The following is a 144,179-nucleotide window of genomic DNA, read 5'->3' on the forward strand; positions in this document are numbered from 1 at the left end:
ATACAAGGCACTATCCCTCATCCACAAAGCCATCCACAATCCTGAAATGAATTGGCTCTCTAACTCCTTACAATTGCATACATCTAACAGACCAACTAGAAATCCATACCTAGCCACATTGCAAACCCCTTCTCCCAAACTATTCAACTATGCATCTACCAAAACCCGCGCCCTTTCCTTATCTGGCCCCACGTTATGGAATTCCATGCCTACTGAATTACGTCTTGAATTATCTCACAAGATAGTCAAACAAAAACTCAAGACATGGCTATTCATCCAAGCCTACACATGATCCCTACACGCTCTTATTATGCCATTCTATCACGTTCATCTTTGCTACCCTTGCACCCCATATAACCCTTTATGTAATCTCTACACCCTCTTAAATATGCTTTCTCTCCATAAATCCTATCCTGGTTCAAAACGTTTCTCAATAACAGAGGTTACAAAGTTAAAATCCAAAACAAGGAATCCTCTAGATTTGACTCTGTCATAGGAGTCCCTCAAGGTTCTTCATTATCTCCGACCCTATTTAATATCTATCTTCTTCCTCTCTGCCAACTCCTCACCAACCTCAATCTAAAGTACTTCCTTTATGCAGATGATATCCAAATCATCATCCCCATCAAAGATACATACTCTGAAACTCTTGACTACTGGGAATCATGCCACCTGAAAATCAAACAACTACTAAACAACCTACACCTCATCTTAAACTCTTCTAAGACAGAAATCCTTCTCATTTCTCCGGAAACCAACATCTCCAACACTACTCTTCCCACCAACCTACCTACCACACAAGTTCGAGACTTAGGAGTGATAATAGACAACCGGCTAAACTTCAAGGCCCATATCAACAAAACAACCAAAGACTGCTTCTATAAACTCCAGGTTCTGAAGAGGATAAGACCTCTTTTCCATGCCCAAGACTTCAGAACGATCATCCAAGCAGTCATTTTTGCAAAATTAGACTACTGCAATTCCCTATTGCTAGGTCTGCCCTCTTCCTACTCCAAACCACTACAGATGGTTCAAAATTCAGCAGCTCGATTACTAACAGGCGCAAGAAAGAGAGACCACATATCCCCCATTCTGAAAGAGTTACATTGGCTACCCGTACACTTCCGTATCATGTACAAAGCCATTTGTGTCATCTTCAAAACTATTCATCAACGCATCTCCCTCGATCTACAAATCCCCCTCCAAGCATACAACTCGACAAGACCTACCAGAAATGTCTACTGAGGCGCCCTCAAAGTTCCCCCTGCGAAAATGACCAAACACATCACTCTAAGAGATCGTGCCACCTCCACTGCTGGCCCTTCTCTGTGGAATTCCATTCCCACAGATCTCAGACTGGAACCCTGCCTCTTAACTTTTAGGAAAGGACTTAAGACTTGGTTATTCAAGCAAGCTTTCCCAGACACAATCTAATATCACGTTATAGATACAAACCAAGGACTTCAAATATTCAGCCATTAATCATGCCATTTTTACATAGCATTTAATTTATTTGTATACCGTTCAACCGTTTATTCTTTCCTATATCTTCCTTCTTATCCAAGTTCTGCTACCCTTGTTATTTGTAACTGCTCCTTCGATCACCACAGTTCTAGTTGTTGTATTTAATGCACTCCCGTTCCATGTAAACCAGCAAGATATGTGCTCATGATTGCCGGTATATAAAAACCTTAAATAAATAAATAAATAAAAATTCACAATGTAATCGCTACACCTTCCTACTCATGATTTTTTCTCTTCGCTCTTATGCTTTCCCAATGTTTCAACGCCTTCCTTTGCCCGTCTCCTCCAAATTATATATTTTTCCCTCCCAGTCCCCCCTCCTCTTTCCGCCAATCTATGCTTTACACATTACCTCATAATTGTTTTAAGTTATAGCTCTGTTATTATTAGTTGCTTTATACAAGATCTAAACTATTATTCTTTTCCCTCCCAGCCTCCCCACCTTTTTCCACTAATCTTTGCTTTATATGCTACCTTATAAATATGTTTTCTAAGTTATGGCTCTATTTTAATAGCTACTTTATATAAGATTTAATTTGTATTAGTTGCATTGTATAAAATTTAAACTATTATTCTTGTTCCATGTATAACGCTCCAGCGTATGTTTTTGTTCTCTGTACACCGACGCGATATCTCTGATGAGCAGCGGTATATAAAAACCAATAAATAAATTAAATAAATAAATAAATAAAAATAGTTCAGTCAGAGTGCGTGCGCGCTCTAGGTCATCAGGCAAACATGGCGGATCTGCAATGTCGAGCCGGTCTGGGGACGTCGGAGAGAGACGGCATGGAGACGCCACGGCAGCCAGCCATCTATCAGACCCGGAGGGAGTCGCCACAGAGGTAAAGAGGGCGGAGTGAGGGCATCGAGCAGCAACGGATGCAACACTCAGCTAAGATCATGAGAGGTCTTTAAGATCATGAGAGGTCTTGAACAAGTAGATGTAAATTGGTTATTTACACTTTCGGATAATAGAAGGACTAGGGAGCATTCCATGAAGTTAGCAAGTAGCACATTTAAGACTAATCGGAGAAGATTCTTTTTCACTCAACGCACAATTAAGCTCTGGAATTTGTTGCCAGAGGATGTGGTTAGTGCAGTTAGTGTAGCTGGGTTCAAAAAAGGTTTGGATAAGTTCTTGGAGAAGTCCATTAACTGCTATTAATCAAGTTTACCTAGAGAATAGCCACTGCTAGTAATTGCATCAGTAGCATGGGATCTTCTTGGTGTTTGGGTACTTGACAGGTTCTTGTAGCCTGATTTGGCCTCTGTTGGAAATAGGATGCTAGGCTTGATGGACCCTTGGTCTGACCCAGCATGGCAATTTCTTATGTTCTTATATTCTTTATTTGATGAGGATCTGTCTGTGTTCTGGATATGTAACCGAAGTGAGGTATTTTGCTGGCATGTAATTTCTGTGCAGGAATCTGTAGCAGTCTGGTTTCCTAATAAGAGTTTTATTGGTGTTCTAGGTCCTGGTGTAATATGTGCAGTGTTGCCTTTTCATAGATAAGGTTGTTAGGGTTGTTTTGATATGGGAGGTTTACTATATTGTAATGGTAATTCTGCTTGTTCATGGCTTTCTGAGGGCCAAGCTCACACCCAATACACTTACAAAAAGTCTAATTCCATAGGAGTTCCAAGTGTCTTTTTTGCAAGGTTTTCTGGTAGGTGCCACAGGAGTGCATGTAAATATAATATGCATGTTGTGTTATTTTTAATTCAGCAGACTGTACTTTTAAATGTTCTTTTTCATGTAAAATTTATTATAAATGCATAATATAATTGTATCTGTAAAGGATGTTGGGGTGTGTGTTTGCAAGGCTGTAAGGTTTGCCTTGAGTATGTAATACCCTTCCTTATCCATGGTGTTGCACCCGTCACTGCAGATGGCTGCGACCTTTCATGCTTACTTCTTTTTTCTCTGCACCATGTAATCTGGGACGAGTGGCGGCTTCCGCCAGTCATCGCCAACCTCCTTGGCGTTCCCGGGATGGCATGGGTGTTGCCGACCATCTTGCTTCTGGAGTCACATGGGCCAGCTATTTACACGTCATGGTGGGAACCTCGGGGTCGTCCCCTCCGGATGACGTAGTCTTGCTACTTGTACTTAAGCAGACCAGCCCGATACACTGACGAGTTAGCAAGGAGTTTCCTCGTTGCTGAATCCACCTACTTGGACCTTCAGTTTCTGACTTGCTGTGGGAAACGCTCTGAGTACCCTCTCCTCGGGGGCTCTTCTGCATTCCTGGGCTATCCGCTCCTCGGAGGGCCTTCCCACCTTTGAACTCTTGTTTGTTCTACTTCTTAGGACTTCCTTTGGAACCACATCTCATAAGTACTTCCAGTACTTCTACTCTACCAAGCCTTGCTGGGAAAGCCTGCGGTGTAGCCCGTTCCACGGGCCACTACCGCGCTTCTTCAGTAGGATTCACTTCACCACTCTCTGTGCTGCAGATTGCTGCCTCAACGTCATCTGAGCCTTCTCAGCTTCCGTATCTGACTACCTCCGTATCTCCACCTGTAGTTATCCTCGGCATACCCCGCTAGCGGGCCACTATCGGATCTGTACACCTGAGGTATTCCTTCCGTGCTGAGAAGGATTGTCTGGCGTACCCCACGCTGCGGGCCACTACTGGATCTGCACATCAGAGGTAACTGCTCCATTACTAAGAAGGTTGTCTGGCATATCCTGCTCCGCAGACCGCTACTGAACTTCTATTCTGAAGTGTTACTCTGGGCATACCCTTGCTCAAGAACTGTTTTCTCTACCGCAGTTCCCGCTCCTCGGGTTCTGCCTTTTCTCTCCTATAATAAAGTCTCCTTACAGTTGTGTCCCAAGCCTCTGAGACCGCGCCTACCGACGGTGAGGCCCAAAGGGCTCCTCCCTGTGGGCAGAGTCATCTCTCACCTCTGCCCAGGTTTCACTTCCATACCAAAACATAACACATGGGTTTTGGGGAGGGGGGGGGGGGGTTGTATCAGTTTTAAAAAATATAGATTTCAAGATGGAGCTGGGCTTTATGAAGAATAGTTATGTTTTTGTTTTCCATTGTTGCTCTGCATATAGAGGCTGGCTTGTTGTGGGTTCCAGTTCATTTCTTCTCAGCACATTTCTATTTATGCTTTCTTGACTCTTTATTCTGTATTTGGTCAGGGTCTGCATATGTGACTGAGGTGAGCTATTTTGCTGACATGTAGTTTCTGTTTAGGGATCTATAGCAGATTGGTTTGTTCTATTTTTCCAATAGGAGGTGTATTGGTGTTCTAGGGCCTGGTGTAATATTTGCAGTATTGCCTTTTCATAGATAAGATTGCTACTGTTTGAGTGCTTACAGTTTTGCATGGAAGGTTTACTATATTGTAATGGTAATTACATTTATTTATGGCTTTCTGAGGTGCCATTATAAATTCCATAGGAGTTCCAAGTATCTTTTTTGCAGAGTTTTCTGGTCGGCAGTGCATGTAAATATAATATATATGTTGTAAGTGATATTTTGCCTCAGAAGACTGTTCTTGTGAGTGTTCTTTTTCATGTAAAATTTGTTACAAGTGCGTAATTATTTTGTGTGGCTATAGTGTTGCGATCCCGGGTCGTGCCCCGGGATCTCCACTCACCTCCGGTCCGCCGAACCCGAGACGCGGCCGCCCAGGCCTGAGCCGCGGCCTACTATGGCGTCCCCCCTGCGAGGGAGACGCTGCTGGCGATCCGCTGCTGGCCCTGCCCCCTAGGCGCACGCAGGGGCTCTCTATTTAAAGGGGCAAGCACGGGAAGACAGAGGACGCCTCCCTGCTGACGTCAGATGTTGCCGGATTATTTAGACCCAGCAGCCTCAGCTAGCCAGTGCCTTGCAACGAGGTTGACTCTTCGGAGTAGCTAGTTGTGCTTCCTGCTTCCCGGTTCCTGCTTGTTCCGAAGTCTGATTCCTGGCTCCTGACCTTGCTTCTTCCCACTGCAGCAGGTACTTGTTCATCACCGCCCGGAGGGTACTCCTAAGCCCTAGCGGCTCGGGTCCTCACGGGCTCCTCCAGGGGGGACCACAGGCTTCCAAGGGTGAAGTCTCCTCTGACCTCCTGGGCATCTTCTCATTGTTGGATTACCTTGGCAGGCTGCCCTTCTGATCCTTGGTCGCATAGGATCCACCTAAGACCAAGAGGCCCGGGTCCCTATGGGCTCTTCCTGGGGGGGACCTTGGGCTTCCAGTGGTGAAGCCGTCTTCGAAGTCTCTCCTCGGCGCCGCCTCCCGGCTGCGACGCCCACTGTGGGTATCCACAGCAAACCTGCAGTCTCAGCTGGCCCAAGGGTCCACAAACATATAGAGGGTGTGGGATTGTTGGGTGGTGTGTGTGCGAGACTGTAAGGTTTCTCTAGGGTACGTAATCCCCTTCCTTTGACCATGGGCTCTGTGGAGGAGTGGATGGGTGTAAGCTTTTAAAAATATAGATTTCTGGAGGGAGCTAGGCTTTGAGTAGCCGGGGCAGAGACTGAATGAACCGGGGGGGGGGGGGAAGCATAGTAATTGTTCCTACAGGGTAGCAACAAAGCTAGCACCGGCCCTGTTTGCTTAATTGAAATATCTAAACACGAGCCAAAAAAAAAAGAGGCAGCGCAAGCACGAAGGACGAATAAAAGCCGCAGAATCCTTTTCCGGTTACTCCACGTATCTTTGCAATCAGGACTTCCCTACCTCCCCCGCCAAACACAGACACGCATCATGTGCCTGAGCGCGCGCTTACTGTCTCTCCCCGTGCTGCAGAACGCAAGCTCCACCCCCGCCCGGACACGTGACTCACCTTTTTTCCCTTCGCTCATGCTCGGCAGATTTCATGCGTCAACGGATCGTGTAAACCTGGCCTCGTTTTGCTCCGTGGTTGCCCTAGGTTACTACGGCTGCGCAGTCTGGGGTCGACGGGCACGAATATGGCGGCTGTGCTAGTGAGAGATGCGCTTTCCCGGAAGGTGTCGGTGGATAGCAGCGCATTTGCGGTGCGTGATTTAGTCGCCGTCTATTCCCGGAGCACGGTAAGGAAGAGACCTGCTGCTTTCCGGCTTAGATTCTTATTCGGTTTCTTGCTGTGTGTGTTACTCAGGAACGGAAGCTGCATTGTGAAGCGAGGCAGCTCTAAGCTCTTGGTGGAAACTTCGCTGAAGCTCTGTGCGCTTTGGCATTCTTCGCTGTGTTTGTTCAGAGTTTATAAAGTGCTGCTCCCGGGCCATTGGCGCACCTGATTTTATGCCGCCAAGCCCGACATCTTCTTTATGCGATATTTTTGCTCCGCTCGTGCTTAGAGAAGGGAAATGTTTCTTTTAGGCATACATAAATCCAGGTGGGCTGTGCTGGAAGAGGTCCTTTTAGAATTGGATTATTTTGTTTTCCGGCACTCTCTGAAAGCCAGGTTTGTGTTTTTTTAATGTTGCGTTTTATGTAATACAGCATTAGTAGGCATCAAGGGCAAACACACAAATATATGTAACCCTTTCTTGACGGATGGCACGTATTCTGAAGGGCCATAAAAGAATTAATCACTGGTGGTGGCCTCACACTTCTCATTCCCCTTTCCTGAGCCTATAAGGTGTGGGTCCTTTCTGTGGGGTTGAAGGCTAACCTTCTTGGCCCAGGCGGTAGTGTTCGCCCATGTGTATGTGTTTCCATAGTTCTTTGGGTCAGGTACACTTACAAACCAGGCAAGACTCACTGGATGGGTTTTCAAATTAAAGTTTACTTTAATTCCTCTTTAAAAGAATCAATAGATGCAAAACAAAAAGAGTCCAGATACTTCCAGTGTTCCTATATTTATATGAGACAGGATTTGAATGCTCTTTAATTTTGTGGAAATGTCCCTCCAGGCAGAGGCTTGGAATGTGGGTATCCTCCATGGTAAGGAAAGATTCTTATCCCAAGGTGGCTGGAGAATCTTAACAGTGGCTAGATCTCTTCCTGCAGTACTGAGGTCCATGTTGAATCCTGCACTTCACCTGACACTGTCCTGGGATGAAAACTCCATTTGGGCAGCTTTTGATGTTTTTTTCCTTGATTCCTCTTCAAAAGACAGAAGTTGGCCTCCCAGGAGGAAAAGGCCTATGCTGGAAATAGTTACCAGAAGTCTCCAGCTCAGAAGGAAAAGGGGGCAGAAAAAAAAATCTTCCCCAGTGATGGAAAAATACAACTTATTTATTTTATTTATTTATTTGCAGTTTTTATATACCGACATTTGTTTAGTAACCTCACATCGGTTCACAATTAACAGAAACATTGCAGCTGTGCCAAATAGAACGAACATGTGCAACAGTGCTTTACAATAAACATTTACAATAAACTTGTTAAGGAACATAGGCAATAGTGCTTTACAATAAACTTGTTAACTGGGGGGGGAGGGGAAACAGAATCTCTTATCACACTGAGCCCTGTAACCTCCTCTTGAGCAGAGGATTCAGCTAGCCAGGAATGGAACAGGTTAACAAAGTAGAAAAACTGTAAAAAGCTTCTTCAATATCCCTCTTCCTTCCAGCCCTATTACCGGAACTGGCAAGGCACGTGCCTCTCTTATGTCAGACTGGGGGCCTAACTCAACACACATGAAAGCAAACTACATCTGTCCTCCTCTCTCCTAAACTTTCCCCTCTCCCCCCCTCGTGCCTAAGGGGACGTCCAGTTCCAGGCAGATTCTGGGTGAGATGCTGTAATGAATGGTTATCCGTCGGCAGCTGACTACCCAAGGACTGGGACTAGGAACATCTAGTGGAGACCCCAAGGGGGTCTTGTGTGTTTATATATATGTCAAGGGGTGTTTCAATAAATGAAGATCCACTATAGAGAGGGTTGATTTAAAAAAAAACAAACCATAATGGAATTACCATAGTAATATAATAACACTAAGTGGTAAAAAGTAATGAAGATGCAAAAATCAATAAATCATAATATCCTCATTCTACACAACTACCATCAATGTGGCCACTCATAATAGACAATTCCCGGCTACAAATCAAAGCCTTCATTTGTCTTATACTTAATTATTGGCCAAAGTTCTTTTTATCCTTTTTTGAGATTTTGCAAATTGGACACTTATCTCAATATGTTTGAATGTAGCAAAATTCCCTGACATGGAGCCATATTTCAGAAACCTGCATTCGGGAAGGGGGGGGGGGGGTATGCATTCGTCTAGTAGATTTACATTGTAACCACATTGTATAAAGTGAATATTGCTGAAAAAAATCATAAAGAAAATCCATCATGTTTAAGTGCCCATACTACGTTTGAAGAAAAGCACAGACATTAACACAGCATATTAATGATTCATTAGAGAAGTCTGATCCTACCTGCAAATGCCAAAGTTTGGCGTGAAACAATTCGGGAAATGCACGTAACCTCCAATATTCCATTTTTATACTGCTCTGAAATAGGTAATAGGTGCAACCTGGTTAACTCAAATCAACATGTACCAAAAGATTTCAAGGTTAAGACCATGAGGGGTAACAGAGTTCAGAAAAAATATCCAAAGTTGTTCACGGAAGTTCAACTGAGAAATGGGATTTTTCTTTCTGGTAGTATGGTTAAAGAATTCCCCACCTCAAATCTGCAAATGAGTGGTGCTGTTCACAAAATGAGCCACAATCGGGGCTTGCATCTTCTGAGTGGAAATGCAGCTTTTGTGTTCAGTGAGGCACGGTCTAATGAATAGGGCTTGCCCTCCCCCCCCCCCCCCCCCCCCTATATTTAGATTACTTCTCTTCCTGCCTCCACCCCACACACTTCCTTCCCCCCGGTTCGATACATGTACACCCTGCTCACCCCCTTTATTGTCACCCATTAACTTAGCAGTTTTCCATTCTTTCCCTTCCTCCTCCCCTACCCCCTTATCTCATTATAATACTCCAAGCTCACTGTAAATTGTATTAGATTGTTTTAAAGTTTTGCTCATAATTGTTTTGTTTTAACACTGTACAGCGCTCGTCCTGCCCCCCCCCCCAAGCTCGCTGTAAACTGTTTTAATTTGTTTTAAACTGTTTCTAAACTCTGTGTACCTTGTTAAGTTTGCTGTAAACCGATATGATGTGCTCTCGAATACCGGTATAAAAAAGCCACTTAAATAATGGAATGCTTAGTGCGTCCAATGTAGATCTTCTGACATGGACACACTAGGAATTAGACCACAAAGGAAAAATGGCAGTTAGTTGCTCCAAAGAAATTTATAATTCTTCCCAGTAAACCTGGAAACACAGAAACTGCACTGGCCAACAAGTTATACCTCCAGCCATTCTATGTCATGCGGGAAGGTCTACACCACTTACTCGGGGTGGTATGTAATCCTTCGAGACATCTTCTTGAACCTCGGCGATTTCTGTTGCTGCTCGTGGGACAGCCTGGTGCTGCTCTAGTTCAATCAGAGAAAGAAGTGCATGACAAACTGGCCACTCTTCCCTGCTTGGGGAAATAACCTGTTCAGTGAAAAACGAAAGGATACAGTGGCCCAATTAAAAGACCAGATAGTGGCAGTTCAATCTCTGATGACAGTATCAGACACTCGACATTGAGACGATTCTGACAACAATATAGGAAACCATACAAATACTTTCCACCCTACAGGCCACAACAATTTCAATTGTTCCAGTAACCGTGTTCTCAAACTCGGCCAGCACCAACTAGAGGACAGGCAAGAGACAGGAAACAACAAAAGCCGTCTCTTCAAAAGCCTCCACCCTTTTTTTGAAGAACACAGAGCCACAGCCTCTCCTTCCGGTAGGAGGCAGACAAACAACATCTTTTGCCTTGCAATGGAACCACATTACTTCGGACCAATGGGTTCTTCAAATTGTCCGCGAGGGTTATCTTAATTTCCTCTCAACCTCCTCTTCTACGCCTTACAACCCATTTTGAGGAATTCTCAGTCACCTCTTCTGGAACAGGAGATCCATGCCCTACTCCAGCAAAGGGTAATTCAGTTGGTGCCCAAACAACCAGATAAACACAGGATATTACTCCCAATACTTCCTCATTCCCAAACGCTATGGGAGTCTCCGTCCAATTTTGGATTTACGCTCTCTAAACAAATATCTTCAGAAGGAGAAATTCAAGATGATCTCCCTCAAACTGGATGTGTTTGCTGAACCTCAAAGATGCCTATGCCCACATTCCAATACACCCCTCCTGCTGGCAGTTCCTGTGTTTCCAAGTGAATTCCAGACGCTACCAGTACAAAGTTCTACATTTTGGTCTAACCTTGGCTCCCAGAGTTTTTACCAAGTGTCTGGCTGTGGCCGTTGCTCACCTCAGGCATCAAGGGTTCTGCCTCTTTCCATATCTGGACAATTGTTTGATAGTTTCCCCCAACCGAATGGCCCTCCAACATCTAGAATCTACAGTCTCCTATCTGGAATCTCTGAGATTCCTCATCAATTACAAAAAGTCGGTACTTACATCAATGCAAACTTTACAATTTATAGGGGCCAGAATAGAGTCTATCCAACCTACCCCAAGAGACGATCAACTTCATCAGTTATGCACAGAATTGCTCCTCAGCTGAAGAGTCACGGCCCGCCAAGTTCTAGTATTGGGTCACATGGCGGCAGCCATCCATGTAGTATCTCACACTCACCTACACGTGCATTGTCTCCAGTGGGGACTGAACACAATGGACCCAATATCTCCAAACAATGTCCACTGAGATAACCATATCAGACTCCACGAAGGACACTTGGTGGTTGAACCCGGAAGTCCTAACGGTTGCATTACCTCTTTGAGATCTGGCTTACAATCTAATACTCGCCACAGAAGCTTCCACTCAAGGTTGGGGAGCACATCTACTCCATTACAAAACTCTGGGTCAGTGGACAAAAGACAAACTAGGTGGGGATCTAAGATGGCTGCTTGTTGAGAGGCTGGGCTAAAACTCTTTCTCCATTTACCTGTCATTGATTTCTTCGATGCCGCATACCAAGAGGAAAGCCAAACTGAAGGAGCTGGTTCAGGCTTCTCCTTCGGGCCTCCTCCAGTCAAGGATCGGAAGCTTCTTTGCCCCGACATTTTTATTGACGCCATAGACTGCCTACACTGATGCCGCGGGCCGATGAGGCTTCCTTGAGTCCCGGCATGCCTGCCATGTCATTCCCCCCCCCCCCCCCCTTTTCTTAAGGACTCCAGAAATGGAGGGATCGAGATCAGTGAGTCCTGTGTTTGAACGGGAGTCCCCAGCAGCTGGGGGGAGGGGGGGGGGGGCACCGTTATTACTGCTGCAATCTTGATGAATGGGACAGAATCAGGACTTTATTCCACCCCCATTTGTGGGACAGTACATATGAGGCCCCTTCAACTCAACTTTCCTGTGCTTCTGCTGGGGAACTAGTTTAAAATTCTATATTGATATTGGCAAGAACACCAGGTTTAGTTCTCCTGCTAGTGTAACTTCTATTAAACTCCCAATTATTACCTTGGATGTGGTTTGGGATACTCCAACTTCTCTGGAAGTTGCTATTTCATCCTTAAATTTCCTCTGATACAAATCAGCGTGTTTCTGCCATTGATAAATGTTGTTTCTTTACAATGGGGTAAAATTGAGGTTGTGGAGTTGCGTTTATCTGCAGTGGAGAAGATTCTAAATGGCTTAGTTCAATCTGATCTAATTCATTCCAAGAAACTTGAGAACATTGAAAACGCCATGCGAAGTTTAAATTTGCATGTTCTCAATTTTCCAATTACTAACTTGATATCACCACAGGAACTTTTTAAGAACTATATTTTACAAGTTCTAAAGATTCCTGAGGAGGCTATGCCTGCTATTACTAAGACTTATTTGCCTCAGCATGTGACTTCTACCACCAAAGGTCAACTTCAAGATTCTTCATTGAATTTAACTTATTTTCTTGAATCTTCACAAGATGCCTGTATATTTAAAAGAGGAACTTTACTGGTTTCTTTTGCTTTTCCTAATGATAAAAATACTTTTGCTTTTTCCTATGCAACAGGCTACAGCTTTTCTGTGGTCAGGAGATATGGATATTCCCTGATATTACTAGGATAACCCAGGATTGCAGGAAGAAATTTCTTTCCATGCGATCTGAGGTTTTGACATTAGGTGCTCAATTTATATTAAAATATCCATGCAAATGTTATGTGAAACAACTTAACATGAATTATGTCTATTTTGAACCCTCTCAACTTAGTTTTTTTGGACTCTCATGTACAAGAAGCCTCTTAAGATCACATGGTATCTTGGATTTATGATGTCTTGATCAGGCTCTCTTTTCCCCCCCCCCTTTAATTCTTCACTCTCTTTACTATTCTTGGCTCTCCCATTTTCCTGTGATTTGTTGGGAATTTTTTTTTTCCTCCTTGATATGATTGATATTTGAGTTGCTATGATTCCTCCTTTTCTGATACAAGATTTCTTGTGTTTAATTGTAAAATTCATAAATAAAGAATTTAAAAAGCAAAAGACTAGATTACCAAATCTTCTGGCACTCATAGCCATGAGAGATGCCTTAATGACCTTTACACCCCTGCTGCGAGGTCACACCCTCATGATTCATACAATCAGGTTGCCTTGTTCTCCGTGAACAAGCAGGGTGGTTCAGGATCCTGGATTCTCTGCAAAGCAGCAGTATGGATTTGGGAATGGGCCCTCAACAACTCAATAACTTTGAGAGCCACATACTTACTGGGAATAGCGAACACGTTAACTGACTGTCTCAGCAGACCTTTCATCCCCATGAATGGTCACTCAACCCTTCAGTATCAAACCAAATCTTTCTACATTCGGGCTGCTCTTGGATAAATCTTCTTGCTACAGAGCGAAACCGAAAGGTACCTCTGTTTTTGCTCCATACACCTAAGCACTTCAGAAAGACACAGGACGCTTTCCTAATGTCGAGGTCGAGAGGTCTCCTTTATGCATTTCCTCCAATACCTCTCATCTCAAGAACAGTTCAGAAAATGATACAGGACAGGGCTCGCATGATACTCATAGCGCCCATGTGGCCAAGACAGCCCTGGTTTGCTTATCTGGTACAGTACTCTGAAAGCGACCTGTTAGATCTTGGTCAAGACCCGGATCTCTTGACTCAGGAAGAGGGCTCTCTTCTTCATCCTCTGCACTTCTGCCTCCATCTGATGGCTTGGATGATGAATGCGAGATTTTGCAGGGGTTAACTCTCGGCAGATATTCAAAGAATTATCATAGCTGCGAGAGAACCATCAACCAGACATACCTTTTTCATTTGAAGGAATAGTTATGCCAAGTAGTGTCACTCCAAACATTAATCCTTTCTTTTCTGCACCCAGCGACATCCTAACTTATTACATCTCTTCAAGTCAGGGTTAGCGATATCATAAATTAGAGTTCACCTAAGTGCTGTTGCTGCTTACCACATGAAGGTAAAAGAATCTTCAGTGACTTCTCACCCTTTGGTTGTGCGATTTCATGAGAAGATTCTGTAATCTTCATCCTCCAATCCGCAAGCCTTCAGTTCCTTGAGATTTAAATGTGGTCTTAACAGCTGTAATGAAGCCACCTTTTGAACCACTACGTTTTGACATGTGAAATACCTAACTTGGAAAGGGATTTTTCTAATAGCAGTCACCTTTGCCCAAAAAGCATTAGTTCCCTTCTCTCCCTACTTGCAGTTTTATCATTACAAGGTAGTTCTAAGAACTCATCCTAAATTTCTACCTAAAGTGTTTTCAGCTTTTCACATTAGCTGATTAATTTCATTACCCGTTTTTTTTCCCAAACCACAAAAACAGAAGAGAATCTCTGCTCCACACCTTAGACCAGTGGTTCTTAACCGGTGTGTTGTCACACTTCCCTTTCCCCTGCTAACCCAGCTGCTTCCCCTACCCAAGCAAGATAGGTCCTTCACCTGGGCTTGAAATACTGAAAGCCCAGGCGGAACGCGGCAGGAGAGCTGGAGTCAGCGGCACCGGCATGCTCTCTTCTTCCCATGGCCCGGAAGAGGAAGTGGTGAGCAGCAGGTGAGTGCGCGGGAAGAAGAGACCATGCTAGTGCAGGTAGCATCGGCCCGAAGAAGAAAAGAAAGCCGCGGCCTGAGGAACGAGCAGCGCGGCTCAGAAAAAATGAACGTCAATCCTTGCGGCAGATGGGTCTCCAAAAGGGCTGAAAGTGAAGGAGGTTGCTGCTGCTTTTAGGGTTGAAATGGAGGAGGCTGCTGCTGTTGCTAGTTCTGGGGGGGGGGGAGTGAGTGAATGAGTAAGCATGTGTTTGAGGTGCTATGTGTGCGTATGAGTGAGACAGTATGTGTGTGAATGGTTGAGGCCTGTATGTGTGTGAGAGCATGAATGGAAGTGTATGACTGAGAACCTGTATGTGTAAGTTTGTGATTGAAAAATCTGTGTGTGTGAGAGAGCATGTTAGTATGTAATTGAGAGCCTGTGTGTGAGAGAGAAAGATAGCATGTATGTGTGCAATTGAAAGCCTATATTTGTAAGCGTGAAAAGACAGCATATGTGTAATTAAGAGCCTATATAAGTGAGAGAAAAAGCGTGTGTATATGTGTGTGACTGAGAGCATGTGTGTATAGGCATGTAATTGAGAGCCAGTGTGAGAGAGGAGAAAATTACAAACAAACCATCTCTCCTAATTCAAAACAATCTCAGGGCACCTGGGTATCAAACGTTCCCAAGTATGCAGAGGAAAACATTTTTGTATCATTTTTCATTATTGGGCCATTGTATCTGCTATTTTGAAATATTTTATTGGTATCTAGAAATTTTTTATGTTTTTAATTATTGGATATTCCATTCATCCGCAGTTTCAAAATAATGTGTTCTTTTTGTTAGTATGGTTTTACTGCTACTGATTTTATATTTCTTGATTTGTTTTATAAGGATGGGTGATGTTTCTCTTTTTTTTTCCTTTGTTATACTGCATACAGAGACTCTGGCTTGTTGCGGTTTCCAATTCAGTTTTTGTCTGCATGCTTCTAGTTATGCGTTTTGGTCTCTTTATTCTTTGTTAGTTGAGGGTCAGCACATGTGATTCAGGTGTAGTTTCTGTGAGGGCTCTATAGTAGCCTGGCTTACTCTGTTTTCCTAAATAGGAGGTGTATTGATGTCTTAAGGCCTGGTGTAATATTTTGATTGTTGCCTTTTCTTAAGTAAGGCATTTATTGCTTGAGTACTGGAAATTGGTGCTGTTTTGGTGTGGGATATTTACCGTTTATGCAATTTCTGTTCAGACAGTATATGTATCTTTCCCTTGTGTCATTCTTAACAATAAAAATAATACTGGACCTTTTATTTTTTATTTCTGCCGTGAATTGTAATGAGCAGTGTCTCACACATTTGAGCGTGGTCTGTCAGGTGTGTCATGATGGGGGGAAAAAGGTTGAGAACCACTGTCTTAGACTCTACATAACATAAGATATGCCATACTAGGTGAGACCAAGGGTCCATCAAACCCAGTATCCTGTTTCCAATAGTGGCCAATCCAGGTCCCAAGTACCTGGCAAGTACCTAAAGATTAGATAAATCACAAGAACTCTGCCTCATCTGCAAGCCTCACAATTATTCGTCTCCTTTAACCTTAACTCGCAAGGTGTAGCAGTCTCCAAAAGTACAATATCCAACTGGCTCTCAAATTGTATTCAAATCTGTCAGTCTTCAGCAGATGTATCCCTGTCCAGTTTAGTTACTGCTAATCAGGTGCGAGCCACAGCATCCTCGGTGGCACATCTGCAAAATGTTCCCATAGAGAACATCTGCAAAGCGGCTATATGGTCATCAATTCACACCTTTTACCACTCATTACTGCCTCGACCCAGCTTTCAGCTTTAGACAGCAGTTTGGCAAAGGCAGTGTTATCAAGTGTGCTTAACAATAAGGGCATGTCCACGGGGGAGTAGGAAAAAAAAGAAAATCAGTTCTGCATATCTGTATGTGTAAAGAACTTTGGTGTTGGTCAATCTACCTCACACTAAAATTTGGTTTTTTTCCCCTTTTGGGCTTGGGACTCCCAAATAAGCGGGCTGAATTAGCCAAGCTATCAATGGAAAAGAAGCAAGTTTGCTTATTGTAAATGGTGTTTTCCGAAGATAGGATGAATTAGCCATGCGTACAGTCCCTCCTCCCTGGACATGTCTCTTGTCCTAGCTCTTTCTATCATACTTCTGTTTCCTAACTTTCTCACTAACTGAAGAGACAGGTCACGTGCTTTGCATAGGAAGCCGTGCAGTAGTTCAAAACTTTAACCAGTACCAGGAGAGCCCTTCAGTTTTCGTACTACTTGCCTGGACATTACTGCCACTATCCAGCTCTGCTTTCCCGCAGCCTCGGCCAGGTTGGCTTTGTCTAGCCGTGCCCCCTTCTGCTGATATCATCCGGGGTGACAGTTAAAGGACCCGTGGCGATGCTGGAGCATGACAAAGGGGCAAGCCCCTTTGTTCGCCACCTTCGTTTGCTTCTAAGTCACTCCTATCCGATTCTTAAAGTTCTTTTCTTTGGACACGCAATATGGAGATTCCTACTGTATTGGGTAATGGTAAATGCAGCATGTTTACTCACTATCAAAAAAGTTTGTTATGCTTCTAAATCGATTTGCAGAAATTCATTGATTGCTATGTCAATTTTAACTGCTGCTATGATAACTTTCTCCTCCGTTTTGATTTTCTACTGTAACGCTCAGTCAATATGGAAGAAAACACCTGTCCTCTTTGATCTAGTTAATAGCAAAAAGCCTGACTTTCTTAATTACAGAATCCTGGCTCACTGATTCCGATACTGTTACTATAAATAATATATGTCCAAATGACTACATAGCTTTTTCAGAACCCAGACCCAATTGTCGAGGTGGTGGCTTGTTAGCATTAATAAAATCTTCACTCTCCCCCCCCCCCCCCCCGTTTAAAAAAAAAATTGCTGGATACATTCACAAGTCCACCAAAAATATCCTCAAAATACGACTATGTGAACACTATTGCAAAAACGTTGTACAGTAAATGCTTTCAATTTTGATGTGTGTATTTTTACTAAATATAATACATTTTTCTTAACTTATTAACACCCGTGGTCTACACGCATTTAATGCCTGTGTTCTCAGCCACATTGGGTCATTTTTAATCATGGGTCCTGCAAGCTTTAAAATATTTTAATCTTTTCTTTGTTTTTTGTTTTTTTCTTTGCAATATTTTATAATTGTATAGTATGTGGAAAAGTACTTCCTTTGAAGTGAAGTCTCGCTGTCATGAGTCCGATCCTTCAACCCCCGCGTGTCGGCAAACGGTTGCCTGCTTCTTCAGCGTTATTATTTTGCCGCACTGGGTCTAGCGCCGCCGCGCTGTCACGCTGCCCCCCAGGTCTAATTCCAATGCTGCCGCGTTGTTCATGAAGGGTCCTGCTTTGCTGCACGGGTCTGTCCCGTTTGTTATTTACTAGCGCCGCCGCGCTGTTGCATTCGTCTAGCGCCGCCGCACTGTGTACCGAAGTCCACGTACGGACTTTTGTACATTTGTGCAACCTGCGCACACCGAGCCCGGCGCGCGCTGCCTGTTCCCTCCGCCTCCCCTCACCTTCCCCTACCTAACCCCCCCCACCCCCACCACTATTGTCCCCAGAGGCAGGCGTAAATCTGCATGCGCCAGCGGGCTGCTGGCGTGCCATCACCCGACCCGGGGGTTGGTCCAGAGGCCTCGACCACACCCCCGGGCAGGCGTCATGCCCCAGACATGCCTCCCGCGCCACCCACCTGACACGCCTCCTTTGCAAAGCCCCGGGGCTCGGTGCGCGCAGGGGCCTTTTAAGTTATGCGCGTAACCCTTTTAAAATCCGGCCCAGTGTGTCTGAAAAGAATAGAATGTGGCAGTACAGTCTTTAACCTCGCCGACAGTCATTCAGACTACCACAAAAAATATTTATTCTCAATATAAGAGAAGCTTCTACCAACATAGACCATATAGGGGTCATCAGCCATATTGCCACCCCTACAGGTCACCCTCCTATCAACAACTAAGACTGCAGGGTCCACAACCTCAACAAAGGGAACCGTCCAAGAAATCAACAACCCCAGAAGATGCACCAACCACAATCCCAAAAACAGTTTGAGGAACAACCAGTTTCAACTGAGGCAGGAGTTCATCTTTTTTCCATGCCTGGTCCAAGATCACGACCGATCAATGGGTCCTTGATATAAATTCCCAGGGATACAAACTGGATTTCACTCATCTAGCCCTGTTACCACATCCAATAGCCCCCACGCCAACACATTCTTACATTCCTGTACTTAGGAAGTGCGAGCTCTTCTAAGACAGCAAGCAATATGTCCTCTTCTGCCTTCTCAGATCAACAAAGGCTACTATTCCCAATACTTCCTCATACTCAGACAGTCGTGAGATCTCCGTCCCATTCTGAACTTATGTTTTCTTAACAAGTTTATTAAGAGGCAAAAGTTCAAAATGACCACTCTGAAATTGATCCTCCTCTTTCTACAACCCAACGGTTGGATGTGCTCTCTGGACTTGAAAGATGCATACACTCATACTCCCATCCACAAGGCCTATTGGCATTACCTTTGTCTACAGAATGGGAACCAACATTACCAATACAAGTTTCTCCCTTTTGGACTCTCATCTTCCCCAGGAGTCTTCATGAAATGTCTTGCGATAGTTGTGGCTCACTTTCGAAAATGGGGAATCAGAATTTTCCCATATCTCGACAGCTGGCTCATTATCTCTCCAAATCCACAAGCATTGCAAAACCAGCTGATGGAAACAATTAAATGCTTTAGAAGAACTGGGATTGAGCATAAACTATTCAAAAGTCCCATCTACATCCTTCACAAATTCTTCAGTTCATTGGGGCAAAGATTCACATCCCCCAATGTAGGGCATTCTTGCCCCTAGACAGGACTCAGACCATATGTTCCCAATGCAGAATTTTTTTTTTCAACAAGACTTTTACCTCAGTACGCAGAGTACTAGTCTTATTAGGACACATAGCAGCAGCGATACATGTTCCTCGTACTCGTCTTCACGTGAGACGTTTACAAGGGGGTTTAAAATCTCAATGGAATCAGTGAGATCAACTGATGTCAGAGAATTCGAATAACTTCCTCAATGAGAAGACATCTCATGGTGGCTGAAACCTTCGGTGTTTGACAACGGGAGCACCAATCAGGAATCCTCATCAATTGGTCATGACAGATGCATCAATGAAGGGTTGGGGAGCCCATCTCCATCATTTAAAGACGCAAGGTTTATGGCCCCCCAACAGAACGACACTTCCAGATAAACCTCTTAGAATTAACAACAATAAAAAATGCAATGCGTACATTCCAACCAACGCTTCACGGGAAGTCTGTATTGATCCACACGGACAACCAAGTGGCCATGTTCTATATAAACAGGGAAGGAGGGTCAGGTTCCAAGACTCTCTCTGCAAGGCGACAGTACAGATTTGGGAATGGACAGAAGAGAACGGAACAATCCTTCAGTCATCTTATCTGTCTGGATTGGCGAACACCAAAGTGGACAAACTCTAGGGATCACCCGCACGAGTGATCCCTAGACCAAGGGATAGCAAACTATCTTTTCAATCATTGGGGAACGCCATGCATAGATCTTTTTGCAGCAGAACATAACATGAAACTAGAAACCTGTTGCTCAGTTCTTCCCAGGATATTCCTGATTCCCGGGTCAATAGGCCTGTTAGATATCTATCCTCCAATTCCACTAATATCCTGCATGATACAGAAATGTATATTGGACAGGGCAGACATGATACTTATTCCAGTGTGGCTGAGCCAGCTTAGGTTTGCTTATCTAATACATCTTTTCACTCAGCCACCAGTATTTCTCGGAAACAGCACAAAGTTGCTGATGCAGGAGAACAGAACTCTTTCACCCAATGCACTCTTCTCTCCAATTGACAGCATGGAGATTGAGCAGGAAGTCCTAGGACATTTCCAGCTATCGCCATGTATCACTGATGTGTTAATAGCAGCCAGACACCATCCACCAGGAAGAATTACACCTTCAAGTGGAAACAATACTCCAATTGGTGCTACCAGTGGGGAATGGACCCTTTCACCTGCTCCCCAAAGAGTTTGCTAGTGTACCTACATTCACTTTCCTCCTCAGGCTTAGCAGTGTCATCCATATGGGTTCGCTTTAGTGGCTTATTACACTGCAGACGGAATTTCCTCAATCTCTTCTCATCCTTTGATATCAAGATTTTTGAGGTGTTTGCTACGCATTCAGGTGTCACTACAAAAACCTCCTGTACAATGGGACGTAAACATTTGTCCTGGAAAGCTTAATGGGGGCTCCCTTTGAACCCATGGAGTTGTCATCCTTGAAACACATCACTTGGAAAGTACTTTTTCCTTGTAGCGGTCACATTAGCCAGGAGAGTAAGTGAACTGCAAGCCCTAACGATTAATTATCCGTAACCTGTAGTTCCACAATGACAAGGATGAGTGCATACACACCCATCCCTTTTTACCTAAAGTGGTTTCAGCCTTCCACTTAAACCAGTCAATTTCTTTACCCACCTTCTTTCCTAAACCACATGAAAATAAGACAGAAGGCACTTCATACATTAGACTGCAAAAGAGCATTGGCGTATTATAAAAACTCAAATAATTAATGTACATCTCAACTTTTCATTTCTTATAATCCAAATGACCCTGGAAAAGGACACGCTCACATCAGATAACTCAATGCATCCAGTTCTGCTACTCATCACATTCAGTGGTGCTCCATAATCCAATTAAAGCACATAAAGTTAGAGCTACAGTGACTTCATTAGCACACATGCATGATGTACCGATTCAAGAAACTTGTAAAGCAACGGTGTGGTCATCAATTAACACTTTCACATCCCATTACTGTCTCTATCAACAGTCAGCAGCTGACAGTGCATTGGGGTCATCAGTGTTATATCACATCCAGCAACACTAATGGCTGTCTACAAACCATAGGTTGCTAGTGATGACAGACTAACACAAGCAACCATCAGCTTGGGACTCCCAGACAGCATGGCTAAATAAGCAAATTTGCTTACTGTAAACAGTGTTTTCCATAGATAGGATGATTTAGCCATGCGTCCCCTCCCACCTCCCTGGATAGCCATCTGATAACTTTATATATCTGCTTAATAATCAACTGAAAACCACTCAAAATGCGCGGGAAGAAGTGCAGCTGCACAGGCAAAAAACTCTTCAAGCTTGGAGAGAGAAGCTCCGCCCCATGACGCATGATGCCTGGATGACATCACCCAGACAGCATGGCTAATTCATCCTATCTATGGAAAATACCATTTACGGTAAGCAAACTTGCTTTTATGCTGCTCTGTAACTCTGGAATAGTTTGCCTAACCCACTGAGGAGATGACTTTTTGAAGCACTGATTTTTGATCAGGATTTACTGTCCTGATTAGCATTGAGGATTTATTTAGTCTTCATATGATTATAGCAACTTGTACACTTTCAAATTTTATTTTTAATCTGTTGGAATTGTTTATGAATGCTATCTTGTACGTCGCCTAGGCCTTTTAGGCGATTCACAAATTCTGAATAAATGTGATTTGATTTTTATTGAACTTATTTTGCTTTATTTCCTTGTTTTGGGTATTTGTTTTGCAGTTTTTTGTTTGTATTTTATTACATTAGATTTTTTATTACACTTTTCTTAGTTGCTTTGAGATACACAGGAAAAGTGACTTGTAAATAAATGGTTGCTTGTCAGACAGACCCAACTACGCGAGTGCCTGCATTTTCTGCTAGGACTTCTAGTTATTACGGAATATGCAGTCTGCCAACGGACCCAGGTACTAGCTGATTCTACTGTTACAGCCTGTTGGACAATCCAAGCGTGGGGATTCCTGTACTACTAGGATTTTAAATGTTCATATTAATCTTTGATATACATACTGGCAGCCCCAACACCTGTTGTTGAATCAGGAGTATGGTGCCATGAATATGTAAATTCTGTTGTCCCTGAGTGAGTTTATTTATTTTTAACTTTTCAATACCGACGTTCCTGTTAAAAAAAAAAAAAAAAAAAAAAAAAAAAAAAAAATACAAATCACATCGGTTTACAATGTAACTGCAATATTCGCTCAGGGGCGATTTACATAGAACATGGGAGGCAATTAACAGTTGAATGAGTCGTAACAGAACATATCATAACCTAACAAGTCATCTCATAACTAAGATAACTGAGAAACACAACAGGAACGAAGCGAAGGTCTGTGAGGGCCGACTGGAATGTCAGATTGAGAGTGTCAGGCTGAAGGAGAGGGAGAATTAAGTGTCCGGGAAGGCTTGGCTGAATAGCCATGTTTTAAGTCTCTTTTTTTTTTTTTTTGAATGAAGATAGGCAAGGCTCTTGCCTGAGATCCGGAGGCAACGCATTCCAATGATGGGGTCCTGCTGCCGAAATGGCGCGTTTTCTTAGGGGTGTTTTCACTTGAGGGGCATACAGAGTGTCTTTGTAAGCACTCCTGATTGGTCTAGATGAGGTGTGTGGTGTTAGTTGAATAGCGGTGTTGAGAGAGGTGAGGTTGTGTTTAGCTTTATGTAGGATCGTGAGGACTTTGAAGAGAATCCTGGATTTGATTGGTAGCCAGTGGAGGTGCTACAGAGTGGGTTGAGCAACCAGAGTGCTTATCCTCTGCCCTCTTAGACTGTTTAGCTGTCACCAGGAGGCCATTCTATGCTTTCACATCCTTAGTGCTCAATTCACTAAAAGATGAATTTTTAAAACATTACACATGTAAAAATGAGTGCACTCCTATATTTCATAATTTTATAAAAGTCTAAAATAGTGTGTGTATTCACTTTTGAATGCTTATGTGCATATTTAAAAAGAGGGTGTAGTCTAGCAGAGTGCCTGGGCATGGCCAACACTTATGTGCATAAATTGCTGTTTTTAAAAGACTTGCATCTGTACATTTTCCAACTTGCTTATTTTTACACCTGCTAATTATCTGGTGTAAACGACCCAGTGGGAGGTCTGGGTGAACTGGGAGTTCAAACTGAATAACCAAGAGAGTCTCGATTTGTAGAAGGACTAGGCAATTTGGGGGACTAACTGGTAAAGTCGTCAACGCATGCAAGATATAAAATGTTATCAATTTACGTGTGTAAAATATGCGCACTTATATTTTGAAAATAGGTGGGCAATGTGCACACATTGGGGAAGATTAAAAAAAAATATGCGCACCAGGCGCAAACAAGAGTATGCCGGATTTTAATAGATAACGCGCGGCTATGCGCGTATCTTTTAAAATCCGGGGTCGGCGCGCGCAAGGCTGCACAAAATCGGCAGCCTGCCTCCGTCTCCCCCCCCCCCCTACCTTCATTCCAAAAGTTACGCCTGCCCAAGGCAGGCGTAACTTGGGCGCGCCGGGCCAGCTGCCGGCGCGCCATGTTCTGGTCCGGAGGCTGCGGCCACCCCCCCCCAGGAATGCCCCGGGACTTACGTGCGTCCCGGGGCTTTGTGCGCACCAGCAGCCTATGCAACATAGGCTCGGTGCGCGCAAGGAGAGCTTGGGCCAGGTTTTCGGGGGGTACGCGAGTATCCCTTTGAAAATCTGCCCCATTCAGTGCATTGATTGACATGGTTTCAAGGCATTGCATATATTTGTGCATAAGCCTACATGCACACGTGCTGCAAAGTAGAGATACATGCATATTCATACAATACATATATATCATAGGCGTGTGTTTATAAAATAGTATAGTAAATCTGCGCACAGCTACATACACGTGAATATGCCGCCATGTGCAGTTTGAAAGTTATCCTCTTGGCTTTTTTTTTTTCCCAAAGTAGACACGATGGGAGACTTTTTTTTTTTTTCTTCCAGGAGCTGACAACCAGCAATGGGCTTTTGGTATTTATGTCAGCTAGTGAAACATGTTAGGCGGTGCCTTGCATCCTGTTGCAGCTACTTTTTTTTTTTTCAGCGGTGACCAGGAAATCATTCAGAATAAGTCAACTAAAAACAACTGTAGGTCCCTGACCAAATGTCCACATCTTGGAAACCATCAGAAATCGTGATGCTTATTCTGTTGCTATTAGCACTTTAAATTCATGGAGAGAGGTGATGTGGGAAAGAGAGTAATGTTTAAACCAAATAGCCACCTTCAAAACGAGTTGCTTTATTACATTTAAAATAGGTACTATAAATAATTTTAACTTAGAAATTAGGACTGCCTCAGGGTAACGTGTAGAAGTTAAAAACATAATTGCTCTAATAGAATAATGTAGATTTAGTCAGAAGTGACTACAACCATTTTAGTTTCTTCCGTTCACCCAATTGCAGATCCATTCATCAGTCTTCTAATATTCTCTAAATTATCATCATAAGGCTTTCAACAACAGCTGAGACATGAAGTTCTTTGGCTGAGGCACAGGAATTTGTTTTGGAATGTAGAGGGAGGTGGTTCCTTATAATGAAGTTACAAATATTGTTGTCTTAGTACTTTGTTTATGCTGATATTTCATATGATATATTCAGGAACAATCTTTTTGTTTTCCTCTAAATAAAGCAAGGACCATGGCACTGGAGAGAGGACCTTTTCTTGCTGAGGGTCGCACTGTGAGCAAACCTCTCTAAATAGGACATGGATATTGCAGGTCAACCATGTGGCCATATAATCAGTGAGGAAATATTGGAGCTGGGCCCCTGGATTCCCTGCACCTCTTCTTACTGTCCATGCTTTCCTGTCACCTGTGATAATTGTTGGGGGGAGGAGGAGGACGACGACTGTGCAGATCTTTCTGTGATCTTTGGCTTCCATTTGCAAAAAAATAAGGGTTGCTGGGTAGATGTTATCTATAAGTTCTGCAGGGGGCTATTTTACCTAGCTCAGTGTTTCCCAACCCTCTCCTGGAGGCACATTTATCTAGGCAGGTTTTCAGGATTGCTGTAATATATATGCATGAAATAGATTTGCACATCCTGGGTCACCTCTGTATGCAAATCTCTCTCATGCCACGTTCATTCTGGCAGTCCTGAGAACCTGACTGGTTAGGTGTGCCTCCAGGAGAGGGTTGGGGGCCAACACTTGTCTAAGGCACCCTCTCCATACAGATTTAGGTACAGTAACACTTGGGGGAGGGATTTTCCTTAAGCTACAGGCTTTAGAATGCATTTAATGCATTCTTATTTTATTTGGAGTTAAATTAAAGATCAGTAGGTAAAGCAGTGCTTTGGAGGAGCAACAATACTATAAATTACAAGACAACTAGAAATGGGCTTTTTGCCTTTACAGGCCCTCAATTGTGAAATTGGTTGTCTGACAAACTATTGGGGGGGGGGGAGGAGATTATCTGACATCTAGAAAAAAGTTGAAAGCATTCTTTTTTTCTTTTTTTTTTTTTTTTTTTTTTTTTTTTTTTTTAATTCTTTATTTCTCGTTTTCAAAACAAACAATAAAATATAGTTTGCATAGAAATACATGTATTGGGTTACATTTATATTTAGGAAACATCTGTACTGCTTACAGTATTGAATAATCAAAATCTATAATGAAACCAAAATAAACCCCAATATCATTTAATATCAAACATAATTGAGAGTGATTTGCACTTAAACCGATAATCAAAGGGGAGTTAAAAAGGAAAAAGAAAAACAATTCAGGGCCAACATATTACCTGCTATTTTCCATTCAATTTGAACTCGAAATAGGGGAGGAGGATGGGATTTTCCTTTGCTCTATAAATTCTTTTAGTTGTTCCGGTACAAAAAAAAATGAATATATCATTCTGTTTTTTCACTATACATTTACATGGAAATCTTAATGTAAAGGCATAGCCTAATTCAATTGCCTCTTGGCGTAAGGCCAAGAAGGCTTTCCTTCTCAATTGTGTGGGATATGCCAAGTCGGGGAATATCTTTATCAATTTATCCATATAGTTAACAGGATACTTTTGAAAGTATGTCTTCATTATTAGATTTATCTCTTTAAGTGATGAAAAATTTACCAACAGTGTACCCCAATCAATGATCTGAGCACTGGACTCCAGAAAATTGGTGAGGTCTCCTTGGAATGGTAAATCAGATCTATTGTTTACATTTCTATTTCTAGGGAGAAAATAACAATTTACTATATTTATGGTTTCCCCAGAACCAATGCCAAGTTTATCCAATAGAAACTTTTTTAGAGTAACTAAGGGTAATTCCCCTATGACTCTTGGAAAATTTAAAAAACGTAAATTATATTTCTTGGCACTGTTTTCTAGAGATTCCAACCTTCTAGTAACTGATTCTCTGTCCCTAACTACAGCTACCTGGAATTCTATATTTTTCTTTTGAATATTTTCTAAACTCTTTGTCCTGTCAACTACATCCTTAATTTGTCTCTGAATTTGTAACATTTCCTTCTGATTCCCACTCATTAGCATATCAACCTTTTTATCTAAAGCCTTTATATTTAGGGACATTCCCTCCATCTTTTCCCACAAAACTTCGAGTGTTACCACCGCTGGACGGGTGGGTAACTCTGGATTATAACCTGGTATAGATGGTTCCATGTTCCTTTCTAAAGGAACTACTAACTCCAAGTCTCTTCCTCCACCACTTGGAGTTGCTCCGTTGGTGATAATAGAAGCTTGCTCATTGGTGACCTCTGCTATAGCTCCCTCAGAGCTTATTCCCACCAGTCTTTCAGCAGGAGGTATGCCGGTGTTTGGGCTTAGTGAAGCCTCGTCTGGAGGCACATTCAGCCCTCCCAGGCTGAGTGGCACATCAGAGTCCTTGCCATTCACCTCATTTAAAGCAGGAGAGAGTAAAAACCTGCTGATTTCCTGTTGGATTGGAGATGGTATGGGAAGTGAGGGAAACACTCTCACTTTCCCTTTACGTTTTGGAGGCATTCTCAAAACGATTACCAAGAGGAATTTCAGCAGAGACTCTTATTATGTGGCCTAAAGATTTAGGTGCATAGATGGTCATTCAGAGACCCGGAAACATATTCTGTAAAAGAAAAAAATATCAAAGTACCTTTAGCAAGTACCAAACCTGCAGATGTAAATCCAGGCATAGATCCAAGCGTCCGGGCGTTTCCGGGCGAAGCCGGGCAAAGTCGTTGCTCAGCGCGCCCCTTTAGCGCGCGCGGCTTCAGCAGCGCGCCGGCTCTGCTGCGCGCCGCTGACGTCCTGATTTTAAAGTGCCACTTCCGGGCTCCGCCTCTGGGTCCGCCCCTCCGCGTCTCCGCGTCGGCAGGGAGCTGGAGTACTGCAGACAGGTAGGAATTCCTGCCCCCGTTCTCACAGCTCGCAGGAGATGGTCGCGTCTTTGCTCTGCACTCTCACAGTTTGTTCCAGGACGCCCCGCTTTAAAGTGCCACTTCCGGGCTCCGCCTCTGGGTCCGCCCCTCCGCGTCTCCGCGTCGGCAGGGAGCTGGAGTACTGCAGACAGGTAGGAATTCCTGCCCCCCGTTCTCACAGCTCGCAGGAGATGGTCGCGTCTTTGCTCTGCACTCTCACAGTTTGTTCCAGGACGCCCCCGCTTTAAAGTGCCACTTCCGGGCTCCGCCTCTGGGTCCGCCCCTCCGCGTCTCCGCGTCGGCAGGGAGCTGGAGTACTGCAGACAGGTAGGAATTCCTGCCCCCGTTCTCACAGCTCGCAGGAGATGGTCGCGTCTTTGCTCTGCACTCTCACAGTTTGTTCCAGGACGCCCCGCTTTAAAGTGCCACTTCCGGGCTCCGCCTCTGGGTCCGCCCCTCCGCGTCTCCGCGTCGGCAGGGAGCTGGAGTACTGCAGACAGGTAGGAATTCCTGCCCCCGTTCTCACAGCTCGCAGGAGATGGTCGCGTCTTTGCTCTGCACTCTCACAGTTTGTTCCAGGACGCCCCGCTTTAAAGTGCCACTTCCGGGCTCCGCCTCTGGGTCCGCCCCTCCGCGTCTCCGCGTCGGCAGGGAGCTGGAGTACTGCAGACAGGTAGGAATTCCTGCCCCCGTTCTCACAGCTCGCAGGAGATGGTCGCGTCTTTGCTCTGCACTCTCACAGTTTGTTCCAGGACGCCCCGCTTTAAAGTGCCACTTCCGGGCTCCGCCTCTGGGTCCGCCCCTCCGCGTCTCCGCGTCGGCAGGGAGCTGGAGTACTGCAGACAGGTAGGAATTCCTGCCCCCGTTCTCACAGCTCGCAGGAGATGGTCGCGTCTTTGCTCTGCACTCTCACAGTTTGTTCCAGGACGCCCCGCTTTAAAGTGCCACTTCCGGGCTCCGCCTCTGGGTCCGCCCCTCCGCGTCTCCGCGTCGGCAGGGAGCTGGAGTACTGCAGACAGGTAGGAATTCCTGCCCCCGTTCTCACAGCTCGCAGGAGATGGTCGCGTCTTTGCTCTGCACTCTCCCTTTTTTTCTTTTTTTTATTAGCAAGTTTATGGTTAATTAAATCCAATAATTGGTATTTTGCTTTATTTTGTATTTATATTTAAATGCTGTCTGTTTAAATTTATGAATGTGTATTCTGTAATCTACATTGGACAAGGTTTCCTGTGGAAGTGTGGAATATGCCTCTTAAAATTAGTTTTGATGTACCTTTATTATCGTGCCATGAATTAGATGCAGTAGTTTGAGGAATGCTGTGGGTTTTAACTACTTGAACAATTAAGTGTGTACAAATTTGGACAATGAAGGAAGGCTTGTAGTCTAAATAAACTGAATTGTCTTAAGCTTTGGTTAAAATCCTCCATTTTGTAAATAAGTTTCAGAAAAAATGTATAAAATGTTAATGGGGGGAAAAAAAAGGATTTTTTGACCATTTTTATGTTTTCTGACAAATGAAATGTTGGAAAGAATTACAGTTCATAAAAGGGATAGATGTCTGTCTGTAGGCATAATAATTCTCCCAAAAAAATGCAATTATCAAATTTTGCATGCAGGAAGAAAATGTGAATATCTGATGTTCAAGAGAGAAACATCATGTTGGTATTTCCAGAGAAGTGGCCCACCAAAAACAATCCCCATTACTTTCTGTTTGAAACTGTAGAAAGCTGACCAGTGCTTTCAAATGCCTGCCTGTGTCCTCTCCCAAACGCACACTGCACTCGCCCTTCCAGCACTTTTGGCCTAGAAAGCAACAAAGGCAGATGGAAAAATAACTGAAGCAGCTGGTGAAGGATGGTGCCAAAAAAGTTTTCAAAACTGCCATCTCCACCACACTTCCAAAATGTGTACACATGACACCACACCCACACATTCATGGATTCCAACATCTATCGGAGACACAACCGCATATACATTTCAACACTCCCAGTCACCTGCCCCCGTGCACCCTACATATCTCTACCCAACTGCTTCCTCCTTCCTCCCCACTCACAAAAACACATTCCTGTGTACACACAAACCCACAATTCCCGTGCGCACCCCTTCTACAAATTGGTGTGGGAAAGCATTCCCAAAGCTTTGCCTCTGAACGTTTTCCGTATTTGTTTTTCACTTTGGTAGTTGAACACATGTGTAGATAGTTGGTGCATAAGAGTTTGCTTTTGTTCCGATGATGTGCTTCCACTAGAGCAGTGCTCAAGTTGGCCCTGGAATTACCCCTAACCAGTCTGGTTTTCAGGCTGTCCACAGAGAACATTCATGAGGGAGAGTTGCTTTGGAAGAACACCACAACAAGAATACAAGTGCTCCAGTGCATCTGCGTTTGTTAAAGGCAGTGAGTGGGTGGGGGCAAGTTTGGCATGGTCTTGTTCTTGCGCTAGGGAGCCTCTTACCAAGCTTACAACAGTTGGTTTTTTTTTTTTGTTTGTTTGTTTTTTTTGCTACTGAAAATAAAATTTTGTAAGTTCATTATTTGCATAAATTACCTTTTCAATGTTATGTAAATAGTGATCCTTTTTCAGGCAGAAAAAAGTGGTGAAAGCAAGAAAGCTTTCTTACTGTAAACAGGATGATGTGGGTGATGTAATCCACTATTACTACATTGCCTCTACTTAACATAAATCCAGTGACACCGAATGGACCTCTCTCTCTCATAGCTAATAGAGCTTTTGTGGGAATTCCCACTTGGGCATTTCCTTGTGAGCCCCCTCAGTCTATTTTTGAACTAAGATTAGCTAGGTAGGCAGGTATTTAGTATGGCTAATTCATCTTGCTTTCTATGGAAAATGCTGATCACGGTAAGAAAACTTGCTTTTTCTGTCAATTAACAGGGCTGAATTAGCCATAATATGTGGGGAGTCCCAAGCTAAGGGTTGCAGTAGATTGTTTATTATATAAGCAACCCGGACCTCACCGTGGAGAGTAGAGTACTGAGTGAACAGGCTACCCAAAACTGCTTATCCAAATTTACTGTCACTCTGAAAGATTGTCCAAACTGTAATGGGAATTTAAGCCTTTTGTTAATTTGGACACTCATGGACAATGTGGGAATACTCCAACTGGGCTGAGAGCACCCTGTGTGGCCCAGGTGACTTTTTCCTGGCCCCGTGGGCGTGAATGAGGATGAGATGACCAGTGTACTGCAAGAAAGAGGAGTGTCTGGCCGCATCAGCAGGAAGGAGTAAGTAGCAGTGTGAGCAGCTGCCCCCAAGGCCAAAAGTAGAAAGAATTTTCCTTTCGGTCACATAGTCCCAAAGACGGACACTGTCACTCAACCTCGCAGGCCAAAAGCAAGAAGAAAGAGGCTGCTGCATTGTCCAGTGGGCCCAGAAGAGGAGGAGAAAACTTCTGCAGCACTGTGGGCCCAGAAGAAGAGGGGGAATCTGCTGCTGCCCCAGAGGTGTAAAGGATGAAGCAGCTGCAGTTCCTGGATGGTTCAGGATGGAGAGAGAGAGAGGATGAATGAGCATGAGATTGAGTGTGTGTAGATGTGTATGAGAGAGTTGCTATGTGTGAGCGAGCAGGGATGTGTGAAAGGGAGAGAAGTGACTTAGCATGCGTGTAAGAGTTTTTTGTGTGTCAGAATAAGAGTATGTGTGTGAGTGAATGTTAGTTTATGCATAAGAGAATCTGTGTGCATAATGCCTAACTTCCCCTGCTTCCCCCCCCCCCCCCTCCTCCCTCAGTCCACAACAGTCTGTGTGATTGGAATTTAAAAGTTCCCAGATATGCTAATGGATGAATGGAGAGAGGCTTACCCTCGGTTTGGACATGGTAGGCTGCTATGGCACTGACATATACTCTTACTGAAGAGGTGGCAAAGCCTGATTCAGAAATCAAGAGCAAATAAGTCATATCTCTTGGTTCACATGCAAACAGATTCACATTGTTGTGTTGACGCAACGTGGAAAATCTTTTCCATTTAAAATCATAAGCTCTTCTAGTTGAAGGTGTTTTTGGCACACTAATATGTCCTCCACTGCATTAGATAAGGACAAATTTTTTATAATTGATCATTCAGTATCCAAGCTGTCAAGTTGAGAGGAGGGAAGGATTGGATAAAACAATGTCCCTTTTCTTGAGTTAATAAATATGGATCTGATCCGAGATGTATCGGAGGATGATTGGAAAGCTGTACTAGATACTTGAGCCATATTTGCCTTGGTCATGTTGGATCTATGAGGATCAGATGGACCCAGTTTTTCAGTGGGTTTTTTTTTTTTTTTTTGCATCATTCTGGTTGTTGTCTGAATCTGGAAAAGCATGCATGATATCTGCATTCCAGTTGAACAGTAAAACATCCTGAGCAGATCTGAGTTTGCTGGAAAGAATGGAGCAATACTTTCTTAGATTTCTATTCTGTTCTGACGTGAAAGGATAGATTGCTGCAAATCTCCAGAGATTGCTGAAGGGACCATTTGTGTGGAGGAAAGCTTCTGCTGAGACTATCTATCAATGTGTTAGAGGTTCTGGGAAGGTAGCTTGCAGTACAACTTGATGTCTACATGCCTATGCCCATATTTTTATCGCTTCTTGCCACATAGTCTAACATCCTGTGCCTCCTTCATGTTATGGCTAATTCAGCCCTAGTATCGATGGGAGAAAAAAAAATCTCCTTTTTTAGGGAACATATCATGGGGAGGTTATTAGGCTATCATTTCAGTTTTGGTTGTTCTTGATCATTTAGTTTCTGTACATCTGCATTACAAACTTTGTCATCCTGGAATCTGAAATTAAATACTCAATTTTTTTTTTTTATTGCTGAAATATAAAGTAGACTTTGAAACCAGAAGAAATGTTTCCTTATCCTGCTAGTCCAGATATGTGGGTTTACACTGCCTAATAGCAGTGAAGACGAGGACGTACGTTTTCCAGTGACATCACTTGTAATAGGTTAGTGTGGCATGCGCAGAGGCCGGTATTCTTTCTCCAGCAGATGGTGTGGTGTTGGACTGGAGCAGCATGACTCCAGCTGCAGACTTCACTCTACAGCCTCTCCTGGTGAAGCTCTCTTCACATTCACCTCCTGAAGCTGTGATGTCTTCCTCAGTTGACCACTTGCAGCTCCTAGTGCATCAGTTTTTTGGAATTATTCCCCTGGTTGAGCAATTTTGAGGGCCAGGCTCCCAGGTGGTCTGGTTGGGCAAGCCCAATTAAGTTCCTATGCCCTCCAGGGCCTAGTTATGGTAGGGGACAATGGTGTATTTCAGGAGGACTATTGAGTCAGGTCCCCTTCTTGTTTCCTTCTAAATTTTTCCCTTTCAGTTTGATAAAGTTTTTTTTAAAAAGAAAAGAGAAAAAAGCAAGACAGCTGAGAGCAAGGATTAGACTGGCAGAGGAGAGGAGGGCCATCTGGGTTAAGCTTGAAGACTTTGTAAGGGGGGTTTATTAGCCAGATACAGAGCAAAATTCCTTGGAGCGTGTTGCAGCATGGCTGAATGGGGTCAGTGGTATAGATGTTGTGGGAGCTGATGTGCCTGCCGCACGGTTGGCTTCTACTTCCTGGGTGTGATGGGAGCAGTGATTCTAACGCTGAGCGGATGGACAGGGCTCTAGCTGCCTCCCCTGCAGAAATAGTACCAGAATGTCAGCTACAGGTAAGTTAGTCTATGCTTCCCTTGGTCTGTGAGAGCCATGCAACGGCTGCCATTTTGGATCCTTCATGTGGCCCATTACAACCTGCACTGCCTATTGAAACTGACTTTTTTTTTTTTGGCCTGGAGAAGCCTGCTCTTGATGCCATAGATTGATATAACTCAAAATTCAAGCTGGGTTTCTAATATATCCCTTCCTTCTTCCCAAGTATCTTTTTCTTTGGAATTTTTCAGGTATCTTCACCATACCTTCTGGGCAATACAAGAGAGGGGGCTGTCCCTGCATCACTCCTCCCTTCATATGGGTCTGCCCCTAAGTGGCCTAGGTTGTTAAGGAAGGCTTTTAGTGTTGCTGGAGGCTCATCTTTGAGATGATCTCTGGAGTTGGGCAGAGTAAGAGCTAGATGTGGATAATCCTTGGCACTCCTTTTATTCCATAAGGATGAAGTGTCGTCTTTAATTTCTCAGGTTGTGACATCTCTTCAGGTGTCTGATTCTTAGGTCGGGAGTCTTCAACAGGTGATCTTGTTCTGCAGAGGTGGCCAACTCTGATCCTTGAGACACATACAAACAGGTCAAGTTGTTAGGATATGTGTGAGAGATTTGCATGCACTGCCTCTATTATCTTGTGTATATTCATTGTGGCTATCCTAAAAACCTGGCCTGTTTGTGGTTCTTAGGGACTGTAGTTGGCCATCCCGATCTAAAAGCTTTTCCTTTCCATAAGGCAGTGGAGAACTTGTTTGAATGAGATTCCCTAAAGGGGTCTCCAAGGTGTCAAAACCTTGACTAAATTGTATCTTCTGCCAGAGGAGGTTGGAGAACAGATTTTTCAGGTGCCTCAAGCTGCTGCCATTGTCTTGGCTGTGGCCTGCAAGGTAACTCGCCCAGTGAAAGGGGCTTAGTCCTCAAGGACCCTTGGGATAGGAAGACTGAAATGCTCTTAAAACGTTTTTGTTTTTTTTTTTGGCTCTTTGGCCTTTATCAGTTTATATCACGCTTGCTAAATTACAATTAATTTCTATAGTAGTATAGAGCAGAGGTTCCCAAACCTGTCTTGTGGGACCCCCAGCCAGTCTAGTGTTCTGGATATCCGCAATGAATGTGCATGAGAGAGATTTGCATGCATTGCATGAAATTGGGGGCTGCTTTTCTGGTAGTTGCCTTTAATGATATTAGAATTTCCTCTAGGTCCCTAGTCTGATTTTGCAGCCAGGAAGTTGCTGTGGCTGTATTAGTGGGCAGTGGATACAGCATCAAGGCCTGTCTCAGCAAGCTACCTTTTTTTTTTTTATTATTTATTTATTGCAATTTTTTTTTATAATTACAAAGCATATCCCATCTTTGTACAGAAAAGAAAACATCCATTTTAATCCATATCAGAATAAAAATCAAAGAAAAATACTTATTTCTGTAGTCCCCTATAATATTAGAGGGGGGGTGGGTACTTAGAAACTAAGGAAGCTACTATCTTCAGTACATTTTAAAGAAGTAGACATAAAGGAAAACTGCCCTTAACTTGCAACAAAAAACCCCACCATTTTCTATTTAAACTAGGTTATTGGACCTTCATTTGGCGCTGATGTTACCATTGCCCTTTTATGGGAATTGAGCCACAATTTCAGTTGTTCAGGAGTCGTAAATACATGTATATTACCACCATATTTAATGACACATTTACATGGGTATCTGAGTTGGTATGTAGCCCCCATCTCCCTGGTCTCCTTTCGAAGTGTCAGGAAATCCTTTCTTGTGTACTTCTTGCCAGATCAGAAAAGATCTGAACAAATTGGCCCATAAATTTTTCCCCCATATTCTGGAAATAGCTCTTCATTATCACACTCCTATCTTGTTCGTTTATAAAGGATATCAATAAAGTTGCTCTCTCAATGATCTCTACAGCAGATGACTCTAAAAAGTCAGTTAAGTTTTCCAGATCCATTTGATTCTGTCTCATCCCTTCTCGTGTCTGTTTGAACGGCAAGAAATAAACCTTGTTAAATGCCGGTATACTTTCAAAAGGGATTTTTAATATTTCATTCAAATATCTTCGCAATGTTAGTCTTGGTTGCTCTCCCATTATTTTGGGGAAGTTCAATAGCCTTAAATTAAGCCTTCTCAGCCTATTTTCCAGTAGCTCTGTTTTTTTATTTAAGGCGTTACAGTCCTGGATCGTGACCGCTTGTACTTTCTGCATCTCTTTCATCTGCATTTCAAGTGATTGCATTTTATCTGATTGATCTTTAATTCTTTTGTCATGATTTTGAGTTACCATTTCCAGTTTAGCAGAAATCTGCGAAATCTGATTCATACAGTCCTAGAGGGCTAAATTTTGCTGGGCCATCAATTCCCATAGGGAGTCCATTGTTACCACAGCGGGCTTACTTGGAGGGGTTAGCTCACCATGTTGTTCCATAGTCTGTGTTAATAGTAAAGAAACATTAGTAGTGGGAATCAAAACAGCCTTACCATTACTGGCTTCTTCAGGCTGCAGAACTGCCACCGACATTAGAGCTGTCCCTTCTCCCTGTAAGTTGGATTTCCCTCCGTCCAGACCGCCAGTTTCTGTGCCCTCCACGGGCTCCCCTGAGCTAATTGCTCTGGGTGTCTCCGTCACAGCATTCACCGGCTGGCTGAACAGCGTTGCTTGTGGTATCCTAGGTATGGGAGGGCTTAAAGATAAATCCCCAGGTGAAACGGCTGCTTCCCTGCCTGTTTCGTCAGCAGGGCTCGGTCCCTCCCACTTCTGGTGAACGGCAGCGCATTCCTCGATGGTTTTTTGTCCCACGGGTACTGAGGAACTAGAGGGGTAAGTCCTCAGTTTCCCCTTTCTCTTAGGAGGCATGTTGTGAAGAAATTAGCACTTAGGAAAAGTTTCTTTGCGGGAGCTCTGAGTCAGCGTTGCATGCAAGCGGCCATCTTGACTCCATCCCCTCCTAGCTACCTTTTTAATGGAAGAAGTTGGTGGTGGTGAGAGGACTTGGATACATTAATCCAGGACCTAGGGGAGACTAAGCCAAGCAATGACAATGCCGGGCCTTCAGGATATACTGGGTCGAGCCAATGATTGTTGGCGGGTCTTTTCCACAGTGGTCCTGGTAGGTGGTCACCTTCAAAGATTTTACTGGTAGTGGACCCACATTACCTCAAACTAATGGATCTTGAATATTGTACCAAATGATTTATTCCCTAGAACTGCTATTCCCGTTTCTGATGCCTTTATGGTGTCCCTCTGCGTGGCATCCTCTAAGGCAGAGCTTTCCAAACTGTGTGTTGTGACACATTAGTGTGTCGCCCGATTCACATAGCAGCAGGGCCAGCGGAAGCAGGGAACTACAGCAGGAAGATCGGCAAGGCCGTGGTGGAGCTTACCTCACCACGGCCCAAAGAAAGGGTCACGTTCACTCCTCTTCCTTCCTACCTGCGCAGCCCCGGAAGAAAAATGTTGCTGGAGCCGCGTGGGCAGGAAGGAGGAGGAGCATCTGCCGTGAACAGAAGAAGAGCAGCATTAATGGGCCACCGCATATCCCACGTTGCGGTGGCCCGAGAAGAAGAGGAAACCTGGTAGTAGGGCCACTGTGAGAATGAGAACCTGATTGTGTGTTTGAGGGAAGAAGACAGATGGAGAGAAAAGAAATAGAAAAAAAAGACCCTGAAAAAAGGAATTGGCAAAAAAAAACAAGAAAGGGAAGGTGGGAAAAAAAGCCTGTGACCAACCGATTAGAAAACTAAGATCAGACAGCAAAGGTAAAAAAAAGTAGTGTGTTTTTGTTTTTGTTTTTTTTTTTTTTTAGTGATTGGCACATGTAATCTTTGGGAATGTGCAAGAGTAGCACTTTCTCTATGCCGATCTCACAATGTACGAGATCGGCATGGAGGAAGTGGAAGCCTGCAAATATTTAATACCACGGGGCCTGCACAGAGGAGGCAGCAGAACGAGCTTTAGTGCCAGTAGCAGCAATCAGCATCTCCCCAAATATCCACATGGCAGCAGTAGCAGAGGAATGAGAGAGGCTCCGAGGTTGCCGGCAAAAGAAAGAGGGGGGTCTGCCTTTAGTGTGTGCATGTGTATGAATGGGAGTCTACCTGGGGGTGTATGTGTGTGAATGCATGGGTGCCTGCCTGAGGCTTTATCTGTGTGTGAGAACGAATGGGTGTCTTCCTGGGGTCTGTCTGTGTGAGAATAAGGTGCCTGCCTGTGTGTGGTGTATGCGTGAGAATGAATTGGTGTCTGCCTGGAGGTCTCTGTGTGTGAGAGAATGAATGTGTGCATGCCTCGGGGGTAGGGAGGGAGAGGTGTGAGAATGAATGGGAGCTGCCTGAGGGTCAGTGTGGGTGTAACATTATGTAATCCAGAAACATTTATGTATATGTTTAAGGAAACATACATAAATTGTCGAAATATGTTTTGTTTGTTTAACCTTTAACCTCTGGTTTGCTGGTAGACTGAATTACTGTGTCGTGAAATTGTTTGTCTAAAAAGTGTGTCACCAGCATGAAAAGTTTGGAAAGCTCTGCCCTAAGCAGGTCACTCTGGAAATACTTCATTGTTTGCAGACTGGTTCCTGTGCCACCTGAGGCTTGGGATTAAGGCAGGTTCAATGTCGTTTGTGGTTTCAAGCTCTGCCCAATTCTCAGTCTCAAAGGAATTGGCGATTGTCTTTAGATTCTACATTTCAGTCTGAATACTCTGTTCTGTCGTGGTGAAGCGAGTAGTTCAGGCTGTGTTGTGCAAAGAAGGTATTATCCATACGTGGGCAATTGGCTAAAAAGAGCCAAGTCATGTCAGGAAGAGAATTCTTGAACAGGGTTGTGCAGGTCCTGATGGATCTAGGTCGAGAAGTGAACTTCACAAAGAACAACCTGGTTCCTTTCCAGTATCTTGGCGTTCAGCTTGACATGAGTGGGCCAGGAACGAGTAGCCAAACCTCAGGCTCTGGACTAGTTCTTTCTCTCATCCAGTATAAAAATAAAATACACGTGGTAGTGTCTGTCTTGTGTGGGGGAGATCTTCACTGAGTTGCCAGTGACAACCATAGGGTGCTCTCTGCCTTCCAAGACCCACGAACTCTATCAGAAGCATTCATGAGGCTATCTGCAGATAAGAGGGGAAGGAGCAGGAAAAATCTGGAAATCAGGGACTGCGTGGGTTGAGTTCTGGCTTCAAGCATAATTCTTCCACATTGAAGTTTTAACAGGCTGCTGGATGAATGAACATAAATTCAAGAGAGACTGAGATAAGCACAGAGGATCCCTATATTCGAAGAAATAAGGGTAGAGCATGACACCAGGAAGTAGACTGGGTGGGCCTTACTGTCGTCATGTGCTGTTGATTCTGTTCCCGAGTTCATGTACAAGATCTCGGGCGTTAAGTTTCCATCCATTCATTCTTGCTTGTTTCCCTTTTTCTTTCTAGGGTATTCCTGTGGATAACTTGTACGTGACCTGTAATGGACGACTAGTTGGAGATGAGCAAGACTTGCAAAATGGGCTTGTGTACAGTCTGGAGCTTCGACTCTGTGGTGGAAAAGGAGGTCAGTTCTAGCCTGATGCTTTTTCTGTTCTGCAGGGTTTATTTTCACATTCTTCATGGAAAACAAGACTCTCCTTTTTTTTTTTTTTTTTCTTTTTCTAGCCTACACACCATTATATTTTTATATTTAGTGCTCTGCTAATACAAAAAGCAGCCTTAAATGAAGAACTTACAAATCATTCCAATAACAAGTTAGTGACTAAATTCATGAATTATATGGGTCATTTCCAAGTGCTTGGTATTAATCCTGGACAGACTACAAACACAGTAATCATTGATACACCACCAACCCCTCTTCACACCCCACATTATTGAAGCTTAAATCCAAAGTGAATAAAGTGGAACGTGAAAATCCAATACAGAAGATTATTTAACTACATTTTTACTTTCCAAATGAAGATTTCATATTCGTGCTATCTTTTGGAACAAGTCAAACTGGATTTTAAGAGGATCATTTTTATTTTAAATACTTTGCTTAGTTTTCCTTAAAACCATATAACTTATTTTAACCACAAATTAATGTATTTTGTCAATTTGGCAGAGTGGATGTCTCCTGGGCCCTTATTGCCATCGTATTTGTGCTTTGATTACTGCTGCCTTTTTTTAATTAGTGAACTGTCACTACTATCCATTTTTATGTTGATTCTACAGTGCAGAAATAATTATAATTAAATGCTTACCAAGATCATGAAACAATTAGCCCATTAATGTCTCTCTTGTGGTGAGTAAGGATTGTTCTCGCTCCTCTCCCCTGTACTGTGTTCCTACCAGGGTTTAAATAGCCAGGTGGGGGCTATTCTGAGTTTCTGACCACAATTGCGGTTAGTTCTCTGCTTACCACATTTGTGGTCAGTCTGTACTTTTGACCACAAGGAGATGCGTGGCAGAAGCCGGAAGGCATGCCATATATGTCCCTATCTAAGTACTAAAAGCATGCCTTCTACTTCAATACAAACTTGATATAACTGACTGCACTCTACACGCATGGCTGCTGCAAAGAAACACATTTTCTGACACTGCTTTCTGTGCTTCCTTCTACTTAGTATTACAACGATATTAAGTAGGAGGAACCACACAAAAGCAGTAGTTTTTGCTTTTTTGTTGAGCCTTGGCGGCACGTCAAGTCTGTAGCACCAGCTCCAAGGCTGCTGTTAAATTTTTGCTTGTTAAAAAGTGCTTGTCGGGTGCACGGTGGTGTTTTCCATTGGGTTACTAGCTAATAGCCTCATCTACATGACACTTACATGCAATGAGCGCTATTAGCTACGCGCTGATCCCATTACTGCATCTGGAGTTACTCTAGTGCAGGGGTCAGGAACCTTTTTGGCTGAGAGAGCCATGAACGCCACATATTTTAAAATGTAATTCCATGAGAGCCATACAATATGTTTAAAACTAAATACAAGTAAATGTGTGCATTTTATGTAAGATCACGCTTTTAAAGTACAATAAGTCTCTGAAAATATTACACCAGGCCTTAAGACACCAATACATCTATTAGGAAAACGGACCAAGTCAGGCTGCTATAGAGTCCTACACAGAAACTACACGCCAGCAGAAAACCTCACCTGAATCACGTGCTGTCCCTCACCTAACATAGAATAAAGAGACCAAAACGCATAACAAGAAGCATGCAGAAAAAACTGAATTGGAAACTGCAACAAGCCAGAGTCTCTGTATGCAGTGTAACAAAGGAAAAAAGAAACATCACCCATCCTTATAAAACAAATCAAGAAATATAAAATCATCAGCAGTAAAACTGTACTAACAAAAAGAACATGTCGAAACAGCTGATGAGTGGAATATCCAATAATTAAAAACTCATATAAAACATTTCCAGATACCAACAAAATATTTCAAAATAGCAGACACAAAGACCCAGTAATGAAAAATAAGGATACAAAAATTTTTTTGCTCTGCATACCTGGGAACGTTTAATATCCAGGTGTCCTGAGATTGTTCTGAATTAGCAGGAGGCGGGGTGGTTTGCTTGGAACTTTCTCCTCTCTGTCACATACCAGCGCTCTCTCTCACACTGGCTCTCAATGACACACCTACACACACATGCTCTCAGTACTCACATATACACATGTTTTTTCTCACTCACTTATATAGGCTCTTAATTACACATTTACACACATGCTGTCTATCTTTTCACGCTTACACACACACACACACACACAGGCTTTCAATCACATAAATACATGCTGTCTTTTTCTCACACACACTCTCTCATTCACATGCTTACAAACATGTCCTCTCTTTCTCTCATTTACACACAGGCTCTCAATCACATACTCACATGCTCCATCACCTAAACCAGCTCTCCATCACACACAGACACACATGCTCTCTCTTACTTATACACACAGGCTCTTAATCATACATACACATGATTTCTCTCACACACAAAGGATCTCAATCATACACACATACTCTTTCACACAAACAGGTTTTCAATCACAAACTTACACATACAGGTTCCCAATGGTAAACTTACATTCATGCTCTCTCTCACAGGCAGGCTGTCAATCACAGACATACTCTCTTTCACATATACAGGCTCTCAATCATTCACATACATGCAATCTCTCACTCACACACACAGGATCTCAAACACACATGCTTGCTCGCTCATTCACTCTCTCTCTCCCCCACCCCGGGAACTCGCGGCAGCAGCAGCCTCCTCCCAACGCTAACCTCTTCATTTTCAGTCCTCGCGGAGGAGGAGTCCCATCGGCCGCGGTTGAAGCTCTTCATTTTCCTCCGAGCCGCGCTGCAGTCTTCTTTTCTTCGGGCCGATGCCGAGCGCACTAGCGTGGCCTCTTCTTGCCGCGCACGCACCCGATGCTCTCCACTTCCTCTTCCGGGCCGCGGGGGGGGGGGGGGGGTAGGGGGGGAGAAGAGACCACACTAGCGTGGTCTGTTCTTCCCGCGCACGCACCCGATGCTCACCACTTCCTCTTCCGGGCCGCGGGGGGGGCGGGAAGAAGAGAGCACGCCGGTGCCGCAGACTCCAGCTATTCTGCCGCGTTCCGCCCGGGTGGAGGAGGACCGGGGAGCAGCTGGGTCAGCCGGGGACTGGAAAGTGTGGCGACTGTCTGCGAGCCAGATGCAGCCCTCAAAAGAGCCATATCTGGCTCGCGAGCCATGGGTTCCCGACCCCTGCTCTAGTGCATCAAGCTGTGCGCTAGGCTGAGCGCACTATATTACATTGGCCTGTTAGTTTGAGTATAACTGGGCTGCCCTTTCTTGGTTTTGTCACTTTATCTCCCTTCAACTTCCCCCACCCCTCTGCACTCTACTCATTCATTTCTGCTTTCCCATTTGTTCTTCTTTTCTTCTCCTTTCCTGACCGACTGGATCTCTCCCTTTCTTCTGCAGTGTAAGAAAATGTCATGGGCCACAAGTCAATCATTTACGCAGCTTGGCAATTTTGAAGAATTGCAGTGCGTTTAGATGCCTCTCTGAGCTGATGTGAGGGAACTTCCTCTCCCAACACTCTCTGCATCACTGTGGCCTTCAGTGGGGGGTTTTTTCTGTTTATTTTTTCATCTATTCTCCCCCCTCTCCCACCCCCAAATTTATACCCTATAGTGAGCTGCAAGTGCCCCCGTCCCCCCAATGGATACCTCTTCCCTGAGAATGCCACAGAGTTGCAAACATGGACGCTTCCCCCCTCCACGTGTCAAAACTGCAGGTGCACCACAACACCTCTTCTCTTCCCTATCCCCTACCCATCGCAGAGCTGCAAGCCTGCATTTTTCTCCAAAATATCTTTTATGGCTTGTGGTTTTTAATCTTTTGAAGTTGTCATTGCAGTTTTTGCTTATGTATAATTTTATAACTTTGTTTCATAATATGGTATAGTTCATCTTATCTAGCCTTGTGTTATAAAGGCAGAATATAAATCTTAATATTCATTAGGAAAAGTAAATCAAAACATTACAGTAAAGATCCAAAATAAAAATTAGCGTGAAAAGCAGCCAATTCATACAAGCACCCCTCCTTTAAGATACTCATAAGGAATAGTAGTTCAAAAGGTAAACATGACTGGATGGTTAAAATAAAAAAAAATCCTCCAAAAATACTAAAAAGAAAAATAATTACAAGACTGTACTTAAATCAGACTAATTCATAAAAATTTAGCTAGCATCCTCCCATGCGCAATGCGTAGCCAACAAAATGTAACTAAATATCTTTATTTTGAAAGCACTGAGTTAAATAATGGATTTGCCGATATCCCAACAGAGCTCGTTTCACCAGTCAAACTGGCCTGTTCAGGGGGGTACACCTAGAACAAGAGGCAAACTTTTTAGCTGGTAAACATCCCACATGCTGAAAACTATACAAAATTTCTTCTCCTGACACACAGTTTCTTTGCAAACCTCCTGGAATCTTTAATTTATGAAGGTCTCCGCTAGCCATTGAGTATGTTCCTGCTCTGTGATAGTGAATGTTAGCTCATGTGTCTCAAACAGAATTCTTTATAGTAGCACTTTGACATAAACGATTACTCTGAAAGCGTCTTATTGGAGGAGTATAGTGTCTAGATGCCTGTTCCATGATCATTTGCTTTTTGTTATCGCACTATATTTTGAGCGGTAACTGTTTTTATGCCTTTTTAAAGCTCTATTTATTTTCTGTGCTAGTATTTCACACTTTGAATATTATGGGGAGCATGCAGTAATTTGGTAAATGTTTGCTAGCAATTTTAAAATACAACTATGTTGTGACTATAATAGTCCTGTTAATTTCTGTTCAAATATAGATACTTACTATTTAAATACTGTGTTTCAGGCTTCGGGTCTATGCTCCGAGCACTTGGTGCCCAAATTGAGAAAACCACAAACAGGGAGGCTTGTCGAGATCTCAGTGGAAGGCGACTTCGAGATGTTAACCATGAGAAAGCGTAAGAGTTCCTATTTAAGTACCCAAAGACATGTGCTTTCATTAGTGCCCGGCCGTTACCAGAATCTGCATGCAGTGTGTGTTTGTTACTGAGTTCACGTCAGTCTGGTGGAGTTAGACTGAAGGTGCTGTGTGCCTTGGTCACAGTTACTGAGCTCAAGATAAGCTGGGTCATGCAGCAGTAGAAAGCAGTGCCTCGTGCTGCCCCAGAACTGTACTTCAATACAATTTACCATAGAATTGAGTCATAAGAACACAAGAAATGCCACACTGGGTCAACCCAAGGTCCATTCAGCCCATCTGACAGTGGCAAGACCAATTCAGGTCGCCAGTATGTGGTAGATCTGTGAAGACCTAGGGAGGGAGTACTTTACTGAGAGGGTGGTGGATGCGATGGAGGCCATGCTTGGGATAGGTGGGGGCAGTTGTAAGGTGGGTAAAAGAGATAGGGGGAGGCTTGAATGTCTTAGTAGGGGAATTGGTATGGTTCACCTACTGAGACTGGTAGAGACCAAAGAAAGAAGTAGACGGTACTGATTTAAATAGTGACATGCTGCAGGCAGTCAAGCTTGTGAGGCTGGCAGCTGTGAGAGATCCTTACCTAGACCTGTGTAGGCAGGAACAATCGGACAGATTGGGTTGACTAGTTGGTCCTTAAATGCTGTCTTTTACTAGGTTAATGTTCCGAATCTCCATGTCTTAGTTGCTATCTTAAAGATGCAGTTTCATTGTGGTAACAGAGCCAATAAACCAAAGATTTAAGGTGAACCAGAGAGTCTGTAATAGAAGACATTGTATATAGCTCATTTAGGTGCCAGAAATGTAAGTTAGATGCCTTTAGTAGTAAGTAACATTTGATGAACATCAAGCCCTCGGCTACAACTATATTGGTGCAGTTTCCAGGAGTAGTTTCTGCTCAATTTAAAAAGAAAAAAATGCTCCTTACTTTTTATTTTGGTTTCATGATGCCTTCCTGTTTACGGATAGGATGCAGTTGATGTGCATTCTCTGACCAACTGGTTAAGAGCCTATTGCCTCGTTGAGCATTGCTGCACTTCTCTACTCCTGGGGGAATTCTGCGCTACTGCGGAGACCCCGGCATGCTGCGAATGGGGCACGTCCTGTGGCACACGGCAAAAAGGGAAGGCCCCTGTGTGCCGTGAACGGACTGTGCTTCGCTCAAGGCGAAAATGGAAGGCCCCCTTTGTGCCGCAAATGGCGCGCCCGGGCCTTCATCTTCGCCGCGAACAGAGCACGTCCCACGGCATGCCGGTGAGAGAGAATGTGTCGGGGAGGGTGGGAGAGAGCATGGGGGGGGGGGGATGCCAGTGAGAGAGGGGAGGGTGTGAGACAGCATGGTTGGTAAGAGGAGCGGTGGGGAGGGTGAGAGAGAGCATGGAAGGTAACAGAGGGCGGGTGGGGGGATGCTTGAGTGTGAGTTTCAGAGAGAGGGAGCCTATATGAGGAGAGGGCTGTGGGGGAGGAGAGGGTGTGAGAGCATGGGAGGAAAGAGGGGGGCTGGGGGGATGCTTGAATGTGGGTTTCAGAGAGAGGGAGCCTATTTGAGGAGATTGTGAAGGATGTGTGTGAGAGATTGGGAGCTCGTGTGTATGAAAAGGGATTGTGTGTATGTGAGGGTGTTGGCCTGTGTGAAGGGATTGTGTATGTGTGAGACAGAGCCTGTGTGAATGGGTGCATGAGAGAGAGACATAGGGAGCCTGTGTGAGGATGTATGTGTGAGAGAGAAAGGGAGCTTGTGTGGGTGTGTATGTAAGAGAGAGGGCCCTGTATGAGGGGATGTGGGTGTGTGCGAGAGAGAATTCTGCAACTTTAAGTAACAACTTTTTTTTTCTATAATAATTTAAAATGTAATTACTTAGACTGTCATGTAAATTGTGTTATTTTGACCAATATACAGTTTGCAGAATTTTGCAGAATGTTCAGATTTTTTGCGCAGAATTCCCCCAGGAGTAACTTCTCATACTGGGTACAGGCCTCCAGGACATTTGTATATATGGCCTCTGGTTCTGCAGAGGAATATCTGGCCTTTAGTAGCAAGACTAATAGAGAACATAACATAAGAAAATGCCATACTGGGTCAGACCAAGGGTCCATCAAGCCCAGCATCCTGTTTCCAACAGTGGCCAATCCAGGCCATAAGAACCTGGCAAGTACCCAAAAACTAAGTCTATTCCATGTTACCATTGCTAATGGCAGTGGCTATTCTCTAAGTGAACTTAATAGCAGGTAATGGACTTCTCCTCCAAGAACGTATCCAATCCTTTTTTAAACACAGCTATACTAACTGCACTAACCACATCCTCTGGCAACAAATTCCAGAGTTTAATTGTGCATTGAGTGAAAAAGAACTTTCTCAGATTAGTTTTAAAATAGAGATGTGAATCGGAACTGAAATCGGATCCGATTCTGGTTCCGATTCACATTTCTAGTTTTAAATGTGCCCCATGCTAACTTCATGGAGTGCCCCCTAGTCTTTCTACTATCCGAAAGAGTAAATAACCGATTCACATCTACCCGTTCTAGTCCTCTCATGATTTTAAACACCTCTATCATATCCCCCCTCAGTCGTCTCTTCTCCAAGCTGAAAAGTTCTAACCTCTTTAGTCTTTCCTCATAGGGGAGTTGTTCCATTCCCCTTATCATTTTGGTAACCCTTCTCTGTACCTTCTCCATCGCAATTATATCTTTTTTGAGATGCGGCGACCAGAATTGTACACAGTATTCAAGGTGTGGTCTCACCATGGAGCGATACAGAGGCATTATGACATTTTCCGTTGTATTCACCATTCCCTTTCTAATAATTCCCAACATTCTGTTTGCTTTTTTGACTGCCGCAGCACACTGAACCGACGATTTCAATGTGTTATCCACTATGACGCCTAGATCTCTTTCTTGGGTTGTAGCACCTAATATGGAACCCAACATTGTGTAATTATAGCATGGGTTATTTTTCCCTATATGCATCACCTTGCACTTATCCACATTAAATTTCATCTGCCATTTGGATGCCCAATTTTCCAGTCTCACAAGGTCTTCCTGCAATTTATCACAATCTGCTTGTGATTTAACTACTCTGAACAATTTTGTGTCATCTGCAAATTTGATTATCTCACTCGTCGTATTTCTTTCCAGGTCATTTATAAATATATTGAAAAGTAAGGGTCCCAATACAGATCCTTGAGGCACTCCACTGTCCACTCCCTTCCACTGAGAAAATTGCCCATTTAATCCTACTCTCTGTTTCCTGTCTTTTAGCCAGTTTGCAATCCAAGAAAGGACATCGCCACCTATCCCATGACTTTTTACCTTTCCTAGAAGCCTCTCATGAGGAACTTTGTCAAACGCCTTCTGAAAATCCAAGTATACTACATCTACAGGTTCACCTTTATCCACATGTTTATTAACTCCTTCAAAAAACTGAAGCAGATTTGTGAGGCAAGACTTGCCCTGGGTAAAGCCATGCTGACTTTGTTCCATTAAACCATGTCTTTCTATATGTTTGTTTAGAACACTTTCCACTATTTTTCCTGGCACTGAAGTCAGGCTAACCGGTCTGTAGTTTCCCGGATCGCCCCTGGAGCCCTTTTTAAATATTGGGGTTACATTTGCTATCCTCCAGTCTTCAGGTACTAGCACCTCTCCTTATAAATCCTTAATTCTGTTCTGCACTATCACAGTGTCAGGTTGGGGAACTCGGAGGTTGCGCCAGCTCATAAAAAGGTATTGGGAGGCTAAGGGGCTTCTGCTTCGGATATATTTTAAAAAGTTTTTGCTGTGAGTTTTTGCCTCTGTGGTCAACTTCTTTTCAAATTCTTTCTTAGCCTGTCTTATCAATGTCTTACATTTAACTTGGCAACGTTTATGCTTTATCCTATTTTCTTCTGTTGGATCCTTCTTCTAATTTTTGAATGAAGATCTTTTGGTTAAAATAGCTTCTTTCACCTCCCCTTTTAACCATGCCAGTAATCGTTTTGCCTTCTTTCCACCTTTCTTAATGTGTGGAATACATCTGGATTGTGCTTCTAGGATGGTATTGCATCCAGGAGGGACTATGCAGCCGCATTGACTTAGCTACATTTCAGGCCATGGGGGTAGCCAGGCTGATACCAGGAGACTGCAACTCTCCAGAAACCATTTGTATTGGTTGTTGCCAGGTACCATTCAATAAAACCACGAGGACCTGGGAAGCAGTTGTTTAGGCAACAGTTTTGGTAGCTATAGATCATTATAAAGCTGCTGAGGAGAGGGGCTGGGTGTTGGAGTAGATATGGGACCTTCTGCCCAAAATGTGAGAGAACCAACAAAAAAGCCGACTTGGATAAGAAGTGATATCCTCCTTCAGTTGCGTAAGCTCCTACAGCTGGCCACTGGATTATATCCTTAGCAGTATGGACAGAGCAAAATGGTCTTTCTGTCATCGTCTATTGTGGCTCTTGTGTGCTGGGGATAATACAGGGCATCTACCTGAGAAACTAAAAATAAAGATGACATTGAGCAAGTACTATTTGATTTATATTCTGCTTTTCCAGGTACTTCAAAGGTATTGTTTACCTGGGATTATTCTAAAAGTGGTTGGAGAACAGGAGCTGGTGATTGCATGCTCTTGCTTGCCTCAGTGAACAGGGGACTGGTTTGTCTTTGGAGGAAACCTTGCCAGCCTTCACCATCAAAGAAGTTTTTCTTTTAAAGAAAAGCATTATTTCCCTCTGACCGGTTAAACATGTTTTGTTAACTACTTTATCTTCCTTGTTCTGGTCATAAAAGCATGTTTTGTAATTCTCCCTTCCTCTCATTTGATGACATGCCTAATTAATGTTATGTAATACTTTTACGGAATAGGACGCAACAATAGAAGATGACAGAGGGGTGGGAGTGTTTAGAAACCAAAGCTAAACGGGCAAACACTGTGACTGTGCTCAGGTTGTACCTCTGCATTTGTCCAGTGTGCTGATACACGAGCTGTTCTTAGAGCATCTGGCCCAGAAACTGAGATGTTTGTGCAAAGGCCGCTCTCTCTTAAGGCCAGTTCGGTTCATTTGTTGCTTATGTACCGCAGAACCAGATTCTAAGATCTGCTCAATGCGGAGTTCAACACCACTCAACATACAGCTGGACTGAGCTTTCTAAAGCAGGTCTGATCCAGGAAGCTCCTCTGGTCTGACCTTCTGCTGAGATGAGTCACTGTATTGCCACAAGAGATGATAGATTCAGAAGAGAGATCGGAGAAATAAGCAAGTGTCTGTGCTGAGATTATATCCTTTAAAAAAAAATAAACTGCTTAAAAACTAATGAACCCAAATGTTGTTCCATGTGAAAGATGTTCTGACCTGTTTGATGCACTCCATCTTTTTGCTGGGCGAACAAAAGCATTGGTAGACGTGCATTTTTTTTTTTTAATTTTTAAACATACTTTGGGTTGAAAAATTGAATTTGAAGTTATAAATAGAATGAGGCTCTGAAGTGAATTGCTGCCCAGTGAACAATTTCATTAATGTATCCTGAAAGCATCGGGGTAGTGCCAGTAAAGTGTCCATTGGCTTGCAAGAGTTATCATCTCATGTCATGCATTCTAAGACTTTAGCACGGCAAAATGGGCAAGTCAGGCTTTAAAGACATGTACATTGATACTTTTTGATTTTCAAAACAAACCTTGACTGACTATATTTAATTGTGGAAATCTTTACTTTAGTTTCAAAAAAAATGTTTTAATGTGATGCATGACTGTAATACAGTTTTTGTAGAGATTTAGACATTTTTTGACCCAGTACAGTAGGGTAGTGTTGTCCTGCTTGAATGTTTCCAGGTGAGAACTTGAGTCAGCAGATTAGTAGTAGTATCATTTATAATTTCTAAATCACTATCAGACACGTGCAGCGCTGGGCAGATACATATGAGACAGTCCCTGCTCTATGGAACTTAATCTAGTCAAATCAAACACTTCCCACAGACTCCTGTTTGTCGTGTATTTTATTTTTTATTTTATTTATTTAGATTTTTATATTCTGCTTTTCGCACTTTTTTTCAGCACTTCAAAGTGCATTACATTCAGGTACTTTAGGTATTTCCCTATCCCCAGAGGGCTTACAGTCTAAGGGGGTTATTTTCCAACCCGCGAAAGGCCATTATTGCATGCGTTAGGGCCTTATCGCGGTGGTAGCATTCAAATTAGGTGGAGGGGATTAGGGAAATAGGCCAGTGGCACCGCTGCCGGCGATAATGTTTAGAGCGTTATCGTCGGCAGCGTGCCACCCTAAAAGGTGGCACGGTGCCACCTTTTAGGGTGGCACCGTGCCCGTGATAGTGTGCAATACGACCATACTGTGGCAGGTGAAACCACACCACCGTGGTGCGGCCGTCTGCTGTCTATTGCCCTCCCGCCCCCTTTTACCGCCGCGTTCATCATTCTGCACGGAATGCTGAATCTAGCCCTAAGTTTGTATTTATTGTAGACACGAGGTTAAGTTTTAAAAGCCTCAGGAAGGTGTGTTAGACTGGATGTGAATGTGGCTAGAGAGGGAACATGACGCACCATTCGGGAAGCCTTTCCCAGGCATATGGCACAGCAAGGTGGAAAACGTTGCATTGGGAGTTGGTGGTGGAGAAGAGCATAGATAGGAGCATCTTGCTCGGTAAACAAGAATTCATAGGGGGAGAGAAGATAGCCAGGAGCTGCAGGATACCTTTCAAAGGACCCAAAGAGCCGCCAAAGCACTTGGGCTTTTGAGACCTCTCAGGCTGATTGTACAGATCTGTGAGGTCTCGAAAGCTCATTTGGGCAGACTGAATGGACTAGTTAGTCTTTATCTGCCATCATCTACTATGTGTTACATTACCACCTCTAAAAGGAAACTGGTTCACCCAGTACACTAAGCAAAATTGGGGTCAAACTACTATGCCACGGGGAAAGAAATTATACATCTAAAAATAGCTGTTGGATTATGTGCACCCACAATGCAGCAAGGACTTTTTACATTCCAGTCTTGCTTCTGTGAGTTACGGTACTACTTTTTTTTTTTTAATTATAAGGTTGAGAGAAATTTCGCAATAAAATCAGTTTTGCAATGGGAATGTAAATATTTGTTTTTAAAATTGTGTTTAACCTACAAGAAGTCTTTGCATTTGAGAGTTTTCTGGAATTAATAATGGCTTAAGTCAAAAATGAATTTTCCTCTTAGGAAATAGTTATACATAGGGGACTGATTCAAACACGAAGGCTGTGACCCTATTTTTATTAAAAAAAAAAAATAAATTACAGGGGAGAGAGAACACACTTACATAATTGTTCCCCATCCCTGCGTGGCCATAATTGGCAAATGAGCGCCTCTGTTCTCCATCCCCTGAAGTGTGCCCTGCTCCTGCTGTTGTGATCGTCGGCAGGAGGGAGAAGCTTCAGTTTAGGAGAAGCCACAGTGACAACAGGCACTCTCTTCACTGGTGGAGGAGAGGCTGGAGTGCCAGCGGGGGCCTCACCCTCCTACAGCAGAAGACAGACAGACACCTGTCTGCACTGGAGAGGCCAGAATTAGACACAGCTCTTCTTCCCACTCATCGGGTTTTAGCAAGGCTTTCTCTCTCTTCCCCCCCCCCCCCCCCCCAAATTCAGTACCTTTGGGATTCTCCAAGGTATTGGGATCAAGAAAACATGGAGCTCCAAAGTGTTCTAGCTCTATGCTGTAGTCCTGAACATAATCTCCTAAGGATGGGCAAGAAACCTTGCCCATCCTCTGAAGCTTCCTTCAAAAATAGAGTGCATACAGTGCCATTAGCAGTACAATCAAAGCATCCAATGCCATTGGAGCCCACCCTCAATTTAAGAAGGAGATATCTGCCACGGGGATCGAAACACTTAGCCAAGACCTATTGTGTCAGGGAATTGGAGATGAGGACACTTGCACCTGCATAATGAGATAATTTGGTACTGGCAGCCCAGTAAGACTGGGAGTGTGAAGGGAATGTGAGGAGTCGTTCATGATGCTTGCGCACATGGGTTTCCTGAACATAAACAATAGTGGCCCCCTGGTTCTGCATTTCCCTCTTTAATAAGAGGCACTTGCGTGGAGTGTTGAGTCCCTTTACATTAAAGGAGACAATTCTATACGCCATAAGATATCATGGAATAGGTCGCCCCCTCCAATCCTGCCCAACAACCAAACAGAACAAAGAAAACCCCTTGCAAACCAAGTTAGAAAAGTTCCAACAGTGTCTCCATTAAAGTGTAACAAAGTCCAGTTGTCTTCCCCATTAGTCTAAATGTATTCCACCATATTCCGGTGGAAAAACACACTCCAGCGGGGTGCACCCATCGGACCCCAAGCAGCCCCCCCCCCCCGTTGCTCACCCCCCCCCCACAAGAAAAATATACAACATGCTGTAAACACTATGAACCAACCCCAGTTGACCAAACATGAGAACTGTATAAGTGCACATTTAAGCAGGATACAAAGGCATCTCAGAAAAATTAATCCGCAGCTAACAGTAATACCAGAGAAGGGCTACCAAAATGATAAAGGGGATGGAACAGCTCCCCTATGTGGAAAGGCTAAAAGGTTAGGGCTATTCAGCTTGGAAAAGTCAGCTGAAGGGGGGATAGATGTCTTTAAAATCATGAGAGGACCAAGGGGAAGTGACATCACTCGCTCTGATGGCCATGTGAAGCCTGAGCTCCAACCCCAAATTTGCACATCCCTCTTCTAATAAGGCAATCCTTCCCCGAGTTTCGCCTAAAAGGTAGCGATTCACCTCTTGAAACCTAAGTGTCTCTATGGAAGAAAATTGCAGAGCTGCGGCAATTTTCATTTGAAAACGCGACTGATCTTCCAGCAGCGGGCCTACTCGGGGAGGAGGCCGGGGACGTACAGGAAAAGCAAGCGACCGTGCTGCTCAACTGAGACCCAATTCAAACTGTAGCCGAACCAGCCATAATGCAGGAGGAATTTCAAGGTTGGTTTCGAGATATTAAAGACGAGATGGGGACTCTGCGCGAAGAAATGCGCTCAATCGCAAGTGAAATGAGGCGCAAGTGTGCTGAGCTAGGCGCCAGCGTGGACGGCCTGAATACGCAGGTTGGTGAGCAGGGGACAAATTTAAATATAGCCCAGCAAGATATCAGCAGCTTTGAGGAGGTAGCTGAACAACAGACCTGGTTGGAGGACTTGGAGAACAGGTCTAGGCACAGCAACTTGAGATTCAGAGGCATACCCGAGGGTATGCAGACTGTGAAAAAGTGGTCAAAGATATTTGTAACTATATTTTGAGTGATCAAAATGCAACTGAAACTGCCTCCTCTCCTATTATTAAGATTGAGAGAGCACACAGAGCGCTGGCTAAACCCAGGGGAACACCCCGAGGGACATCGTGGTGTTTCTATGAGTATGCTTTCAAAGAACAAATTATGAATAAAGCACACCAAATTAAAAACTTTCAATGGCAGGAGCAAAGGTTAAAATTTTCCAGGATTTATTTGCCATCACTATCTGCAAACGCTATGAATTCTGTGAAGTGCTACAGATATTGAGAGCCAACAATCATAGATACAAGTGGCTTTACCCATTTGACCTGCAATTTACAATACAAGGAGTGACCAACAGAGTCAAGACAGTGGACGACACAGTCAATCTACTACAAGCAGCAGGGCTTATGACAAGTGGTGAACCCTCTGACGCTGCCCAAACATCTTCGACCTCAGATAAATCCCAGCGATGGCAGCAGGTACAGCATGGTGGTGAGAGGCTCCGCAGACAGTCAGGAGGTCCTACTCTGCCCAGTGACACTACCTGAGAGGCTGTGAGCATTTTTTATGAAACAGTTCATCTTGGCTTTCTGTACCAGGAAGACTTTTCCCATTGAGTTGGTTGGATGGTTTAAAAAGAGGGATTGCCACTCATTGACTGTTTTTCTATGATTCTTTATTGAGGGGTATTTTAATATCCTTGTTAACTTTTAATGTTACATCTTTACATAAGACGGGCTCGGGCACACGTGGGTTTAGGGGCACTGTGTGTGACATCAGACCCATACTCCTGCAAAGGAGCAGTTGGGGGAGGGAAGGAATAGTAATATTTGTAGAAGAATTGAACATTTGATAGAAGGGCAGCCATATGGGAGATCATTAGTGACTATGCTAGGGAAGGAATACCATTATGTCTATACTCGCAGCAACAGTAGAGGTTGTAAAGTCAGTGTCTGGGATATGGTGCGATTTATAGCCTGTATAATAGGAGGCAGAATCGCGTTCTATGTAATTGGCCACAAACATTGGAGAACTTAAAATTTGCTCTTGGAATGTTAAGGGTCTTAAACACCTATCGTAAGAGGAAATGTTTTCTATAAGACGCAATCCGGGATAGAGTGGATGTCCTATTATGTCAGGAAATCCATTTGAGGAAAAAATATGAGAAATTATTGCTTTCTAACCATTTTCCCACTCAATATTTCTCAGCAGCCACTAAGGATAATAAATATGGTGGGGTAGGGATACTTTTTGCTAAATCTGTTACTGTGCATGTACTCTCTGTGAGGGATACTGAGGGATGATGCATTATTCTTAAATTTATGTTGGGCTTGACCATATACACGTTGATCAATGTATATGTACCAAATTCTGGGCAAGGGCCTTTTTTGGTGAAACTTTCCAATACTATGAAGCACTGGGTTGAGGGCAAATTCCTTATTGGCGGTGATTTCAATTTGACTAGATATCCGTTCCTGGATAAGGGGACTGGCGGTTATTCAGGAGCTAATAGAAAAGGGTTATAACTCCTTATGCAAGAATGGAATTTAATTGATGCATAGTGCCTACTTCATACTACTGAATGTGACTATACATTTTATTCCAAGGCCCACAAATCCAACTCAGGGATTGACTATTTCTTAGTAGATAAAGCCCTGATGAATAAAGTACAGGATGCGGGGATAGCACCCATAACCCACATGAGTCCCCTACAGCGCTCACTTCTATCACGGTGGAGCCCACGGTCCCAGAACTATACCGTACGTCTATCACTCCCAGGCAGAGTCCGGAACCAGCTACGGTGTTGGCTGCAGGCCAACCACATGAGCCAAGGATCAAGACTATCCTCTCCAACCTGGACCCTACTCACCACAGATGCCAGTCTGAGGATGGGGAGCACACTGCGAGGAGTTAACCGCCCAAGGGCAGTGGAACGCAGAAGAGGCGGGATGGAACATCAATCGCCTAGAAGCGTGAGCAGTCAGACTAACCTGTCTGCGGTTCACTCACAGACTTCGAGACAAAGCTGCCAGAGTAATGTCAGACAACGCCACAACAGTGGCCTACATCAACCGACAGGGGGGAACCAGAAGGCCTAGAAATAGACCCCCTGATGGCATGGGCGGAAGCAAATCTCCAGGAGATCTCCGCCGTCCACATCGCCGGGAAAGACAATATCACGGCAGACTTCCTCAGCAGGGAAAGTCTAGACCCAGGAGAATGGAGGCTGTCCGCAGCCTTCCAGATGATAGTGAATTGGTGGGGGACACCGGACATGGACCTTCTGGCAAACAGATCCAAATCCCAAGTGTCCAGATACTTCAGCCGCAGTCCCAAGGGATCGATGCCCTGGTACAGACCTGGCCACCGGGACCCTGCTATATGCCTTCCCGCCGTGGCCCCTATTGGGCGCAATCATTCACAAGATACAACTACACAGGGGACACACACAGTTCTTCTGGTGGCTCCAGATTGGCCAAGAAGACCCTGGTATGCAGGCATGAGAAGGCTGCTGGCAGGGAACCCCCTACTCCTGCCTCCACACAGGGACCTGCTACAACAAGGTCTGATCCTCCACGAGGACCCAGCTCAATTCTCTCTTACAGTCTGGCCATTGAGAGGGCCCGCCTGAGAGAGCGGATACTCGGGGGGGGGGGCTGTAATAGACACTCTCCGAGCACGCAAGTTCTCCACATCGTTAACGTACATAAGGATTTGGAGAGTATTTGAAGCCTGGTGCGAAGACCACAACATCAAGCCACGCTCATTTAAAGTTCCCGTGATCCTGGAATTCTTACAGAACGGACTACAGAAGGGGACTGTCCCTCAACTCCAAGGTACAGGTGGCTGCATTGTCATGCTACGGCTCCAAGAGCGAGGAATACAGCATAGCCTCTCACCTGGACGTGTCATGCTTCCTAAAAGGAGTCAAACACATTCGTCCACCACTAAAGTGGCTGGTATTTCTGTGGAATCTCAATCTCATTTTGGATTTCCTAGCGGGAACCGCCTTCAGACCCCTCTGAGGACTGTCCCTCCGCCTGTTAACCTTAAAGATGGTGTTCTTGCTGGCAGTTTGTTCAGCCCGCCGCATCTCGGAACTACAAGCACTGTCATGCCATGAGCCATTCCTCAGGTTCACCCTGGGAGCCATCCAACTACGCACAGTTCCCTCCTTCCTCCCCAAAGTGGTCTCACACTTCCACCTTAACCAGACCATCTCGCTACCAACGACGGATGGCTTGAAGAATTCGGAAGAAGCCCGTAGTCTATGCCACCTCTGGAAATATCGGAACCCATACGAAAAATGGACCACTTTTTCGTCCTTCACAGCGGAAAGAGACAAGGGGAAGCGGCCTCACAGGCAACCATTGCCCGCTGGATCAAGGAAGTCATCAAGGCGGCCTACGTAGAAGCTGGTAAGCCACCACCTCTACAGGTCAAGGCCCATTCTACCAGAGCCCAGGCAGTATCCTGGGCAGAAACTAGAATGCTGTTGCCTGCCGAGATCTGCAGGGCGGCGACATGGTCCTCCATCCATACTTTCTCCAGATTCTACCATCTGGATGTTCAGGCTCGGGAGGACACGGCATTTGCAAGGACAATTCTAAGTGGGTCACGGGCAGCCTCCCTCCCAGTTCGGGAGTAGCTTTTATACATCCCATTGGTCCTGAGTCCATCTGCTACACGCTAGGAAATGGAGAAATTACTTACCTGATAATTTCATTTTCCTTAGTGTGGACAGATGGACTCAGCATCCCACCCTTGGCTGCCGTTACACATGGTCTTTCAAATGATTCAAGGGTAAGCCACATTTTCATTTACCTAGGGCATCCACCCTGCCGGGGGTCGACGCTTTCCGGTTGAGTACACTGGCAGTCTCCAACTATAGTCAATTAACCGGTTCAAGTTAATCAAGTTTTAACGTTTAACTAAGTTATGAAGTTATTCAAGTTAATTAAATTAAGTTAATCACAATCAGTCGGTCACACATATATCCACAATGCTTTTCGAGGAGAATACTGAAGAGCTGCACTTCCTGCAGGGATATATGTACTAGGGCTGACGTCAGATTGAAATCTGATCCATCTCCAACTGCTAGCAGGAGTACACTATACCCATTGGTCCTGAGTCCATCTGTCTACACTAAGGAAAACGAAATTATCAGGTAAGTAATTTCTCCATTATTGCCATGCACCGTTTATTTTACATTTTTAAAGTGAAATTTTTAAAACTAAACTTTTAAAAAGACAGTTTATTCAGAAGAAAAGGATAATATGCTATTCCATTCTGAATGAAAAGATAAGTTCAACAAAATTTGATGCTGTTTTTGGGACATTAGTTTTGGTGAACACTGTTCCTGAGACAGTAAAATGTTGCTTTCACCATTTGAAAAAACAAATGGAAAAATTGGATATGGGCACATGATGGTGAGAATACAGAGTCAAGAGCATAAAATGTAATTTCTTAACTTATCTATTTGATAACCTTTAACCTTAAATGTGAAGTTTTTAAAACTACTTCTTTTAAAATCTAAATCAAACTGCATGGCAATAATTGAATGTGAATTAAATATTTTTTGTATATAATTGAGTATTTTTGCTCCTATGCTTCTTTTGTGAGTTAGCTGTGTACATAGTTTGTCCCTTTTTTTTTTTATTTTTACAAATCAGAAACGTGGCCATTCATCATAAAACTATAAAATCAGTCATAATAGTAAAACCATACTGATATAAACAAATATTTCAAAAAAGCTAACAAATAGATCATCCAGTACTAAAAAAAACTCTTAAAACCTTTCCAAATACCAATAAAATATTTCAAACCAGCAGACACATCAAATACCACAAATAATTAAAACTAAAGATAAAAAATCCCCAGGTTTCCATACCTAGGAACTTCTGAATTTTACATGCCCGGAATCACACCCTGTCGCACACATTCACATGTTCTCTCTCTCATACTCAGTCACAGCTCGCTCACATGCTCATGTGCTCAGTCATGCACTCAAATTTATATTCCCCCTCGCATGCTTGGTGTCATACACGCACTCGTTCACATGCACAGTCACGCACTTCGCTCACTCGCACATGCTCATTCTCACACACGTGCTTTCTCACTTGTTTTCCCCTTCTGGAAGCACAAGGAGCAGCAGCAGACAATCAGACTTCCTTCTAGCCTCCTCCTTCTGATTATGAGGAGAGAGGAGGAAAGATTAATAGGGCTGCTTTTGCTAACCAGTCGTGCATATCCTAATTTTCCCCCTCCAAGGAGAGAGTGGACAGCAGGATCAGGTGCAGCAGCTTTTCAAAGCCCAGGTGGCAGAGTTCTAGACTTGAGGACTAAGAGCTCTAGCAGGAGGAGGGGAGGCTTTTCAAACACATTGTGAGAGTGCAACTGCGCCCCTGGAGTATGGTACCTGTGGCCAATCCATATCTGCCATAGACTAGCTGTGGCTTAGAAAGGTACAGCCTTCCAGCCAAGTCTGACTTTGCATCTGCTTCTAAAGGGGGGTCACCAGCAGGAACGAAGATAGCTGAAGCAACAACCCTAGGCCTAACCAAAATCAGGCCCAATGTTTTGATAGTCTTGCAGTCTCAGACCATGGAACCCCCAGTCAGGGACAGGGTCCCGGTCCTGTTGTTCCTGTCCAAATGAAAGGAGATCACCTCTGACAACTGGTTCCTCAAAGTTGTGTGGTATGGCTATCACTTGCTTTTCTCCTGCGTCCCCTGCTGTTCGTGTGCGACCTACAACCTGGATTTGTCTCATGCACCTCAGCGCTGCTTGGAGAGAGAATCACTCTATCCAAGCGCTGTCTAGCTAGTCCCTCCATGGAAGTGCGGCCAGAGCTCTGCTTCCGATATCTCCTTATCCCGAAGAAGTTGGGAGGCCTGAGAACTATGCTGGATTTGAGGAAGCTGAGTTGAGTACGTTCCATAAGAAGTTCAAGATGAGCGCCCTTCACACAATCCTCCCTGTTGTTCAGCAGGGGTATTGGATGTGCATCCTGGATTTGAGGGACTATTACGCCTACATCCTGATCCATCTGACTCATTGGAAGTACCCTTCACATTGTGAGAGAAGGATCCCACTATCAATACAAAATCCTTCCTTTGATCTATCAGTGGTGCCAAGGGTCTTTGAAATGCCTGATGGTAGAAGCATTCCTTCAGTGCCAAGGGCTTTGTGTCTTCCCTTATCTGGTGATCTGACTCCTCCAGTTCTTGGTGTTTATCAACTACCCTAAGTCTCATCTTTGTCAAGGGTTTGTATGAGATCCCTTCAGCAATATTTTCTCTCTTTTGGTTGCCAGAGTCTCATGGTTATGTCCTCTAGCTGTGGTGAGTCAAAGCCTCCGGTGGTAGATGATCCCTCAGAATCTGTCACAGGGAGCTGGGTTATTGTTGCTTTCATGAGTTCTGGTTAAGACTGATGCACGCCTGTCCAGTTTGGAGAGCTCATTGTCTAGACCAAGTGATCCTAGGAATTTGGTCCCCACAGGGAGGCTACCTGGTCCATCAACAGGTTTGAAGGCTAGAGCCATTAGTTTGGCCCTATTTTATTTGCTGCCTTTGATTCAAGAGAAAGTGATCAGAGTCCTTTCCAACAATGCAATAGCAGTAGCCTATGTGAATAGACAAGGCGGCACCAGGAGTCACCGGGTGTCCAAATAAACAAATCTTTTTCTCTGGACAGAAGAAAGTCTTTAGTTCCTGTTGGCAGTGTACACTTCTTTTCAGGGCAACATGCAGGTGTACTTTCTAAGCTGGAATTGCCTTGATCCCAGAGAGTGGGAGCTAAGTGGAGAGGCCTTTCAATTCATATCCAAATGAGGAGCTCCTTGCATGGATCACATGGCAACTTGCAAGAATGCCAAGCTGCCCCTGTTTTTCAGTTGTCACAGGCAGCTTGATTTATAGAGCTTATATTTAGCCCAGACTTGGCCATAGGAAGCATTTCTGTATTGGTTTCCTCCCTAGTCTCTACTGGGCAGGATTCTGCAGCATATTTATTTATTTTTATTTATTTATTTAATAACTTTTTTATACCGGCATTCGTAGGACACATCATGTCGGTTTACAAAAAACTGAGAAGGAAAGGAAATTACAATGAACAGGGGAGGGGGTAACTGGGTGAGTACACAAAAAAAGAGAGGATATTTAACAAGCAGCGATACAACTATTTGCATTCGGTTAGGGTTATATATGCAAATGAACTAATATACAATGTTACATGGCATGTGCATATAGAGGTAGAGAGCAGTTAGGTGATTCTAGTGGCTCTGGATTGGCCCGGCAGGGCTTGGTACGCAGATTTGATGAGGTTTCAGGATGGCCATCCTCTGTCTTCCAGTGACCAGGAGTTCAGGGACCAATTGTCATTGTTGACCCTTCTCCGTTCTATTTTACGGCTTGGCTCTTGAAAGGGCATGCTTGAGGAAGAAGGTGTATTCATCTCCTGTTATCTCCACTCTCTTTTGGCTTGGAAAATGTCAGCTACTTTCTTATATCTGGGTCTGGTGCATTTTTAAAACATTCTTTAAAACCTATTCCTTGTCTCCCTGTGTGCTGATGTTCCTAGTATTTTAGCCTGCCTTCAACAGGGTAAGGGACTAGCCCTAAGTTCCCTTAAGGTTAGGTTGTGGCCTTATTCTATCTGTTACAGAGGGAAAATTTGCAATTTGTTTTTTGTGAAGGCTCAAGAATAAATGTCCTCAGTTTCAACCTTTGGTTCCTCAGTGGGATCTTAATCTGGTCCTCAAAGCCCTAGTTGTTTCCCCCACTTCCATAGCTGAGCCACTGAAACAGATTTTTCCTTGTGGGATCTTACTCTGAAAGCAGTTTTCTTGGTGGCTATCTGCTTGGCATGGTGTGTATTTTGAAATCCAAGCCGTCTTGCAGGGTTCCTTTTTTGTGTTTGGATCTGATTTTGTGACCTTTAGGCTTGCAAACTCTCTTGTCTAATGGGGTATTTGGTGTCCCAAAAGTTTAAACAAAAAAAAAAAAAGTGTAAAAAAAAAAATTTGAAATAGGCCCACGGGTCAAAAACCTGATGCTCAATTTTGCCGGCGTCCGGTTTCCGAACCCATGGCTGCCAGCGGGCTTGAGAACAGATGCCGGCAGAATTGAGCGTCTGCTGTCAAACCCGCTGACAGCCGCCGCTCCTGTCAAAAAAGAGGCGCTAGGGATGCGCTAGTGTCCCTAGCGCCTCTTTTTACCACCAGCCCTAATTTTAATAAATTAAAATACTGTATCGCTCGCCTGCTCTCCCACGATTTTACTGTATGGGCCCGATAGTTGACCTCACCAAACTAGTTTCCTGGTTGACGCACACTTATTTGTTATGGTCAGACATTATCCTGCCCCCCTAAATGTGATGTGGGGGAGGGGGTCGCAAAAAGGTGAACCTCCAGATTGGCATGTAGGCTCAAAAGGTTGGGTGGGCGGCACATTATGCATGGGTGGGTGGAAGTTCAATGTGATGGCATATATAGGCCTGACAGAATACGCCTGCCTGATATCAGTTACGAGATCTTCAATAATGCACTGAAGGAGGCTTTGGAGGGTCTATTTTGAGGGTACTGGCTGCTGACGAGTGTTGGTGGGGGGCATGAAGCAGGGAAACCCATGCCTCATGTCTATGGCGGGTACCCGAGCCGGTGGCAAGCTTTGGGTGGTGCTGGTGTTTCAGCACAGTACCGGATCAGTTGTTGGCTGGCAAGAGAACGCCTTGATGGAAAATGGAGAGGCACAGTTACATCTTGGAGGTGGGGGCCCCCTGCAGGTGGCAAATCAGGGAAATAGCCCTGGTATCATTACCACAGCTCTGGTACGGGTTTAAGTGTTATATTAAGCCAATTTATCTTGCTTGGATTTCCATATCATTCATGTCGTGCTTGAACTGGAAGCGGGTGTGTGTATGGAGGGAGGAGGTCAGGATGGGGAAAGTGGTTTTAGTCTCTGCTCCCAGAGTGAATTTGTGGGCTCGTGACTAACCTGGTGCCAGGCAGGATCCCCCAAGATGCCTCTCCCATGGACATACTCCCCCAGTGGCTCTCCTGCTGACATGCTTTTGGCGCGCCGGTGACATGACCCAGGAGCACAGGCAGCCCCAAATGTCGTGGGTGGTAGGGGATGCGGGCACGGCTTGTTGGCAGCATGGCCCCCTTTAAATTCGGGGTCTGGCATGCCATCCTTCCTCTTGCCTGCTCCTTTGTTTTCCCTCCCCCCATTCTTTCTTAATCACCTGTTCATAGGGTGGGACTCGTATTCGATAGACACGTACGTAAGCGGTAAAGTGACTCCAGCAACGCATTGGACCCATGTAGCCTTTTACACGTGTATATAATCATAGTTTACAGATACATGTGCATGTATACTTTTGGTTAATGCCTGTGCATGAAGAGTGATATAGAGATAGAGATAGATATATAACTTCCCTAACATTTTGCTCATTGGCACTTGTTTGAAAATTAATGTGGGCTCCAGTCTGTTTCTTCACTTGTGTTTGGTAGCCAGTTGGTGGATGTTGGCTAGCTTCGCCATGTCCTTGTACACGTTTGTTTTTCATTTGACAGACTGTACACCATGTTTGTTAGCCAATAGGTTGTCCGTGTCATATTGTCGCAGCAAGGGTGGGTACCGAAGCCGGTGGCAAGCTTTGATGGGTGGTGCTGGTGTTTCAACATGGTACCGTGTCAGCTGTTGGCTGGCAAGAGAACGCCTTTACAGCAAATGGAGGTGGGGCCTCCTTGATTAGTAACAAAGCAGGGGGTCGGGTCGGGGGGGGGGAGATCATTGCTTTGCTTGGTCTTATGGCGGGCAGCAAATTGGGGGACATAGTCCCAGTGTCCATTACCACAGCTCAGGTACGGGTTTAATTGTTATATTAATTATGTTAATAAAGTTGGGGCCTTTACTGCCAATTCATCTTGTTTTGGATATCCATATGTTTTATTGTAACTGCATACCTTAACCTTCTCTTGTTTAATGTTTTATTATTATTATTACTACAACTATTATTATTATTATTATTAAGATAAATGTTAGTTTTTACCTTTTTTTTTTTTTTTGTTACCTATCTACTTGTTAATTGTAAACCGACATGATGCGATATCTATTGCGAATGCCGGTATAGAAAAACTTTAAATAAATAAATATCATTGTGTTATGGTTGAACTAGAAACGGGGATGTGTGTGGAGGGGAGTGGTCGGGATGGTACAGAGGGTTTTAGTCCTGGCTCCCAGTGTTAGAGCTCAAAAGATACAGAACTAAAGGTAGGATGGTGGGATGCTCCGCGGTGGTGGAAGATTGATGCAGCTCTTTTGGAAGGTGACATACTGAGGATAAGGGACTGCACCCAGCACTTATTGAATATCAGCTGTCTTGGGTTAAGCCTGGAGAACAGGACTGCCACAGCCTGTTGGGATACTGTAGTTTTGTTTTGTTGAGCACTGCAAAGTATATTACAGTAGTCTTGAATGCTATTCCTGCCTCTCTGTGAGAAGTGATATGAATCTGCTTAAGTGGAAAGCTGCTTATCTGCCAGTCCCTAACAATAAAAGCTGCTGTTATTGGAAGCCCTGACAATATGACACTGAATGAATGACTGACTTCAGCAAATGGATTGAAAGCCATGCAATTTTTTGGTCCTGGAGAAGCAGGATTTGCTGCAGAGTAAAATTGGGATTGAGCGTTTAAAGGGATTGAAGTTACCATAGAGGAAGTCCTAGCCTTGCTGAGAACTTTTGGGACCTAAAACCACAGTAAAGAGATTTAAAGTGCCTTTTTGAGCCTGAAGTTAGATTGCTTAACAGTTGGACATTTCTGTAATTCCCAGATAGGTTGAAATTAAACATAAAAATGCGCAGTCTTAATTGGAGAAGAATGACTGACTTCAGACTAAGGGTCAAGTCCACTGGCTAGTACTGAAGAAAGACGCACGGGAGGTGCTGAGTGCTCTTCTCTTGAGGACACTTTTGGTCCAGGTTCAGGCTCGAACACAGCCAGTCGTGTTTTGGATGGGATGATGAGCAGTATAAGGGCCCTAAGTAAGGTGTTCCTGACGCAGCACTTTTTCGTTTTAGTAAGTGCTTAACTACTTGTCTGCTGTCCCAGGGCCAGCCTTCTCTCAAGGATTACCCAGGAGGTCAAGTTTTGTAAAACCAAAGAAGCTTCCACCTTGTCGCACCAGCACATATTTTTCTTAAAAAATAAAAGCTCACTTGGGTTCAGTAGATACAAGAAAGAGGTCCTATATGTGCCTAAAAAATGCTGGACCTGTAAGAGAGGAAAATTGAGATAGTAACATCAGAACACATTCTAAGGAGAAAATCTCCTCTTATCTTTAATGACGTCTAGCCCATGCTTTTACAAGATAACTTGAATAAGAACGTGAACTGCATGTTTTTTTGAGTTCTCTAGGGGGATAAAAAGTTCTATATATAACTCTCTGAAAAAGTAAACTGGGCCCAGAGAAAAGCAAGGTCATCTTCCCAATTTTTCTTCCTGCAAGGTGGATTGTGGTTACAAAATTGAAGGAAAAAGCGTAATCCTCTGTGGTTAGACTAAGAACAACTACTAATCTGTCTTCTCCTATCATATTCTGGAAATTAATCCTACAAAAATCTTTGAGAAAAATTTCATGTTAATATCAACCTGTAGAGTATTTCACAGGCTGGATGTTTCCTTGAAAATTTAAATGGTAGTGACTACCAAAACGCTCCCAAATATACAGCCCAAAATATAAAATTAATCCTCGTCTTAATTGGCTTGGGTGGTAAAGAGGGCACGTGTTTCACACACGTTTGTCTTGATTAGATAGTCCCTGCTCCATGGAGCTTACGGTCTCTTATGTGCATCTGTATGGTGCTGCATGAAAAATGATATAGTGGTAGAGCTTCTGACCTTGTAGGAGGGAAGGATGATGTTCTCGGAGATTAAATGATTTCAGTCGACGCACTGTATATTAGCAGGAAAAATTGATATCCATTTAATTTAGACCAGAGACGTTAGAAGGTGCTGGCTTCCTGAATGTGCATAGAGGGAGGATTGTCGAGGGCTAGAAAAAAAGACTTCAAGGCTTATATGGAATCTGCACAATGTGCTTCAATCTCTGCATTCTCCACTTGGACATATTTTTTATTGCTTGTAGGGAAGTCTAGACACAGATGAGAAAAAAAATCTCTAAACTCAACACTTGGGAAGATAAATGTTTGATTGTCCCGGTTTTTGTACAGCTCATTCTCTCACACATTCACAGCCCAGGTTTCTTTCATCAGCTCAGGGGTAGAATTTGCAGCAAGAGTTCAGAGATTCTGCAGCAGTTATGTGGCACATTTTATTATACTTTATAAAAGTAAAGTTACTTGGTGTGGAGGGGGATCAGCACAGATAAAGGATCTTTACAGATGAGAGGAAGAAGGAATCTAGGTGATGAGAGAGGATGGGAAGAGAAACTAGCAGGAGGGACAGGGGAGGAGGATGGAAGGGAGGGCAGGATAGGGAGATGGGGGGAATGGTGAGAATCCAGGATCGGGGGAGGACTCAATTATAGGGAGATATTACTCCCCTGGCTCTGATGGTGGTCTTGTAGTCCCCTTCTTTCCCACCCTCCCCACTCTCTCTACATCAGGGCTTTCCAAACCTGTTGGGTTTTCAAAATATCCACAATGATTATGCATGAGCTAAATTTGTATAACTTGGAGACTCAGTCTATGCAAATTTCTCATGCATATTCATTGTGGATATCTTGAAAACTTGACTGGCTGTGGGATCTCCAGGACAGATTTGGGAAACCCTGCTCCCCCCCCCCCCCCCCCCCCCAATTGTTCCCTGTGTCACTACTCAGGTTGCTATCATATGCCCCCAGTCTCCTATCCAACCTCCCATCCCCTTACTTACATTCCCCCAGTTTTTCACCTTCCCAGCCCCTCCATCTCCTCTGTCAAATACCTCCAAGTGCCAGCTCACCTTTGCAGTCATCCTCTTCCAATCTGATCTTTTTTCCTTTGCTTCGTTGCTGATCTGGCCTACAATAGGAGGGGGTGGACAGAAGTGCATCAAAGTGCTTTCTCTTCCTCTGCCGCTGAACTCAGACTCATTTGTTTTAATCTCGCAGGGCACTGCAGCAGCAGAGGAGGAGGAAGTGGCCCAGTGCCCGGCCACTTCCCTTCCTCCTATTGCAGGCCAGATCAGCTTGGAACAGCTGCAGGGCTGAGAGGGCTAATAGGGCAGTTGGATAAACGAGGAAAGGGATCAAGTGAAAGATTAGGGGGGGAGAGGTCTACAGAATGATCCCCAGGTAGCTTGGTCATGTACGGACTAGCCATGTCCCTTGGACAGAAGTCATGGTCCTAGTTATACCAAGTATCAGTGAAATCTGTTTCAAGTCAGGCAGAGGACATGGTTCGGTCAAGAGTGCAAAAGGTTCTGAAAACAAATGTTTCCCCATGAAATATACTGGTGGAAAAAATGGAAAGGGAAGTGTAGGTTGACCGAAACCAAAATAGATGCCAGCCTGAAGTGGTTCAGTGGTTTATTTCATTAGCACAGCTTTTGTAATCCTCTGGAGAGCTTCTCTCTCCTTGCTCCTTCTCATCTGCCTGCTCCCTTTTTATGAACAGCATGGCTGACTGGGTGAAGAAACAAGCAGAGCGGGAAGCGGAGAAAGAGCAAAGGCGCCTGGAAAGGCTGCAGCGGAAGCTCGCCGAGCCAAAACATTACTTTACTAATCCCGAGTACCAGCAGCAGTGCCTCGAGCTGTCCGAACGCTTAGAGGATTCTGTCCTGAAAGGTAAGTAGATAGCAAGGACTACTTTTATTGTTTTTTAAAGTACATTGCAGAAGAAACAATGAGTTGAAGTCGTCATAGTGAAAACATGTAGTAAATCTTTATGGATTCATGGTCTAGTGGCAACATTGTTTAGCCATTCAGGCAACCTGGGTTGCCTTCTTGGACCCAATGTGTGTGTTTTCTCCTTAGGCCGGCAGAGGCATCTATTGCAGCCTTCCAGTAGGAGAGGAGTCCCAGCTCCCAAAGGAGTCATGTGATTGTTGCTGCAAAGGCTTGGCTGTAGAAGGGCCGAAGGAGCCCTCCCAAATCACTTTGTAGACTCGTTGGCTGTACTGTAGTTGCAATATGACCACTGGTTGCAAATTAGATTTTCCCAAAATTCTGATCTCTTCCACTAGTTTTCTCCTTTCTAGGTGAGATACACAGATTTATTTATATTTCACCTTTCGTGATATTTTCAAAGCAGATTATGCTGAGGTATTGTAGGTATTTTCCTATCCGCAGAGGACTCACAATCTGTTTGTAACTGAGGCAGTGGAGGGTGAAGTGACTTGCCCAAGGTCGGCGGAATTTGATCCCTAGCCTCCTTGGTTCATACATTCTCTTTAGTGTTGGGGCAATTGTCTGATTACCACAGGAACCAAGGAATGAGAAAGTAGTGTGTGGTTGCTGCAATGGAGCTGACGTGTGACATTTGATATTCCGCCTCAAAGCAGATTACAGTAAATTTAAGGTAGATTACAATATTGGTTGAGGATCTGTATACTTAAAGATAGATTCAAAGGTTGTTGCTGTAGAAATAGTAATTCTTCTGTTTTAACTAGGTGGTTGGACAGGAAATCTCTTGGGAATGCTTGGCTAAAATGCGTTGCTTTAGCTTTTTTCTTGAAGGTGAGGTAGTTGGACTCCAGGCTTAGGGATAGTGGAAGCATGCTTCAGATCACTGGTGCATAACAGCTAAAGGCCTGAGGTCTGGTGCAGAACAATCTAGCAGAGGTCAGAGGCGGGGTAGAAAGTAGAGCCAATTGGGAAGATCCGAGTTCTCTCTTGGGGAGGCATAAAAGCGAAGGCGTTGCAAGAGATATTCTGGGGCCTGTTTGTTCGTGGACTTGAAGACGAAGCAGAGTATTCTGAACTTGATCCTGCTGTCTACTGGTAGCCAGAGTAGCTGAGATAGAATAGGTTTTATGTGATCAGATGTGTTTGCTCTTACTAGGGTTCTTGCTGCTGTGTTATATAGAAGCTGGAGGCATTTAAAATTGTATAGGGAGATGCCATTAAAAAGAATTACAGGAGTCTATTCTGTGGGTGATTAGTGTATGGATTACTGTAGCCAGTTTGTCTAGGTAGTTTCATAGTTGGCGGATCTGACGCAGACGCATGAATGAGGTTCTCATTACTTAGAGATGTTTCCTACTGGGTAGGACCCCCTGAGCTTCATATTATTCTTTAGGATGTAACAGTGTGTCTAATAGGGTTGTGACCTTAAGGGATGACCTTGGCGGTTAATCCAGAAAGGTTCCGATTTAGAGGGGCTTCAATTTGAGTTTCTGGTTGCTGAGCTATTGTGCCACTGACATAAGACAATTAGTGAGATTTGAAATGGAGGATGATTGGTCGGCTCCAATTTTGATGCCGAGTTGAATGTCATCTGCAAAAAGATGGCACTCAGTGGGGATGCCCATTACATTTTGTTTCCACCTATGAGGTAGCAGCCCAGACATGTAGGATCAAAGCAACATGTAGTCCATGGGGGACTGGCTCTGCCTCACCACAGGGGGAAAAGTCAAATAATCACACCCAGTAGGTAGCACATGTCTTCTGAATGAGTCCTGGAGTTTCATCTAATCTGCCCTCTATTTTAATTTGTAATTAAAATCTTTGACAAAGATTGGATCACTTTTGCAAGGGCTGCTTGTTTTCATCATCTTCCCTAGTGGGAAAAACACACACAGGAGAACCAAGAAAGTCAGCCTTGCCTATCCCCATTAACACTGTAAATTTTTGCGTATTGGCCATTGGGGCTCCAACTTCTTCAGGTTTAGATCAAAAGCAATCAAAAATCCAAATAAGGCACATTCTCCCAGGACAAGCAGGATAGTAGTCCTCACATATGGGTGACATCATCAGATGGAGCCCTGACACGGAACACTTTTGTCAACATTTCTAGAACTTTGACTGGCACACTGAGCATGCCACTAACCCTGCAGCCACCAGGGGTCACCCTTCAGTCTCTTTTTTTTCCCACGCAGCAGTTGCCTCACGGTTTAGGAGCTCTGTGAGAAATTTCTCACAACTTTCCTCACTGAACTATTTGAAGTTTATCTTGTTAAAAAAAAATCCCTCATCAGGGTCCCCCATCGTGCTCTGTTCCCTCAGACGCTTGGTAAGTGTTTTTTATGTTACTTGCAGTCTGTTCCCGGTGGCTTACCGCTTCGGTGCCTGACGGTCACTGACCGGGCGCCCACCAAATTTTAACATGGCGACCGGGTTTAGGAAATGCCCTGAGTGTCCGAGGACCATGTCCATAACGGACCCGCATAAACTCTGTGTTTTGTGCTTAAGCCCCTTTGCACAAGGTTAGTCTATGCCCTAGTTGTGCAGAAATGACCCCCAAAGGCCATCACGCTCGCCTGGACAAAATGGAGCCGTTGTTTGCTTCAAAACATACTGCTCCATCGACGCCAGTTCAAGCGCCACCGACCACGGAGGGTCCGTCGACCTCTGAGACGATTCGCCAGGAGCACCGTGGACAGGGTGACCGTCTGTCACTGACTCCATCGAGGACATCGGTGTCTGGGAAAGACCGGACTGAGCACCGACGGAAACACCGGCACCAACGGGCATCCCCGAACGGTGCCGGCACAGATACCGCAGCAGCATCTACTTCCATCGAGACGCCAGCAAAGAGGGCCCGGGGAGAGGAGCCCCCATACTCCTCAGGACCTGGGACCCCTAGGCATTTCCCACTGAATCCGGTGCCGGGCAGCTCCGGTGACACCTAGCCTGCCTCCTACCCTGATCGCCGTGCCACCCTTGCCGGCTTCCCGGGAGGAATTGGACCACATGGTCCAAGAGAGGTAGTGCCTTACGAGGCTTCCAGTCGCCGGCCCCAGCCCCCATACCTTCCCCGGAACCAACTTCCTCGATACACTCATCGGTGCCTTATCGACTCCTCTGCCACTGGACACGCTGGCATCCAGGCCTCCGCAGGTCCTGATTCCAGTACCGGGTTCCTCAGAGGAGGAAGGATAGATTCCCAGCCACATCCCTCCATGGGAACCGTTGATGCTGGAGCCCATATGAGGGCCATCAGGGCTACCAGGTACCCAAGCGCACCTCATCTACCCTGATTCCATCGATGCCTTCCTGCCCTCTCGGCTTTGGCATGCTTCCTGCATCGGGAGCTCCATGGGACGATGCATCCTCAGATGATTCATCATGGACATCCGAGGACTTGCTCTCAGAGCCTTCACCACGGGAGGAAAGGTGAAGATCTCCTCCAGAAGACCTCTCCTTTGCCAGTTTTGTCAGAGATGTCTCAGACTATACCTTTTACACTGGTCTCAGAGGAAGATGCTGGTCATAAAATGTTGGAGGTCTTACAATTTGTAGAGGCTCCAAAAGAAATAATGGCAATACCAGTACATGAAGTTCTTTTGGACCTCATGTACCGCCTGTGGGAACATCCAGGTATGGTACCCCCAGTCAATAAAAAGACAGATGCTGACTACCTGGTTCAACAAGCCCCAGGTTTTCAAGAGTCAGCTGCCCCACCACTCTGTAGTTCTGGAATCAGCTCAGAAAAAGACTAAACGATCGCGTCCACATTCCTCTGCTCCTCCCGGTAAGGAACAGAAAGCATTGGATGTGTTGGGACGAAGAATGTTCCAAGGGTCCATGTTGATATCGCGAATTGCAGCATATCAACTATACATGACCCAATATAATAGAAATCTCTGGAAACAAGTCCAGGAGTTTGCAGAGACATTACCACAGCAACAACAAGAAACCTTGTCCTCCATCCTACAAAAAGGAATGGAAGCAGGTAAACATGAAGTCAGAGCTGCCTAAGATTCTTTTGAAATGGCATCCAGAGTCTCTGCAGCGAGCATCAGTGCTAGATGCTGGGCCTTGCTTAAGGCCTCAGACCTATACCCGGAAGTGCAGGACAAACTGGCAGATCTACCCTGTACTGGAGACAACCTGTTCGGGGATAAGATCCAGGATACAGTGGCCCAGTTAAAGGACCATCATGAGACCCTGCGCCAGTTGTCAACTCTCTCCCCAGATATTCCCTCTGTAGCCCGCAAGGCCATGCATAGAGAACCCAAGAAACAATTCTACAGGTCATGCAGATATTACCCTCCTGTGTTCCATGCACAACCGGCTCGGGCACCTCAGAGGGGACATGTGCGCCAAACTAGAACATCTAGACCACAGCCAGCTCCACAAGTTGGCCCCGCGTATGGATTTTGACTCTCTTCCAGAGAGCAGCATCCATATTCCAGTGGGGGGCTGCCTGTGCCACTTTGCAACAAATTGACATACAATCACCACGGACCAGTGGGTACTGTCCATAGTAACCCACGATTACTGTCTAAATTTTTCAAAAATACCCCCGGACTTCCATCCAATCCATCCTGGAGCTGGGACGACCACACAGGAAAACTCAAGTCAGAGCTCTTAACCCTTCTGTCGGTGAGAGCCGTGGAACCGGTTCCACCGAATCAGCAGGGAAAAGGGTTCTACTCCAGATGTTTTCTAATTCCAAAAAAGACCGGCGGCCTCTGGCCTATTCTGGACCTCTGTGCCTTGAATACACTTCTTTGCAAAGAACTGTTCAGGATGGTATCCCTGGGCACCATGCTTCCTCTACTTCAACATGGGGATTGGCTCTTCTCTCTGGACCTGCAAGATGCATACGCCCATATTGCAATAACCCCGCCTCCTTGCAAATATCTGCGATTTGTGGTGGGCCGCAGTCACTGTCAATACAAAGTACCATCATTCGGCCTAGTCTCGGTGCCTGGCAGCCATGACTGTGCAGTTACACAGCAGAGGTGTACACGTTTTTCCATACTGGACGACTGGCTCATAAAAAGCCAGTCAAAACAAGGAGCCCTCGACTTGCTCGGTCTCAACATAAGGCTTCTAAACTCATTGGGATTTCTAATAAATTACCCCAAATCCCAGTTGACTCCTTTTATAGGAGCAGACCTAGACACGACACTATCCAGAGCATTCTTACCCAACGACCATGCGACTACGCTGTCCAACCTTGCCAGCTTTATTCGCCGTCGAAAAAGAGCCTCAGCTGGCCAGCTACTCAGGTTGCTCGGCCACATGGCATAATCAGTCCATGGCCTGGCCATGAGAGTGACCCAATGGACTCTGAAATCCCAGTGGCGACAAGCTACTCAGCTGCTGTCGTCCCTGGTACACATAACCAGCCAGCTTCGTCTGTCCCTTGCCTGGTGGACACACAAAGCCAACTTACAAGTTGGTCTTCCTTTCCAGTAACCGGCTCCTCAGGTGACCTTTAACTACAGATGCCTCCAACCTAGGTTGGGGAGCCCTTGTCCAAGGCCTTCAAACTCAAGGGACTTGGACAACAGCCGAATCGACCTATCAAATCAACTTTATGGAGCTTCGAGCAATGTGGTACACCCTTTATGCATTTCAGGATTGCCTCTCCAACAAAGTTGTTCTGATTCAAACAGACAACCAAGTTGCAATGTGGTACCTGAACAAACAGGGGGGGCACAGGCTCTTATCTGCTTTGCCAGGAGGCAGCGCAGATTTGGGCCTGGGCCCTGTCGCATTCCATTCTTCTGCGAGCCACTTATCTAGCAGTCACTCAGAATGCACAGACTGTCTGCCTCAGCCAACATTTCCAGTCACATGAATGGTCTCTGGATCCCTCGGTTGCGAGCACGGTCATCCAACTGTCTATCTCTTTGCGTCCAGTCAGAACCACAATGTAGAAAGCTTCTGCTTCCTGCACAGGGACCGGCATGCACCAGCCAGAGATGCCTTCGCCCATCCCTGGAACAAAGGCCTGCTGTATGCATATCCTCTGATTCCGCTAATAAGCAAGACTCTCGTGAAGCTACAACAGGACCAGGGCTTAATGATTCTCATAGCCTCTATTGGCCACGTCAAATTTGGTTTCCCCATACTTCGTGACCTTTCTGTCCAGGACCCCATTCGCCTGGGCACATTTGCCAACCTCATAACACAGAGTCATGGCAAGTTACGCCACCCAAACCTCCAGGCCCTCTCTCTGACGGCCTGGATGTTGAAAGACTGATACTACAACCACTCAACCTTTCAAGTGACATAACTCAAGTCCCAGTAGCTTCACGGAAACCTTCCACGTGGAAATCCTACCACTCTAAATGGAAGAGATTTACCTTGTGGTGCACACAAAAGGGCTTTGATCCCTTTTCTTGCCTCACATCAAGACTGTTAGATTATCTCTGGCACATCTCGAAATCTGGTCTCTAGACATCATCTATCCAAGTGCACGTTAGTGCCATCTCTGCTTACCATCAAGGAATAGGGGATGCCCCAATAACAGCTCAACCCTGGTGAGTTGCTTCATGAGAGGCTTAGTACAGCTTAAGCCTCCTCTACGGCCTCCGATTGTGGCATGGGACCTCAATGTAGTACTTGCACGGCTCATGCACACTCCTTTTGAGCCCTTGCACTCCTGCGAACTCAGATACCTTTCATGTAAAGTTCTTTTCCTAGTAGTCATTACGTCTGCTTGCAGAGTGAGTGAGTTACAGGCCCTTGACCTACTCACCCTACACAAGTTTCCTCCATGACCGGGTGGTTCTCTGCGCTCACCCTAAATTCCTTCCTAAGGTGGTAACTGATTTCCATTTAAATCAATCCATAGTCTTGCCCTCTTTCTTTCCAAGACCTCATGCTCACCCAGGTGAGCGAGCTCTGCACACCTTGGACTGTAAGCGACTCTTGTGTTTTACTTAGACCGCACTACAGCCCACAGAAAGTCCACCCAACTCTTTCTCTTTTGAGAAGAACAAACTTTGGAATGTGGTGGGCAAGCAAACAGTGTCAAACTGGTTAGACTGCATCGTATACTGTTACCAGCAAGCAGGCCTTCCACTGCAGGGACGAGTGAAGGCACACTCGGTTAGAGCAATGGCAACGTCACTAGCACACTACCGTTCAGTACCGATTGCTGACATCTGCAGGGCTGCAACATGGAGCTCACTACTGCCTTGTCAAGGCTGGGCAACAGGATTCCGTCTTTGGCCAGTCTGTCCTAAGAAATTTGTTCCCAGTGTAGGAACCCAACTCGTCCTACCTCGACCCACTGTGAATTTCAGGCTGCCTCAACCTTGCCAACAGCACCCCTGTTGTTGTGCCTGTTGCACATGTTCGGTTCTGCTTGACCTCATACTTATGATTCAGGCTGTAGCTTGCTATTCACCCATATGTGAGGACTACCATCCTGCTTGTCCTGGGATAAAGCACAGTTGCCTACCTGTAACAGGTGTTCTCCCAGGACAACAGGGTGTTAGTCCTCATGAAACCCGCTTGCCACCCCACGGAGTTGGGTTTGCTTATGTTTTATTTTATTTTTCGCTCGTACGTTTGCTACAAACGAGACTGAAGGGGGACCCCTGGTGGCTGCAGGGTTAGTGGCATGCTGGGCATGCTCAGTAAGTGCCAGTCAAAGTTCTAGAAACTGACAAAAGTGTTCCGTGACAGGGCTCCATCTGATGATGTCACCCGAATGTGAGGACTAACATCCTGCTGTCCTGGGAGAACACCTGTTACAGGTAAGCAACTCTGCTTTCTGTAAAGAAAGAACATGATACCAAGAGCCATCTTAATCAAATTTTTTTTTTGTTATTTATTTCTCACATTTTTAAAACCACTCCTCCATGGACTCTGGGCAAGAACTATACATACAGCATATTTATAAATACAAATAAAACTATCATGATAAAGCTGACATCAATTATCTAAAAATAACAGATGAAAAATAAAACCAATCAAAATTAAAAAAAAAACAAAAAACATTTTAACAAAAAAAAAATGAAAAACACCTGCATATTATATTAAGGCTTTATTAGACCTCATCTGGCCCTACCATAATAACCAAATGCCCTAAACAGCCAGGATTTATTATAAGTGAGAAAATTAGATAATTGTACCAATATCAGCACTGTTCTGAGAAATTGTTTTGCATGAGGCTTATAATTAAGTGTTTGGGGCAGACTTAAAAAAAAAAAAAAAAGTTAGCTGCAATTTTTTTTTTTTTTTCTTTTCAGTATGGAAATTGCTTAGGTGGGAATATATTAGTATTTTCAATGGGGAAAAATTTCAGGGCAAAACTAGAATAATTTCTGCACTGGAACAGAGAGCTTTGGGAAATCTCGCCTGTATCTTTGAAGCCAAAGAAGTGGAAAAAGGCCTAGGTTAGGGAGAGAGCTGGTAGTCCTTTTTTTAAATGTGATTTATTGCAAGCTTTCGGAGACTTTACTACTGAGGCACTCAAAGTGAGGGAGGTAAATCCATAGCTATAGAATGTTGCAGGGCCAACAAGATTTTCTATCTTGTTGGCCCTGCTGTTTGGCTGCTCAGTGGAATACCCCATCTCTTTTTGGAGGCCTACCATAATTTTAAATTTTTTTTGGGGGGGGGGGGGGGTTCGTACTCCCTGCAGAAAGGAACTGGAACCAGGCAGCTGTGTTCTGTTTAGTTCCGGGCACCTTGTGGCAGGATCTCTCTTGGCAGACCTGGCAGTTGGTGTACAGCTGAGAGCACTGTCAAACTGTCATGCCAAAAAGGAAAAAATCCTTTTTATACTCTCCTTCAGCCCCCATTTTTTGCCATAAGCTTTTTATTACTTTTCAAAACTACAGGTTAATAGATATTTCTGCATTGTATCAACATGCAATATTTTGCTGCCTCCCAAAACCAGACCTGCATAAGTCTCTTCATCAGGTGAGCTGAAAGCAAAAGTCTCAAGATTCCCAATTAGTTACATCAGTCCTGAAAATTATTAGCTGCTCATTGCTGGTGAGCAAGTTGCTTTTGCAGTTCCCATGGGAGGGAATCATAAAACGCACCCCAGATTTTGGCCAGTTTCCTCGTTATATGGCGATGGCTTAAGTGAAATAGACCCAAATTCTAAACAGAAGAGGTCCTTCGTCCTCGTTTTCCATAAGCTTTTCAGAGGAGGATCTGTCAGGAACCATTTTAACAAAATGCATTGTTTTGCAATAAGCCATCTTTTATAAAGAGACGGTGTCTCTTTGCCCCAGCCTTTTAACATTCGAGCCATGCCCCATGGTGGCACCCAGTATTTCTGAAACAAATTGCAAAATCTCAGCCCAAAAAGATGATGCAAGCAGAGTAAACCCGCACCCCATTTTTTTAATAACCTCCCTCCCCAGGTGCCTGCTAGGGGTGTCTCGATTTTCCTTTGCTGACTGGAGCAGAAACGTCCCTTGAGACTGAACCCCTCTCGCGCTATCCGAGAGAGCCATAATGGCAGTAGGTGCTTTCTCTCTCTCTCCAAGCTTGAGTGCATTGCTGCCATGACATGGCCAAGACCCACGGGATGGCAGACCTGAATCACACTGCTGTGGCCAAATCGCAGAGCCAGTCCCTTTCGGAATGACTGTAGGTTCCCTGAGTAGGGAGGGTCTGGCCGAATCAGAATGACATGGCAGCCCCATCGGGAAGCCTGCCAGTCCCCTCTTGTATTTAGTGATGTGCTGTGGCCCAGCAATCATTTTGTTTGTTTGTTTTGAATCCTCTTAACCATGAAGTGGGACACGAAGGAAATAGCTGAACCCGGGAGGCTGGAATTGAGAAGGGAGGTAGATGTGCTGTAGTCCATAATTAAAACCTCAGTGCTATTTTGTGCATTAACTTCTTGAAATATTTATTCTAAGGTATGCAGGCATCTTCTAGCAAGATGGTGTCGCCACAAGCAAGCAACGGTCATAAGCGCTGTAATACATCTGAGCTGAAAGAAGCAAAGCCAGAGAAAAGGAAGTGTGTCTGGTAAGTGCACTTTAGTTCTATCCACGTCTGAGTTTTGTGGGCTTCTAAATTCCGCAGGTTTCTTAGAGATTAAACTGGGGCACAACTAGCGGCTCTTCAGAAACTGAGACTGGTCTAGACACTGCTTAGTTCATTCATGTGCATTACACTCTGCCCAGCGTGAACAGGCCATAGAAGCACAGTGTGAATGTAATTTGTTTTGCTTCTGGCAGGCTGGGGGTGGAAGGACCAGAGGACTCTGGAAGTTCTGATGACGGAAGTCAGTCTGAAGATGCTGAAACCCCGAGTACATCAGAAGATGAAAGGGAGTGCTCCAGAAGCCCTGTCCAAAGAAGTGAGAGGGCTGCTGACTCCGAGGCATCCCAAGACTCTGGTTCCGTAGCTGATACTTCTGACAAACTGGAGGAGCGCGCTGCGGACGCTGGCAGGGATTTACTGCAGAAGACAGACGTGGAAGAGAATGCTGCTGATTTACAGGCTGAACAGCAGCCTGAGTACGGGGCGACCATCATGGATGCAGAAGGAACAGTGGAAAAGCTTTCAACATCTGGACTGCCAGAAGAGCCGCAGAACAGCGTGAGTAGTGCAGAACTGGGAGCTCGCCGACTTGTAACCCTTAGTCTTCTGGTTTTCCTTAACATGTTAGGGTGGCCACAAACTCTGATAACTGGGGTGGGTGTGTACTTGTATTTTAAAAGGTTATGTTTCAGGAGGCGGGCCCATAAGAGTAGATTCCCCGGTGTTACCTTGGCCTGCGGCCTGTGCCTTGGAGAATCTGCTTTTCTTGTAGCCCCTGTAGTGCAGAGGGGTGACTGGTTTGTAAAAGGAAATGCAGTGTATGTTTGGGGGTTTTGCATTATATTGTGCAGCTGGCTCTGTGATGTAGGAAACTTGGCCACTGGCCGGGAAAGGGGAAGCATTGTGGAAATGGTGATCTTGGACCTCGGTTTGGGGAGTGATTTCTATGCAGGGTGACCTCTGCTAACCCTTGACTGGTATTAAAGAGCTGCTGCTCAGAGGAGACTGCCTTGCTAGCCCTTGGCCAGCAAATATACCCAGAGCAGCTGGGAGACGCGATGAGAAGTGAACATTTTAAAGAAAATTCTCACAAGTGCTTTTTAAACCACTACTTCATTGATTCACGTTATCTTGGCTTACAGTGAAATCTTTTGTGAAGTGTAAATCTCAGGGCCCTTTTCCTATTTTTGTGCCAGAAGACTCCAAGTTTGCCAACGAGTTGGCAGACTGCGTCTGTCCTGGCATGGTCTTTCTGAGCAGCCACATCGAGGCCCTGAATGTGGGCACAGCACTTCTAGCTTGGCGTTTGTCTTCTCCCTTTGCTTGATCCTTTTTCTCACCTCCCCCAGTATCTGGAGAAATTTTGCAAAAGTAGTTTGCACTTCTGTATGACTTTATCCTTGGTGATTGTCTGTGCTGCTGGATGCATTAATTCTGAGTGCCAGGCACTGCTGGGTTTCTCACCTGCAGATATATCATGCAGGCAAGGGCTTCTCGCCTGCTCAACTGGGACTAATTAAGTTAAAAGCAAAACCTGAAATGGTACACTGTGGGAGACTTTAAATATTCCCCTTTCATCTCCGTTCTCTTGCCACCTTCTCTTGTTTCTCTTCAGCTGCTAGTCATTAAGAGCATAAGAAATGCCATATTGGGTCACAGGTCTCTGCCAGTGGTCCATCCAGGTCAGACGTCCCCAGCAGGATCCCAAAGAATAGATCCATTTCTTCTTCTTCATAACCAGGGATAAGCAGTAGCGTTCTAAAGTCTACATGGCTAATAATGGTTTAGAAATATATCTAAACCCAGCTACACTAACTGCTTTCATCACCTCCTTTGGCAGCAAATTCTACAATAGTAAAAAAAAAAAAAAAAAAAAACATGAAGAAAAATTGGTAGAGAGAGATCAAAAAGTAACTCAGTTACAAAAAATACAAGTAATTTAAGGGGACAAGGCTCAAAATAGAAACCTAGAAAAATTAGAAAATGAAGTGAGGTATTTAAACCTAAGGGTTAACAATTTTCCATTAATAAGATTTTCATTGCTACAAGATCAGTTTAAAAAATATATGATAGATGTTTTACAGATTCCTAGAGAAGCTTCTCCTCCCATTTCCAAAATATACTACTCAAATTCTACAATTTTAAGTGTGAGCAGGAAAAAAAAAATTTGTTTTAAATATGCTTCCTATTGGTTTTACGGTGTGTTCCCTAATCAGTACTATTTGAAAAGGTAAATAACTAGAGGACGTGACATCATCGATCTAAGATGGCTGCTTAGAATTTCTCTCCTACTCTCCTCTAAGCTTCAATTGATAATACGTCCAGTTCCAACGGTGCATCGTCTCTAATTTCCCTTGCTAAGATGCCTTAAACAGCGTAGTTATGGCATCGAAGAAAAAAGCGGTGGATCTCAAGCAATTTTCCTTTGATTCCGGTGGATCCCGGTTTGCGGCACTTGGTGAGGCCACGGGGTTGGGAGAGGGCCCGGAGGCAGCGGGAAATAAACAGCGTCCAGAGCCACAGGACTCAGCAGGGGGAGCCGAGCAGATTGAAAAACGAGATCTCTAAGTTTGTTTTCAAGATTTGAAAAATGACATTAAAGCTCTGGCAGACGAATTTCGGGATGCCGTTTCTACCCTTCGCACAGATATCAAAGAGCTGGGGCACCGGGTAGATGACAGCAAAGCACAGATGGAGGCCCATGATGCCCGAATTACGTCTTTAACATCCGAGATAGAAAATCTGAAACGGCAGCAGGACGACACTGCGCTGAAATTGGAAGATATAGAGAATCGCACAAGACGCAATAACTTACGAATACGGGGATTACCGGAAGAGCCAGCGTACGCCAATACAGCTGAAGTAGTCCAGCTCATTTGTACTGCAATTCTTCAAGCCGCAGCAACAATGGATGCAGGTGAGGCTGTGGAGACTCCTGCGACTATTGTGGTGGAGAGAGCGCATAGGGCGTTGGGACCGGCTCCAAGAAATGCTCCGAGGGATATAGTCATTTGTCTTCATAGCTTTATCATTAAAGAAGCTATAATGAAAGCTGCTCGGCGATTAGAAGCTTTTGAATGGGAAGGTCATGTATTATCCGTTTATAATGATCTCTCCCCTGCTACCTCGAAACAGCGCAGGGATTTTCATCCAGTAACTGTATTCCTCCGGAAAGATCATCATAAATATCGTTGGCTATATCCGTGTGGGATGGCATTTACCGTTAAAGGAGTGACCTCTGGGTCAAAACAGTACAAGAAGCAGTCACTATTTTGTGGGCGGCAGGTATGGAGATTTCCTGTATGGCTTCATCTGCGGATTCAGCCTTACCAGTAGTGGAACCTGCAAAATGGCAGAGGGCTGGAAAAAGAGGCCGCCTCCTGAAGAGAATATCTGGCTCGGGTAAGCTTTGGCAATCAGCTAACACCAATAATCGGAAGGACCAAACTACTAGCTGAAGATCTACAGTGTGCGTACGCTTTCTGTATGCCTACGGGACTCTTGCGTATGCTGTTTGAAGAATATTGCATCATCGACAGAGTATGTGCACCACAGATACAGTTTAGGAAATAAGTTGGATTTGCTTCTGTTTTTCGCCTATTACTTCTTTTTATGGAACTGGAATGTGTTTCAATATTTTTCGTGGGAGGGGATGGAGGACCTTGATGTCACTCCCTCTTTCAGGGGTCTGCCACATGTGGGGAGACTTCAGATATCTCGGTGGTATGGGGAAGGTGGGGAGGGGGATGGGTGGAAAGGGGGAAACATGATTTCTGTATGGTTGTGTTAGAATGTGATAGTATGGGTGTGCGGGCAGTGGTTGGGAGATGTGAGATCATGGCTCCACTTAGAATTTTATCCCTAAATGTGAGCGGTTTAAATTCGCCAATGAAGCGTAAGCTGTTGTGTAATGACTTAACCCGGCTTCATGCTTCCGTGGTTTTCTTACAGGAAACGCATTTAAGGCGCCACCATGAGCATTTACTTAAGCCGTGCTCCTTTTCTCAAGAATATTTTGCAGCCAGCACTCCGGATTGTAAATACAGTGGAGTTGGAATACAGTTTGCAAATCATTTAGGAGTGGAAGGCCCAAAAGGCCTATATCTCATATTGGTGGTGGAGATTTATAACTGTAAATTTACTTTGGTAAATGTGTATTGCCCAAATCACAATCAGGGAGTGTTATTGGATGAGATCAATCAGAAATTACTTCTCTTGGATGGAGGCTTTTAGTGATTGGGGGGGGGGATTTTAACTTGACACTTCAGATAGGCAAGGATACCTCTTCAGGAAAGGGTGGATCGACTCAGGGAAATAGGTGTTCTCTGGCACGGTTAATGATAGACTGGCATTTACTTGATATATGGAGACTTTTGTACGCACATAGCCGCAATTACTCATTTTACTCCAGGCCCCATGATACATATTCACGTATTGATTATTTCCTAATTGATAAAAATCTGAGCGCTCACATGAGGCAGGCTAATTATAGAAAATATTACAGTTTTGTTCTATGGAAACCGACCTGATTCGATATTTTATATTTTATATATATTTTATATCGAGAATGTCTGTATATAAAAACCCTAAATAAATAAATAAATGGTCTGACCATGTCCTGGTGTGGTGGGAGGTGGATATGCCCCAATGGGATCTTGGAGTTCGTTTTTGGAAGCTGAATGACAGTTTAATAAAACATAAATTATATTTTCCTAAAGTGCGAGGCCAGATAGAAGACTGTTTAACGCACGCCTGAGATCTCTCCAGTGACACTGTGGGAAGGGTTGAAGGGCCACCATGCGGGGGAATTTTATTAGTCTAGGCACAAATCACAAGAAGCAAAACGAACTTAGGAGGCAAAAAGTGTAGAGCCGGATTTCAGCTCTAGAAAAAGAACATAAGCAGGGACAAAAACCCACTACGTTACGCAGTTTAGAAGAGGCCCGTCAGGAATTAAAAGGGTTAGATGCGGACCAAGTTGCATATCAGCTAGATTTAGTGAAGCAATTATATTATGAACAGGATAAGCCCAGTAAATTGCTGGCCCATAAATTGAAAGGACAAAGGGCATATTCCCATATTTATGTCATTCAAGATAAGCACGGCCAGGAACAAACCAGGTTGTCAACAGTAAAGACAAGCTTTATGAGCTTTTATGAGGCTTTGTATGCTACTGATCACACAACCACAGAGGCTATTTCCCAATTTTTAAGCAGGGTGTCATTGCCTTCAGTCGCACAAAAGGAGCAAGATCTATTGGGGTCTCCTATCCAAGTATTGGAACTGCAAACTGCTATAAAATCTCTCCAAGCCGGGAAGGCACCTGGTTTAGACAGGTATATACCCTTCTTTTATTTTAAATAAATAAATAAATAAATAATTCATGGGAATACTAGTAAAACCGCTTACAGATAAGTTTAATGCTCTCAGGGAGGGATAGCATTTATTGCCAAACAGTAATACAGCAGGGATAACCATACTTCCTAAACCTGGTAAGGATAAAAAGTTATGTGGTTCTTACCGCCCTATATCATTGATAAATATAGACCTCAAATTGTTAGCCAAAGTACTGGCCACTCGCCTACAGACGGTGGTTTTAGGTCTTGTAAAGGAAGATCAAGCAGGCTTTATGCCCCGGAGATCCACCTCTGACAATATTTGTAAGATTCTCAATATCATGTCTGTATTAAAACAGAATAAATCTTCGTCCATTCTGTTAACTATTGATGCAGAGAAGGCTTTTGATAGGGTTCATTGGCCTTTCCTGTTTGCGGTAATAGAAAAGATGGGCCTGGGAGACTACTTTTTAGGCTGGGTGAAGGAACTGTATAGGGATCCCAGGGCTTGCATAAAAATAAATGGGGGTTACACGGATACATTCCCTATTTATAGGGGTACTAGACAGGGGTGCCCCCTATCTCCTATGCTTTTTGCACTGAGTGTAGAACCTTTAGCAGAATTGATTCGCAACTCCCGAGATATTCATGGAGTGCAGATAGACAAAGCTCAACTAAAAATATCTTTATATGCTGAGGATATTATCTTTACGGTCACAGAACCAGAAATCTCACTGAGGGCATTGACGTCAATTTTGGAACAATTTGGAGAGGTGTCCGGATTCCAGATTAACATGGATAAATCAAAGATTTACCTCTGAATCTCTCGGTCACACAACAATCTAATTTGTCACAATTATTTCAGTATCGTTGGACGAAAGGTCCTATAAGATATTTAGGGGTTAACTTAGTGGAGGATCCTAAAGATCTTTTTAAGGTGAATTATGAGCCTTTACTTAATACTCTGTATAAGGATATGCAGAAATGGGATAGATTTCATGTATCTTGGCTGGGTAGGATTGCTATCGTGAAGATGAACTTATTTCCCAGGTTAAGCTATCTCTTTCAGGTATTACCTTGTTTGATCTCAGATACCTGGTTCAAGGCTGTACAAAGGAAATTCTTTTCATATATATGGAAAAAACGACCTCCAAGAGTATGTCGTATGGTTCTGTATAGGATAAGGGCTAAGGGAGGATTGGGAGTACTACATTTAAAAAAAATACTATGTAGAATCACAACTCCAAGCAGTCATAGAATATCACATTTTAGGTAACAGGAAGCAGTGGATGGATATTGAGGGCTCTAGGATGGGAAGAGAGAATCCAGAAAGCATTTTTTGGGATCGGAAGAGACCGGTTTTGATGGAGCCCTCCATTCTGCCGTCTTTACACTGTACCTTGACAATATGGTATAACTGGAGGGAGCGCATAACAGGGTAAAAAGGGTGTTTTTTTTCCCTGCCCAATTTAGATTTCTGTCAGACTTCCCTGTTGGACGGGCCTCTCCGACTTTTCAAAAATGGGCATTAAAGGGACTTTATAGAGTACAACAGGTATGGGAGGTGGGAGCTGTGAAGCCTCTCTCAACCTTGCAAAGGGAATACAATCTTTCACAGACTGATTTTTTGGCCTACGCTCAGTTACGCCATTTCCTACACAGCTCCGAGGTCTCTCGCGATTTGGGATGCGGAATCTCTTTGTTGGAAGGGTTTTGTTTGGTAACTAAGAAACCTCCTAAATTAATGTCAAAGATATATAAACTGCTGGATGATGATGGGACGTATCATGCCCCACATATCAAAGCCTGGGAGAAGGAGTTGGGGGGCAGCAGGGACACTGACCGGTGGGATACGTGTTTCTTGGGTTTAGGTCGCCATTCTATGTCTACTGCTATGATTGAAAATGAATATAAAATGCTCTACAGGTGGTATCTTTGCTCTGATAGGCTAGTGAAGTGTTTTCCCACGATTTTGAATACTTGCTGGCAGTGTGAAGAAGACGGGCACTTCTCCATGTCTGGTGGTTCTGTCCGATCATGCAAGGTTTTTGGGGTTAAATTCAAGGGATGGCTAAAGATATGTTGGGTACGGAACCATTGTTACAAATAGAAATGTGGCTATTGGGGCTGTGGCTGGAGGAACAGGGGATAGCTAATTTGCGGCTCATGCGTTATCTGACCATAGCGGCCAGGTTAGTGATTGCACAGTGGTGGAAGAGGAAAGATGCACCGCAGTTGAGATTAGTGGTCACACAGCTCATGGGCATCAGAGCAATGGAGGAAATCACTGCTTTTTGCAGAGATACCTTAGCTAAATATGAGAAAATGTAGGCCCCCTTCAACAAGTGGCTTCAGAGCAATTTGTACATAGGTTGATCTATGGCATGTCAGTTTATTTTATTTTTTCATCACATTATATACTATAAGAACGAGCCGAGGCAATGGTTTGTCATATATTTTATTTGTGTTCAAGAGGGCTGTCAGGCGCACTATATTTTATTTTATTTATGTATAATGCAGAAGGTACCTCTACATATTTTGTTACTGTTCATGTGGGGTATGCTACAGGCACTGACCCACCCTCGTCCTCCTTTAACGACCTTGAACTTGTTTCATCCACTGAAATCACATCTATCCTCAAAAAGATGAAACCTGCGACTCATCCATCAGACACTATCCCCACCAAAGCTCTCCTCACCATACCTGACATCATTTCCAAACCCATTGCAGATGTTATCAATTGCTCCCTCTCTTCAGGCATTGCTCAAAAAACCTGCACTTGACCCCAAGGACCCCGCCAACTTTCGCCCTATCTCCAATCTCCCTTTCATCTAAAAAATCATGGAGAAGGTCGTCAACTCGCAACTTACAGAATTCCTTGAAACTCACAACCTTCTCCACCCCTCTCAATTTGGCTTCCGTAAACACCTCAACACCGAGACCCTCTTACTTTCCTTGACTGACTACTTACTCAGGGGAATGGATCAAGGTCACAGCTACCTTCTTGCTCTACTGGACATTTCAGCAGCTTTTGACACCATAAATCACACCCACCTCTTTGCCCGCCTAACCGACATTGGCCTTTCCGGCACAGCCCTTAAGTGGTTCTCATCCTACCTCGACAATAGGAAATTCACCGTGAAAATAGGCAATGCTGAGTCCTCCCACTACGCCCTCGCCCAAGGCGTCCCCCAAGGCTCCTCCCTCTCTTCTACCCTCTTTAACATTTACCTCACCCCCTTGTGCAAACTCTTATCAGAACTTGGCCTCAAATTCTTTCTCTACGCTGATGATGTGCAAATCATCATACCCATTCAAGGCTCCCTATCTGACACCCTTGAATCCTGGGGAAACCATCTCGCTGCCATCAACTCCTTACTTACCAACCTCCACCTTGCTCTAAACACTGCCAAAACTGAACTCCTCCTCTTATCCCATCACCCCCCTACTAATCCCGCACTCTCAATTGACTCTGCTATCAAGATTCCTCATGCACAGCCCTGCGCAAGGAACCTGGGGGTCCTAATCGACCAACAACTGAACTTCAAAAAACATATCAGTGCCATACTCAAAGAGGGTTTCTTCAAACTTAAAGTCTTAAAAAACCTGAAACCTCTCCTTCACGCTAGTGACTTCCGCACTGTCGTCCAGGCTACACTGGCATCCAAGATGGATTACTGTAACTCCCTCTTTCTTGGCCTACCCTACTCCTCCTTAAAGCCCCTCCAAATGCTACAGAACAATGTAGCCAGAACCCTCTCCAACGCTCACAAATACGACCATATTTCCCCTATACTGAAGGACCTACACTGGCTCCCTATTCCCTCCCGCATCCTCTTTAAATCCCTGACCATTATACATAAAGCCTTATATTCCCATCACTCCAACTGGCTGGCAGATCCCCTCCAATTTGCCTGCTCGAATCGACCGACAAGGACCACTAACAAAGGGTCCCTCCATATGCCATCCCTAAAAGAAAGCACACCTCACAGCTACAAGGGATTGGGCGCTGTCCATTGCTGGACCTATGCACTGGAACTCACTCCCAACCCACCTCAGACTTGAACCTTGCATCACCAAATTCAGAGCTCAGCTCAAAACCTGGCTATTCAAACAAGCCTTTCCCCAACACCCTTGATGAATATTGAATTGTGATGGATCATGACCTGAATTTGACTATGACCTTGTTCTTATGACATTATAGTTCACGTGTTGTTTGTTCCTATGCTTCTCTGCTCTCCTTATGGTTTTTTGTACCCCTTACCCTTCCCCTTCCCCTGTTACTTGTAATTTCCGTTGCTTTTGTTCCATGTAAACCGAGGTGATGTTTCGACTAACATCGGTATAGAAGACTTTTAAATAAATAAATAAATAAAAATCTCCTGTTATGTACAGGTAGGCCTAAATCTGATGAGGTATGTCCAAGCTCACACTTTCAAAGCCATGACGGCATTAGCAGCCCAAGTAAGATTGGCCTCCATAGAGGAAGTTAGTAAAACTGTGTACTCTATGCATTCACATTTTACTGTGACTTGAAGAGGTATTCTTGATGCAATGATAGGTTTAGCCAGCCTGTCCTGTGGAGTCCTTTTGCGCTATAGAACCCAACTCCATCTCCCCTCCCCCTAGAGCCTGTTATTTTGGCACCAGACTGCCCCTATAAATAAGGAAAAATATTACAACGGTCTGTTGGCACTGTTCTGGTTATTTTCCACCCTCTTTCATTTGGGGCACTGTAGTTAGGGATTCCGCACGTGTGAGGACTGCCATCCAGCTTGTCCTCTGAGAAAGCAAAGTTGCTTACCTGTAACAAGTTTTCTCAGAGGCCAGCAGGCTGTCAGTCCTCACAGAACTCTCCCACCTCTCCTTGGGGTTGGTTCTCTGAAGGGGGCCCTATGTGGATCAGGCTGCACATGCCCTGTTGGGCATATCCAAAGCTTCTAGAAGCTTTGAAGTAAAACTGCCTTACAGGCTCTATCTGCTGTCACCCATGTATGAAGACTGACCTCCTGCTGTCCTCGGAGAACACCTGTTACAGGTAAGCAACTCTGCTTTATTTAGTTTGACTTTTAGCTCACTAGATTATTACAAAACACTCCTAGCTGGGAGCAAAAGTGCACAGATTACAAATATTTATTTTTAATTTTATTTATTTGTGTTTTTCTATACCGGCATTCACGGAAGTTCGTATCATGTCGGTTTACATAAAACAAGGGGTGAGCAATACATTATAACATACATAACTATAACAAGAGAATATACTTTACAATTTATAACAAGTGCATAGAAAAATAAGTTACAATAAAACAGGGATGAAACTAACTGGGAGTAGAATAAGAGGAAAGATAGAAGTTTAACAAGAAGTAGAACGTTGCAGTGATTGGTAATGTCTGGATCAGTTTAATGGATGATGATCAGTCTTGCTGCATTTGATGGAAGAGAATCAGTAAGGGTCCGGAAAGGCTTTCTTGAACAGCCATGTTTTTTAAGTCTTTTCCTGAAGGTTGGAAGACATGGTTCCTGTCGTAATTCTAAGGGGATTGAGTTCCATAGTGGGGGACCTGCTGTGGAGAAGGCCCGATCTCTCAATGTTATATGTTGGGTGGTATTGGCGTGTGGTACCTGTAGATATTCTCTGTACGCTTCTCTAATGGGTCTGTTGGAGGAGTGTTTTTTGAGAGCTATTTGTAGATGGAGTGGAGCCAGTCCATGGATATTTTTGTAGATTGTGGTGAGGGACTTATGGATTATTCTATAGTGGATTGGCAACCAGTGAAGGTCTTTAAGGACTGGCGTAATGTGATCTCTTCTCCTTTTGTTTGTTAGAATTCTTGCTGCCGTGTTCTGTATCATTTGGAGAGGTTTAGTATGGGCTGATGGGAGGCCTAGTAGGATAGCGTTGCAGTAATCTATAAAATGTTTATACATATAGTATATTAATAATCAACACAGATATATAAATAACAAAAGTTAATCTAAAATGAGAGAAAATTGTAACTGGCAACATAAAAAGCACAAACAGGAACATATTTGAGGAGGGGGTGTCCAAATTCAAAGACATTTAGTTAGGTAACTTGTGAATTATCTGGCTAAATGCAGACTTTTGAATATGTTGGGCACTTAACCAGCTAAATATTTTGTAAAAATTTAGCCCCCAGTCCATCTTGTTGAGCATGAGGGATTTTGTTTTAAAGATTTTCCCCTCAGAAATGGGCTTTTTCAACTGTGTTATTGGAACGGCAGCAACCTAGGAACCCTCAAATCTTGAAAAAAGATATCCCGCACTGGAATGTCAGTTCCTTTTTATCAAAAAGGCTAGCATAATACTGTTTAAAACAAAAAAAAAAAACCAAAACCCTTCACGATATCTCCAGTGCTTGTGCAGATTTTGCCCACTTTGTCCCTTACTACACAGATAATAGGCCTACTACTTGCAGCCCTAAGCAGACTCGCCATAATCTTGCTCACCTTATTGCCATACTTGCACAAATGTTATGTGAACTATCTTAGTGATTTCATGTAGATGGTGGACAGTACATCTTGGTGCAAGATATATCTTTGTTTTTAATAGTGGAACAGAATGAATTCATGTAGTTTCTGTGCGTTAAGCAACTTTCCAAGGTGGTTTGAGGCCTGAGGCTAGCTGAAGTGCTCTTATTTTCCCAGTCACCTTGCTGCTGCTTAGGTTGGTTCTGTAGAGCTTTTATCATAGTCTTAATTTGGGCAGTAGCTCTGGCTTACGCCTCCTGCTCTTTTTGGGTTTTCAGCTCAATTGGAAACGACCTTCATTGGATTCTTTGGTGTCATGAGCTTTCATTCGCAACTGTCTGGGGGTTTAGCCCTATTTGTGACACACACACACCCCCTAAGGATGCAGCCCAGTCATTTCAGTCACACTCCTCGGCCAGGGAAAACGGGGGCTGAGCCATTCACCAGGGATTCTTCTGGAACCGCTTGCAATCTCGAGTCCTAAATCTGGCCACTAGATGTTGCTGTTAGGTGGTGATTGGAACATTATGCCAAAGCCCCAGAAGCATCCCAAGTTCCATTATTTTAGTTTGGATTCTGATGTTAAATTTCTGTCAAGGCTTTGGGTGTGGTGTATTATTTATTTATTTATTTGGGGGGGGGGGGGAGTGGTTGAAGTGGGATGGGGAAAGTGACATTTTGTTTTATAGTTCAAAAGGTTGGGAACTGTTGATCTAGAGTGGACAGAAGAAATAATTTGGAACTTAAATTACTGAATTGCTATAGTGATGCTGTCACTGTAAATTGACGTGAATAAGGGTGGGTTGTGCTTGAAATTGCTCTCATAACCTGGGAATGTTCTGTCCTCTTTGCAGGAGCCAGCAGCATTGGACCTGATGATGTTCAGCTCAGCTACGGCAATGGCAGATCTAGGACTGGAGAGACTTAAAGTGGAACTAATGTCTCGGGGACTAAAATGTGGGGGCACATTACAGGAACGCGCAGCTCGGCTCTTCTCTGTGCGAGGCCTGGCTAGAGAGCAGATCAACCCATCACTATTTGCTAGACCTTCAAAGAGTGCAAAGAAATAAAATTGGCCTACTTTGAAGTATCATTTTATATATTTATATGTGAAAAACAACTCCATAGTTATACTGGACAGCCTCTAAATCTGTTTCAATTCTGAACTGTTTTCAAATGCTTGAAAATTAGGTGTTACTTATTTCTTTTAGTATTTTTTTTATTTACCTGTCAATTCCTACACATCTTCACCTCTCCTTCCTTTCTCTCTTGGTTGAGCCCTTATCAGGTTTTTTTTAATTTTTTTATAGTAATTTCAGCAGCTGGCTCTGGCAGTGGCTGTTATATGCAGTTCTTTAAAGTTACTGCCCGGGCTGATCAGTGAAATGGCTTTGGTTGTAGACTAGCAGTTATTTCACCTGCTGCCTAAGGAAAAAACTAAGCTGGCTCTAATCCAGAAAATAAAAGGCAGCAAAGCTGTGTTAGAATGATGATCTGAAACTATATAATCGTGACCCTTGGGTCTTGCTTACCCTAGTTTGGAGGAAGGAGGAGAAAGATGGACACTGTGGGTGCCAGAACAGAGGTGATAGTTCACGGCACAGTATGTCTGAAAGACAGCATTTGAAGGAATCAGAAGATTTGAGCCCCTTCCAATGTTTTTTTAATATTACTCAGACTGATGTTTCATTCATGGAGTCAGTGTTTCAAGGTGCAAAGCTAATGATATGTATTCTGCTGTGAAGGCTGGGGGCTGAGGGAGAGATGAGTTTATGGTACTAATAATAACATAGAGGTGGTTCTTCAAAAACCTTTTGGGCTGGTAACTTTGGAGCTTTGAAGCTGAGATGTGAATATTTTCTCTGCCAACTGCATAAACGTTTTGTGTACACAGTTTATCCAAACAAAAAGCAGTGTCAGCAGGGGCAGAGCTAAGCTTTAGCCAATGAATACACATGTTGGATATACTCCAGCTAAAGTTTGAGCACAAGTCTGGATGGAAAAATGGCAAGTCCTACCCTTTTATCAGAGTATATTCATCGGACTTGTGCGTGTACATCCTGCTGTATATCTGGGACAAGTTACATTTTTATTTTTTTTATTTAACATTTTTATATACCGACCTTCATGAAAGAAATTCATATCAGATCGGTTTACAAATAACATGAGGGGAATAACAAAGTCAATCATATAACAAGAAATGAAAGTTACATATAACAAGGGGTATTAACCTGGAGGGCTAGAATAGCCGGAGCGATAGAAGGCATAACTGAACAAATTAGATAATACAATAATATGATGAGAAGAGGCGTAAGTGTATAGGCTACACTTGTCATAGAGTTTAGCTACATGTATAACTACATGTATACATGTATACATGTATACATGTATACATGTTATACATGTTATATATATATGTATATATGTTATATATATATGTTATATATGTATACATGTATACATGTTATACATGTATAACTACAAGTTATACATGTATAACTTGCACTGTTGCACTGACCTGAAAAATGTGGCTAGGGAATGTTCTCCAAGTTTCTGGCAACTAAATCTAGGATATTTCTAAATCCAGCAGTCTCAAAGGTAGAGATGATCTTTTATTAGGCTAACAAACCTTTTAAGTGCCCAGCTTTGGGAAAATCTCTGAGGAAAGGATCTTATTTATAAACAGTCCAGATACCCACCAAAGATGCAAACCAGGCCCTCTTTCACAGCAACAACATCCTGTACATCGTATCAGTCATTACTTCATTAATTTATAGCTTTATAGAACTTCAAGAATGGATTCCATACTACCTCATTGATATCTGGATAATTTTGTATGGAATATGAGCTTTTCTATCAAGGCCACTGCTTGAGTTTGTGCCCTCCATAATCCAATTGTTTGTCTCTGCTTCCATTGCAGCATTACTGCAAATCTAGCTGTGTAGATCAAGGGAGAAGCTAGTTTTTTATTGACATTTTTACCCGTATGCCCAGTAGACATAATTTAGGAGTAAGATTTATACTGTTCCCAATTCTTTTTTACCCTAACCTCTTCTACTTCCTGCCAGAATTTTTAAATAAGCAGATCTTAAATACACCTGAAAGGTCTAGTAGTTTTCTTTTAAGATGTTTGATTTTGGCAGTTACCACCATACTTGATGGGCTGAAACTAGCAGTGAGATCTGACCGTCATATGTGAGAGTAGATATCAGGAACAAGGCAACAAGCTACCTGTTATGACTTGGGTGAGACCTGTGGAGAAGCTTGTCTCCTGCCTGGTGAGGTACTAGAGGCCCAGGAGCACGGCAGCTGAAATCCTGGCTAGGATGTTCTGGATTTAGAGTGATTTATTTATTTATTTTATTTATTTTGGTCTTTTTTATACCGACACTCATGATACCAATCATATCGTATCGGTTTACAATAAACAGTGGTGCAATAACATTAAAATTAACAACTTCGTGAACAATAGGCTGGGAGAGAGTGAAAAGTTACAAACAGGGGTACTTGAACTGGGAGGAGGAAAAGCCAGAGTAGTGGCTAGCATAGAAATAGGTAGTATTTAGTCTCAGAAATAAATAATATACAGATATATACATAAGGCTATAATAGACTCTAGTATTCAGGACTGAATGTAATCCACTATACATGGTATCCTATACCTAGTTGTAGCAGTAGGGGATGTCATAGATCGGGGAAGGCTTGTAGAAATAGCCAAGTCTTGAGTTTCTTTCTGAAAGTTTGTGTGCAAGGTTCCTGTCTAAGGTCTGTGGGCATGTTGTTCCAGATGGTTGGTGCTGCTGCCGAGAAGGCTCGATCTTTAGTGGATGAAAGGTGTGTGAATTTGGCTGGGGGGGGGGGGGTGTAGCGTACCTTTGTATGCTTCTCTGATGGGTCTGGTAGAGAAGTGCAGCGTGAGAGGGTTGTGTAAGTCGATGGGTGTACTGTTGTATATAGCTTTATGGATGATGGTGAGACATTTGTGTAGAATTCTGAAGTTTACTGGGAGCCAATGTAGGTTTTTCAGGATAGGTGTGATGTGGTCTCTTCTATTGGAGTTTGTTAAAATTCTGGCAGCCGAGTTTTGTAGCATCTGTAGTGGTTTGGTGGAAGAGGCGGGGAGGCCTAGCAGAATGGAATTGCAGTAATCCAATTTGGAGAATATAATGGCCTGGAGTACCGATCTGAAGTCTTGAAAATACAGTAGTGGTTTGAGTCTTTTTAATACCTGCAGCTTGAAGAAGCAGTCTTTGGTTGTGTTGGTGATGAACTTTTTTAGATTTAGTTGGTTATCGATTATAACTCCTAGGTCTCTTGCTTGGTTGACCAGGGTGGTGTTGTGACTTGTGAGTAGGCTATCTTTGTGGTTGAGGGATATAAGGAGCATTTCTGTCTTGGACATGTTGAATACAAGGTTTAAGGTAGTCAGGAGGTCATTGATTTCTTTGAGGCAGTTGTTCCAGAATTTCAGTGTTTTTGTAAGGGATTCGGTTATAGGGATCAGGATTTGGACATCGTCGGCGTAGAGATAGTGTTTGAGTTTAAGATTCGTAAGCAGCTGGCAAAGGGGGAGAAGATATAGGTGATAAACATTCCTCCTTAACCAGGCACATAACTCTGCTACCCTAATAAATCTTCAACCATAAAACTGATTTTTTTTTTCCCCAAAATAGTTTTTATTGCCAGGAAAACGACACACACATACGAGATACATAATAACGCAGTACACATAGTGAACGGTGTACACTGTGAACTTGAACAAAAGTGAACAATACAGCAAGTGATCCCACTGTTAGTGTTCCCTTATTTTGCTTTTATTCACTATGTCCCCCTCCCACCTTATAACTGACTCATAAACAACTCCAGGCACACCACAGACAACCCACTCACTCCCTCTACTAACATATCTCCACCTCCGAACATCAGTTTTTACTTGTTTAATTTTGAGAAAATCCTTTGTACTAAAAATAAATAAAATTTCTTTACATGTTGAAAAAATGAAAATACATAAAACCATGAATCTCTCTTGCTTGGTAAAACCACTTCTGAGTCTTGGAGTGTGCCTCTTGCTAGTCTCAGTGGATTTTCTCTTCAGCACTAGCCATAACAAGTGAATTACCTTTGTGCTAAGTGACAAGAAAAATGCTAATGTACATGACTACTTCATCTTGTGTTATGCTGTATCTTGATTATATCTGGACTGCAAAAAAAAAAAAAAAGCTCAGCCCTTTATTGTAAAATAAAAAGCAGCTTCTTAATAAAGGTACCTTTGATACTCAAATCCTATGTTTTTAATTACTATATGGTACAAATGTATTGAAAAGATAGGAAATCCTCTTTCTAGATTTTAGGAAGCCTCCACTTGCCTTGCTGTGACTTGTAATAATAAGGAACTTGCCTCTTGTGTGAGATTGCTATTTGTGAACTTCCTGTTCAGTTTTGTCTTGAAAGATGAAAAGTTGTAGTTTTGCTGAAATAATCTATTGAAAAATTAATATAATTAAAAAAAAAAATGCTGTTCACAACAGTTGTTGCAACAGACTTTGACAAAATGACAGCTGTGCTGCAGCCTTGGAGCATTCGAGACCTGATGAGGTGCTTAGGGCTCCCTTTGGCCCACACAGAGCAGAAGAAGCCCAGTGAGGCCTGGGTGTTCCCCTGCCCACAGGCAAATGGGACAAGGAGATCCCATCACTACGAATGCTTGCACGTTTACACTTATGTATATTTTAGTAACCTTTTTGATTTTGCATCTGCACCTGATTCATCACTGTTGATAGATTTGACTTGGAGCAGGCTGAAGGCACAGGATGATCTTTTCTCATCCTATTGGAGAAAAAGTCTTAGCTTTTGCTGTACTGAAAATTTGGATAGGGACTACAGGAGTAGCATGGACAAATGTTTTTAGGTAACAGAAATGGTATCAAAAGAAGTGAGATCCTTTGGGATTTTTTTTCATTCCTGAGCTGACATTAAGGTGTTTTGATGGTTTCTCATCTTTTGCTGTTCCAACTATTATGAATCTAAGTAAATTACCATGTGGCCTTTGAGATGAAGACTTAAGAGGGAGTATGATACATATTTTATTCCAAAATAGTATCCTAACCTGAGCTGATAAGCGGGCTGATACAGTAACGTGTATCCAGCCCAGAGCGCACTGTTAAACACGCGGGCTTCGGCATGCTATTTTTACCCCTTATACAGTAAGGGGTAATAGCGCATCAAAAACATGCGGCCAACTCCTCCCCCTCCTGAAACTAATAGCACCCGCAACATGCAAATGCATGTTGATGGGCTTATTAGTCATTCCCGCGTGATATACACAAAGCAAAATGTGCAGCAAAGCTGCACATTTTACTTTCAGAAATTAACGCCTGGAGGAGGAAGTGACGTCACCTGACTCGATGGCGGCTTGAATCCCGAGCTCCTTCCCCTCAGCATATTAATCTAGAGTCATCCAACTCAAAACAGTACAAATCCGGCAAAAATTACAACCCTGGTACCCGGAGTCTAATAGATGGCAACGAGGAAAAAAATCGCGGACCTTTAAACAGTTTTCGTTTACTGTCATGGCAGAGCAACTTTGGGACAACATGGCTGACCCCCACTGGGGAGAAGAAAGCGCCGAGTCCCCCCTCACCACAGAGAGCAGCTGTAAATCGCGGGAGGTAGAAGAGCCTGAAATCACCCGAGCTGATTTCCAAAAGTGGTTCGGTGAGTTGAAAGAGGGCATGGGAACTTTAAAAAAACGAAATACAGCAGATAGCTACTGAGCTCTGCCGCGAGTTTGCTAGCCTGGGAAGACCGCATGGATGCTCTTGAGACGCAGGCAGAAGAGCAGGGTGAAGCTTACACTGCCTTGCAGAAAGAAGTTGATTAGCTAAAGCAGGGGGCAGATGACCATTCAAGCTGGCTAGAGGACCTGGAGAATCGCTCTAGAAGGGGAAATTTACGCTTCAGGGGCATACCAGAAGGTGAAGGCTATCAGGATTGCACAAAAATCATACAAGACATTTGTGGCCTGATCTTGCAAAATCAGAATGCAGAAGAAAGACCCCCATTTAATTAAACTGGATAGGGCACATAGGGCCCTCACCAAAATGAGAGGAAACACACCCAGAGAGATAGTGCTCAAGAATTGACTACTTCTTAGTGGACAAGGATCTCACCAACAAGCTCAAATCTACAGTGATCTCTCCCATTACAGGGTCTGATCATGCAGGCAGTTCACTTACATTTCAGAAATTGGGAATCCAGTCAGGAGAGAGATTTTGGCGATTAAATGATAGTCTACTGACTACTGAATTTTGTTCTGTAGTGAGACAGGAGATGGAGACATTCTTAGTGGAAAACGACACAGGGGAGGTATCAGCTAACACCTTCTGGGACTGTTTTAAAGTAGTAGCTAGAGGCAAACTAATAGCACGGGCCTCCTTTTTTTTCAGAAAACCAAAAAATCAAAGGTTTATGGAGATTATGTCCCAATTGAGCAAACTTGAAATTAGACCAATGCAATGGAGATCAGGAGGTGGCTAATAAATTAGATTGAGGGAGGAATTGAAAAATCTATCAATTGGAGAAATAGCGTTTCAAATGGACAAACTAAGCAGGAATTCTTTGAGGGAGGAAATAAAGCTAGGAGGATGCTTGCTAGAAGGCTGAAGGCCAAAGCTACACAGAACCAAATTTTAAAAATTAGATCAGAAACTGGTGAGATTTTCTGACAAGAAAATTCATCAGAGATTCACTCAGTTTTACCATCAACTTTACTCCCAAAGGAAGGACATTTCTCAAGAGGTCATAGACTTATATTTAGGGAATATACAATTGCCACGTGCAGAGCAAGTCCAACAAATTTATCTTAAGCCAATTTCTGAAGAAGTATTGAAGGCTATCAAAGTCTTCAAAACGGGGAAATCACCGGGTATAGATGGCTATACAGCCAGCTTCTATAAATATTTGAGCACTACCATAAATCCTCCCTTTACAGCAGCTTTTAATAATTTATTAGAAGGGGAGATTGCAGTTGATGCAAATAGGGCGGGGATTACTATTTTGGTGAAACCAGGAAGGGATGTTATGCTGTGTGGGTCCTATAGACACACATCCCTCATCAATTTGGACTTGAAGCTGTTGGCAAAAATATTTGCCACACGTCTGAGTAATATTGTTACCTCCTTAATCCACCCAGACCAGCCGGGGTTTGTCCCAGGTAGGTTAGTGGCAGATAATGTCAGGAGAGTAATTGACTTAATATGGTACGTGCAGAATAAGCATCAACCCATGACACTACTTACAATTGATGCAGAAAAAGCATTTGATCTTGTCCACTATGAGTATCTCTCCTCTGTATTGCAAAAAAAATGGGCTTGGGTGGCAATTTCTTGACATAGATTAGGAAATTATACTCTAATCCCAGTGCCTGTATAAAAGTAAATGGGGATTATTCAAAGTCTTTCCCGATTGAAAGGGGGACCAGACAGGGCTGTCCCCTTTCCCCCCACTCTTGTTTGCTCTCTATTTGGAGCCTCTAGCTACGATGATTAGAAATCCACGGAGTCCGAATAGGGGATCACGAATATAAGCTTTCTTTATTCGCTGATGACGTACTATTTACTATCTTACAACCCTTAGATTCGTTGCCGCATTTGGTGAAGGAACTGGGGTGATTTAGTGGGGTCTCTAGGTATAAATTAAATATTGAAAAATTGGAAGTGTTAAATATCACTTTAAATAACAATGAAGTAAAAATCTTGCAACAGAAATTCCCATTTAAATTAGTCAAGAAGTCTATAAAATATTTAGGAGTCTGACTTGGTTCAGATATTGGGGAGCTATTTCAGCATAATTATGAACCCTTGTGGAAAACCACTAGGGAGGATCTACAAAAATGATAAAGGTTGGAACTCTCTTGGCTGGGCAGAATCTCTACCATAAAACTGAATATATTACCTAGTTAAGCTACTTATTTCAAACCTTACCAATCCCAGTTTCAGTCAGTGATCTGCGTACATGGCAAAAACTTATTTTGATTCATATGGAAACGACGCCCCCCTCGAGTTAGTGGCAAAATTTTATGCCTCCATAAGGATAAGGGGGGTCTGGGGGTCCCATGCTTGCTTCACTATTATATTGCAGCACAATTGCGTTTCATCATTGATTGGCATTTAGAAGGTAACAATAAACATTGGGTGCAATTGGAAAGGGACATATTAGAGGGAATTGAACCTCAATCCTTAGTATGGCTTCCGCACAAGTCTCGAAGGCTACCGAAGAGCATAGCTCCCACAATAACTCATATTTTCAATACATGGGATAGATGGAAGAAGGAGATAGGTGACAGCCTTATTTATGAAATCACCAATATTTTTCAACAAAGCTTTCCACCCCAGAAATTCCTTGAGCGTAGCTAACAGGTGCGCTTATAAAGGTTGTACATATATTGAACATGTATGGAGTAGGGGAAAACTTAAAGACTATACTGAGCTTGTTGAGGAATTTCAGCTTCCACCGACAGATAACTTCTTCTTTATACAATTAAGTCACTATCTCAAAAAGAAGTGAGAACTGACTTAAGCAGGGGTAAATCACAGTTTGAGGGCTATTGTGATCATGCAGAAAAACTTTAAAAAGCAATTTCTAAGATATACATTATTCTCAATAAAGATTTAGAATCCCCGCCATCCCACATTCTACACTGGGAGAAAGATCTGCATCTCAAACTGAATCCTCAAGAGTGGTTATGTTTTAATTCGGCTAAGAAAAGTTCAGTTTCAGCTGTAATAATGGAACAGAACTACAAAATGTTATACCGTTGATATCTCTCTCCGGAGAAACTACATAGATATTATCCATTATGTACAGATACTTGTTGGAGGGAGGGTGGAGAAAAGGGGACATTCCTACATATTTGGTGGGAATGTGAGGCTATTTGGGGGTACTGGGATATGATAATTGGTCTTATCTATGCCATGACTGACATACATGTCCCCTTTAAACCGGAAATTTTTCTTCTCAACATCTATCCTCATGAAATCTGTGAGCAGAATGTATATTTGATACAACAGGTCATTCAGGCCGCTAGAGCAGAGATGGCATGCTCATGGAAGAAGCGGAAAGTACCCTCTCGTGCAAGGGTTCTACAATGATTGACAAAAGTATGGTATCTCAGCAAGCTGACAGCCATCAGAAGACAAATTAAAAAACATTTGATCCACTGGAACAGATTCACTTCTTGGCGGAATAGACAGACGTATCCATCCATATTTGACACCAATCACTCTTGAACACCGGACTGTTAGGGGGGTGGGGTACTGGGGAAGGGGGAAATAGACTATAACACAAAATCTATACGCTATATGATTTATATGTTTGCCGACGCTAAACTTTTATAGCAGGCCTTTATTATGTTTATGTGCTGTGTTGCAAACATATGTTATATTTGAAAAAATATAAATTAAAAAAAAAAAAATTAATGCCTGCCCAAAGGCTGGTGTTAATTTCGGCTGGCACTGGGAAAGTGTACAGAAAAGCAGAAAAAACTGCTTTTCTGTACACCCTCTGACTTAATATCATAGCAATATTAAATCAGAGGCCACAAAAACAAAATAAAATGAAAAATCTGCCTGTGGCCCGCGGGTTGGAAGACGGACGCTCAATTTAGCTGGCGTCTGTTTCCTGAACCCGTGGCTGTCAGCAGGTTCAAGAACCGATGCCGGTAAAATTGAGAGTCAGCTGTCAAACCCGCTGACAGCTGCCGCTTCTGTCAAAAAGGAGGCGCTAGGGACTCGCTAGTGTTCCTAGCGCCTCCTTTTACTGCGGGCCCTCATTTACATATTTTTATGTTCAGAATCGCACGCGCAGGAGAGGGGTCTGGGCACTTGCTGGGAGAGTGGGCGCTCGCCGGCTCTTCTGCGGGTTTTTCTGTATCCGCCCGAAAGTTCAGGAGTGTCTAAAGACTTAATCCTACCACTAGGGTTGGCAGTGGAGTAGTATGATACTCTGTACCGGTGCTTCTCCATGCCTTTGCATGACTCCTGATGAAAGGAGGAGGAAGAGCACCTGAAGTTGAGTCCCACTGGTGAGAAGTCTCAGTGCTTGTGGGATTCATTCCTTCCTTTACTCCAAGCTGGAGTAGGCTGTCGGTACAAGGGCATGGGAAGGAGTCCCTACACTGGAGGGTATGAACTTCATGACCAGCAGAGACCATTTGCTCTCTGTGCTAATGGATTATATTGATAATGTGCTTGCCATACAGGCCGATACAGTACCGTGTGCTGCGGCGGAGCGCACTGTTAACCCGTGATTAGACGCGCTAGCTTTACCCCTTATTCAGTAGGGTAATAGCGCATCCAAACCCCCCCCCCCCCCGAACTTAATAGCGCCTGCAACATGCAAATGCATGTTGATAAGAACATAAGAAAATGCCATACTGGGCTTCCTGTTTTCAACAGTGGCCAATCCAGGCCATAAGAACCTGGCAAGTACCCAAAATCTAAGTCTATTCCATGTTACCATTGCTAATGGCAGTGGCTATTCTCTAAGTGAACTTAATAGCAGGTAATGGACTTCTCCTCCAAGAACATATCCAATCCTTTTTTAAACACAGCTATACTAACTGCACTGACCACATCCTCTGGCAACAAATTCCAGAATTTAATTGTGCGTTGAGTAAAAAAGAACTTTCTCCGATTAGTTTTAAATGTGCCCCATGCTAACTTCATGGAGTGCCCCCTAGTCTTTCTATTATCCAAAAGAGTAAATAACCGATTCACATCTACCCGTTCTAGACCTCTCATGATTTTAAACACCTCTATCATAACCCCCCTCAGCCATCTCTTTTCCAAGCTGAAAAGTCCTAACCTCTTTAGTCTTTCCTCATAGGGGAGCTTTTCCATTCCCCTTATCATTTTAGTAGCCCTTCTCTGTACCTTCTCCATCGCAATTATATCATTTTTGAGATGCGGCGACCAGAATTGTACACAGTATTCAAGGTGCAGTCTCACCATGGAGCGATACAGAGGCATTATGATATTTTCTGTTTTATTCACCATTCCCTTCCTAATAATTCCCAACATTCTGTTTGCTTTTTTGACTGCCGCAGCACACTGAACCGACGATTTCAATGTGTTATCCACTATGACGCCTAGATCTCTTTCTTGGGTTGTAGCACCTAATATGGAACCCAACATTGTGTAATTATAGCATGGGTTATTTTTCCCTATATGCATCACCTTGCACTTATCCACATTAAATTTCATCTGCCATTTGGATGCCCAATTTTCCAGTCTCACAAGGACTTCCTGCAATTTATCACAATCTGCTTGTGATTTAACTACTCTGAACGATTTTGTGTCATCTGCAAATTTGATTATCTCACTCTTCGTATTTCTTTCCAGATCATTTATAAATATATTGAAAAGTAAGGGTCCCAATACAGATCCCTGAGGCACTCCACTGTCCACTCCCTTCCATTGAGAAAATTGTCCATTCCCTGTACGTACTAGGATCAGTCCAGACGGTGGGTTATGTCCCCCGTCCAGCAGATGGAGTCAGAGCAAACTTCGGAGGGTGCTGGCATATAAGCTGGTGCACCCCTCCTGTATCCTCAGTATCTCTCTGTCTCCAGCAGATGTGAGAAGGGGAACTCATGGTTCCCTCTACTGAGTGACTTGTCACTTGTTTTTTCTTATTATTCTACCTTCCGGTGGATCAAGTTATTAAATCTTATTAGTTTGAAAAAAAAAAAAAAAAAAAAAAGTTTTGTTCTGGTGGTGAGCCGGCTCGGCTGGCGCCACGTTTGTTTCTGTTCAGGCTTGCCATTTGGACTGCCTCTTCCTTCCTTCCCCCCCCCCATCTCGCTTCCTATCCCGGAGGGGCACAGGGTAAGTGTTTTTGGGGGGGAGTTTTTGTATTTCTTTCCTTCTAGCTCGCTTTGGCGTTCTCCGACGGTGGATGCTGGTGGGGCCAGCCTCTCCCCTCACTCCAGTCACGGTCTTTCGCCCTCTCCCCGCGGTCCCGCGACGTGACATTCCCCGGGACCGCAGGCGGCAAGGACGTTTCATTCCCCTGCCGCCCCCGGGGCTGTTGGGGCGGATTTGAGTTGAGCTCGGGCGCGGCGCCCCGCTCCTCCCGCGGCGAGTTCTTCGGCGTTGCTGCCTCGTGTGCCTTGGCCCCCCCCTCCCCGGACGTTCGCCATGCAGCGCGTCCGTTGTTCAGCCTGTGGCGGCCCGGGACAAGCCGCATCGAGGGACGGTCTCTGCGGCAGGTGCCTTCCTGGAGGGGAGACTAGCACCGCTCTCCTGCCCACTTCTCCACCGCGAGCCGAGCGCCGCGGGCCTCAGGGGCTGGGCCCGCCCCCGTCGTTGGCGGGAGCGGCGGCCATCTTGGAGCTGGAAAGTAGCATGGGCTCTGACGCAGAAGAAACCTCGGGGGATTTTTTACCTCTGGCGCCCACGAGCCTGGATCCGGGGCCTCTTCCCTCCTCCTCCTCCTCCGGGCTTTCCAAGGACCCCCTTCCCACCCCATCAGCGGGCCCATCGGGTTTCTCGGCGGATTTTGTGGTGCTCATGCACCAAGCGTACCTACAGAGCCTGAATCCACAGGGGGGCTCGTTTCCCACTCCTCCTCCCGCTAAAGCCCCAAGACTGGCAGGTGCGTCGGTGGCAGGATCAGGGGCCGGGGGAGGCAGCCCCAGGGCCCCCCTGATTACGCCCGTGCCCCTACCGGGGCTGGGGGGCGACCCGGCGTCGCAGGCGGACGACGAGACACTCTCAGCACACCTGGAATGCGACGACCCACGGGTCCTGCGGATCTTCCGCAAGGAGGAATTGACGGATCTCATTCCGCACGTGCTTCAGGAATTGGACCTTGACCCCCCAGTCGAGCCCCCGGGGCCTCCAGCGCCTTCCGTGGCCTCCGCTACATCCAAGGGTGATCCTGTCTTAGCGGGTCTCCGTCCCATGGCACGGACGTTTCCGATCCATGATTCCTTCCTACACCTCCTCGTGAGGGAGTGGAATAACCCGGAGGCGTCCCTTCGGGTTAGCAGGGCCATGGATAAGCTCTATCCTCTCCCGAGCGATTTTCTGGATCTTTTGAAGGTCCCCAAGGTTGACTCAGCGGTTTCCGCCGTCACGAAAAGCACCACGATTCCGGTCACGGGAGGCACTGCCCTACGGGATATCCAGGACAGGAAGCTGGAGGTCGCTCTCAAGAAGATCTACGAGGTCTCGGCACTGGGAGTCCGCGCGGCCATATGCGGTTCCCTTACCCAGAGAGCCGGTCTGCGATGGGTCCAACAGCTCCTCACTTCCCAGCAGTTGCCACCGGACGAGGCGGCTCACGCTGACCGGCTGGAGGCGGTGATCGCTTACGGAGCTGACACGTTACATGACCTGCTGCGGGTCCTGGCGAGGACCATGGCGTCGGCGGTGTCCGCTAGGCGCCTCCTGTGGCTTCGGAACTGGGCTGCGGACGCTTCCTCCAAGTCTAGCCTGGGTGCCCTGCCTTTTAAGGGCAGGTTCCTCTTTGGAGAGGACTTAGATCAGATTATCAAGACCCTGGGAGAGAACTCGGTCCACAAGCTTCCGGAGGACCGTCGCTGGTCCTTTCGTCCGTCCACGGGGACTCCTAGGAACAGGTACCGCGCTCAGAGGCGCTACAGGGGTTCCAGACAGCAAGGCCCGAGGACCCCGTCAAACCGGTCGCAGTCGTGGACTCGGCCCTTTCGTGGCCGCAGACCCTCCAGGGACTCCTCGGCTCAGGGAGCCCCCGGCAAGTCAACGCAATGATGCCAGGCTGGCCCTCTCCTCGCTACCCCGGATTGGGGGGCGCATCGCTCTGTTTTACGAGGAGTGGGCCAACATCACCACGGACCGCTGGGTCCTCGACATCCTAAGGCACGGTTACGCGTTGGAATTTGTCCGGTCTCCCAGGGACAGGTTCCTCTTTTCTCCCTGCGGGTCCAGCAACAAGCGGCTGGGGATACAGCAGACGCTGGACCGCCTCCTGGACCTGGGAGCCATTGCGCCCGTCCCCTCAGGAGAGGTGGGCTCGGGACATTATTCAATTTACTTCGTGGTTCCCAAAAAGGACGGATCCTTTCGCCCTATTCTGGATCTCAAGGAGGTCAACAAGACGCTCCGGATCTCCAGGTTTCGCATGGAGACGCTCCGCTCCGTCATCGCGGCAGTTCATCAGGGGGAGTTCCTAGCCTCCCTCGATCTCACGGAAGCTTATCTGCACATCCCGATCCGTCCGGACCATTGGAGGTACCTTCGTTTCAAGATCTTGGGTCAGCACTTTCAGTTCCAGGCGCTGCCCTTCGGTCTGGCGACCGCGCCCAGGACCTTTACCAAGGTTATGGTAGTGGTGGCAGCAGCGCTGAGGAGGGAAGGCATTCTCGTACACCCTTATTTGGACGACTGGCTCATCAGAGCGAAGTCCTTGCCGCAAGGGCGGGCGGCTGTCGACAGAGTTGTGTCCTTCCTACAGTCCCTTGGCTGGGTGGTGAACTTCAACAAGAGCAGTCTCCTTCCGTCCCAACGGTTGGATTTCCTGGGGGCGCGCTTCGACACGGTACAGGGCAAGGTCTTCCTGCGGCCGGACAAGGCGCAAGCCCTGCGGGAGCTGATCATCAGGTTTTCTGCTCTCCAGGTTCACACGGCGCGGGACTACCTGCAGGTCCTCGGCTCTATGGCGTTCGCAATCAGCCTGGTCCCCTGGGCGTTTGCACACTTGAGGCCCCTGCAAATGTCCCTTCTCTCGAGATGGAAGCCGGTCTCCCAGGACTATCAGGCGATCCTTCCTCTCCCTCCGACAGCCAGGGCCAGCTTGCGATGGTGGTTGGATCCCAGGAATCTATTCCAAGGATGCCCCCTGGAGACGCCGGACTGGATTGTGGTCACCACCGATGCCAGCTTGTCCGGCTGGGGGGCAGTTTGTCTCCGGAGCTCGGCGCAGGGTCTGTGGACGAAAGAACAGACGACCTGGCCAATCAACCGCCTGGAGACCCGGGCGGTCCGGTTGGCTCTCGTGCAGTTCCTGCCCATGATCAGAGGACGAGCGGTCCGAGTCCTCTCGGACAATGCGACGACGGTGGCCTACATCAACCGGCAAGGGGGCACCAGGAGCAGACTGGTGGCGCTGGAAGCGGCGCGTCTGATGGATTGGGCGGAACGTTTCCTGGACCGTCTGGAAGCCTCCCACATCGCCGGGGTGGACAACATCCAGGCGGATTATCTGAGTCGTCAGGTGTTGGATCCGGGAGAGTGGTCCCTCTCCGACGAGGCGATGGCTCTCATTGTCAGACGCTGGGGGACGCCTGCGTTGGATCTCATGGCGTCAGCGGTCAACGCGAAAGCCTTTCGGTTCTTCAGCCGTCGGCGGGAGCACGGCACGGAGGGCGTCGATGCCCTGGCCCTTCCCTGGCCTCCTCGGCTGTTGCTCTACGTTTTCCCCCCCTGGCCCCTCGTGGGCAAGGTGCTAAGGAGAATAGAAAAACACGTCGGGCGGGTCATTCTAGTGGCTCCGGAGTGGCCGCGGCGCCCGTGGTTCGCGGATCTCCTTCGTCTGGCGGTGGGCGAGCCCCTTCGTCTCTCGCACCTGCCACGTCTGCTCCGCCAGGGCCCGGTATTTTCGGAGCAGGCGGAACACTTCTGTCTTGCGGCGTGGCTTATGAGAGGAGGGGCCTCTTGCGCAAAGGCTACGCCGATCCCGTGGTAGATACGCTCCTCCAGGCGCGGAAGACCTCCACATCGGTCGCTTATGTGCGGGTATGGAAGGTTTTTGAGGTCTGGTGCTCGGCGCGGGGGGCTCTCGCCACTGCAGTATCCCGTCATCTAGTGCTGGCGTTCCTGCAGGAGGGGCTGGAGAAGGGCCTCTCCTATAATTCCCTGAGGGTGCAGGTCTCCGCTCTCGCGTCGCTGGCTCGTGCCGCGGGACGGCCTGGTCTGTCGGCTCATCCGGACATCTCGCGATTCCTCCGGGGAGTTAAGTGCCTACGTCCGCCGGTGCGTCCTCTCTGTCCTTCGTGGAATCTCAACCTGGTCTTGCAGGCTCTAGGGGGACCTCCCTTCGAGCCCCAGCGGCAGGCCACTCTCAAGGACATCACTCTGAAGGCGGTCTTCCTGGTCGCCATCGCTTCGGCGCGGCGTATCTCCGAGCTGCAGGCTCTTTCGTGTCGGGAACCCTTCCTCCGGTTCACGGACTCGGGGGTTCACATCCGGACTGTCCCTTCGTTCCTGCCAAAGGTGGTTTCCTCCTTCCACGTGAACCAGGTAGTGGAGCTGCCTGCCTTCCCGGCTGATGCTCCCCTGTCGCTTCGCCGCCTGGATGTGAAGCGCACCCTTCTCCGTTATTTGGAGGTGACTAACGAGTTCCGGGTCTCCGATCACCTTTTCGTGCTCTGGTCGGGGCCTAGAAAGGGTAGTCAAGCGTCCAAGACTACGATTGCACGTTGGCTCAAGGAGGCGGTGACTTCGGCGTACATCGGTTCCGGAAAGGATCCCCCGCCGGGTCTCAAGGCTCACTCTCTCCGAGCCCAGGCTGCCTCCTGTGCGGAGTCTCAGCTCGTCTCTGCGCAGGAAATTTGTCGTGCGGCGACCTGGAAGTCTCTCCACACGTTCTCCAGACATTACCGGCTCCATGTACAGGTATCTGAGTCTGGTTCCTTTGGGGACAGGGTCCTTCGAGCAGGCTTCCCGGGGACCCACCCGGTTTAGGGAAGCTTTGGTACATCCCACCGTCTGGACTGATCCTAGTACGTACAGGGAAAAGAAAATTACTTCTTACCTGCTAATTTTCGTTCCTGTAGTACTATGGATCAGTCCAGACGCCCTCCCTGGACGTCTCTTGAGATCTAGGAGGGAACCTGCTCGTTCGTCTCTTCTGTCTTCCTATTCTCCTGGTTATTCTCCCTTCGGGGATCTGAACCTGTGTGTCTGTGTTTGTCCCTGTTTGGACAGTTCTTATTGCACGTTGCATAGTTTTTTCACGGTTTACGGTTGATTGTTCAGGGTTTTGCTTGATCCACCTGCCTTGGTCTGTCCAGTACTCTTCCTTGGCTTTGATATTCTCGATACTGAGGATACAGGAGGGGTGCACCAGCTTATATGCCAACACCCTCCGAAGTTTGCTCTGACTCCATCTGCTGGACGGGGGACATAACCCACCGTCTGGACTGATCCATAGTACTACAGGAACGAAAATTAGCAGGTAAGAAGTAATTTTCTTTTTAATCCTACTCTCTGTTTCCTGTCTTTTAGCCAGTTTGCAATCCACGAAAGGAGATCGCCACCTATCCCATGACTTTTTACTTTTCCTGGAAGCTTCTCATGAGGAACTTTGTCAAACGCCTTCTGAAAGTCCAAGTATACTAATCTACCGGTTCACCTTTATCCACATGGCCCTATTAGGTATTCCCGCACGATTCAGTAAGTAAAATGTGCAGCCAAGCTGCACATTTTACTTTAAGAAATTAGTGCCTACCCAAAGGTAGGCGTTAATTTCTGCTGGCGCCGGGGAAGTGCACAGAAAAGCAGTAAAAACTGCTTTTCTGTGCACCCTCCGACTTAATATCATGGAGATATTAAGTCGGAGGTCCCGAAAGTTACAAAAAGTAAAAAAAAAAAAAAAAAAAATTGAAATAGGCCCGCGGCATGCAGGTTGAAAACCAGATGCTCAATTTTGCCAGCGTCCGGTTTCCAAACCCATGGCTGTCAGCGGGTTTGAGAACCCCGGCAAAATTGAGTGTCGACTGTCAAACCCGCTGACAGCCGCTGCTCCTGTCCGAAAAGAGGCACTAGGGATGCGCTAGTGTCCCTAGTGCCTCTTTTTACCCCCGCCCTAATTTAAATAAATTAAATTACTGTATCGCGTGCACAGGAGAGTGTCCGCTCGCCCGCGATTTTTACTGTATCAGCCCTATAGTTAGATAGGGAGGGGCATGGAGTTTGTTTGCCTCTCCTACCTTTTACATTTTTTGCTGGCACTTGAGTAATTGTAATATTTTCCAGTATTTATTTATTTAGATTTGTATTCCACTTTTTGCACCGCTTCAAAGTGGATTACATTCAGGTGCTGTAGGTATTTCCCTCTCCCCAGAGGGTTTATAATCTAAGTTTGTACCTGAGGCAATGGAGGGTAAAGTGACTTGCCCAAGGTCACAAGGAGCGACAGTGGGACTTGAACCCTGGTCTCCTGCGATAAGCCTTTACAAAATAACCCCCTAAGACGGTTATTCAGTTGCTGTGATCCAACTCCTTTCAAACTTTTAAAAGCCAAGGCCAACTTCTTGAACTGACACCTAGATCTCACCGGCAACCAATGCAAATCCAACAATAGTGGATCTGCAGGTAATACCGCTAACAGGTAATCCCAAAAATAAAGCATTGCAATATTCAATGGAAGATAAAATTAAAGTGAAAACTACACATCTTAAAATTGTATCCAAAAGTTGCCTAATTTGCTTAAGAAATTTAATTCTCAAATAGCTTTTCCTCATGAAAAAAAGAGACATTTTTCTAGACGCCAAGCGATCTAATCTCATCCCCCATCCACTTTAACAGGAGATTTAATTTGTTTCCCAAAAACAAAATTTCTTAGAATTCAGCACCAGTTTACTATCTGATAACCAAGTTTTCACACATTCCAAGCAAATTACCAATTGCTCATAATCAGCTTCCCTATTTGGTCCCAATTAAAAGAATTAGAGAGAAGGCTATCCAACCACCTGAAGAAACAACCTTGATTTTGAAGAATCAAGTTATATTCTACTGCTGGAAAGGGGAATGGAAAAAACCTGTGAACTCTTAATAAAATTGGACCCTCCTCTCTAAGACTTCAGTATATTACCTGTCATCACCATCAGATATGTGCCGCATGGAGTTAAGATAATATTCATCAAACATTGCAGTGTGTTAGCATTTGTAATTAGACTTGAGGAAGATTTGCATGCTATGGCCATTAAAGTAAGATGGGTTTTTAGGTTTTGTTTTGTTTTTTTTTCTGCCAGATGTTTCCTTCACTGCTGAATAACAAGGCCTATCCTGTTCACTTGACGCTTCCTGTAATTTGCAGCAGGTCTGCCTGAGGCTTATATCCTGTGTCCTAAAGCTTCCAGAAGATGGATCTTACAAAAAAAGAGTTAAAAACCTGGCTGTTCACAGGAGCATACGCAAACTCACTCAACCAACCAGCATACAATACAAACACGCAACCCAACAACAGAAAAAGGGATACATCACCAGCGAAGTAACAACAGAAAAAGGGATACATCACCAGCGAAGTAACAAAAACTTTAAGGAAATATCCTCCACAGGTGTAATAAATTGCAGTACATAAGAATTAGCAATATGTCATAATTTGATGTCTATAATGAACCTTACAATTAAGAGCTAGTAGATTTAATTAACCTTTTATACAAACTAAGGCCTGGATTTATCAAAATGTGGTAAGTATCGCATGTAATAGCAAAAGGGGTGTGGTTTATGCAAATATTCATTTTATTGCAATTTGTGCTAATTACCTATGCAAAGAGCTAAGTTAGAGCAAATTGCAATAACATTATCAGACATTGCAATAGGATCCAGACCTGTTGTATTTCCTACATATAACCACTGCGGGGAGAGAGAGACTGACTGAGAGTGACTAACCGTAATGTCATCTCCCTAGATAGGTATTTGTATCCCTATAGTAGGCCCACCTAGTAACTCGAGGTGAGGTTTAGGTATCAGTGTAGGGGGTTAGGGGCCCCCTTGACATTCAATGTTAGACGTACGAACAGAACAGTGGTCTCTTGTGAACATTTGATGACCCTCGGAGTGAGGAAACTCACTCCAAGATGAGATTTGTGCAATGTTCTCTCAACCTAGCTTGATGGACTCTCTACCTGAGTAACATCAAGCTAGATGGAACAGGCTCTAGAGGACCAAAGATGGCTATGCCTGGTGCCAAGTCGCGTGGAGATTTGAGCTATTAAACTAAAGGAACTTATAACTACTGAGCTATAGCTGAGGCAGGAATGGCAGCATAAACTTTTTTTTTTTTTAATATGTACCTGTCATACACATGCCCATTATATGCCAGGGGGACAGGGAATACACACTCGTGGTCTCCAGGGGATCTCCCTTAGCTCTTGAACTGCACTGTTAAGGGTACTGTCTTAGAGCATCCAAATCTCGAAAGGTCTTTTACTTAGCAATCCGATGCCTCTGGGCTCCCACTCATCATCTCTTCCTTCATTACTGCAAGAAACGAATTCCCTGAAACGAATCCCAAACCGGTACAATCCTAGAATGTTCACCCTCTGGGGACAGGGAAACACCTACAGTACCTGAACATAATCTGCTTTGAAAATGCCTGAAAAGCAGAATATACATCAAAATAAATACGTGTGTAAGGAATGGCTACAGTAAGGGGGTCTCAACTTGGGTCCTAGAGGGCTGCAAATGACCCTAGTTTGCAAAGTTACCAAACTATGCAAATGAGCTTTAGTAGACCATCTGTATGCAGCTAGATCTGATGATGATTCAGTGTGGAGATCTGAAAGCCAGAGCTGATTGCAGCCCTTACTTAGAACCAGGGGTTGGGGAGAGCAGGCTCAGGGCTGCCGGGGCAAGGCGAATAGGAGCCCTGGGAATCTTCTGTATCGAGCCGCCACCCCCTAATGGTCAGGGCCCTAGTTTGCCTCGTGGTTCCCCTGGCCCTGACTAGGCTTACTCTGCTCCCTCTCTTGGGCCCACAGTTTCTTTCTCCCTTATCCCTCCCTTTCACAGTTCTGCAAGCCCTCAGTGTGTAGCTCAGCTTTGCTTCCTCTCCCTCTCTTTCCATCCCCCCCCCCCTTCCTCAAAGCCTTCAGAAGAGCAGAGCTGTTTACAGGCGCCGAGTCCACCATTTCCATGCAAGCTACATGCGGTGCTGTTGGGTTTCACACTGATCTCGTAAGGCCCGTCTGCACCGCTCAGCAAAACAGAAGCAGCATCTTTAAGCAGCACCACTGTCCTACCGGCTTCAGAGCTGACGGAGGGGAACGCTGCACCATAAGCACTCGTCCTGCTGCCCTGTGCCTCAGCCTTTAATATCCCCTTTCCCTTGCGGAAAAATCACTTGGTAACCGCACTTCTGTATAAAGTCTCTTGCCTTCTCCCGACTCCTGTGACTTTCCTTTCTTATTCTTTGCAAAACTAACTTAATACATTTCTTGGCTAGCTTTGGAGAGCTAATACTCTCTTCCTTAGGTCAGAAGAGAATGAGAAAAAGATGACATTACCAGGAAATGTAGGTGAATCATGAAAGGCAGTCCAATGATAAGGGGAAATATGTTGAGGGGGTGGTCTGCTTGGGTTATCGGAAGGGGACAGTAACATTTTATAGGTCAACATTTGATAAACCTAGGTCTTTGAGTCCATTTTTATCAGCTTGGACGTGTCTGTTCATTATAACTTCATAAGTCTTGCTTTTCGGGATTGTTTTAAAATATTCTTTAATTATCCTGATCATAAGGTCATTGATAGAGTGATTTGGTTCCAAAAAGCACTCTGTCGCAGAGGTGGCACTTTCGTCTTCCCTAAAGTGTTTGATTTTTTTGTCTGTGTGAACTGACTCTACTGCCTGCCCCGTCTCACCAATGTAAGATGCTTCTTCACATTTTCTCCATTGAGTAGTATTGAAACTCAGAAGAACAAGAAAGACGAAGAGTCCCATTGGCCCTGGGGGGCTGACGCCCCTCTGCCCGCTGCTGCTCCTCTTGCTCAGGGTCCACACGGCTCCTTCTGCTGATTAATCAGGGCCGGGGCCCATGCTGTTCCTACTGATGGCGGCATGGCCTCTCTTCCTTCCCACCGGCACAGGTCCAGCTCAGGGGCAGGAAGAAGGAGAGGCCATGCCATCACTGCCACCCCCCCCCTTGCTTTCACCAGCTCCGCTGCCATGTTCCGCCAGGGCCGTCGGCATTTCCAACCCTGAGCAGAGGAGGAGAAGGAGGAGGGAAGAGGAGCGGGGGACCGGGAAGCACAGTATCGTGCTGGCGGAAGATGGCGCCATACGGGTTGAAAACCACTGGTTCAGGCAGTACAAACGAGCTAGAAAAGAGACATCAACTGACCTGCTAGAGATCCTCCCCTGCAGTAAAGCTTTAAAATAAAAAGGGCAGTAGATTTCCCTTAAAAGACTGTAATTATGGGCTGTGGGTTATACATCTGCTTTTAAGAATGTACTCCAAATTGTAGCAAAATTGTTTAAATTATCTTTTTTTTTTGCTGGGCTAATTCCAGTGAATTATAAATCCCACCTGGGATTGGGACTAGCTTGAGGTTTGTTAGCCGGTAGCAGCCAGGGTCAGTTCTTCCATTAGATAAACTAGGCAATCACCTAAGGTAGCACATTTATTGGGGGGGAACATAAGAACATAAGAAAATGCCATACTGGGTCAGACCAAGGGTCCATCAAGCCCAGCATCCTGTTTCCAACAGTGGCCAATCCAGGCCATAAGAACCTGGCAAACACCCAAAAACTAAGTCCATTCCATACAACCATTGCCAATGGCAGTGGCTATTCTCTAAGTGAACCTAATAGCAGGTAATGGACTTCTCCTCCAAGAACTTATCCAATCCTTTTTTAAACACAGCTATACTAACTGCACGAACCACATTCTCTGGCAACAAATTCCAGAGTTTAATTGTGCGTTGAGTAAAAAAGAACTTTCTCCGATTAGTTTTAAATGTGCCCCATGCTAACTTCATGGAGTGTCCCCTAGTCCTTCTACTATCCGAAAGAGTAAATAACCGATTCACATCTACCAGTTCTAGACCTCTCATGATTTTAAACACCTCTATCATATCCCCCCTCAGTCGTCTCTTCTCCAAGCTGAAAAGTCCTAACCTCTTTAGTCTTTCCTCATAGGGGAGTTGTTCCATTCCCCTTATCATTTTGGTAGCCCTTCTCTGTACCTTCTCCATCGCAATTATATCTTTTTTGAGATGCGGCGACCAGAATTGTACACAGTATTCAAGGTGCGGTCTCACCATGGAGCGATACAGAGGCATTATGACATTTTCCGTTTTATTCACCATTCCTTTTCTAATAATTCCCAACATTCTGTTTGCTTTTTTGACTGCCGCAGCACACTGAACCGACGATTTCAATGTGTTATCCACTATGACACCTAGATCTCTTTCTTGGGTTGTAGCACCTAATATGGAACCCAACATCGTGTAATTATAGCATGGGTTATTTTTCCCTATATGCATCACCTTGCACTTATCCACATTAAATTTCATCTGCCATTTGGATGCCCAATTTTCCAGTCTCACAAGGTCTTCCTGCAATTTATCACAATCTGCTTGTGATTTAACTACTCTGCACAATTTTGTGTCATCTGCAAATTTGATTATCTCACTCTTCGTATTTCTTTCCAGATCATTTATAAATATATTGAACAGTAAGGGTCCCAACACAGAACCCTGAGGTACTCCACTGTCCACTCCCTTCCACTGAAAAAATTGCCCATTTAATCCTACTCTCTGTTTCCTGTCTTTTAGCCAGTTTGCAATCCACGAAAGGACATCGCCACCTATCCCATGACTTTTTACTTTTCCTAGAAGCCTCTCATGAGGAACTTTGTCAAACGCCTTCTGAAAATCCAAGTATACTATATCTACCGGTTCACCTTTATCCACATGTTTATTAACTCCTTCAAAAAAGTGAAGCAGATTTGTGAGGCAAGACTTGCCCTGGGTAAAGCCATGCTGACTTTGTTCCATTAAACCATGTCTTTCTATATGTTCTGTGATTTTGATGTTTATAACACTTTCCACTATTTTTCCTGGCACTGAAGTCAGGCTAACCGGTCTGTAGTTTCCCGGATCGCCCCTGGAGCCCTTTTTAAATATTGGGGTTACAACAAACATCCCAGAAACCATCAAGTGCTACAGATCCCCTTTTAAGGCAGAATAGAAAAGGGGATCGATGCTGGGTAGGTGTGAAGGAAACTGGGTGGGTGGGAGGGGGGGGTTGTGAAGAGAGGGTCCTGGGCAAATGGGGACAAAGGCAGGGGGGTGATTTTGGTGTGCTGAACAGAGAGAGAAGGGGGGAGAAAGGAGGATGCTGGGGGTGGGAGAGAGGCTGGATGGGGAGAGAGAGAAGGGATGGTGGGGAGAGAGAGAGGCAAAACTTTAGCAGGGAGGTGACAGAGTGAGAGGGATGGAGGCTGAGCGGGGCGAGAGGCAGGGATGCCGTGCCAGAGCTGCCACCCTTGGGGGCAGGTGGTGGAAGGGGAAGGCCGCAAGATCTGAAGGTTTACCTAGGGCGCCTAAGCCCTTTGCACTGGCCTGGTGTCAAAAGGTTTCAGCAATCGCACTGGCTCAGCAAGACCCCAAATTCTTTTCGTGGCTTTTCATACCTGCCGTGTTTGTTGAAGAGCGGGCCAGACGTTTTATAGGGTGGAATGGAAGCCAGGATCTTCAAAACTGAAGTGACTTGCTCCAGCAGATTCAGCCCAGACCCTGCAGCCTTGCCTCGTGGCCAGACTCGGGGGACCCTGCATCGCGTGGGAGCCACGGTGCACGAGCCCCAGTTGAGGACTGCAGTTGCACTAGGGGGAGGAATATAAAATAGGGTGGGGGGAGGAATCCTAGGCGATTGGGAATGAAGGTTCATGAGGCTGTAGCCGGATGGAGCAGGGCTTCCCAAACTGGGGGGGGGGGGGGGGGGGTCCCAAAACCTTCAGCTGTGGGTCCCAAGTGCCTCAGCGGCAGCGCTCTTCAGGTGCCAGCCGCAGCAGTGTCAGTAGGAGAAGTCAGCATTGCACTCCCAAATCCCGCTGTGGCACTGCCCTCGCCCATGAGTGTGTGGTAACAGGAAGCCCTGTCTGTGTGAGGAGGGACTGGGGCTGCTGCAGGGTTTGCAAGCTTGCACTGGCTCTGTGCTGACTTTCATTACTAACGCTGCTGCTGCCACCTGAAGACCATGACGGGGAGGGGAGGGGCTGAGTGTGCATGGACGGATGGAGATTGTTGCTGCTGTCAGCCTGCCCCTGCCTCCCACTAGTTGTCATCTACCTTTGGACCTGGGACCAAAGGAAAATGTTGCCGCTGACCCTGGACGGGGGGGGGGGTGTCTGTTTGAAGTGAGGGATCGGATGCATGAGAAATTTGAGGGTTGGAGATCAGCTGGAGAGGGATTGGTTGTGAAGGGTGAATAAGGAGATTGGGGAGTGTAAGGGAGGAGCTGGGGAATAGGGTTGGAGGTGTGAGAGAGGAGATGAGAGTGAGGTGGGTGGGGATGACAGGTTCTGTTGGGTTATAAAAAGGGCTTGGGGTGACAGAGGATCTGCTGAAGGGGGGGAGGAGGGTTGAGAAAAGGACTGGGGAGGTGAGAGGAGCTGAGGGGGGGGGGGGGGCGTGCGAAGGGGATCAGCTGAAAAGGGTGGAGGTTAAGAGAAGAGGTCCTCTGAAGTGGGTGGAGAGAGAGGATAAGGAGAGGGAGCGTGGAGTAAGCGGGGGACCTCACCCCCCGCTAATGTGTTTCGGTCGTCCTCTGGGGTCCTGTGAAATTTCCAGCGCTAAAATGGGGTCACACCTGCTAACCGATTGGGACGCGCTGAGATAAGAGGATGGGTCCAATTGAGCTGCAAGCTCCGTCTTGTGCTCCTAAGGCATCACAGAGAAAGCGTTAAGTCTTCAGGCATCTCCTGCCAGCACCGTGCTCAGCCTTCCTGCTGCGGTCACGACCTGTCCGGGTCTGCGTGCGGCCCAAAGGATATTTCTCCCCCTCCCCCCACCACCTGCCACCTTTTCTCGCTAAGGTCATTGGAGCCCGTTGTCATGGCACAACTTCCTTCTGCCGCTAGATGTCGCTGTGCACTGCTAGCAAAGCACAGAAGACACTAACCTACTGCAGCCGGGGAAGGGTAAAACGCTGTTAACCAATGGTAGGGCCAGCTTTCAAAGTGCTCGATGTCAGCCAATAGCAGGACCGCTTTACGAATGCTCGATGACAGCACAAGGCGCCCATTTCCTCCCTGAGATTACATCTGAACTGGCTTCCCTACAAGAAACGAAGATTAATTGAAAAAACGAACGGAGAACCACGGCATTGGAGCACAGGAAAAGTGTAAACTGGATGCTCTGCTCTAGTCTGTATGGCAGAAATGTGAATGAACTTGAATAAACGATTCAAAAATTATTAAGGGGAAGCACACAGACAGGGGAAGGTCAGACAGAGATACACAGCCATGATTTTATAAGACCAATTTCCCTGTAGAAATCTAGGCTAAAAAAATATGCATTATATATGCACCATGACTTGTTTAATTGTTATCCAGAATGATTGCTTTCTAACAGGCCGATGCAATAATCTGAGCCTTAAAAAATGGGCTCAGGTTACATTTTTTTTTTAACTTCCAATGCAGTAAGCTGATATGCAAATGAATCGGGAGTTAAAAAAAAAAGAGCACTGATTTTAAAATGTGCATTCGACACAGGATGAACATATATTTTAACTCCTTTGGAGGGGGCAGCCATCTGTGACAGCCGCGGCAGCCAGTTAGCTGGATAAATACAGATTTATCCGTCTATCTGGCACAGGTCACTGCTACTTAGCCAGTTAAGGAGAGATTTAGGAGGGGGCAGTCACTACTTATCCGCAGACATTTTAAAACTTTTTAAAACATTTTTTCCCCTTTTTTAGGGGTTTAAGTGCCAGCGCAGAAGGGCTCACAACCCTGACATAATTGCAGAGCATACAGAAGCCGTGTTTGCATGGGACATGAGCAGATCAACTAATAAGATCATGATGCTAGTAAACTAGACATAGTGGTCAAGAACAGGGCTAATAGAAGTGTCAGTATGAAGCAGCTATTCTGTACTATATATGGAGAGAGAGGAGATCCTCAAATAGGAATAAATGCAATCAGAGATAAAATGTAGCCAAAAGATACAGAAATAATCCCAATAGTACGGGCATCATTGGCCTGATTACATCCAAGCACACCTCACTATCGGGCCGATACACGCACACAGGAGAGCCATTCTCCTGTGTGCGTGATTCTGTATTTAAATGAGGCCCGGCAGTAAAAACGGGCAAAAGAAGGCACCACTAGCGCGTCCCTAGCACCTCCTTTTGGACCGGAGCGGCGGCTGTCAGCGGGTTTGACAGCCGACGCTCAATTTTGCCGGTGTCGGTTCTCGAGCCCGCTGACAGCCATGGACTCGGAAACCGGACGCCAGCAAAATTGAGCGTCCGGTTTTCGACCCGACTGCCGCCGGCCGACTTCAAATTTTTTTTAACTTTTGGAAAGTTTTGGGACCTCCGACTTAATATCGCAGCATACTGAATCAGCCTGAGCGCACCATACTGAATCGGCCTGATTAATTCCTCCTTTTTTCCTAAACAACTAAGAAGTAGAGCACACCCTGGACCAGGGATGAGCAAACTGAACTGCCCCCTTCCATCCATTCAACTGGTTGGCCCCGTGCCCCTCACAAGTCTGGTTAACACAGTCAATGACAGCAGAAAAGGACCCAAGTGGTCCATCCAGTTTGCCCAGCAAGTTTTTGTTTGTTTTATTTCTTTTAGGGCAATAACTGTTGCTCCATGCAGGTTACCTCTTTTTTTCTTTTCTGTCCTTTAGCTACTCTGGATCCGCTGTGTTTATCTCACACCCTTTTGAACTTCATCACCTTTTCTGGGATGGCATTCCAGGCATCCACCACCCTTGGAGAAATATTTCCTAACGTGTTCCTATCCTCTCGGAGTTTCATATCATGACCCTAGTTCTACGGATTTCTTTCCATTGGGAAAGGTTTCATTCTTGTGTATCATTAACGCCTTTCAGGAATGTAAAGGTCTGCATTGTATTTCCCCTCTCTCTCTCCTCTCCTCCAGGAGATACATTTCCAGGTCCTTCAGTCTCAGATCCCTCACTATTTTGGTTACTTTTCTCTGGGCTGCTTCCATCCTGTTTCTATGTCTTTTGCGAGACGGTCTCTCTCATGTGTATATATATATCCTGGATTCCTGAGCTGGTGTTAAAGTCTTTTGCTAACCAATCAGTTCTGGAACAAGTTGCCAAGTGACAAGGCAACCACACTGCCAACCAGTGGCTCAGATACAGACACATATTCTGCTGTTGTGCTGCTGCTTATGTGCTCACGAGGTAATTTTTAAAGGAGTTACACATATAAATGTAACATATTAACATAGCAGTTTTCAAAAGTCCATTTATGCACTTACAGTGCAATTGCGCATCTAAGACCTATTGATTATTCTTCCTCCCCCACCCGGACTCCACCCAGACCTCTACCACTCCTACTTAAGGCTAAAGCACAGAAAATAGGGGACCCACTACACATATTGCAAACAGTTGAGAAACAGAATATCTAATAATTAAAATTTCATATAAAATGTTTTAAAAAGTTCCCAAACACCAATAAAATATTTCAAAACAGCAGACACAATAGCCAACAATTAAAACCAATAAAGATTTTAAAAATCCCCTATGTTTAAATAAATAATTACATAAATAAAATGTCTCAGAACATTTTCTTTTGATTCCAAAAGCTCAGAGATGGTCAGGAGTGCGGGATGTGCACAGACTTTCTCATCTCGCTCTCATATACACAAATTTAACACATACACACATGTTCAGGCACACACAGTCACACACACTCATTGACTCATATGCGCAGGCACTATCACACACGCTCACTGACTAACACTTCCTCACATGCTGTCACACACAAATTCTCAGTCTCACTCACTTTTTCAGACACACAAACTCTCAGTCTCACACACACTTTCTCAGACCCTCACTGACACAAATACTCAGTCTCATACACCGTGTCAGATGCTCACTGACACAAATGTCCAGTCTCATAAACACTTTTTCACATGCTCACTGACTCACACATACGCTCAGTCACACACACACGTTTTCTCACATGCTGACACACAAACGTTCAGTCTCACACACATTTTCTCACACAGCGTCACACATGCTTACTCACACACTCACATACACTCTCTCCTCCACCCCCAAAAAAGTGCAGGAGGTAGGTGGTTAGGGGGATGCAGACAAAGCCCTTGATTTCAGGTTCCCGGTGAGCTGACTGCCTTTTGCTGTGGGAGGAGGCAGACTGTAAGCCTCAATACTTTTTTTTTTCTTTGCTGCAGCCCGAGGAGTAGGGGGATCCGCGGCAGAGGAGCAGAAGGCTTGCAGCAGGGAGCCAGCGGTGAGGCAGCAGCAGGAGGCCTACTGCCCACCTCCCAAAGGGAGAGACACAACCTGAGCCGATGAGGGGAGGAGCCTACACTGTTTCAGGCCTCCACAGTGAAGGTGGGGGCGGACCCAGCTGCAGCCCTGCCTCCTCAGGCCTCACAGCTTCTTCCTCGACCTTGGGCTGTGCGGTCCCGCCGACACAGCCACAGCCCTTCCTCCTTGTGCCGTGCAAGCCCCCGCTGACTTGGCAGCGTTCTGCCTCCTCCTCCTCAGCGAGAGCTAATGCTGAGACTCAGGGCACTGATGGGGCTAACAATGCCCTTGATGGAAAATCTCATCAAAGGAAAGCAACTGGGGGCCTAGTGATTGTCACAGCAGCCTTGCAGGCATGGGGGCCACTGCAAGCAACACTAACCACATGATTCACTGAACTGGCCCACAGGGGCATTCCCAAAGCCCTGATTGACCAATCCGCCCCTCATTGCATGTGAGAGAGAGAGTGTGTGTGTGTGTGATTGCGTGTGGGAGGAGGAGAGAGTGAGAAAATATTGCATGTGGAGGAGAGAGAGCATGTATGATGGCATGTGGAGGAGTGAGAGAGCATGTGTAATTGCATGTGATAGACAGAGTGAGCAAATATCGCATGTGGAAGAGAATATGTGGGAGGAAGAGAGAAAGCTAGTGTGTGTGATTGCGTATGGAAAAGAGAGAGTGTGTGTGTGTTGGAGAGTGTGTATGTGAGAGAGAGTAGAAAGTTTGTGTGTGTACATCCAGAAAGGAAACGTGTTTATGTGCATGAGACCTTGTATGTATGAGAGAGCGGGAGCATGCGCATGTGTAAATGAGAAGGAACGTGCATGGGTGTGAGAATCTGCATATGAGAGAGAGGGAGTGTGCATGTGTGTGAGAGCCTGTGCGTGTAAGAGATAGGGAGCTAGGCACTAGATACCTAGCATTGGGCCAAATGATGACATGCCGGCAGGCTTCCCGCACCTGGCCAACAGGAAGAAGAAGATGAAGACTACCGGTGGGGGGGGGGGGGGGGGTAAGTCATATGGTGGGTTGTGACTGAGAGGGAAGGGAAGAATATGAATGAGGGACGGAAAGGGTATGAGAGCAGGGGATGGGGAGGTGATGGGAAGGGGGAGAGAGTGGAGGGAAGGGAGTGAGAGACTAAGGGGAGGAAGGCTGTTAAGTGACTGAGAGGGGAGGGGATGAGTAAGAAGGAAGGGTTGAATGACTGAGAGGGAAGGAGGTCAGTGGGAGTGAGGGGTAACGGAGGGAGGGAAGGTGAGTGAGGGAAAAGCAGTTGAGTGATGGGGGTGAGTGACTGAGAGGGAAGGGGATGAGAGCAAGGGATGGGAAGGGAGGGGGGGGAATGGGTGAGGGTGGTGAGTGACAGGGGAAGGAGGGGGAGGTAGGTGTGAATGACTGAGAGAAGGGATGGGGTGAGTGATAGAGAGAAGGGAGATGAGAGTGAAGGAAAAGGGATTGGATGACAGAGAGGGGTCAGTGACAGAGGGAAGGGGCATGAGTAAGGGAAGGAAAGAGGTTGAAAGTGAGGGATGGGAAGAGTGGCAAGGGAGGGGAGAGAAGCGGTGAGGATGGTGAGCGTGTTGAGTGACTGGGAGGGAGGGAGGTTTGAATGACAGAGAGAAGGGAAGGGGTGAGTGATTGAGAGGGAAGGGGTGAGTGAGAGGTTAGTGAAAGGGGGAATGAGGGAGAGGGTAGAAGGGTGCGTGTGAGAGAGAGAGAGAGGAGAAAGTTTGTGTGTTCCCTCCTCTCCTGGCCACTCCCCCCCACTAATCCACGATAAACTGAAGGTGACTGGAAGTCCCAAATTCCCAGGTATGGTGAGGGAAACATGTTTTATCCTTATTAGATTTAATTATTGGGTGTTATTTGATGTGTCTGCTGTTTTGAATATTTAATTGATTTTTAGGAAATGGTTAAAGTTGTTTTTATCCTTATTTATTAGATGCTCTATTCGACATCTGTTTTTGAAAGATTGTTTTTATTAGTATGGTTTCTGTTATGATGGATTTATATTTCTTGATTCTGTTATATGATGAATGGTGATGTTTGTTTCTTACATTATTGTATTGCATATGCGTCTGATTGGGAGATCTGGGGGAGGAGAGAGGCTGGGGAGCCTGATTGGGAGGTCTGGGAGTGGCTGGGGGGGAGCGGGACTGGGAGGTCTGGGAGTGACTGGGGGAGGGGGAATCAAGAATGCCAGGGCTGGGAGTGGCGGGGGGGGGGGGGGGGGAGAGGGAGCTGGGGAGCACGACTGCTGGGGCCTGGGAGGGGAGAGGGGGCTGGGGAGCACGACTGCTGGGGGCTGGGAGGGTAGGAGACTGAGACTGCTATTGCTTCTAGTTCTCTGAGATGGGAAGTGGGAGAGTTTGATTTTCTCTGGGTCATTTTTGGGAAATGTGCATCTGAATATAAGTCTATATTATTTCTCTGGTGTTGTACTGCAGGCAGAGTGTGGCTTTTGGGGGTTTCCAGTTGAGCTTTTGTCTCCATGTTTCTCTTTCTAATTTGTGGCCACTTATTCTGCATTTGGTCAGGGGGCAGGCTGTCTGCTGTCATGAGGCTGCAGTGATGACGAGGGCAGGACTGGAAAAAAGGACATCTTGGAAATGGTTTTCCTTTTTTTTTTTTTTCCTCCTAATGGTCAGAAGTGGAAAAATCGGGAAATTTTGGAAGACTTTATAAATGTAACATCGCAGTCCTTGCCTCTTGGTCTTATTCTTTATCAGAGAATGCTGTTGTTTGCTTGCAGTACCCCGGAGGGAAGGGGCAATGTTGGCAGCCTGTCCGCAGGCAGGGAAGCTCGTGCCCCATGGTCTGTTCACAACGGTCATTTCTTTTCTGGGGTTTCTATTAGTTTGACGTTCTTGCCCTTAAGCATTTCTAGAAGGAGGATCTGGAGGGGGGCTGGGGGGGACGGCAGGAAAGCAACACAAATACATTGCCCCCCCGGGCACCGGAGACCCTCACTATGGCTCTGCACACACAGCCAGCTCTCATCCGTCCCTGCCAGCTTGCAAAATCTACCACCCCGATCAGCCATTCCCTCCACACCAAGCAGCCAGCCAGCACCTCCCTCTCCCCCCCCCCCCTTTTTAAGCAGGCTAGCCAACCTGTCTACCTCCACTCTCCCGAGTCAGTGCCCTCCACCAAGAACCTGTCTGCAATCTCACCCCCACTTCAGCAAGCCCTTCCCATCCCACCCCATTCCAGCAAGCCTAGCTGCCTACCAGCACCCCCTCCCCAAACAAGCCTGCCTGCCTCCCTCCTCAGCCAGCAAGCCAGACCATTCATACCTTGCCGGCTTGCTCCACTGATCTTCTGTCTCTCAGCAGCACCCCCCCCCCCCCCCCCCAAATAGCTGATACCGGCTCTTTCTACTCTGCTGCTGATCCAGCAATCTAGAGCCGCACAGTGCAAGAATTAGTTATCTGGGGCACCTGCTGAGAGACAATTATGATATTATCGAGCATGATATATACCAGTAGTTACTTATATTAAGATTCTCACGCCAGTTGCGCTGTATTTCTATGCTTTCTCTGCGTGCACCCTGCCCTTACCATATTGTACCCCCTGTTAAATGTATTTTCTAAGCATTTTGCTATAACGTAAACCGATGTGATGTTCACACTAACACCGGTATAGAAAAGGTTTTAAATAAATACATTTTTTTTTTTTAAATAAGATCCTCCCAGTGGCGGGGAATCTTGGTAGGGGCCAGAGTCCAGGTAGCCCACCTCATTCCAATGTTTCATGATTGCCAGTATATAAAAACTCTAAATAAATAAAATAAATAAAAATAATGTCCTCCAAAGCCTCTAATCTTTGTCTGCTTTACCTGGCTCTTGGTCTGCGCTCTCTCTGGCTACAGACCAATAAGCCTAAAGCAGCCGACTTCTTCCTGGATGCTTGGGCCATCTGCTGTGGTGTGAAGCTGCGGGAGACTGGAAGACCCCTGGTCATACCAGGTACAGCCTGCTGAATCACATGGAGCTGCTAGGATGCTGGCTGGCAGGGATCGGCAGTCAGTATTCAGCTCTGCCTTCCCTTCCTCTGCCCTTGGCTGGTCTGGGTGGCTTTTCCTCTCCCTGGGCGTTCTGGGAGCTCAGCATGGCTGGAGGTGCAGGGTAATGTCGGGGTTTTAACGTGAGCTTCTTCCCGGGCAGGCATGAGATGGAAGCGGATTCTCCAGCTAGGTGGGTGTCTTTCTGCTTTATGCCTGGACTCGGGGTTGGGGGGACTTGGAAGCACAGATCAGAAGAAGGAGTTTTGCTATGGTCAATAACAGGTCGATACAGTTATGCCGCGTTAGAAAGAGTGCGGCAGTGCTGGGCGCACCCTCGTTCCCCGCACGCACAGTTCTCTTCACCTACCGCTCGATACTCTATTCAAATTGCTTGCAAATGCAAGCCGCGGCTGCGAAGCGTTAGGCGAAGGGTTAGGCCCACGCAACCCATTTTACTGTATAGGCGCTTAATACAGTGCCTATACAGTATCCTGGGTGCGCTGGTACCTGTCATTTCAAATGACATTTCAACTGACATTTGAAATGACAGGTACCAGGAAGTGGATGGTTTCCCCCCTCCTGAAGGCAAGGCTGGGAGGGGGGGAAACCATCAAAACTAAAAAAAAACTAAAACAAAAGTTGTTTATATATATATATATATATATATATATATATATAATATATATGTATATATATTACCGATGTATTATATCTGATAGTAGTATATATCTACGATATATATAGAGTATATGATATATATATATGTATATATAGATACATATCTCATTATATATATCTATATATATATATATATATATTATAAATCACCTAGATGTCACTTCACTGTCCGAATCCCCCATCTCCACGGGCTGCGGTTTATCCAGGCGGCGGGCGGGAGCCCAGCGGTGCGCCCGTTCATCCAGGGCGGCGGCGGGCCAGGTGGGGCGCGCGTTTATCCAGGCGCGGCGGCGAGAAGCGACGGGCGAGTGTGGGCGTGCGTTTCCATCCAGGCGGGTGGCGGGCGGGTGGGCGCGCGTTTATCCAGGCGGCGGCGAGAAGCGACGGGCGGGTGGGCGTGCGTTCATCCAGGCGGTGGCGGGAGGGTGGGCGCGCGTTTATCTGGGAGCCGGCGGGCGGGTGGGCGTGCGTTCATCCAGGCGGAGGGAGCCGGCGGCGAAAGCGGCCTCCGGCAGCCCCCGCCGGCAGTGAATGAATGCACGCCTGTTTACGCCCGTGCAATTTCGGTGCTCAAGGCACATGCCGTGACATCACGACGCTTGTCGTGATGTCACATCACGACAAGCGTCGTGATGTCACATGCCGTGACATGCTCAAGGCATGTGACTGCCTTGAGCGCCGAAATCGCACGGGTCGCACAGGCGCACATTCATTCACTGCCGGCGGGGGCTGCCGGAGGCCGCTTTCGCCGCCGGCTCTCTCCGCCTGGATGAACGCACGCCCACCCGCCCGCCGGCTCCCGGATAAACGCGCGCCCACCCTCCCGCCAGCTCCCGCCGCCGCCTCGATGAATGCACGCCCGCCCGCCCGTGTGGAGATGGGGGATTCGGAAAGTGACAAGGTATTTATATATATATATAACAACTTTAGCATTTTATGAGAACTGTAATTTTTTTTGTAAGCCGCTGTCAGCTCCCATACGGAACATGCGGGATGAAATAATTTTTTTAAGCAAATAACTAATGCAATCGGAGTTCCGTGCAGCATCGTTCATGCAAAAAGAAGGGCTGAATGCAGTTTGAAAGCGGGTCAGTATATATGGAGGTCGTCCATGGTGCAGGACTAACACCAGGTAGAGGGTAGGCGGTAAACTAACAGGCTAAGGATGCGGCAAAATAGCGGGTTATAAAGGAGATAATCTGAGCGCGCATCACAGTATCGGAGGGAATAGCTAATTCCTTCATTATACAGCTAATTCGTTCATTTACATATCATTTACATGCTGCGTGCGGAAAGGGTTATGCGTCTGTTTTAAGAAGCGCTAAGGAGGAGTGAAACTGGAGACTGTATGCAGGATCACTTTACGCGTCCCAATTGTGCGCCCACAGCGAGTTGCAGAGGGAGAATCTCCAACCGCACTTTACAGTATAGACCTGTTTGTTAGCAAGGAATCCTAAGCGAGTGGCTTTGAATTCCAGCCCAGCACCTCCGGCTCATAAACTAGCATCAAACGAAAGCTGTGTTTGGTTTTGTCTGTTTAACGTCTGGCCTCTGTTTAACGATGTCTGGAGTTTGTTTAATTGATCCTACAACTCCAGCCGTCCTCCCCTGACTTTTTACCATCTGGCCTGCTCCAAGCCCTGATCTCCTTTTAGGATTCGGGTTGCGAGTCTCGCCTGCTTTCATGCCTACGGGACTTTTCAGGTTTGCATGCCCTGGGGGCATTGCGCCTTGGAAACATACCTGGGATCTCTCGGGGGGGGGGGGGGTTCCTTGCCCAAAGAGCTTAGTTGTGACCGGGGAGGCGAGGGAGCAAGGAGAAGAAGAGGGAATCGGTTCCAGTGTCTCTCCCCCCCCCCCCCGCGTAAGGCGAAAGATGCAGCCACGCTCTGGGCTCCAGCTCTTCTCTCTGCCTCTGCCCAGGGCCGGCGCCTCCCCTTCGGCGAATGTGGATTGGGGCTTTGCTTTCCCAGCCGCGGGCGCTCTTAGCAGAGGAGCTGGAAAGGCTCCGTCCGTGTCAGGTGCCGTTCGCAGGCCTCCGCGAGGCGCGCTGTTCTCCGCGTTAGTTTGGCCGCCCAGGTACTACACGCTGTCGTGTTGGTACAAGTTTCTTGACTCTGAATCTGCACATAAGGCTCAGATATGGTACTGGCCAAAAGGGAAATGGGAGGCACGAAGAGCTGTGAAAGGGAGCCCTACAGAGGGAGGTCAGTAATCACTAAGGGCTGGATTTTCCAACGGCGCAAGCCTCTCTGAATTCGGCGGTAACGGGTGGGGGGGGGGGGGGTTTGTGTGCCTGCGAAAGCCAGCAGCGATCGCACCACCGCGGTGCGATCGCTGCCGCCTTTCGCACTCAATAGCGCTGTCGTAAAAGGTGGTGCTATTGGGCAGCGCTACTGGCAGCCATAAGGGGGCCTTACCTTTTCGCCGTTGGCGAAGTTTCAGCGGCGTCCACCCCTGACTCCTCCTCTTGCGGTGCTGACGCCGCCCTGGCTCCGCCCCGATCTAGGTATCGCGTGCGATAGGGTTAGAAAATAACCCCCCTAACTGTGCTGTTGTCTTCTATCGCTGCCACGCAAAAACCCCTGAGGGAGAGCCCTGTGAGGCCCTGAAACTCGATATATGACAACCTAGTCACGTGGTAGATGATGACAGAAAAACAGCAATCGACCCATCCCGTCTGTCCAGTTATTCCTGTCTGCAATGCAAGGATATATCCCAGCTGCCAGCCACAGAAGCTTGACCGCTTGTGGGATATATTGCTCCGTGCCCAAGTTAGTTTTATGCTCGCTTCCTCACTGGATCTCTCTCACTCTGCGTCGGTGACCATACAAGATCCCACAATCGATCCAATATTCAGCTCTGCCTTCCCTCTGCCCTTCCACACCCCGCCCCAATGGCGCGAGTATCACTGGGTCCTGCTTCCTTACTGTGCTCTTTGCTTTCTCCCTAGTACCGCTCCCCTTGACTCTGCTCTTGAGGGAGGGTGGCTTTAGGGTACTGCACCTTCTCAACACTTGTTCTACCAGAGTCATAGAATATGACAGCAGCTAAAGGCCATGAGCCCACCTCATCTGCCCAGTGTCGTTCCTGGTACAATGCCTGCAAGCTCAGCTGATCTCTGGCTTTTCCCCTCACTTGTTCGCCAAGAGGGATGCTCTGAACTTATCCCATGCTTTATTTGGGTTGTTTTTTTTTTTTGTTTGTTGGGGGTTATATCATATTCTTTCTTCTCTCTATAATATCGGTGTATATGTGTTTTAGTTCACATAAAGGGCTATATAATAATAATTAGTAGCAATTATTACATTTAGCATCTGAGTTGAGGTTCACGCAAAACATCACAACATCCCTTCCCTTATTTGCAAGGGCCTCACAGCAGCAGGATTCCTTTTGTGGGGTGCTTCACCTTTTTGTGATCCTCGAAGAGGGAAACTCTCCGTGCAGCAGCGTTTGAGGTGATGGTAATTAGGAACTAATCTTCTCTCTTTCTCCCCCTCCCTCCCTCTTCAAGCCTGGAGTTCATTTTATTGCTGGACTATTGAACCACAAACCAATGAAACCCTAACTTTCTTGGCTTCGGATAAAATCAGGCAAAGAAAAAGACAAACTATAGGTCTAGGATGCTTCTCTTTTTCCATTTTTCCAAAAGGCTCTGAAGCTGCTAATAAAGGTTCTTGTTAGGGAGCGTGGTGTTTCCCTCTCCCCCCCCCCCCCCCCCACACACACACACACACCCTCTCTCACACACACACACACTCTCTCTCTCTTTAGCCCAATAATTCTGCATATTCTGTCTCCCTCCTAAAAATTCCCTGCCTCTAGTATCTGCCCATCAGAGAGTAAGAGCTCTGCTCTCCCACATCCTCTCAGCAATATCCCCTGCAGGCTTCAAAATATTCTTTGGCCTGATTCCCTTCTCTTCTGCTTCCTCTTATGGCCTTAGGTGTTGGTCGCCGTTTTCATTTGTCCTAATGTATTTTGTGTCTGATATGTTTGCACTTTTTTTGTTGCAGTGGAGATGTTTGCCCTTTTACTGGCGCTGCACAGCACTCTCTTTCAAGAAAGCAAAATTCTCCTTCCTTATAGGCCCGCTTTAGTTGTTCCTTCTGTGCTCCTTCCTGGATCGGGATGATGCCCGCAGTCAGCATAGTTACACTCCCAATTTTCTGGGTTAAGAACAGGATTGAGAGGTTGGATAAACAATATGGGGGTGGGGGGTGGGGGAAAGACAGAGAGAGGCCTGGATGTTGGTTCAAGTGTGGGAACTTGTATGCTCATGTGCCTAGAGTGGCAGAGGACCAAGGAGGGAAAGGCAGCAAAATTGACTTGGATAAGAAGGGATATCCTGCAGTTGGTCAAGCTTGTGCGACTGACAGCTGAGAGATATCCTTCGTTACAGCAGTGCAGACGGGGACCACAAGGCAGACTAAGTGGACTTTATCTGTAATGCTACTTTGTTTCATGAAGGATAGACGTGGCTAAGTGGGAGGAGCTTTCTGAAAATGTAAATACTGATATCTCCTCAGCAGAATCATATGAATGATTCTCCTAAACTGGGAGTGGGATTATCTAAAACCATGTGTTGCTGGGGATTTAGATCTAGGGGGCCAAAATCAAAACAAATTAAAATGCTCATTAACAAGGAAACCACAGTACATGAGGGCACTGAGATCCATACGAGGACAAACTCGCACCGCTGCCCTCAGCACAGAATCAGAGTTTTGAGGAAAGGCGTGGCTCACCGCAGCATCCCCAGCCGCCGCACAATGGCGACACCTAGTGGCTGGATTTAGGGCCTGTGACTGCAGGGCTCCAGAGGGACCCCAGGTGCATGGACCCCAGGCTAAGGACTAAGCGCATTGAGGGGGGGGGGGGGGGTGTTGGAAGGGATATAAACTAGTGGGGAAAATCCCTGAATAGTTGCAAACGAAGGCTCCTGGTGCCATCCCAGCTCTGAAGCCCAAAAGGGACAGGAGGAAACTTCTGAGTTAAAAGAAAAAAAAATTACAAAAACAAGGAAGCTTGTGCACAAGCAATATAAAATGGGCCAGAGCAGGGACCGTTAGCATGAACTGGCACTCGGGGGGGGGGGGGGGGGGGGGGTGCTGCTTCTGTGCCTACCACACAGAGGGGCCGATGTGATAAGGTGCGCTGAAGCCGCTGCGGGCTTGTGCGTGCGTTTTCCCACGCAAAGCCCTATACGGGGATGTAATAAGGGTTTTGTGTGCTGGAAAAAAGCGAGTATGAATGCGCTCCCGGACCCGTGGTTTTTCCTGCGTGAATGCATGCTAACGGTATGCAAAGGAGGCGATTAGCTAATCACAGGCAATGCAGGGAGCCGCGCTAGTGTTAGTGTGGGTTTTCTAATGCGGGCTTTTTTGCCGCCACGGTCAGGGCATGAGTTAAGTGTCACCTCTGACTCAGAGTGCCTATGTTGGCGTCCGAGCATCCTGAAAACCACCTAGCTGAGGGCTTATCTCGGCGTCCGTGTGGCCAGCTTAGCTAAGTGCCTTTCTGGGCGCCCAACGGCATACATTCACAGCCAAGTAAGCGCCTAGCTCAGCTCCTGGGCAGTAAGATTAGCTAGGGGCCTTTCTGGGTGCCCGATCGTGCAGACATGCGAGCAACTGAGCACCTAGCTGAGCGCCCAAATGGCAAGGTACACCAGGCGCCTTTCTGGGTGCACGATCATGCAGATTTTTCTGCTACAAACGAAAGAGCACAAGCAGCCTGAGAAGCACCTGGCTGAACACCTATCTCGGCTTCAGAGTGGCCAGCGTAGCAAAGCACTTTTCACGGTAGGCGCTTCCCTGGGCAGACAGATACATGGCCAGAAGAGCGGCAAGAGTGTTGTGAATTAGCATCCATGAAAATATTTGCCATGTTTTCTGTAGCACAATTATTGGAAATATTAAAGATACTTTCCAGGGTCATACTTTCACTTAATAGGGAGACCCATTCGCTTTTATGCGCGGATTATTGGAGTGGATTCTGAGCGCAGATGCAGCCGCTTATTACATAGGCCCTGCACCACTCTTAGGTGCTCGCATTTTTCTGTACGTGCGCAGATTTCTGCGCGCAAATCGTTTGCCTTTTTTTTTTTTTTACATCCCGCGGGAGCGGCAGCTTCAGCCGTGCGAGGTGATCAAAACCCGCGCACCTAACGAAGGCCTGTTTTGCCGCGGGTCTTATTACGTCGGCCCAAGAGAGAGCGGTAGTTCCAGAGCTGCCCCTGGGTAGTGTCGGATGCGGGGAAGGGGAGCAAGGAGAGGGGCAGGCGTGTGCGTGAGCAGTGGCGAGAGGTCCAGCATGTGGGTGGAGGAGGGGAGGAAGAGCTGGCAACTTTTGATGCTGCTCAATAGGCAGCAAAATTCCTGGCATCAGCCCTCCCGGGGAATTTCATCTACCAGGGCTCGAAAATCCTTTATTTATTTATTTATTTGTTTATTTATGTGATTTATTTATTTATTTATTTATTTATTTATTTATTTATTTATTTAACATTTTTATATACCGAACATTTGTTTTTCACTTCATGTCTGTTTACATTGTGACTAGGACCAAGTTTTAATCCTGGTCTAATAAAACAAGTAAATTTAACTATATAAATTAAGAAACTAAGGAGGTCATTTTCTAAAGGGATCGCACAAGAAAAGGAACTTTTCACATGCGGAAAGTCTCTTTTCGCGTGCGATAGCTAAATCAGGGCAGAGTCGGGGCGGAGTCTGCACCGGAAGGGAAGGTGTTGGGGCGGCGTCGGGGCGGACTCCGCAACGACTTCGCTGACGGCGAAAAGGTAGGATCCCTTATCGTTGCCGGTGGCGCTATTGATTTGCGAAAGCCGGCAGCGATAACACCGCGGTGGCGCGATCGCTGCCGGCTTTCGCAGGCCCACCCCCCGCTTCGCCCCCTCCCATTACTGCCGAATTCATAGAGCTCTGCAGTGTTAGAAAATCTAGGCCTTAAATTGTAAAATAAATCATATAAAGGATAAAACATGTTAGCACCTGTAAATTATCAAAGTAATAAAATAAAATAAAAAAATAAAAATTGCCCAGTAAAAAATACAGAAAATAGGTATAATTATCCAAGTAAAAAAACTACAAAATAATAAACTACAGAGGTTTTTTTTTAATAAAAACCTACATAAGACAAATCACTAAAAGTAAGCATTTCTTGACTAAAAATAAATAAATAATGGGAGAGTCGGTAAATAACAAAGGATTAACCTGCTTGAAAATAGGTCTGCTCAAACAACCATGTTTTTAACATTTTATTTTGAAAGATTGTATGTTCGCTTCTTGTCGGATATCGAGCGGTAAAGAGTTCCAGAGTTTTGGCCCAGCCAGCGAAAGGGCCCTTCCCCTAACTGAGTTTAAATGAGCGGATTCAGGAGAAGGTATTGCAAGAAGTGCCTTGCCTGAGGATCTTACGTTACGAGCAAGGATGCATTTAACTTAACGCAGCCCCGGTCCCGGTTTTTCTTTTTGATGAATCGGGAGGGGGGAGGCATGTCTGGATCCATACACCAAACTTTGGGAAAGGAAGGCGCTGCTATTGGCAGAAACAGTTATTCTTAAGGATCGGTTGCTTCCGGAGGCGCTGAGCGTGACGTGGTGGAGAAGGGCTCTGCGCCAGATGTGCCTTATGGAAAAATATATTGAGATGGTAGAAGCGTGTGTTTTTGAAGGTTTGGGACTTTTATTTGCAAAGTCTGCCGCATAAGGCCCAGAGCTCCGTATTGAGCAATTCTGCAAAAGTATGAGTTTGTGCAATGGGCTTCGGATGGGCTTAGGATGCTGCCTCTGGGAAGGGGTTGTTGGGGAACTGATACATAGGGAATGTAGGGTGCTAATGTACGTTTTAGGGTGGCGAGAAGAAAGCACGCATTGCCAGAAGGTTGCATCTTGGCGTGCTGGGCATATAGTGTTGAAAATGAATAATAAAAAAAAAGATTTGAACATAAAATCCTGTGCCTTTGTCTCCATCGTTAAGGAGATGCTGAGAAGGTGTATGCTCACTTGGGTCAACGGGACAGTTTTATTGCACAATATTACACATCTCTGAACCAGGCCAACGTGTACCAGTTACAGAGGATTTTCATATAAAGAAAGTCGTTTTTGCATGTGGATGTTCAAATGTGCATTTTAGTTTGAGCAGCAAGAAAATCTAGGTGAACGAAGCGATGTCATTTAATGGGACTATGATTGTGCTTGCTAGGGGTAGCCCAGGATGTTTTGGTAGTCTCTGAGTGTCTGCCATAAAGTTTTTATAGTGATTTAAATGAAAATGTGTGCTGTTGCCTAGACATTAGTCTTCCTTTTCACTCAGCTAATGGGATTGCTGGGTAGATGGGATCCCCATTAAATTCGAGCCTGGAACAAAGGATGCTTCGGGGGACAAAGAAACAATGGTTTTCACGCATAAGGTAGCCACAAAGAGGGGCCAGGTGATTTTAACCTTGGGCTCTCAGATTCCATGCGAGGGCCTCTAGACAAAAAGAAAAGGGAAATCCATCAGCAGAAGGGTATTCTGGGCAGCCGACCTGACCACTGTTCACGGGTGCTTCTCAAACCCTGCCCTTCTGTCACTGCCATCCATTCTCTTCCATTCAGTCACAGCTTGTGGCCTGCCTCCCCATTCACGTCCGCAGGGACATGACCCAGCACGTTCCTAACCCCCTGACTCCGGCTTCTCAGAGGCGCAGTCCTGCTTTCTGCGCTCTCCCCCATCAAAGCTTGGCACACTGACTGAAAGAGAGCGCGAGAGAGACCCTGGAACAGGAGCCGAGGAGGCGGGACGGCCACACTGGTGCCTTATGATCTGTCATAGGTGCGAGCTATAGGGCCATAAGAACATAAGAATTGCTTTGCTGGGTCAGACTGAAGGGCCGCCGCGCCCAGCATGCTGTCTCCGACAGTGGACAGTCCAGGCCATTAGGAAGTACCTAATGGCCTGGACTGGCCATTAGGTACTTCCTAATTGCCTGGTAGATCCTGGTACTTCCTAATGGACTGGTAGATCCAATTCCTTGTGGCCTACTCCCAGGAAGAAGCGGCGACGTTCCCCCGAGTCCACCCGGTTAATAATTATTTATGGACTTTTCCTCCTGGCCCAAGCCCCTCCTAAACCCCAGCTCTGCTAGATGCCATGACCACATCCTCTGGCAGTAAAGTCCAACAGCTTAGTAAGGCGTTGAGTGAAAAAAAAAATATATTTTCTCCGCTTTCTTATAAATCTTATCACCTGCTACTGTCATGGCGTGTCCTCCAGTCCTAGAGCTATTTGATAGTGAAAACGACCATCTCTTACTTACCTGTTGCACCCCTCTCATAATTTTATAGACCCCTCTCATATCTCCCCTCTGCTGTCTCTTCTCCGAGCGGAAGAGCCTTAACCTCTTCAGCCTTTCTTCATAAGGGAATCGTTCCATCCCCTTTATCATTTTTATTGCCCTTTTCTGTGCCTTTCTAGGTCCACTGTAATCTTTTTGAGATGGGGCAACCAGGACTGTACGTAATACTCAAGGTGCGGTCACCCCAGAAATCTATGCAGAGGATTATGATATTCTCCATTCCTTTCGGAATAATTCCTAACTTTCTATTTGCTTTTTCTTTTTTTAATTAACTAAAGCCACTGCCACACTCTGAGTGGAGAATTTCAAGTTATTGTCCACAGTGACCCCCAAGATCCGCCCGTGGCAGGCCTGTTATTTTACAGCTGCTCTGTAGTAAAGTATCCATTCAGGATTTTTTCAGGATAATTTGCTACCTCTCAGAGGATGGCACAGCTTTATTCACCCACCATCAATTCAGAAGGGCAATCAAGCACGCCCGGTCTCTGCACTTAGGAAAATGAGGGCACTGCTCAGCATGCCGACCTCTACCGGTGTCACCCTAGCCTAAAGTCCCTTTGCAGGACCCCAAATGCCACACCTCAGATAAGGGTTTAGTTCATAAACTCCTCTCCTCCCGTTCATATATTCTGAAAGTCCAGAATTCCCTATTGGGGGAGGGGGCATAAGATTATTTCCTAGGCCCTGAATGTTGTTCAATAGTCAAATTCAGTATTAAAGTCTCTCGTATACAGCACTAATAATCACACTGGAAGAAATAGCTGGTTTGCAACTTAACTTTTACTGATTAAAGATGGAAAGTTGCTAAGAGTGTTCAGTTACAAGTTCTCACTATTCATGGTCCAATTAATATCAATTTTACAGCTTCAGTTTTTCCAATAAATTTGTGACTTGCACCTTCCAGATACTGTATTCTGTTACTGATGTCAATTGATATTTTTTTGACCTGTGTTATTCCTGATCCATTCCAATTGGCAGGGTAATTTTGGAGCTTCCTCCCAGAATTTGGTGGACAGGATAATCTTCTCCCGATTTAAGTATCCTTAACCAAAGTCCCTTTTTGCCATACCTCATTCTCCTTACTTCCCTTGTTTGCACCTGGATGGTGCCTCTGTACTCCTCTCTTCAGCCTCCTGATGATGTGGGTGTGGCTAACACCGGATGGGTGCCACAGATCTTCCTCAGACACCTGAGGAGGAAATGCAGTGCTTCCTGCACATGCTCAGAGCAGCGGAGGAAGCCCCCCCCCCCCCTGAGCTGCCCAGGCCATCTCGGAGTTGGCGACGGTAGCAGTGGCGCTGGTGATTGGAAAACTGAAACGGTAGGAGCAGATTAACACAGTGAGAAAAGTAAAAACCGCTCGGGTGAACCTTGAGGGTTGTGGTGGTGCAGGACGAATGGTAGGAAAAGCCCGAGGAGGGGGTGCAGCAAGTGTGCACAGCAGCAGGCGGCCAGGGCAGGATCAAAAGCATGCAAGTAGGTAGGAGAAGGGGGAAGGAGCCTCTCAGGGACAGCTGGAGTGGTGGGTGGGGGGGGGGGGGCGGAAGACTTTCCTAGTGAAAGGCGCTGCATGGCTCATCCCACCAGTAGCTTAAGCTTCTATGAAGCAGTAAAGATCGAGTGGCATCTGGAGTGGCACGAAGGGCCCGAGGAGTAGTGCCGCAGAGCAAAGGAAGTCCAGGGCAAGACTAAAGGTCAGCGAGGAGCAGCAGCTGCTACCACCCTTGACAGAAGACTTGGGGGGGAGCCTGCACAGAGCGGCAGCTGCTACTACCCGAAATAACTTGCCGGGCTGACTGAAAAGACCGTTTTGGTCTTTATCTGCCGTCATTCACTGCGTCGCTGTGTTTCTCTTCTCTCTGCCCAGGAATGAACCCAGAGCCATTCCGCTAATGGTGTGGCGAGGGGAGGGATAAGGCCTCCGGGTGCCAGGCTGTAAGGGGCATCCGATGGCAGGGGGTTCCATCCTGCCCAACCAAGAAAAGTTCCCCATGGCTGCCAGGGGGATCCCATCCCACCCAGCAGCAGAGGTGGAGGAGGCCTGAGCCACTCGGGGATCCCACCCGGTGGTAGAAGTTGAGGAAGCCTGTGGCTGCTGGGCGATCCCATCCCACCGATGGCCCAACTGAAAGAGAGGGACTGGAGCCAGCTATCTGTGCACGTGTGGGTCTAGGATAGGGAATGGAGCCAGCATGTTTTATGTGTATGTGTGGAGGAGAAGGAATATAACCAGCGCATGTGTGTGGAGAAGAGGGAATGAGGCCAGCATATGTATGTGTGTGTGTTTGTGTGTGTGTGTGTGTGGAGGAGAGGGAATAGAACCTGTGTGGGTATGTGGAAGAGAGGGAATGAAGCCAGGATATGTATGTGTGTGTGTGTGGAGGAGAGGGAATAGAACATGTGTGTGTGTGTGTGTGTGTGTGGAGGAGTGTGTGTGTAGGAGAGGGAATAGAACATGTGTGTGTGTGTGTGTGTGTGGAGGAGTGAGTGTGGAGGAGAGGGAATGAAGCCAGGATATGTATGTGTGTGTGTGTTGCGATCCCCCCTGCTGCTGCGCTGCAGGAGGTCTCTTACCTTCCTCCAGAGGCCGCTCTGAAGCCAGGGCCTCGCCTGCGCATCATCCAGGACTTGCTCCAGGGCCTGAGAGGCCTAGCTGCTCCTGAGGCATGCCTGTGGCTTGCAAGCCTCAGCGTTTGGACTTCCTGCTTCCAGCCACGCCCGTTTCTCTAGGGGCTGGCCCGCAGCTCTCTACCCTAGTTATAGGACCAGCGGTGGGCGGTCCTGGCAAGCTCCTCCCAGGGAGTTGCCTTCTACCTCCAGTACTTAAGGACTGTCTGTTCACTTGCACCGTGCCTTCGGATTGGGTTACACAGTTGCCTGTGGCCTCTCCCGATCCAGGTCCTCCGTGACTCCGACTCCTGCTTGTCGTCAGCCTGCCTTGACTCCGGTCCGTGACTCCGACTCCTGCTTGTCTTCAGCCTGCCTTGACTCCGGTCCGTGACTCCGACTCCTGCTTGTCGTCAGCCTGCCTTGACTCCGGTCCGTGACTCCGACTCCTGCTTGTCTTCGGCCTTGGATCTGAGCATTACAGTTGCCTGTAACCGTGCTGATCCAGGTCCTCCATGTTGCCTTGTCCTGTCTCTGCCTGATGTTCCTGATGTCTTCGTGTCTCTGCCTTGACCTTCGTCCGGTTCCTGAGCCTTCTGTCCTGTTGGGCCCTGGAGTGGCCAACAGGAGGGATTCGTCCCACGGGCTCTTGAGCTTCTGCCAGCCGACGGGGCTTCGGATGTGAGTATCCCAGCATCGGAGTTCCTGCTCGCCTGGATCTTTCCTGGGTCTCGCTTCAGCCCTTGTCCTGATGTCTCCGTCTTGCTTCAGCCTGCTTCTGCCCCGTCTGATGTCTTCTGTGTAAGGACTCTGTCTGCCCTCGCCTCTGTCCGGCCTGCTGCCCATTGCCGTTCCCTGCGGCAGGTCCGAAAGGGCCGGGAACAGTCGGAGGACCGTTCATTAGTCAACTTCCCCGTGTTGGCTACCATGGGCATGCAGGTCCGGCTGAGGGTCGGACTCCCTGCTTCTGTTCCTGCCTGCCTGGCTCACCATGCCTGCTCAGCTCACCTCCCACGGTGTGGCCTTGGGCTCCTCCCGGGGTCCTGCCGTGGCCCAAGGGCTCACCACCCGCCCGAGACGACCGCGCCCGCGCGCGCTCGTAACAGTGTGTGTGTAGGAGAGGGAATAGAACATGTGTGTGTGGAGGAGTGTGTGTGTAGGAGAGGGAATAGAACATGTATGTGTGTGTGTGGAGGAGTGTGTGTGGAGGAGAGGGAATGAAGCCAGGATATGTATGTGTGTGTGTGTGTGTGTGGAGGAGTGTGTGTGTAGGAGAGGGAATAGAACATGTGTGTGTGTGTGGGGGGAGGAGTGTGTGTGGAGGAGAGGGAATGAAGCCAGGATATGTATGTGTGTGTGTGTGTGTGGAGGAGAGGGAATAGAACCTGTGTGGGTGTGTGTGGAGGAGAGGGAATAAAGCCAGCATATATATGTGTATGTGTGAGTGTGTGTGTGTGTGTGAGATGTTTGTTTGATGTTTTCTGAGGAATAGTGATGTCTCTGTTTTTCCATTGGTGCATGACATACGGAGCCTGACTTGTTGTGGTTTCCATTTTCCATTTATACTTCACGGTCGCTTTATTCTGTATTTGATGAGGGTCTGTAGGTGTTCTGCATGTGTGATGGAGGTTCGGTATTCTGCTAACGTGTTGTTCCTGCATAGGGCTCTATAGGACCTTGGGGGCTGATGCAATAAAAGTCTGTAGAAAACAGAGTTGCCCGTTTCCTAACGCGCGCCCGTCCACCTCTCCTGGGCACGCGATGCAGTATGGCAATGAGATGCCACGCTAAAAAAAAAAAAAAAAAGGACGCACTAGGGATCAATTGTGCATCCCAACCGCTTCCTCGGCATCGGGCACCCAGGAGACACGGCTGGGCACACAGCCACGGGTTAGGATAACGGGCGTTGGTAAATTCAGCGTCCATTTTCCTAACCAGACCTCTGTCAAGCCTTTCTTTTTTCATGATGCTGCTTTCTGTGGGTCCTCCTATTTAGTATTACGACCATATTAAGTCAGAGGAACCACAGAAAAGCAGTATTTTTTTTTTTTTGTTGATGACTTGGGGCTTGTCAAGACCTAATGCCAGCTCCGGGGCTAGCGTTCATTTTTGCGGGCTAAAACGTGCAGGTCAGGCGCACAGTGATTTTTTTTTTTTTTTGCATGGGGGGTACTAGCTAATAGCCTCTTCAGTATGGCACTTACACGTGATGAGCGTTAGCTACGCGCTGGTTTGGAGGCGCTAATCCCATTATTGCACTGGGGGTCCAACCGCATGCCAAGCTGTGTGCTAGACTGAGCGCACTATATTGCATCGGCCTGCTGGTTTGTTCTGTTTTCCTAATAGGGATCTATTAGTGTTTTAGGGCCGGGTGTAATGTTTGCAGGGTCACCTTTTCATATGTTTGCATGCTGGCAGTCCGGGCTGTTTTTGGAATGGGAGGTTTACTATATTGTAATTGTAATTTAGTTTGCTCATGGCTTTCTGAGAACCAAGCCCACGCCTAACATTCATTACAATAGTCCTAATACCATGTGCGTTACAAGTGTCTTTGTGGCTTTTATGCAGGGTTTCCTGGTTGACACCACAGCAGTGCATATAAATATAATACACATGCTGTTGTGATATTTCAAAGGGCTGTACTTTGAGGGTCCTTTTTCATGTAAAATCTCTTATTATAAATGCATAATTTGTCTATGTGGAGAGGGCCATGGTAGGGGGAAGGCTGGGCACAAAGCTGTAAGGGTCACTTAGGGTGCCTAATACTCTTGCACTGACCCTGATTAGTAAAAGAATTCAAATTAAAATGTTAAAAAAAAAACCAAACCACAGAATGAGGCGGGACCAGCACAGTAAATGTTCCCACAGAGCTGCAAAAAAAAAAAAAAAAAAAGTTAGCACTGGGCCTGCACGGTGGTGCCCTGCTCCTCCCGTGAAAAGAGACCCCCCCGGGTGGTGGTGCCATGTGGGGATGCGCTGGTAGGGGACAACACAAATGCTTTGGCCCCCGGAGAACCTCGCCTCGCCTCTGCATTCCTCCTCCACCAGGACTTACGAGAGTCCACCCACCCTCTCTGCGTGAGAGACACTGCTCCTCTGAGCCCCTGGGTTCCAAGGGCCTGCTGGGAAGAAAACTGAAAAGGCCTTAAAAGAGGGACACCAAAAGCAGAGAAAGGAAGGCTGGAACAACTTCCTTCTCCAGAAGCAAAAGGTGATATGAAAAAACCAAAGCCAAGAGTACAGTACAGTGATTTCAGCAATGATGCCCGACACGCTGCTTTCTGGAATATTCCGAAGACACCACTGCTTCCATAAAATCCAATACTTCCTAGGACCTACATTCTTTCTGGGTTTTTTTTAAATTTAAAAACTTGTATATACCGCTTTCCCCAAGCAGCGTATGATAAAAGCAATCAAGCAGTAGCCACAGAGGCATTCACGGAGCGGGATGCCAGTGGTCGGTGTTCCACCTTCACGGAGCGGAAGGCTGGAGGGCTGCCATCTCCAAAAAAAAAGAGGGGTGGGTAAGAGTATGTAAATTTACCAGTTAGGGCAATAATGGAGGTTAGACGCCAAAGAAATGTCCAAATGCAACTTTATTAAATGGAGACCAATAGTTTTTCTATATGCCCGACTCAGGCCGGAGTTTCGCCCCACACCGGGGTTGCCTCAGGGGCTGTATGTGTCGATGTACAATATTTAAAAGCGACAATATTCTCAATTGAGCGGGTTAGTGGTCAGATGCTTTGAACGCATGTACCAGTTTCTCTCGATCTCCACATCAGTGCAAAGAGGACGTCTCCATTTAATAAAGTTGCATTTGGACATTTCTTTGGCGTCTAACCTCCATTATTGCCCAAACGGCTTTTTTAGATAGCCTACCCTCTTGCTTTTTCGGCCAATTTACCAGTTAGGACATAGGCTATAGGTATTGCCAATTATTAGGCTTGTTCAATATTTGTTGATTGTTAATGTGGCTCGCGAGAATGAGGGCTACTACCTGGAGATAATGCCCTTGTTCGATGTACATGCACACGGTGGGTGAGACTCCAGCGTTGCTCTGGCTTGAACAGCAAGAGGAAATGTGGAAGAAAAAAAAGAAAAAAAGGTTTTGCATTCACAAAGAAGCGAGATGTAGATTGCTTGTTACGGCGGTTACTTCCCCAAAACCAAATAAGCCAATACTTGGATTTCAATACATATCCAGCATAGCTCTCTCCTTCAACGGCAGGGGAGAAAGTCTAACACTTCTCTTTCAACACATAGCTCTCTGATACAATGGCAGGGGGAATGTAGAAAAAAGGATCTGTATATGGACAACAACCAACAAGGTCCGAATTGCATAGTCTGGGTGGACAGAGGCATGGGTGTAGCTTGCTTATTGCGGCGGTTACTACCCCTAATTAAGTTAGATATTCACTTGGATGCAGTTCCAGCAATGCTCTCTGCATTAATGGTGGGGTGGAAGGGAAATAGAACTAAAAGGTACTAAAAGCCAAGAGTAACAAGTATGTGAAAAAAAAAAAAAAGTACATAGCTTGCTGGGCAGACTGGATGGGCCGTTTGGTCTTCTTCTGCCGTCATTTCTATGTTTCTATGTTGCTAAACCATGCCAATTATGTTACCCTCAGCAAATCCCGGATGTCCCCGAGGCAGTGTCCGCTGAGAGCTGATCACCCATATCCTCAGGTGTTTGTAGGCGCCTTGCCTCTCTGCAGCGGATGCAAACAGGACCCAAAGCTGGCATCCATTGTGCCACCCATGCAGTTCCCCTTGGGCGAACCGTGGGACAGAAGCGCAAAGAAGCTCCGAGAAGTATGGCCCATGTCCAGAGAGAAGCACGATCGGGAGGGTCGTAAACGCCGGAATGGGATTCGGGTTCCTGATCCTGACAGTACAGCCCAGTGTTTGTAAAGATGGGCATGCGGTGTGAGGAGACAAGACGCCGCGGCCAGAAAGACGCCCAGAGGAAGTGACACCAAGATCTTAACTTTATATTGTATCGCTTTACTAATAATTTCAATATATACAATCTGAAGAAAAACAACGTTTAAGGCTTGTCAGGGCTGAGATAGAACTAAAAAATAAATCTATTTAAATCATTTTTCTTCTGGAAGCTGCTTTTGGCACATGGCATGAAGGTAAGAAGCTAATGCAAAAATAATATACACCTTTTATTTACATTATATACATGTAAGTGCCTGTAAGAGCCTGCTGCGTCATGGTTACAATCTGAAGTCCTTGACGGGTACACGGGAACTGCCGGCACAACCTTGTGTATGATCAACAAGCACTGGATCGTCACTGTCCTCACCCCAGTCAGGGTTCCCAGCCCTGTGATGTTCCCCTCCCTCGTCCCATCAGCTTATTGCCGTTCAGTGACTGTGCAGAGGCTTTCAGATCTCCCCTGGGGGGGGGGGTTTCTACTGCCGGTGTAAGTTATACCACCGAGATATTGTCCATGGTGCAGCCACACTTTTCCACGATCATGTTTGGGAACTCTGCCACCTCGATTTCCGTGTAGTCTCCCTTCTTCACCAGGTACATCATGGGCAAGGGGGCACTCTCCACCACGGTGCAGGTCCTCTCCCCGTAGCCGTAATGGCGCAGCGGGCTCTTGGGCTGCTTGCAGCCACCCACGCAACGGAAGGCCTGGTACCCAGCGGGCTCGATAATCCAGTACTGCGTCCAGGTGAGCTCCCGGAAGTTGATGAAGTATTCCTGTCTGCAGCAAATGTTGTCTTGCTGGGCCGTTTTCTCCTCACAGTCTCCGCGAGCGCTGCAGAAAGAGAACGGGACCATTAAATGTCTGGGAACAGGACACGAAGGGACTCAAGGTGATATCTGCCTCACGTGAAATCAAACGTAGAAGGAGCCCCTACAATACTTTTCAGAGGGGGAGTTCAATTTTACAGCAGGTCCAGCTGCTGAGTTCTAGTAATTGCATTGTCCTGCAGAACAGCCGGATTCTTTGCAGATTGGGATACTCAAGAATTATCCAGAAACGACGAGCCTCTGAGACCCCCACAGGACTCTTCTTCAGATATGACCAGGTCTGAAGAAGGGACCCCTGCAGTCTAGAATCCGCCTGGACATCACCGCCTCTGGATAATTCTTATCTTCGTCACAGACTGCAGAGAAGCAAGTCAGACTGAAACCGATTCAGGAGCTTATTCATGAAATAAGAGAACAGGAAAACATTTTACAGACATGATAGCAAAACTAAAACGACCAGCAATATCATTCCAGCTGGAAAACTTACGAGTGGGGGTGCAGTTATTCACCTACAAAACTGAGATTAGTAACCAAGGGGACACGCTGCTGACAGAGTTCCCTGTCACGGAGGGGGAATCAGTCAAGACCTTGTTTTCTATTTGCCTCTATAGGACAACAAAGGGTCAGACACCTTGGGGCAAGGAGTCAGAATTCTGGGCAGCTCCTGCAGGCCTGGAGCCCTGCTGGCAGCACAGCGCCTCCTGTGGGCGGTGCTATGTGATAACTGCTGGAATGGACAGATGTGGACTGGCTGGTACTTGTGTCCGCTGCTTGTGACCACCCAAAGTAAATTCAAATAAGGCCCACACTGATCCTCTCTCCCCCCCCCCCCCCCGGCCAAATAAGCTAGCTAATTTTTTCTTTTTAGTTTTTTAAAAAATATACTTTTAATACTATTTTTTAAGGATCCACTTTAAATATGGGCACCCTGTTTTCTTCTTTGTAGCCAATTCTCTTTTTGCATTCAGGACTGTGAGCTCCTGTGAGCTAAACAGAATAAGGGGAGGTATCCAGGAATATTTATATATTTAGTCACTTTTGTAACCCTCCTATTCCACAGAAATGCAGAAAGTAGGGAGCAACAATGGAAAACATCAAGTTAAAAGCAATATAAACACAAGCCATATATACAAATCACATAAAACTAAAACCATACCACCTTATAGTGAACTAAATAATGCCAGACCCATACCATAAACAACAAAAAGAACTAAAACTAAAAAGAACTAAATCCGGAGTGATAATTAACTCTGTTATTTGAACTTCGGTATAGAAAAGTTATAAATAAATAAATACATAAATAAAATTGCAATATTGATCTTAAACAGATGCCTTGAACAGAAACAGAGAGGGAAGTGTCATAGCAGGCTTGATTAGAGAAAAGAAACAGACTGGTAGATTATGCTATTTTTCTGCTGATATAATGTTCTGATATTGTATGGGTTGTCTTTGTAATAACAGTAACATTTTTTGTACTTTTGTGAGCTATTCTGACTGCCTACAGAAGAGTGGGGTTAAAAAAAATGAATAACACTGAAAATGCAAGAAATAAAAGAAAAATTAAATTCAGAGGAAACACTTTGTAAGGGCAAAGAGACTTGTAACCAGTGTTATTTTATGGTACTGCAGTTTTACAATAAAATAAATTAATCAAAGTGTGACTGATATGAAAACTGAACCTTATAGTTCTGTAGCAGTAAAACAGAGCATGCACAACACCATTGAAACAGAATGCACAAAACACTATAATAAAATACACAAAACACTGAAACGAAACACACAAAATAACACTGAAATGGAACTCAAAACACTACAAAAGAACACAAAAAGCAACACTGAAACAAAACATGCAAAATAGCAATGAAACAGAACACGCAAAACACTACACCAGATTACACAAAACACTGAAACACACACAACACTACAACAAAATACACAAAACAGAATATACGAAACACTGAATCAGAACCCATAAAACACTGAAACAAAATATGCAGTATTGAAACAGAACACACAAAATAACACTGAAATAGAACACACACAACACTACAACAAAATACACAAAACACTGAAATGGAATATACAAAACACTGAAACAAAATATGCAGTATTGAAACAGAACATGCAAAACACTACAACAGAACACACAAAATAACACTGAAATAGAACACACACACAACACTACAACAAAATATCACTGAAATGGAATATACAAAACACTGAAACAAAATATGCAGTATTGAAACAGAACATGCAAAACACTACAACAGAACACACAAAACACTACAACAAAACACACAAAATACCACTGAAACAGAACACACAAAACACTGAAATGGAACATACAAAACACTACAACAGAACACACAAAATAACACTGAAACAGAATATGCAAAACATCAGTACAAGAGAACAGGCAGAACACCAGAATGTGCAAAACAGGAGCCTTGAACTTGCTGCTCACACTGACACATACCCGTGTGTTTCCAGGTTAAGGGTGTACAGCACCAGCTCTGGTTTCCCCAGGGTTTTATCTGAAGGATCCTGGGACGTGAATCGCACAGACTTTGCCATGTCAGAGGCATAGCTGCCATGTCTCTCCCCTTCGATCCTGACCTCCAGGTGCATGGCGGATTGCTGCTTGCTCTTCAACCAGTAATGCACAGCCTGGGTCACATCAAAGCTTTTCCACCCAGATTCCATAATTGGCACC

The 144,179-nt window shown here is 45.6% G+C and overlaps 2 protein-coding genes across 2 annotated transcripts in view; one reads left to right on the forward strand and one right to left on the reverse strand.

Annotated features, from left to right (window-relative positions):
* The first annotated feature begins 6,370 nt into the window (after window positions 1-6,370).
* On the forward strand, window positions 6,371-90,972 carry SDE2 (SDE2 telomere maintenance homolog). The gene is made up of 7 exons (XM_029593062.1): window positions 6,371-6,550; window positions 38,815-38,932; window positions 43,732-43,843; window positions 66,721-66,890; window positions 76,835-76,946; window positions 77,159-77,522; window positions 89,644-90,972. Exons 1-7 carry the CDS (start codon window positions 6,449-6,451, stop codon window positions 89,857-89,859), a joined length of 1,194 nt encoding a protein of 397 aa, XP_029448922.1. The 5' UTR covers window positions 6,371-6,448; the 3' UTR covers window positions 89,860-90,972.
* Window positions 90,973-140,697: 49,725 nt separating this feature from the next.
* Window positions 140,698-144,179, reverse strand: part of LOC115086765 (left-right determination factor 2-like) — a 5,939-nt gene continuing 2,457 nt past the window's right edge. Inside the window, exons 3-4 of the mRNA XM_029593063.1 lie at window positions 143,943-144,179; window positions 140,698-141,470 (exon numbers count right to left, since the gene is read on the reverse strand). The exon at window positions 143,943-144,179 is cut by the window's right edge and continues 3 nt beyond it. Coding sequence (XP_029448923.1) covers window positions 141,131-141,470; window positions 143,943-144,179 — 577 coding nt within the window. The 3' untranslated portion in view covers window positions 140,698-141,130. The remainder of the gene's footprint in view (window positions 141,471-143,942) is intronic.

The sequence above is a fragment of the Rhinatrema bivittatum genome, chromosome 3 (assembly GCF_901001135.1).
Source record: "Rhinatrema bivittatum chromosome 3, aRhiBiv1.1, whole genome shotgun sequence".
In the NCBI taxonomy this organism is placed as follows: domain Eukaryota; kingdom Metazoa; phylum Chordata; class Amphibia; order Gymnophiona; family Rhinatrematidae; genus Rhinatrema; species Rhinatrema bivittatum.

Bases quoted from the DNA above. Each gene is read 5' to 3' on its own strand.
- SDE2 (XM_029593062.1), top strand. From the start codon at position 6,449: ATGGCGGCTGTGCTAGTGAGAGATGCGCTTTCCCGGAAGGTGTCGGTG. The intron at 38,933-43,731 runs GTCAGTTCTAGC...ACTGTGTTTCAG, and splicing joins ACTCTGTGGTGGAAAAGGAG to GCTTCGGGTCTATGCTCCGA. The intron at 66,891-76,834 runs GTAAGTAGATAG...ATTTATTCTAAG, and splicing joins AGAGGATTCTGTCCTGAAAG to GTATGCAGGCATCTTCTAGC.